Here is a 103614-nt window from a genome sequence, read left to right as displayed (position 1 = left end):
AATGGCTGCCGAGCATGGCAGTCAAAAATCCCTGGCTTGACTGGTGATGGAAAAGTTCCTGTAAGCACGCATGTTCGGCAGCAAAAAATGCAATACAATTAATGGTTTCCCTCTAAATTTCCTAATTTATACATTTCTGATGCAAGCAAAAGTCGTAATTGATTTCAGAAGAAGTGAAATAGAAATACCTCATTTAATTTAACCGCAAGCACGCGCGTTTAAAGTAGGAATTGACCGCACGAGGAAGAAGAACTTCAGTACAAGGGAGAAATGTTCATTTACGTTATATAGGAATTGACCACAGGAGGAATTAACTTATATAGGATCTTACACCAACATCTCCCACTTCAGTACGCAATTTTTTTTCCTGTGGGCAAACACTTCAATAAATCTCGGAGGAAAATACACTTACTAATTCAGTATTATCACAATCTATCAGGCTTTTTATTTGCCCATTTATTCATTGAATATCTCATACATATATAGTTTTTTAAAATGTTGATTGGTAGAACATTGGATCAAATGAACCGACGGGAAAAAATGTAGCATGAAAATCCTAGATAGCCATACTTTTGAGGACGACAGTCTCCATAGTGAGCCCTGGACCGAATCCATAGAGCACTCCCCAATCAAGCCCCTCTCCGGTGGTTCCTTTTCCTTCCTCCGCGGACCACTTCCTCATCTCGTCCATTATGAAGAACACACAAGCGCTCGACATGTTTCCATACTCACTAAGCACGTGCCGTGTTGCTCGTAGCTTCTCCGGCTTCAGCTTCAATTTCGACTCAAATGCATCAAGTATGGCCGGACCACCAGGGTGCGCAATCCAGAACAAAGAATTCCAGTCGGAGATACCCAGCGGCTGGAATGCCTCCTCCAGGCTCTTCTCGATGTTCTTAGAGATAATGGTGGGGACTTGGTTGAGAAGATGGAAGGTGAGGCCCACTTCCCTGAGGTGCCCTTCAATGGCCCCTTCGCTGTCTGGCAATATCAACTGTGCCGCTGAAGCCATTTCAAAGAGTGGCCTCTCAACATCTGGCATAGGATCAGCTCCGACGATGAGTGCCGCTGCACCATCGGCGAAGAGAGCCTGACCTACGAGATTGTCAAAGTGGATGTCGTCAGTGCCTCGGAAGGTGACGACAGTGATCTCGGAGCATACGACAAGCACACGAGCACCCTTGTTGTTCTCAGCAAGGTCCTTAGCAATGCGGAGCACGGTTCCTCCGGCGAAGCAACCTTGGTGATAGAGCATGACTCGTTTGACAGATGGGTTGAGACCGAGGAGCCTAATGAGCTGGTAGTCTGCTCCAGGCATGTCGACGCCACTAGTGGAGCAAACGACAAGGTGGGTGATGTTGGACTTGGGACGACCCCACTCCTTGAGAGCCTTCACGGCCGCCTCCTTCCCCAGCTTCGGCACCTCCTCCACCAGGATGTCCTGACGGGCATCGAGAGAGGATGCCATGTAGGCGCACATATTTGGGTTCTCCTTGAGAACATCCTCGGTGAGGTACATGTACCGCTTCTTGATCATAGATTTCTCACCTTCAAAATGATGCAACAGATTAACCAGTGTCAGGAAATGGGAGACGCGTGCAATTAATATCTTTTCTTCATTAATTTAGATAATAATAATATTGATCGTTTTGTTTCTCATCAAGAAGCATAGTTAGTTTAAGAGAAAAAAATCTTGTCGTAGCTAGGATGATGTCAATCACTAATGAGAAGATGAAGAGATACTGAGATTATGACAGGGTTAATCTGGAACTACCCGAGAGAGTATGGATATGTATGCAAGCATGATTTGGATAAAAATGTATTACGAACAGCTTCCTCCGGATTCTCTTTTTTTTCGTTTTTCTTTTGAGAAGAAAGATGGGAGCTAGGAAGGCTCCGCCTCCCTCCATATCATGGATGCATGCTAAGGAGTGATGAGATGGGCAAACGTCCCTGAGTGCTGGGTTTGTGTACATAATAAGCAAAATATACGAGGAAGCAAGGCATGCAACAATTATATAAGCTCTTACATATGCGCTTGAACTTCTCTTTCAGCTCGACCTTGTGCTCATTTTTGGTGATTCGAAAGTAGAAGTCGGGGTAGGTGCTCTGGTCGACGGCATGAGGAGGGTTGGCGGTTCCGATGGCCATGATCGTTGCCGGACCGTCGGCCCTCTGTGCCTTGCGGATGGACTGGATGCTGGCCATTCTAAGTGGAAGGGAGATGGAGAGATGGGTAGTGATTATTGAAGGTTTAATTGTTTAGGGAAGAAAGCTGAGGAGTGAGGAATGGCATGCCCTTGGCTTCCATATATATAGCCCTCTGGGTGGATCATTATAAAATGAGTGGATGGCAACAGTCTTCGATGGCCGTTGACTGGCCACGGCTCGTCCTGTCCCAGCTACCAAAAAGGTGGCCCGTGCTATCCACCAACCTCTTGAGTTTGTCTTGTTAGGTTGCTCCTTTAGGCAAGGAGTCGCTCTCCCATAAGATCAACTTGTTCTTATCTTCGTCCCTTGGTCAGTCGGAGCCGCTAAGGATCTAGGCTAGATGGATGTAGAACATTTCTGCGCAACATTTCTGTAGCCTATTTCGATTTAAGCCCCTTTGCTACGAAATCCCAAATCCAGCCAAAGAAACGGTATCCAATCCTTCTTGCGGCTGCTGCTCCTCCGACACGCTCCTCACGCTGGATTTAGTATCTGTTGGATTACGATTGGATGTTTGTAAATGACGTCCGCGTCCCAGTCAGAAAACCCCCAACAACAGCAGCAGATCGATCACCAGCTGCAGCCGGGCGGAAGCGCCACCCCGTCGCCGGTTGCTGCCCCACCGCCGCCCAGCGGGAAGCTCTCCTTTGAGGAGATCTCCAAGTACTTCTCTCTCCCCATCGCGGAGGCCGCATCTAGCCTCGGTACTTCTTTCTTCCTATTTTGCCTCATGATTTCTGTTGCAAGAATTCAATTTTAGGGTGTTTCTTTTTTGGTTTGATGTGTTCGAGCGAAGATCTCTTCTTTTGACGTTGAGAAGCTTGGATTTTTCTCGTGTTGACATGTAGTGTCCTGATCATGTCTTTTTTGTCTTCGAGAAGTTCTTGGATTGGTTTTTCTTGATTCTTTGTGCAAATTTATCTTTCCAAAATGCTGTAATTTAACTGTAGATTCCAAAATGGTGGGAAGGAGACTTGTTGTGTTATGTTAAATGTTGACATCTGTGTCATATATATAATGGAGTTTGAATAATGTGCTTTTTGCAGGTGTTTGTACTAGTGCATTGAAGAGGATATGCCGTGAAAATGGTATTATAAGGTGGCCATATCGTAAGGTCTGTCCAATCCATAAGATGTATTTTATTCGTATCCAATACTGCATTATTTCTTGTTTAGGAATACCATCATCTCATACTGATTATGGGTTAAAAATACATAGAAATTTTTTAAGTATTTTCTATCTATTATGCTCATATTGTAAAATGGCCTTCTTTTAAAATGATATGTTTTTGTAAATAGCATGAAAATAAACTTTCTTAGTTATAACTTGCTAGCTGGAATCTTTGCCTAAGATGCCCTCCTCTCTGAAATCTTGCTTCCTAAGAACTTCCTCTGTTCTTTTCTTTTTCCTTTTCTGAATGCTTTTCTTACCCTCCACACTTGTATGCGCTAATGGTTTAGTAGCTAGATGCTATGTCATATGTGCGCATCATACAAAATTACATATATAGACACCTGCACATGTACATCAATTGATACAACAGTGAGAGAGAGAGATGTGCTTTAGGTTGACTTCTATTTGTGATCTGATATGCTCCGGCAAGCTTAACACTTGAATTTTTTTCTACCAATGCTGATTTATCTAACTTTTCCTAGAAGATTTTATTGTACTTTCTATATAAATTAGAGACATTTTTATGCTAAACAAAGTCTAATCCTACGGATTCTGCATGAATACTGCTTCTAATGCAAGGTATATATTGCTTCGAAATAAATGATTTATCATCTAGAAACTTGGAATACTGGATACAAATCATTTCTTCATACCTTCCATCTATAATTTTTATTTCAGTGGATTCCTTTTAACCATTTCAACACCCTGTATAATTCATAATGATATATGCACATAAATGTGTATACATTTGATCATAATGAAATTGGTAAATATTTGAGATCATTGTTAATATCTTGAATGAAATCAGAATCAAAGTGGGATTCAAATCAAGATTAGGGATAAGATCAAAAATCATGTATATAAAGAATGCCGTACCAAGCCGAACCGTCCGGTACGGGGCATGCCGAACCGTACCGACGGAGAACCGAGACGGTTCGGGCATGAAAAACAGCACTTGCCGGTGCTGAGGAAGAAAAGAGAGAAAAAGAGGAAAAGAGAGGAAGAGAAAGAGAGAGGAAGAAAAAGAGGGAGGGTGTCCGCTGAAGGGCCGCCGGAGGGCCTCCGATGGACCGTCGTGGCCATCGGGTGGCATAAACACCTCCCATGGCTCCGCGACGTGAAACAAGGGTGATCTGCCTCGATTTTTCATATTTTTTTAAAAAAATATTTTTTTAAATGAAGCCGACATGGGGTTTGCCGGCTTTACTTAAGTGATGCTGACAAATCCAGTGCCGGCTTCATTTAAAAAAATATTTTTTTTAAAAAAAATGGAAATAGGGGCGGATCATCCCTATTTCACGCCACGGAGCCGCAAGGGGCGTAAATGTCGCCTGCGGGCCACGGTGGTCCGTCGGAGGCCCTCCGACGGCCCCTCCGGCAGAAGCTCCTCCCTCCTTTGGCCCGGTGGTCTGCCGGAGGCCCTCCGACGGCCCCTTCGGCAGAAGCCCCTCCCTCCTTTTCTTTTTCCTCCCTCTTTTTCTCTATATCTCTCTCTTTCTCTCTTTTTCTTCTCTGGTTCGGTCTCATTTTTCTTCGTCGATTCGTCTCGGTTCAGAACGAAACGGAGGCGTGCCGAATCGTACCGCCGGTCGGTCGATCTGGCTGCCGATATCGGTTCCACAAACCTTGCTTATATAGTTCAATCCGTGATCATATGATTGGGTATCATCATGCTAAAGATGGACAGATCACCTGTCTCATTATGTTCTTTTAATTTCATTCTACTTCATTGGGGAATGTGATCATTCAAACTGATAAAATAAAAAGAACACTAGCATGAGAAATGTACCATCTGTTCCAACAGAAGGACTCTATTTGCTGTTAGATCAGGTAAAAGGCACATAAGATGTGACAAAGATTTTAATGAAATTGATCCACTTAATCTGAAATTTTAGCTGCTACTTATGAGCATCTTCAGCATGATCTCAAACCAAATTTCAGTTAGATCAAACAACCATTGGCTTGCTTATTAAACAACCAAATTTTAGTTAGATCAAACAACCCCATCGTCCACTCTCTTGACCGTCGCTGGTAGGTCCACTAGTAGATATCGATCCTACCAAGAAGCTCGTCATTCTCAGCATCTCTCTGTAATTTGAGAATAATTAATTAAAAATTTTTTAAATAACTAGAGAATTATATGTTAATTGAAAATTAAAAATTATCTGCCATGTGCTCCATGTGACGAGCGAATGATCTCGAACCCCCACAATGCAGTATGGTCTGTCTCGTCTGATTCGCAGCGTTCTAAGCACATCTTCTCTATACAGTTATTAGTCAAATTAGTAGATAATAAATTTAATTTAAGAATAAATGATTCAATCATTAAACTCAAAAAAAAAAAAAAGTTTAGATGTGTAATCTGATATATCGGATCCTCATAATTCCGACATATGACAGTCCAATCATCCATAGTGATGCTGCCATAGGGCTGCTGCCGCACTGCCTCCTCTCCATGATCCTACACCATATGGTACCAATGCTGATGTATGTGATGGCGATAACCTTGAAATGCAATGATAAATGAGTGTCCACGGCTCGCCGCACACGATCCTCCTAAAAATCAATGATGTCGAATACATCCTGTTAATAACAAATATTAGAAGAATACTATGTAAATTAAATATTCATAATATAATTTATTTTATCTGTAAGTGGGTATAGAAAATCTCTCTCTGAGCCGGTAGAACATGGCGCCAATCGAAAAGCGTCACGGGGCATAGCTGCGGCATATAATGCCCAGCTCAGTCTGCCACGGGTCGCACTATCTCCTAATAGGCCTAGTGTAGTCAGGTGGTATCTCGATACGGAGATGCTGTCTCGGTTGCTCGCATCTCTAACGCTCTAGAGCAAAGTTCTTCGATGGACCTCACCTTCGCCTCATTACCGATGAAGACGGATCTGAAACAACAATAAATAAATCATTAGTATGATAGCTACCCAAATAAAAGAATTAAATTTTATTATATAAAAAATATAATAATACCACTCGGATCCATCTCACTCAGACCTGCCTCACTGGGACCCACCAGTGCAAGATCTTCTGATGATGGAACTGGTGCGGCAGTAGAAATCGATGAAGGCGCCTCAGCCTCCGAGGTAGATAGCAAACACGAACATCGTCGTCTATCTCCTAGTGCCATATCTATAATTTTTAATATATAAATGAATATAATATTAAATAATAATAATGAAAACTATAAGTAGTTGAGTAAGCAATAAATATAAAATAAATTTATGCAACAAATATAAAATAAACTATAAGCAGTTGAGCATGCAAAATAATATTAACGCAAAATAATAACATGAAACCTAATCCCGAGGACTCAATGGTTTTTTATTTTTTAAATATTTTTATCTAAATTTTATTTTATAATTTTTATTTTTTAAAAAAATATTTTTTATTTAAATATATTTTTTTAAATATATATATTTTTTTGAACGAGCTTCGTGCTCGGCCTCCCATGGCCCCTACTACGATGCCGGCACCGTCACACACCCCATACTGCTTGGACTCGGCCCCTGTGACCCTCGCTCCCACGGCACTGGTGCCGGTGCCGTGACACACCTCGCGCCGTCCGAACTTGACCTCCCACGGCCCCCACTCCCACGGTACTGACACTGTTACAGACCCTGCGCCATCCGAATCAAATCTTAATCTGGATCCCAATCTAAATTGAGGTCTCGATCCGGATCCTGACATCGATCCAATTTCGATCGTGATTCAGATTTTATTTTTATTAATTAAATTATAAAATATTTGATTAATATTTTATTTTTTTATTTTTTTTATTTTTTTTTTATTTTTTTATTTTTTTTCTTTTTTCTCCCTCCTTTCTCTCTTCCCTTCCTCCCTCCCCACCGTGCAAACCCCTACCCGCTACCGCCTCCTCCTTGGCCCCGTCTCCCCCGACCGCTGACCGACCCCTCCCCGACCCCATCCCCGTCGTTGCCGGCCGCCCATCCCCGGCCCCATCCCCCCAGCCCCATCCTGCCCCCCACCCCATCCCACGTGCCTATGCCCCAGACCCCCTCCCCGCCGACCGACAACCTCCCCGCCGACCGACCCCCTCCTCAACCCCGTCGCCGCCGGCCGCCCCCTTTCCGACCCCATCCCCCCTCTGGCCCCATCCCGCACCACCCCCATTTGGATCCCACCCCCTCCCTGCCGATCGACCCCTCCTCGGTTCCATGGCGTCGTCGGCTGCCCATGAATCTCCCCCTGGTGGATGGCTCCGCCCCCAGATGGCCCGATCAACACAAAACAAAAAGTTGAAAACTTTACCTTCGGTGAACGACAGATGGTGGGTGATGCGATCGGACGATGGTGGTGGAGGGGAGAGCATGGAGAGAGGACAGCTCAAGGAGAGGGAGAGAGATCATGGAAAGAAGAGGAGAGGGGAAAATAAGGGTTTCGTGCAGTTTCGCACGAAGAGACGTTGATTTGATATTGATTGAATGCAGGAGTATTAGCGACGTATTTTTTCTTTGCTAATAACATTATTAGCGATAAAAATTAATTTTTATCGTTAATAATTTTAAAAAAAATTATAAAATTTTTTTTACGATGAAAAAAATTTCGTCGTTAAAAATTTCATCGCTAATAACCTTATTAGCGATGGAAAAATAATTTTCGTCACTAATAATTCTCGTCAAAAAAAATTTCTCCCATTTTTTAGCTAAAAAAATTTCTTTCCTACCAAAAAAATTATTTACGATGAAAAAAAATTTCATCGTCAAGTAAGTTATTAGCGATGGAAAAATAATTTTCGTCGCTAATAATTTCTATCAAAAAAAATTACCCCCATTTTTCAAAAAATTATTTGTGATGAAAATGAAATATTTCATCATTAATTATCTTATTAGCAATGAAAAATATTTTTTATCGCTAATAATTTTTTTTAAAAAATAAAAAATTTATTTGTGATGAAAAAAATTCATTGTCAATAATGTTATTAGCAACAAAAATTAAAATTTTATCGCTAATAATTCTATCAAAAAAATAAAAAAAAATTCACTAAATTTTTTTTAAAAAAAATTCATAAAAAAATTATTTATGATGAAAACTAAATTTTAGTGGTTAATAATCTTATTAGCAACGTAAATATAGTTTTCGTCAAAAATAATTTTTGTAAAAAAATTTTTCAATATTAATTTAATAAAAATTTAATTTTAGATTTTTCTTACTAAGAAAATTTTCTATCCAAAAAATTTAACCATAAAAAAGACAGCAAAAAAAATATTTATGATGAAAAATAAAATATTAATAAAAAAATATATAAATAGTTAATTTATAATTTTTTTTTAAAAAAAATTACGTACATAAAAAAATTATGTAATCATGTACTATCGAATGAGAATCGTTTTTCTACTGATACATTGTAGATGTTAACTAACAATCAAACACAATTTATAATTAAAAAAATCTAACTAATTAGATTTATTTTTTGATGGTAACACTGCTATGAGTTGATTGAAAGGTTTGAATAGACATCTGAACTCAAATTTAATCTGCGAGCAGCTAAAACCTTTGAGATCCGACGCAAAAAGAGCATAGTAGAAAGGATAATACAGCTCAAGAGTATGTCAATCTTAGGATAAATTTTGAACTGGATAACAATAATAAGAGTTCAGCTAGTTAGAGAGTATCTGCGATAAACAATCATCGCATACTAATTAAGACCATGAATGTACTTTTGAAAAATAATACTGAAAGATCCAGCAAAGGCCTTCCGCATACAGTTTAGAAGTATATAATACAATTTAATCCATCGAACAGTTAATAAAGTTTTGTTCTTTATACAATTGGAAGTTGATAAAGTTTTGTTCTTTATAAAGATCAAGTACTATGTGAATAACTTTTTTATAGATCATGTTTAAACGTATAAAGATTCAGTATCATCTCCTTTCTATGTTTTTAGACAAATACAAGATATTTGTACTTTATGATTTTTGGTTAGTCTATAGAACCAACAACCTATACAAAATTGAGCAATGAGACAGATTCAGAGAAACTTAAAGACGAAAAGTATTATCGCAAATAATGATCAACTTTTGATTTTTTTTATTATAAATAATAGACTATTTACGATGAAAAATATATTTTCATGGCAAATACTAAGTTATTTACGATGTAATATTTTCATCGTAAATAATCTGTAATTTTTATATTTTTTATATTTTTTATTTTTTTAAAAATATTGATTACGAAAATATTTTTATCATAAATAATTGACTATTTACGATGAAAAAAAATTTTGTTTCTAATAATCTGCAGTTTTTGAATTTTTTAAAATTTTTTAATTTTTTTCATCTATTAGTGATGAAAAATTTTTGTCGTAAATAATTAGGTATTTGCGATGAAAAGTCACTATCCATCGTAAATACTTGATTATTTATGATGTAATATTTTCATCATAAATAATCTATAATTTTTAAATTTTTTTATTTTTTTAAATATTAGCGATAAAAATTTTTATCATAAATAGTAGAGTATTTGCGACGGAAAATAATTTTTCATCGCAAATACTTAAGTATTTGCGATGTAACATTTTCGTCGCTAATAATCTGCAGTTTTTGAATTTTTAAAAATTTTTAATTCTTTTCATGTATGGGCAATGAAAGATTTTTTTTGTAAATAATTAGGTATTTACGATGAAAAGTTATTATCTATCGCTAATACTCTAGTATTTACGATGTAATATTATAATCATAAATAATTTATAATTTTTAAATTTTTTATTTTCTTTCAAATATTAGCAATGATAATTTTTCATCGTAAATACTAGAGTATTGACGATGAAAAATTACTTTGCATCGCTAATACTCAAGTATTTGCGACGTAATATTTTCGTCACTAATAATCTATAATTTTTAAATTTTTAAAATTTTTTAAAATTTTTTATCTATTAGCAATGAAAATATTTCATCATAAATACTTGCGTATTAGTGACCAAAGTCATTTTTCATCGTAAATACTCCACTATTTATGATATAATATTTTCATCATAAATAATCTATAATTTTTAAATTTTTAAAATTTTTTATTTTTTTTGAAATATTAGCGATAAAATTTTTTTATCATAAATAGTTGAGTATTTGTGATGAAAAATAAATTTCTATCGTAAATACTCAAGTATTTGTAACGTAAAATTTTTATCGCTAATAATCTATAATTTTTAAATTTTTAATATGTTTCAATTTTTTTCATGCATTAGTGATGAAAAATTTTTATCGTAAATAATTAAGTATTTATAATAAAAAATTATTTTTTATCATCAATACTCAAGCATTTGTGACGTAATATTTTCATCATAAATAATCTATAATTTTTAAATTTTTAATATTTTTTATTTTTTAAATATTAGTGATGAAAAATTTTCATCGTAAATAATATAGTATTTATGATGAAAGTTTAGGTTTCGTCATCAATACTCCATTATTTATGATGTAATATTTTTATCATAAATAATATGTAATTTTTAATTTTTTTAAAAAAAAATTGAAATATTAGTGACAAAAAATTTTTATCGTAAATAACAAATATTTATGATGAAAAATAAGTTTTTATCATAAATATTTATATTATTTACGATGAAACTATTTTCACCATGAATATTTGAAAATATAAAATTAAAATAAATATTTTATAATTTACGATGATTATTTTTATCATAAATAATAAATATTTATAATGAAATTTTTTTATCACAAATATGGAGCTATTGACGATAAAAAATAATTTTTATCGTAAGTATTTCATTATTAGCAACGAATTTAATTTTTATCATAAACTTCAGCTTCGACTCAATCACGTCAAGTATGGTCGGGCCATTGGGGTGTGCAATCCAGAATAATGAATTCCAGTCAGAGATACCCAGCTGTTGGAATGCCTCCTCCAAGCTCTTCTCGATGTTCTTGGATATAATGGTGGGGACTTGGTTGAGGAGGTGGAAGGTGAGGCCTACTTCTCTGAGGTGCCCTTCGATGGCCCCCTCGCTGTCTGGCAATATCAGCTGTATCGCCGAAGCCATTTCAAAGAGCGGCCTCTCAACATCTTGCATTGGATTTGGTCCGACGATAAGTGCCGCTGCACCGTCAGCGAAGAGAGCCTGGCCTACGAGATTATCAAAGTGAATATCGTCGGTGCCTCGGAAGGTAACGGCAGTGATCTCGGAGCATATGACAAGCACACGAGCACCCTTGTTGTTCTCGGTGAGGTCCTTGGCAATACGGAGCACAGTCCCTCCAGTGAAGCAGCCCTGGTGGTAGAGCATGACTCGCTTGACGGATGGGTTGAGATCGAGGAGTCTGATAAGCTGGTAGTCGGCCCCAGGCATGTCGACGCCACTGGTGGAGCAGACAATGAGGTGGGTGATGTTGGACTCGTGGCGGCCCCACTCCTTGATGGCCTTCGTGGTGGCTTCCTTCCCTAGCTTTGGCACCTCCTCCACTAGGATGTCCTGTCGGGCATCCAGAGAGGACGCCATGTAGGCGCCCATGTTCGGGTTCTGCTCGAGGACATCTTCGGTGAGGTACATGTACCGCTTCTTGATCATAGATTTCTCACCTTCAAAACGATGCAACAGATTAACTAGCATCAAAAAACGGGAGACTCGTGTAATATCTTTTATTCATTAATTTAGATAATAATAATAATATCGATCGTTTTGTTCCTCATCAAGGAGCACATAGAGGTTAGTTTAAGAGAGAGAATCGAAGTCTTGTCGTAGCTTGGATGATGCCAAGCACTAACGGGAAGATGAAGAAATACTGAAATTATGACCGATAATCTGGAACAGCCTGAGAGGGTATGGATATGAATGCATGCATGATTTGGATACAAATGTATTATATACGAACAGCTCCCTCCAGATTCCCTTCTTTTTTTTCTGTTTTTCTTTTGAGAAGAAAGATGGGAACTAGGAAGGCTCCGGCTCCCTCCATATCATGCATGCATTCTAAGCAGGAGTGCTGGGATAGGCGAACGTCCCCGAGTACTGGTTTTATGTATTATAAGCAAAAATATACGAGGAAGCAAGGCATGCAAAAATTAAGCTCTTACGTATGCGCTTGAACTTCTCTTTGAGCTCGAGCTTGTGCTCATTTTTGGTGATTCGGAAGTAGAAGTCGGGGTAGGTGCTCTGGTCGATGGCATGAAGAGGGTTGGCGGTTCCGATGGCCATGATCGTGGTCGGGCCGTTGGCCCTCTGTGCCTTGCGAATGGACTGGATGTTGGCCATTCTAAGTGGAGGAAGATGGAGAGATGGGCAGCTGTTACTGAAGGTTTAATTGTTTAGGTAAGAAGACCAAGGAGTAAGGAGCGTCATGCCCTTGGCTCCTATACATATACCCCTCTGGGTGGAATTATAAAATGAGGAGTGGAGGGCGACAGTCTTTGCTGGGCGTTGTCTAGCCACGACTCATCCTGTCCCAGCTACCAAAAAGGTTAGCCTGTGCCATCCACCAACCTCCAGGGACATCATCTGTGGGACTGTGGTATACTTGGCCAATGGGTATGACCACTGTGTCATCCATTTCCGCCGTCTCAGTCAATTCACATTTCCCCTCTCTTTCCCCAAATCTCCACCCCAGCCCAAACCCTAAACACCCTCCCTCCGCCTCTCCTACCACTGTTTCCACCGTTGCCCTGTTAGTAAATAAACTTAATAGTACTATTATTAGTGTTGGAAGTCTAAGAGTTTTGAGAGTCTAAGAGTCATATAGAAACTCTCATTATCTAGAAGACGCATGAATAATTATGAGTTAATAATCTCGGAATATGAATGTGGTCCTTAGAAAAAAATATTATAAATACTTATTTAGTGATGTATTGTATCTAGTAAGTTTTTCTAGTGGCTATAAATACCCATGGGGTCATTTTGTAATGCAACAATGAGCATTTGAACCTCTGAGTACCTTCAAAAAATTATAATATTATTTTATTCTGAGCCCATCATTCTTCTATTGATAACTTCAAAGTGGTATCAGAGCTATAATATCTACCAATAGTATCCTCCAATCCTCTTTTTCTCGCCTCACCAAAACAAACTATGAAAATTGATGCTTGCAAATGAAGGCTCTACTTGGGTCTTAAGATCTTTGGGATCTAGCAGAAGAAAGCTATCAACAGCTAAGAGAAGGAGAGGCTCTCACTAATCAACAAAGGGCGTCTCGAAAGAGGGATAAGAAAGCTTTATATTTCATCTATCAATCTATAGATGAATCAGTCTTCGAGAAGATCGTGACAGCAACCATTTCAAAGCAAGCATGGAAGATTTTTCAAAATTCTTATAAGAAAGTAGAGAAGGTGAAGAAAGTTCACCTCCAAACTCTTCGAGGCAAATTTGAAGCCCTACAAATGAAAGAATCCGAATGTATTTCGGATTATTTCATAAGAGTCTTGGCCGTTGTCAATCAATTGAGGAGGAACGATGAAACTATGGATGACACCAGAGTAATAGAGAAAATTATATGCTTATTGGATGTCAAATTCGATTATATTGTGGTTGCCATCGAGGAGTCAAAGAATTTGAAAGAGATGACTATAAACGCGCTTATGGGTTCCTTACAAGCTCATGAAGAAAGATTCAATAAGAGAAGGCAAGAGTCTTTGGAGCAAGTTCTTCAATCCAAGATTTTTTTGAAGGCGAACAAAGAAGACTCCAAAAATGAAAGGAGTCAAAGAGGTCGAGGATGAAGCCGTGGCCAATGGAGAGCTTGTGGACGTGGAGGCTACAATAACAAAGAGGAGTTAAGTCAAAGTTCAAAAAGAGGTTGTGGACAAAGAGGCTCATCTAGAGGTAGAAGATATGACAATTTCAAAGTTTGTTGTTTTAATTGCAATAAATTTGGTCATTATACTTCAGATTGTTGGTATAATGATACTAACCAAGTTGAAGAAAAGGCTCATTATGCAAAGAAGAAAGAAGAAGATGGTGATGAAGTCTTATTGCTTGCTTGCAAAGAAGATGACACCGGTGAGCAAAATATGTGGTTCTTGGACATCGGTGCAAATAATCATATATGTGGCTATAAGAACATGTTCACGGAGTTGAACGAATCGGTGAATGGATATGTGTCTTTTGGTGACTTCTCCAAAGTAGACGTGAAGGGCAAAGGTAAAATCTTTATTCAATTAAAAGATGAAAGTCATAAATTTATCTCTAATATTTATTATATACCGGAGATGAAGAACAATATTTTGAGTTTGGGACAACTTTTGGAGAAAGGATATGATGTACGTATGAAAAATAGAAGTCTATTTTTGAGAGATCAAAAGAATAATTTGATAGTCCATGTTCAAATGACAAAAAATAGAATGTTCATGCTTAACATCAAACATGTCGATACTAAATGTTTGAATGCAAGTGTGAAGGATTGCTTATGGCTTTGGCACTTGAGGTTTGATCATCTTCACTTTGGTGGCCTTAAGCAACTATCAAGCAAAAAGATGGTGAAGGGATTACCACATATTGACTCTCTAGAATAATTTTATGAAAGACGTGTTCTTAGTAAGCAATCAAGAAAGAGATTTCTTAAAAAAGCTTCCTATCATGCAAAGAAGCCACTTGAACTCATCCACATCGATATATGTGGGCCAATTTCTCTAGCATCTTTTGGAGAGCATCGTTATTTTCTAACCTTTATTGATGATTTTAGTAGAAAAATTTGGATGTATTTTTTGAAGGAGAAGTCTGAAGCATTTTCTACATTCAAAAAATTCAACGCTATAGTGGAAAAAAAATGTGGCTACTACATCAAGGCCTTGCGATACAATCGTGGAGGCGATTTCACATCCAAAGAGTTCGAATATTTTTGTGAGGAGCATGGCATTCGACGACTCTTGATGACATCCTATCCCCCCCAATAAAATGGAGTTGCAGAGAGAAAGAATCAGACCATTTTTTATATGGTTCGAAGTATGTTGAAGATGAAGATCATACCAAAAGAATTTTGGATGGAGGTCTTAAATTGTACGGTCTACTTGCTCAATCGATGTCCTACCAAGAGCCTAGAAGACATAACTCCATAAGAAGCATGGAGTGGAAGACAACCTAGTGTCTCACACTTGAAGATTTTCGGGAGTATCGTCTATACTCATACCCCAGATCAAAGAAGAATGAAGCTTGAAGACAAGAGTAAAAAGTTTATCTTTATCGGGTATGATGCTCGATCTAAAGCTTACAAACTCTTTGATCCAAAAACTAAAAAGATTCATATTAGTAGAGATGTGGAGTTTCATGAAAATGGTATGTGGAGTTGGCAATCAAATAAAGAGCTATTTTATAAAGAGAAGGAAGAAGAAGAGAAAGAATCAAAGGTGCACTTTAAAATTTTTTCACCACCTTCATCTTCACATTCTAGAATATCACCTCTTTTGGATGATAGTCCAATGCAAAGAAAGACAAGGAGTTTGCAAGAGTTATATGAGGTAACAAATGAACTTAATCTTGTTTGTCTTTTGACTAACAATGAAATTTTTTTTTTTGAAGAAGCAATACAAGATAAGATTTGGAAAGCCACCATGGATGAGAAGATCAAAGCAATAGAGAAAAATAATACTTAGAAACTTACTACCCTCCCCAAAGGCCATAAATCCATAGATGTTAAATAGATTTACAAGAAGAAGAAGAATACTCAAGAATATATAAAGAAGTACAAAGCAAGATTGATAGCCAAAGGCTACAAGCAACAAGCCAGTATTAACTATGAAGAAGTGTTCGCCCCGATTACTCGCATAGAAACTATAAGATTACTCATCTCTATTGCAGCACAATTTAAATGGTCAATTCTTCAAATGGATGTCAAATCTGCTTTCTTGAATGAAATTTTAGAAGAAAAAGTCTATGTGAATCAACCCGAAGGATATGTGAAGAAGGGTCATGAAGAAAAGGTCTTAAAGTTGAAGAAGGCACTTTATGGCTGGAAACTAGCACCTAGAGCATGGAATAGTAGAATGGATGTATACTTCAAAGCTAATGACTTCATGCAATGTCCATATGAGCATGCCTTATATGTGAAGAAGAAGAATGAAGATATATTGTTTGTTTCTTTGTATGTAGATGATCTTATTTTTACAAGAAGCAACCCTCAAATGTTTGAAGAATTCAAGCAAGCTATGATCCTAGAGTTTGAGATGACAGATTTGAGACTTATGTCATATTTTCTCAACTTAGAGGTCAAGCAAAATAATGAAGGCATCTTCATCTCTCAAGAAGCATATGCAAAGGAGATTCTTAAAAGATTTAAGATGGAAGATTATAAGCCAATAAGCACTCCTATTGATTGTGGAGTCAAACTATCAAAATTTGAAGAAGATAAGGTGATGGATCCTACTCTTTATAAAAATTTAGTTAGAAGCTTAAGATATCTCACATGCACAAAATCGAACATTCTATATGGAGTTGGCTTATTAAGTGGTTTTATGGAGGAACCAAAATCTACACATTGGAAGGCCGCAAAAAGAATTTTTCATTACATCTGAGGTACTATATCTCATGGATTAATGTATTCTCCTTCTTATGATTTTTGGCTTCTTGATTATTCGGATAGTGATTGAGGAGGAGATTCGGATGATAGAAAGAGTACAATCGGATTTGTTTTCTATTTGGATGATACGGCATTCACTTGGCTTTCTTAGAAGTAAGCTATTGTGTCTCTTTTTACTTGTGAGGTGGAATATGTTGCGGCATCTTCTTATATTTGCCATGCCATATGGCTTAGAAGATTGTTACAAGATATCTATTTCTCTCAAATTGATGCTATTAAAATATATGTGGATAGTAAGTCGGTAATGACATTAGCAAAAAATCTGGTCCATCATGAAAAGAGTAAGCATATCGACATCCATTTTCATTTCATAAAGGAGCATGTAAAAGAGAAGAATGTGGAGTTAACTTATGCGAAGATAAATGATCAAGTTGCCAATATCTTCACCAAGCCACTTGCAGCAAATCATTTTCACGAGCTCAAGAACTTACTTGGCATGAAGGATGGAATACAATTAAGTTTAAGGGGGGTGTTAGTAAATAAACTTAATTGTACTATTATTAGTATTGGAAGTCTAAGAGTTTTAAGAGTCTAAGAGTCATATAGAAACTCCCATTATCTAGAAGATGCATGAGTAATTATGAGTTAATCTCCGAATATGGATGTGATCCTTGGGAAAAAATGTTATAAATGTTTATTTAGTGATGTATTGTGTCTAGTAAATTTTCCTAGTGGATATAAATACCCATGGGGTCATTTTGTAATGCAACAATGAGCATTTGAGCCTCTGAGTACTTTCAAAAAATTATAATATTATTTTATTCCGAACCCATCATTCTTCCATTGACAACTTCATGCCCACCACCATCCTGACACTCCTGCCCCCACCTCTCTCGACGGTGGGTGGTGTCTTCGCCTGCGCATTCATTGTCCTACTCAAATTTCGTAGATCTTTTTGGTGGAGAGGATGCTATTGTCCTTGGTGTGGATCTCATGGGCGAGCATGAGGTAGGCATCTAGGTGCATGTTCTAGAGAGCTTTGTGATGGCCACGAGGATCTAGGTCTGGAGAGCGATTGAAGCATCCGAGGACATCTTTGGTGGAGGGGACATCTTTTTGATGGCAGCAGAAGCAGAGGGAAGGAAGGTGAGGAGGGTGCCGCAGAAGGTGGTGAACCAATGGGAACATTAGGGGGCGAGGTTGAAGAAATTGGTGGTGAGTGAGGCCATCTGAGGGAGGAGGGCTTGGGCACGGGGGAACAGGGGAAGGAGGGAGAAGAGGGCGGAGGAGGTGGTCGCTTCGATGGCGAGGTGGTGGTGGCAGCAGAGGCGACGCCATTTGGGAGAGCAAGAGATGGAAGAAGGGAGGTGGAGGACGCCGGTAGATCCACTCGAGATCAAACAGGGTGCGGGGCCAAGGGCTCACATGCGGACGCTGACGTCATATGGTGGGGGTGGGGAGAGGGTGGGGTGTGGGGTTGCCCGGAGGGGCACTGGAGCCGAAGAATTATTATTATATTGACTAATAATCTTCACCCATAATAATATTTTTAATATATGAATATATCCATTTATAAATATTAATTATTAATAAATAATAATAATTGTGATCAAGGGTTCATGGCTCAATATGTACGGTATTATCCGCTTTGGCATATGAACTAATAATCTTCATTGATAATAATATTTTTAATATATAAATATATTTATTTATAAATAATAATTATTAATAAATAATAATTATTACGATAAAGGGTTCATGGCTTAGCATGTGAGGTATTGTCCGCTCTGATATCTGGCTTACAGCCTTGGAATTGTATGGGCCATTTAGGACCTCACGATTTTGCCCTTCAAAAGAGTACACCTCACTTGAGAAGAATGATCCCCTCTTATATAAGTCAGAGTCTTCTTTGACTCACAACTAAAATGAAACTAACAATGCCCTCCCTTTTATATCATAATAATAATAAATATTTATTAGTTATCAATAAATCTGATAGAGGATTCATTAATACTTAATATATTTATTTATATATCAAAATAAATTAAAATTTATTTATAATATGAAAGATTTTTTCTAATATATATAATAAATTATTTAAAAAATTATTGATTCATGTAAATATACCTTAATATTTGAAATAACAAATATTAATAGTAGGCCATAAATGAATAACAAATAGATTGAGGAGAAATACTATTAGTTGAATTATTTATTTAAGAATATTGTTGAAAATTTAACAGTATTTCTATAAAAAATTCTCTCTAACCCAACATAATAATCTTCTTTTTGATGACATTTTTTAGAATAATTTTTTCACCAAATATGCTAAATTTTCTTTTTTTGCAATTATTTTTTAAATAAATAATTTTCAAGAATCTTTAGATTATTCTTTAATTTGACAAAATCCAACTAAACAAACCCAAAGTATCTTTTCTTAACGTCCCCCAACCCATCATCCTTGACCCTGTGAGGGAAAAAAAAGACTTCATCATAGATGGTTGGTATCATAATGTAATTAGAAGTGAATATCTTGTCACTTGCTTCTGTAAATTTTTTTGTTTGTGCATCTGTTGGAATTTGCTACTATAAGAATATGCATATATTGTAGGAAGATCAATTGGTTTCATAAAGTGAAAATAATGAATTGGTTCCTTGGCAACAGTTTGTTAATTAGTGCTCGGACCAGTAGTTTTGTACTATTCTAATAAATTTCTAATGAAATGAGGCTGATCCAGAAGGATCTCTAGATTTGATGTTATCTATGTTAGCCACTATAAATAGGATTAGGCAAGGTCCAGATGCGAGATCCGCTATTTCGAAAAGATCAGTTATAAACTAAATATTTAGAAGGCATAATCTGATCACACGGTATCCAATTGAGATAATATTTTTTTTTAAATTTGATAATTTTTTAATACCTACGACATGGTGCCACACCTTTTAGAAATGGCGCCCTAGCGATCAAGCCTAAACTCCATTATTTAAGATCTAAAATGGACCAATCAAATCGAAGATTTTTTTTTTTGGCAAGATTTTGATTGGACTTATTTTCTAACTCAAGAAAAATCATCTGTCGAAATAAAAAAAAACATAGTTGATATAGAAATCGAATTTTATTTTTTGAAAAATTTTATTTTTTTAAATTTATTTTTTTTGGGCATGTCTATTTTCAGAAAGAGATTACTATTTGAAATAGAAAGAAGAATCCAATCCAAATTGTACAAGAACGGACCTTATTATTATAAACAAAGAATGTGGAGTCGTTTTCCTAAATAATATAAAAAAAATTATTTACCTAAATAATGTAAATCCTAACTTATTTACGAAAGTAATATAAAAGGGATAAAACGTCATTTTGGATGGCGTTTTCTCCAAACCACGTCACCCACATTTTTCCCGTAGGCGTCGTTCAAAAAAAAAAATTAAAAAATATCATTTTCAATGACATTTTTAAAAAAGCCATTTTGAATGGCGTTTTTAAAAACGCCATTCAAAATGGCATTTTCTAATTCCCCCCAAAAAAATGAAAAAAAATGAGAAAATTATAAAATTTATAAATTTAAATTTATAAATAAATAAAAATTTTAATTTTGAATGAAATTTAAAATATAAAAATTTAAATTTTTAATTCAAATAAAAAAGATAATTTTAGATCATTTTTTTTTCAAATTATTATTTTTAAAAAAATATCTAAACAAAAATCTTAAAAATTTAAAAAATTAAAAATATCATAGAAAAAGAAAAAAAAGAGAAAGAAATGCGAAAGAAATAAAAACTATATATTTGAATTTAAAAAATAAAATTTTAAAATTTAATTCAAAAACATCATTTCAAATTCTTCCCAAAAATATTCAAAAAAATAAAAAATTAAAAAAACAAAAAGTGCCATTAAAAAATCAAAAATTTAAAAAAATCAAAAAAAATAAGAATTATAATTTGAAATTTAAAATAAATAAAATTTTTAAAATTAATTAAAATAAAAAATATCATTTCAAATTACTTTCTCAATTTCAAATTAATTTATTTAAAAAATATTTCAAACAAATAAAAAAAATAGCCTAAAAAAATTTCATAAAAATAGAAAAAAAATGAAAAAAATAAAAGAAATATATAATTAAAATTTTTAATTAAAAAAATTTAAATTTAAATTTGAATTAAAATTTGATAAAAAAATAAATGCCATAAAAAGGTGAAAAAAAGGAGAAAAATGTGAAATAAAAGAAATTTATAAATTTAAATTTAAAAAAATAAGAATTTTAACTTTAATTTAAGTAAAAAATATCATTTCAAATTACGTTGTCCATTTCAAATTATTTTTTAAAAAAATATATGAAGAAAAGAAAAAATATTATAAAAAAATAAAAAATATCATAAAAAAAGAAAAAATAATAGAATTGAAAAAAATAGGAATTGTAATTCTAATTGAAAAATAAAATTTATAATTTTAAATTTTAAGAAATAAAAATTGTAATTATAATTAAAATAAAAAATATCATTTTAAATAACTAAAAAATGGAAAAGAATGGGAAAAAATAAAATATATAATTTAAAAATTTAAAAATTTAAAAAATTTAAAAAATTAAAAGTATCATAGAAAAAGAAAAAAAGGAGAAAGAAATACGAAAAAAATAAAAATTATAAATTTAAATCTAAAAAAATAAAAATTTAAATTAAAAATTATAAAATAAAAATTTAAAAAAATAAGAATTTTAACTTTAATTCAAATAAAAAATATTATTTTAAATTATTTTGTCTCTTTCAAATTATTTTTTGAAAAAAATATCTGAAGAAAAGAAAAAAATTGATGTAAAAAAATAAAAAATATCATAAAAAAAGAAAAAATAGAATTTAAAAAAAAAGGAATTCTAATTTTAATTCAAAAACAAAATTTTGAATTTTGAATTTTAAGAAGTAAAAATTTTAATTATAATTCAAATAAAAAAACATCATTTCAAATAATTAAATTAATTTTAATTTAAATTTTTAAAAAATATTCTACATAAAGGAAGAAAATACCTAAGAAAATGCCAAAATGAGAAAAAATGAGAAAAAATATAAATTTAAAATTTGAAAAATAAAAATTTTAATTTTAATTCAAATAAAAAAAGAATTTCAAATTATTTTCTCCTTTTAAAATTTTTTCTTAAAAAATATTTCAAAGAAAATCTTAAAAAATTAAAAAAATAAAATATATCATAAAAAAAGAAAAGATGAGAAAGAAATGGTAAAAAAATATAAGGTATAATTTTGAATTTAAAAAAAATTCTAATTTTAATTCAAATAAAAAATATCATTTCAACTTACTTTTTCCATTTAAAATTAAATTTTAAAAAAAAATATCAAAAAAAGTAATAAATTAAAAAATAAAAAGTACCATAAAGAAGTCATAAATATAAAAAATAGAAAAAAATTATAATTATAATTTTAAATTTGAAAAAAATAAAATTTTTAATTTTAATTAAAATAAAAAATATAATTCAAATAAGAAATATTATTTTAAATTACTTTTTTTATTTAAAATTAATTAATTTTTTTTTATACCGCACCGTACGTACCTGTTCGTGCCTTTATCAGATCGAAATGTACCAGTACGATCCGATTCATCTCATAATTAAATTATTCGATATATTATTATTATTTACGTTATAATTTTTATAGTCCTTTTAGCATAATTTTTTTTCTCCTAATGTTCTGAGACACATTCGAGTATGTGTATCCATATGCACAAAGCATAATATCTGATCATTTGAAATTAAATAATATAAAATAGAATCAATATTTAATATTATTAAATAGAATAAAAATATCAAACGTATAAAAAATAGTACAATAAAAATGTAAAAAATACTAAATACAAATATAACAAAGACTAAGTCCCACAAAGATGTCGCGGTGCCCGTGGTCGCTTGGACCTTCTCAGGAAGGTCCTCGCCGTCTGCTCCTGCTGTGATGGCTCCTCCCCTATATCAGTGGAGAAGATCTGCTAATCATGCTGCTCAGAAATAACTGATGCTGTCGGATCATCTACGGACTGAGAGACCCGTTCAACCCTCTCATCTGGATACACGGATGGACCTGAAAAGAAACTATCATACTCGTGTAGCCAACTAGTACCCGATGATGTCATCTGGGGGATGTAGGAAGAAGAAGGTGCTGCCATCTGTGGATCAAAAGGCGGTGGCATCTGTGCAGCATCTAATGATGACATCTACGGAATATGCGGTGATGGCATATGTGAAACATTCACATATGGTGACGGCGTATATCTCATATATGGTGCCGGAGCTGCTCCATACCAAGGCGCATAGCTATATGGATCAACATCAATCGCCACCAATGTTCCAGAACTTGTTCTCTTCATCTCTCGCAGTATCTGAATCCGTTCGTTCCCATCAATCGTAGATAAAGCACGACGAACGTCCAACACAAGATCCGATATAGAATCAGTCTACAAAATAAAAATAAAATAGTCAATATAGTGTAAAATATAAAACAAAAATATAACACAAATAACATAAAGTAATTTTCGTAATCTTACCAAAAGACGCACAGTAGAACTCTCGTCCTCATATCTGGGAACTGCATACCGAGGCTGTTCAATGACTCGCACCTTAATGCTAAAAAACCAAGCAATGCAGTCATCGGTATATGAACGACCTCTCAAAATAGGATCACCATAAATAATGTGATCTCGACGTGCATCCCAAATATCGATGTACTCTACATGTCTGATACGCCAGTCAATACGAGCTCTCTCTCATCGATCAATATGATGAAGTCCCTGGCTAGTATCAAACTACTCTGGGATGCCCTGGATCTGACCAAACTGCCGCAGGACACGATCGGAAAGATGCCACTCTACCACATCAAAATAAATAAATGGCACCTTAGCAGTCCATATGTCGTGTCCAACTGTACACATCTGCGGCAGTATAGCCAATATCTCATCTGTATATGGCTCCCACAAAAACTAATAGAGTTAAAATAAAAAAAATTAGTAAGCTAAAATTTTAATAGATTATGAATACTGTAAAATGATATTTGTAAAAAATTTAAAATTTATCCGTCTATATGTATCAACTAATGTATCCAACTGGCACCTATAAACCCGTGCCACTCTCGTCGATACGTGATGAACGTTGAATGCAACGTTCCATCTATTTCACAATCTACTCATGTTAAATAAATTTTATCGAATGTAAAACAGTAAGTTTGAAATAAAAAAATAATATTTCAATACCTATATCCCAATGGTCCGTCTAGTTTGAATGAAATATCAGGATCCTGCTGCTCTGATGGCATCTCGAGCAACTGTCGTCGTAATGGACTGATAGTCGGCATACGCTCCCATACCCAAATCTGCAAATTTTAAAAAAATCATATATGATATACCCAATGTAAAATATAATTGAATATTAAAAATAAAAATTTTTAATTCACATACCTGTAATAATACAAGATAACTACCAATCTCGCTCTGATCAGCATAAGAACCCCGACACATAGCTCTGTATAGGCAAGCTAGTACTGTACTGCCCCAACTGAGTCGACGAGTGAAGTCTAAATCCTCTAATAATGACAAAAATATCAACTTCATCTTATTCGATGAAGTATCGGGTAACAGGACACCACCTAACAATCGCAGCACCTGACCCCTAATATACTGCTGCACCATCTCCTCTGGTGCATCATCCGTAATATGAAAATGTCGATAACGATCATCCAAACACTCAATCCTGAGTCGTGAATGATCGAAAAAATATGCGTCAGACTCAAATCCTAGCAATCGCAAGCACAAAGCCTGCCACTCCGGAATGGTAAGTGTGGGATCAACTCCGGTAACTGGATCGCCATCAATTGGTAGTCCAGTAAAGATGCTGACATCTTGTAAAGTGATGGTCGTCTCACCAAATGGAAGATGAAATGTGTGTATCTCTGCACGCCATCTCTCAAGCAAAGCAGTAATAAGACCAACGTCCATCTGTATACGACCAATCCGATATACTCCATAAAATCTCAGATATCGTAAATAATCTAACACTCTATGTGGGATGTCCTCTGTCCTCCAGAAGTCAGCATCGGATCATCGTAGACGAAGGTGTCTGGACTCCTGCAATAAAATATAATAATTAGATAATATATATGACTTTAAAAATAAATATTTAAATAGTAAATATGATTGGAATGCTTACACCGTCATCTAAAATAGTCTGTGATTGATGGTGCTCCTGCAATATAAGAATATTGCTGTCTCGAGGATCGGGATACCGTGGATCATAAGCTATAATACGTTAATGAATCTAAAATAACGATATTATCACAGGTGTATTAAAAAATAAGACACAATATATTTTAAGAGAAATATATTTTAAACACAATATTGTCACACAATACAATTTAAACACAAAATTCAGTTCATCTTAGGATATTAAACACGTATATTCAAATATAATCTCACAGAAATATATAAAATAATGACGAAAATAAGTCTTCGGAGCCTTTAATTTCTTTCACTGCTTGAAGTTGAAGTATGTTGAAGTATCCTAAGACAGCGACGGCGATCATGACCCTGTTCCCTACAAATGCCACAGTGGTTCTTACTTCTTATTTGCCTATCATCCATTTCATTTCGTAGTCTTGTTGACTTTGGTCTATCTTTCTGCTTGGGTCTCAAACGATGATGATCAGGAATACATTTGAACATACGTATATGCATCCAATAATCTTCATTGATAATGGATTAAAGTCACCGCTCCAAGCATTCATATATGCTGTAATTGTATATACATCATCCACAAAATCACTAAAATGTACAGCAATTTCTTGACACACAGCTAAAACATGTGAACATAGATATTTGTACATGCTCCACTTTTCACAAGAACATTTTCTTTCAGCTAAAGTAACAGTATGAAAATTTTGTCCACCTCATAATCCTGCGCTTGCTCTCCTCGTAAGCACTTCATATATACCTCTTTGAAGGTTGAATGCTGTTACTCGATGCTGGTTAGTTTTAACTTGATCTTCAGCAATCTTAATTGCAACATGATGAGTAAAAAGATTATTTGGATTCTCCTCTACATATCTCAAGACTTGGGCATGCCTCGTATTGAAGTATTTCATAAGACGATAAAATGTCATTTGAATACAAGCTGTAATTGCAACATTTCTAGCTCCTCGTAAAACATTGTTAAAAACCTCCGACAAATTTGTAGTTAAGATACCATAGCGCAGGCCATCATCATGTGCCAACGTCCACTTCTCCTTTTCTATCTCAGACAACCAGCTCTAAGCCTCTTCATTCACTGTTCTGATCCTACCTATGATAAAATTGAACTTGCAAACTTGATGAGTGCTTCCTGCTTGCCATACTGCTCTTTTCAGCTGCACATTTTTAAAATGAGTATTGAAATTACTGCAGATATATCTTAAACAGTATCGGTGATAGGCACGTGGTGGACTCCATTTAATAGACTCATCTGCGATGGCATTTAATATACCTGGATGCCTGTCAGAAATTAAGCATATTTCATTTCTATCTTTAACAATATGTGTTCTGAGCTGGAAAAGAAACCAACTCCAACTTGCAGTCGTCTCCTCATCCACAATTGCATATGCTAATGGAAATATCCCATTCTCTGCATCAATTCCTGTTGCAATTAACATCTTACCTTTAAACTTTTCATACAAGTGCGTGCCATCAATGCTGATTACAGGATGGTAGTGCGTAAAACCCTGGATAGATGGTTTAAAAGCTCAAAAAATATAATTTAAAACTCGGATATTGGAATTCACAGTTTGAAAAAAAATTCATGAAACAACTGTACCGGGATTTGCATGTTGAAGTGCAGCCATATAATAGGATAATTTAACATAAGAAGGTTTCTATTCTCCATAAATATCAACCAATGCCTTCTGCTTTCCACACCATGCTTTCCTGTATGACACTGTATATTGAAATTGATCATTAACGATTGCCACAATAGCTTCAACTTTAACACCGAGATCTTTCTCAATAATATGTCGGACTAATGTGCTAATCATCCTTTCACTGACATGTTTGTGGTCTCGACTCAATCCCGTAAACAAACAAGTGTGAGGACCCTCATATTTTGTGATTTGAAAATATCCATATTTTTTCAACAATGCAGTACGAAGCCTCCATTTACAATTTTGAACATTATCTGATGATGCGCATCGTACGGATCATAATTTCGAATGCAACTGAACTACATTGTATGTCCGATGCTTCATAATGTGATAAAGATCAACAGCTCTCCTTACATAATCTTTACTCTCAAACATTAGATCTTTAGAAAATTCAGTCATCGAGAAGTTCCAAAACTGATTGTCAGAGTTCAATCTTCGACCAGTACTAACACAACCACCGTTATCTAAATTTATATCGTTAAAATATTATGGAGGTTCGTGCAAACGAGGTTGAGGTTCTTCCATATTAATATTAGCCTGAACATCTTCATCATCATTCTCGTCTTCACTATCATCATCATTACTACTACTGTCTTCATCCATCCAACAGTCTTCATCTCCACTTTCATCTGACTCAAAGTCTAGACTATCAGAATTTATTCCACCGACTATCCAATCATCGTTCTCTATATGAGTGTCGTCTCCCGCACTTACCACTACTTCTAGCAAAGGAGAAGTCGCCATAGTAGAAGACACAGGAAAAGTCACCATAGGACTCTGAATAATTAGACAATTAGGGCCGGCAGTAGTGGAATGTTGTTCTGCAAAAATGGCCTCAACACTATCGATTTGCACCATAGGAGTTACGAAAGGTGGGGAAGGCCCAACATTATTGTCCGCTTGAGTTAAAAGCCGACTATGATATCCAAAGCTTGGTACATCTTCCTTTTCAATATATAATTCTAAAAATCGATATTCTGAATATTTCAAAGGAAATGTCAGCATTTCTTCGACATCTTCATCATCATCAATTGGAACTAAGATATATTTGCTCTGCATTAACTGTCCCGACAGATTAGAAGATTTTCATTTCAATTTTATTTCATATTTTTCTTTGACTACAGGAATACTGCTGTATAAATGATCCAATAATTCTTGACGTGATAATGATGAAGATACTCTAATCATCTGATTTGCAGGGTGACTGTACTGCACACCAGTTTCATCATTCTGTATCATGCCATCATAATACAATAGTACACGAACTCGAGTACTGGTCATTTTCTCAGAAAAACCTACGATAAAATCGAAATCAAAATATTTAGTATTATTAATTATTTTATCGTTTCAAAAGATTTACATGATACATGCATCATATCATCAACAAATAGGTACAGATAGATCCTATCCCATTCGAAAATTACATTAATTCTATAGATTAATTACATTAATCAAACGATACGCAAAAAAGACCGAAAAAAATTTTAGCAGCATTTTTCCTTAGTTCTCTCCACACGACTCAAAATGTGTGAGGAGAACTAAAGAAAAATACTGTCCAAAATTTCTCTCGAATTCTCCGCATATCATTCGAATAATGTAATTCCCAAACTGTCCAAACTGGACAATCAATTGATCAATGTATATATTATACGGTACCCATATAAAAATATATATTTAAATATATATTTTATATGGATATCGTAGAATATTCTACATTGGTTAATTGACGGGTCTACATTTTCATGAAATGCAATATATTTTAAAATTTATAAATTACGATCGAATCGAATTTTAAAATACATCTGAATCTAATGAGATAAAAATAAAAAATAATGAGATAAAAAGAAAAAATAAAAAGATTGAAATAGACGGCCCGTCGCGGGGGCCATCGCGGGCCCGTCGTCGGGGGCAGCCGTCGGGGGCCGTCGCGGAGCAGCCGTCGGGGCCCGATAGGGCCCGCCGCCATCACGGCCCATCGCGTGGGACCTGCCGTATCCCACTGTCGGGCCCGCCACCGGAGAAGGGAAGGGTGGGCCCACCGCTCGACCCCCGCGGCGCCCACCCGCGACCCATCGTCGGGGCCCGCCTCCGGGGCGCATGGGCCACCGCCGGCCGTCTGTCGCCGGGGCCGCCGCTGGCTGTCTGTCGTCGGCGGCCAAGAAAAAAGAGAGACAAAGAGAGAGGAAGAGAGAGAGAGAGGAAGAGGAAGAGAAGGGGCCGGCCAAGGGAAGGGGACCGTCGGGGCCCGTCGGGGCCCGCCGCCGGCCGTCAGTCGCCGGCGGCCAAGGAAAAGGGAGAGAGAGAGGAAGAGAGAGAGAGAGGAAGAGAGAGAGGAGGGGGCCCGGGGCCCACCGTCGGGGCACGCTGTCGGCCGTCGGGGACCGTCGGGGCCCGCCGTCGGCCGTCAGTCACCGACGGCCAAGGAAAAGGGAGAGAGAGAGGAAGAGAGAGAGAGAGGAAGAGGGAGAGGAGGGGGCCCGCCGTCGGGGTTCGAGGCCCGTCGTTGGGGCGCGCGGCCCGTCGTCGGGGCACGCGGCCCGCCGCCGGCCGTCAGTCGCCGGCGGCCAAGGAAAAAGGAGAGAGAGAGGAAGAGGGAGAGGAGGGGGCCCACCGCCAGGGCTCGGGGCCTGCCGCTGGGGCGCGCGGCCCACTACCGGCCCTCTGACGCCGGCGGCCAAGGAAAAAGAGGGAGAGAGAGAGGAAGAGAGAGAGGAAGAGGGAAAGGAAGGGCCGGCCAAGGGAGAGGAGGGGGCCGGAGCCCGCCGTCGGGAGAGAGAGAGAGGAAGAGGGAGAGAGAGAGGAAAAGGGAGAGAGAGGAGGCAGCTCACCGCCGTCGGGAGCTTGCCGCCGTGCCGTCGTGCCGCCGGAGAAGGGAGAAGAGAGAAGAGAGAAGAGAGAAGAGGGAGAAGGGAGAAGGGAGAAGAGGGAGAAGAGGGAGAAGGGAGAGAAGAAGGGGGAGAAGGGAGAAAACGCCATTCCCTTTTGCATTTTCTTTTTTTTTTCTTTTCTTTTTTTTGATTTTTTTAATTTTTTTTCTTAATTTCTTTAATTATTATTTTATGATTTTTTTAATAAATAAAATTAATTAAAAATGAGGATAGTAATTTGAATGATATTTTTTAATTTGAATTAAAGTTAAATTTTTTTTTAATTTATAATTATAATTTCTATTTTATTACCATTTTTTCCTCTTTTATTCACTTCTTTTATGACACTTTTTTTTGGAAATTAAATTTAAAATTTTTATAATTTTAAATTATATTTTTAGTTTTCTTCCATTTTTATCTTTTTGGCATTCTATTACATTTTTTTCTTTATTTAAAATTTTTTTAAAAAATTAAATTTAAATTAATTTAGTTATTTAAAATAATATTTTTTATTTCAATTATAATTAGAATTTTTATTTCTTAAAATTGAAAATTATAATTTTTGTTTTTGAATTAGAATTGCAATTCCTATTTTTTTCAATTCTATTTTTTTCCTTTTTTTATGATATTTTTTTATTTTTTTTAAATATTTTTTTTCAAATATTTTTTTAAAAAAATAATTTGAAATGGGGAAAGTAATTTGAAATGATATTTTTTATTTAAATTAAAGTTAAAATTTTTATTTTTTTTAAATTTTAAATTTATAAATTTCTTTTTTTTCATATTTTTTCCTCTTTTTTTCACTTTTTTATGGTATTTATTTTTCTTTTATCAAATTTGAATTCAAATTAAAAATTTAACTTTTTTTAATTTAAAATTATAATTATATAATTTTTCTATTTTTTTCATTTTTTTTTGTATTTATGAAATTTTTTTAGGCTATTTTTTTTATTGGTTTGGAATATTTTTTAAATAAATTAATTTGAAATGGGGAAAGTCATTTGAAATGATATTTTTATTTTAATTAAATTTAAAAATTTTATTTATTTTAAATTTTAAATTATAATTCTTATTTTTTTCAATCTTTTTAAATATTTGACTTTTTAATTCCATTTTTTGTTTTTTTTTAATTTTTTATTTTTTTGAACATTTTTTTAAATTAATTTGAAATGGGGAAAGAATTTGAAATGATGTTTTTGAACTAAATTTCAAATTTTTATTTTTTTAAATTCAAAATTATAATTTTTATTTTTTTGATATTTTTTTCTCATTTTTTCTTTTTCAATGATATTTTTAATTTTTTAAATTTTTAATATTTTTGTTTAGATATTTTTTTAAAAAAAATAATTTGAATAAAAAAGTAATTTAAAATTATCTTTTTTATTTGAATTAAAAATTTAAATTTTTATATGTTAAATTTCATTCCAAATTAAGATTTTTATTTATTTATAAATTTAAATTTATAAATTTTATAATTTTTTTTTTTTTTGCGGGGGGAATTAGAAAATATCATTTTGAATGGCATTTTTAAAAATGCCATTCAAAATGGCATTTTTTTTTTTTTTTTTTTTGGACGACGCCTACGTGAAAAATGTGGGTGACGTGGCTTGGAGAAAACGTCATTCAAAATGATGTTTTATCCCTTTTACATTATTTTTATAAATAAGTTATAATTTATATTATTTAGGTAAATTTTTTTTTATATTATTTAGGAAAATGACTCAAGAATGTGTAACTTTATTTTGGATCAAAAATATAAAAAAAAAACATAAAGCTTAGTTTCATAATTTTTTTATTATTTTTTATTTCTTTTGATTAGAGATTCGAATTGTGCAAGTTGAAGGAAATCTTTATTTTTTTCATTATCAAATTAGAGGCATAAGCTCTGGATTTCTTTAACACATAACTAAGTTTTGAGTTTTCCATGATTTAGGGATTATTTGTAGGGCATCTAAGTTTGCTACATAGGCCAAAAATTGGCCAAAAGTTTGTATACGATCACTCGGAAGGATCAAGAAATATTGTTGCTAGAGATGGCACGCATGCACTACCAAAATTAGAAAAATAATAGGAAAACTAGCACATCGCCGGCTTAGCAAATTAATAGATATAATTTGCGGAACTAGGGGTACGTCAACTCCGACATGCACTGCATTGATTCGATTTTATTTCCTCCTCCGGGGCGACGCTTTCTGATCTGTTATTCCACTTCAGTCTAAGTTCATACAATGTTGCCGATAGTGTTCACCGAACGTGCCAAGCAGCCACTTTTACCATGCAGAAATATTAAAATATTATCAAAACAAAAAATAGATGACTTTTCACTTATCCAAAGTATTAAAATAAATGACGAACATACCTCCAGAAAAAACTAATATAATAGAACGGTAAGCCTGCTGCATGGTAAGAGGCAACCAACTTTCACCTCCGTGACGCTCTCAGATTGAAATATGTTGGCTTTGAACCGTTCTTGATTTTGTCATTTATATGCATTAGAGTAACTCTTTATATGCCGCGTTCAGCAAGAACTAATATAATAGAACAGTAAGCCTGCTGCGCAGTCTAAAGAGGCAACCAACTTTCACCTCCGCGACGCTCTCAGATTGAAATATGTTGGTTTTGTGCCGTTCATGTAATTTTTATGCATTAAAGTAATTTTTTATACACCATATTTAATATAAAAAATATATTATTTTATTAAATTAAATTATATAATCATCATTTTCTAACGCACATTTAATATCTATAAATTTATTTTTTATTTAAAATTTTAAATAATAAAATATTTTTTTTGAAAAAATTATAATATTTCATGTCCATATTATGACATTCTGTAGTCAAATTATAATTTCTTACAGATAGGATGTTATAAAAAAATATATTTTTTTATTATTTAAAAAATTTATAAATTTTTAATGATAAAAATATTTTTTTATATTTATGAGTTTTAAAAAAAAATTATGATATTTTATATATAAGAAGTTATAATTTGATCATAAAATATAAAAATATATTTCTCTGCATTCAAATATATTTTTCTGCATTCTAATATAATAGAACGGTAAGCCTGCTGTGCAGTCCAAAGAGGCAACCAACTTTCACCTCCACGACGCTCTCAGATTAAAATATGTTAGCTTTGTACCATCCTCGATTATGTCATTTATATGTATTAGAGTAATTTTTTATACATCATATTTGATATAAAAAAATATATTATTTTATTTAATTAAATTATATAATCATCATTTTTTTATATATATTTAATATTTATAAATTTATTTTTTATTTAAAATTTTAAATGATGAAAATATTTTTTTTAAAATTATAATATCTCATGACTATATTATAATATCCTACAGTTAAATTATGACTTTTTGCATATAGAATGTCATAAAAAAATATATATTTTTATTATTTAAAAAATTTATAAATTTTTAATGATGAAAATATTTTTTTATTTTTATAATTTTTAAAAAAAATTATAACATTCTATATATAAAAAATTATAAAAATAATCATAAAATATTATAATTTTTTAAAAAATTATTTTTATTATTAAAAAATTAAAAAAATTATTAAATACGTATTAGACAATGATGACTATATTTTTTAATACGGTTGAGCGGTGTGTTTCATGTTCATCTTATTGTACGTATGTGGTGCATAAAAACTTTCTCATGTGCATTGTGAAGCACGTGTTAATAAGTTAATCCAAAAAGTCGCCTCGCAAAAATGGAGATGAACTTTTCCTAAAAAGTCATAGTTTGCACCGGTGGCAGCCACCAGCCAAAGAATGATGTGACATACAGTCACGTGGGACTAGTGGGTAGCTAGGAATTGATGTAATACATCAGGTTACATGGTGGTTGGAAGTGATCGCGATAGGGTAGCTTGAATGCAGAGAAATATTAGAATAATTCAAAATTTCTAAATGCATAAATAATTAATTTTAAGATGATACTTGCCTCCACTTAAATGTAATGCATACGAAAGCATCGTTTGAATACAAGCTTTGATGACATATTGATGTGATATTGGGCTGATTGGACCGACACTCAGGCCTACCTAATGGTCAAGCCTACCGATCAGTTCTTTTGCGTTCAGAACCGTTGCAAGACATCAACGGGCCAAATTGCTTATTAGCCAAATTCAGCCGGCTAGATTTGATTCGGACGATACTTCTATTTGACTGCGTATTTTGGAGTAATGCTTTTGTATCATTAATTCTAAAGGCTTCAAGCTGCGCCTTTAGCATTTAGGAAGAAAATTTTCTCTGTGGGGTTTTCGGGCCAGCTCTGTGGAATAGTTTGCAAATTCTTGGCCCGGATGTGTCTGATTTGCGTCATGAATTACCTCAATGCAGCTCGCTACCTCTACTTCTTCCTTGCGGCCTCTTTCCCATTTTCCTTACAACCTGACTTTTTAACAACTTCTTTACGTCAAAAACCAAAAATTTCTGCATACATATACCTTGAGCTATTGATCTGCATCACACTTAAAAATATTTTTTTATCTATTATGATGATAATTTATGATATCAAATAACTTTATTTACAAATAAAAATTAAATATTATGATGATAATTTTATTTATATATATTGTTTCAAGTTTAATCAAGCAAGTCTATCCAATCCTAATTTGTCTTGTTTAGCAATTAAAAGAGACATATCTGAGCCAAATTTCCCACTAAAACTCAAGCTGTTCATTGAAAAGATAGTTGGTTTGGCAACCCTAATAGCCTACCAGTTAGCTGAGCAATTATATTTGCCATTATATCTTTAATTACTCTTTAATCAAATTAATATAATATGCACATACGGATGTTTCAAGTTTAATCAAGCAAGCCTATCCAATCCTAAGTTGTCTGGTTTAGCAATTAAACCAGACATATTTGAGCCAAATTTCCAACTGAAACTCAAACTGCCCATTGAAAAGATAGCCGGTTCGACAACCCTAGTAGCCTACTAGCCAGCTGAGCAATTATATTTGCCATCATATCTTTAACTACTCATTAATCAAATATAATATGCGCATATAGATCATTTATATGATATGACCTATCTCTAAACAAGAGTAATCAGGAGCGAATAACATCTGGTCAGTCTCAAGAAGGTATATATAGTAGTATTTTTTATAGTCTATATAGTTTTATCCACTTGGAAGGCCAAAAAAATCTTCCAAAATTTATAAATTAGAATAGATTTTCTCAGCTTTTCTAAAAAAGCTAATTTTCAAGTAATGGAGATTCTCATCATTCGCACCAATTACCAATACTCTAAGCAAGTACATTAAGATACCAAAAGTATGTCGTAAGGAATTAACCACCATATACTTAATCTTGTTACTCTCGTAGATATGGTTTGACATATAGTTTTATGCAATCTTTTATCCTTGCTTCATAAGATGTCTTTCTTGCCACATCTTTTTCTTCTTCTTCTTTTCCTTTTTTGTTCTTATACAAAGCAATGGATTTGACTACTAAGGAGCATCTTGCAGTGTTAATTAAATGCTTTGAAAAGAAATCATAGGTTTATGTTCAAGCGAAGGCTTATGCTAATGGTCATGCTTCTCAACTTTGCAACAAAGGATTTTCGGTTGATTCAAGGATGCATCCGAATATATACTAGGACTATAACAATGTAATACCTCACTAAAAAAGCAAACCAGAGGATACTATTTGGATTATTTGGCATTGTATAAATTTAAAGATCCATTTATTGCATAATTGATGTAGGACAAAACACATGCACACCCACACATGACCAAATATACTCCATTTAAATCCTAACATCCTGTCAATTTAAGAGCCCACATCCATTCAAGTATACTCATAAGTACTATGAATCTAACGGCAAACACCATGACCCAATGAGCCTGCGCATGCTATAATATCCCTTAATCCATATACACATATCACGGATCCTACTTTGATACTTTTGTAGCAGCCTAGGACCTTATCAAAAAGGACTAGCCAAATAATATTAGTTAGGTTCTTTGACCTTATATAGGTATCATAGATCTTCATAATGCATAACTTATATTGGACTAAAAACATGCTTGTACTGGTCCTTATGGTTACCTAGATAATTATAATAAAGTTGGATAATTTTCCCTCCCTCTGTCCAAATAAAAACAAAAACAACTTAATACTAATACTTAAATTGAAGTAAAAAGGGTAGCGACGCTGCCATATTCATGAAACAACCACAGCAGGGGCATGTCATGACTACCCCCCCCCCCTTTTTTTTGGATGATAGACTACCTCAAAATATAACGGGTTGTTATTTGGCCCACAAATGTCATCAATTTGAAACATACTATCATCCATGTCCTCACAGCAGCCATTATGATGGCTCGCATCAACAAACGAGAGTGAAATAATGACATTTTTTAAATATTTTATATTTTATTTGAAGATTTTGGTATTTTACATCCCAAAATATTTTATTATTAAACAAAAACACCGTTCAATCAATGGTTATGTATTCCTGGCATTCTGAAAATGGCTGCTGAGAATGGCAGTCAAAAATCCCTGGCTTGACTAGTGATGGAAAATTTCCTGTATGCACGCATGTTCGGCAGCAAAAAATGCAATACAACTAATGGTTTCCCTCTACATTTCCTGATTTATACGTTTCTGATGCAAGCAAAAGTCGCAATTGATTTCAGAAGGAGTGAGATAGAAATACCTCATTTAATTTAACCGCAAGCACGCGCGTTTAAAGTAGGAATTGACCACACGAGGAAGAAGAACTTCAGTACAACGGAGAAATATTCGTTTACGTTATATAGGAATTGACCACAGGAGAAATTAACTTATATAGGATCTTACACCAACATCTCCCACTTCAGTACGCAACTTTTTTTCCTGTGGGCAAACACTTCAATAAATCTTGGAGGAAAATACACTTACTAATTCAGTATTATTACAATCTATCAGGCTTTTTATTTGCCCATTTATTCATTGAATATCTCATACATATATAGTTTTTTAAAATGTTGATTGGTAGAACATTGTATCAAATGAACCGGTGAGAAAAAATGTAGCATGGATACCGTAGATAGCCATACTTTTGAGGACGACAGTCTCCATGGTGAGCCCTGGACCGAATCCATAGAGCACTCCCCAATCAAGCCCCTCTCCGATGGTTCCTTTTCTTTCTTCCGCGGACCACTGCCTCATCTCGTCCATTATGAAGAACACACAAGCGCTCGATATGTTTCCATACTCACTAAGCACGTGCCGCGTTGCTCCTAGCTTCTCCGACTTCAGCTTCAATTTCGACTCAAATGCGTCAAGTATGGCCGGACCACCAGGGTGCGCAATCCAGAACAAAGAATTCCAGTCAGAGATACCCAGCGGCTGGAATGCCTTCTCCAGGCTCTTCTCGATGTTCTTAGAGATAATGGTGGGGACTTGGTTGAGAAGGTGGAAAGCAAGGCCCACTTCCCTGAGGTGCCCTTCGATGGCCCCTTTGCTGTCTGGCAATATCACCTGTGCCGCTGATGCCATTTCAAAGAGTGGCCTCTCAAAATCTGGCATTGGATCAGTTCCGACGATGAGTGCCGCTGCACCATCAGCGAAGAGAGCCTAGCCTACGAGATTGTCGAAGTGGATGTCGTCGGTGCCTCGGAAGGTGACGACAGTGATCTCGGAACATACGACAAGCACACGAGCACCTTTGTTGTTCCAAGCAAGGTCCTTAGCAATGCGGAGCACGGTTCCTCCGGCAAAGCAACCCTGGTGATAGAGCATGACTCGTTTGACAGATGGGTTAAGACCGAGGAGCCTAATGAGCTGGTAGTCTGCTCCAGGCATGTCGACGCCACTAGTGGAACAAACGATAAGGTGGGTGATGTTGGATTTGGGACGACCCCACTCCTTGAGAGCCTTCACGGCTGCTTTCTTTCCCAGCTTCGGCACCTCCTCCACCAGGATGTCCTGTCGGGCATCGAGAGAGGATGCCATGTAGGCGCACATATTTGGGTTCTCCTTGAGAACATCCTCGGTGAGGTACATGTACCGCTTCTTGATCATGGATTTCTCACCTTCAAAATGATGCAACAGATTAACCAATGTCAGGAAATGGGAGATGCGTGCAATTAATTTCTTTTCTTCATTAATTTAGATAATAATAATATTGATCGTTTTGTTTCTCATCAAGAAGCATAGTTAGTTTAAGAGAGAAAAAATCTTGTCGTAGCTAGGATGATGTCAATCACTAATGAGAAGATGAAGAGATACTGAGATTATGACAGGGTTAATCTGGAACTGCCCGAGAGAGTATGGATACGTATGCAAGCATGATTTGGATAAAAATGTATTACGAACAGCTCCCTCCAGATTCCCTTTTTTTTCGTTTTTCTTGTGAGCAAGGCTCCGGCTCCCTCCATATCATAGATGCATGCTAAGGAGTGATGAGATGGGCAAACATCCCTGAGTGCTGGGTTTGTGTACATAATAAGCAAAAATATACGAGGAAGCAAGGCATGCAACAATTATATAAGCTCTTACATATGCGCTTGAACTTCTCTTTCAGCTCGACCTTGTGCTCATTTTTGGTGATTCGAAAGTAGAAGTCGGGGTAGGTGCTCTGGTCGACGGCATGAGGAGGGTTGGCGGTTCTGATGGCCATGATCGTTGCCGGGCCGTCGGCCCTCTGTGCCTTGCGGACGGACTGGATGCTGGCCATTCCAAGTGGAAGGGAGATGGAGAGATGGGCAGCGATTATTGAAGGTTTAATTGTTTAGGGAAGAAGGCTGAGGAGTGAGGAGTGGCATGCCCTTGGCTCCCATATATATGGCCCTCTGGGTGGAATTATAAAATGAGGAGTGGATGGCAACAGTCTTCGATGGCCGTTGACTGGCCACGGCTCGTCCTGTCCCAGCTACCAAAAAGGTGGCCCGTGCTATCCACCAACCTCTTGAGTTTGTCTTGTTAGGTTGCTCCTTTACGTAAGGAGTTGCTCTCCAATAAGATCAAGTTATTCTTATACCTGTCCCTTGGTCAGTCGGAGCCGCTAAGGATCTAGGCTAGATGGATGTAGAACTTTTCTGCATGACCAGAACCGGCATTATATCTAGATAGATCCGGATCTTTTCTATACATAAAAATTAAATTAAGTTTTCTTTAATACCTATGTTCGAGTTAAAAAATTGTCCAAGTACTTGAGATTATATTGCTTAGGTTGTGATCCTCTTGAGGATAACTTGAGAGTTATTTCGACTCAAGATCATAGTCCCCTTGGTGTGCCACATTTGATCTAATCTTGGTTGGGCTAGGATTTCCTCCTCGATTGCCCTTGCTTGTGATTGGTCAAGTCAAATACTGGTGGCCATTGGGATGATCCCATGGGTATCCTTTCGATCTGGTCTATTTTAGGACTTTCCTCCTCAACTAGCTTTATTTATGACTAGTTCACTACAACAAAAATAATTTTTAGTGGTAAATTGCTTATGACATTTCTTATTATATGTCGCTAATTTTTTTTTATTATATTTTGATAAAAATACTGCTACCTTTCAATAAATATTTTTTATTAGCGACATTTTATCATAAATACTACTATAAATTTATATTTTATGATATTTTATTATAAATGTCACTATAAATTTATTTTTTACGGTATTTTATTATAAATATTACTATAAATTTATATTTTATGATATTTAGTAAATATATCGATAAATAATATTATAATTTATAGGATTTTAAAAATTATTATTAAATTTTAAATTATTAATTATATATAAAGCTTGATTTAGTTATACTGATCTCATAAAATATGTTCTTATATATATATATATATTCTTAATATTACTTATTTAATGACGTGAATGTATGTTAATAAATTAATAAACTATACTTATATATTAATAGTACAAGTTATAAGTTGGTGGTTAAGAGCTTGCTATTTAAATAAAAGATTATTCTAATTTTAGGATATATAGTTTATTGTTTGATAATTTTTATCGGCATATAAAAAATGATGGCATTAAATTACAAAGGCAATTATATATGCCGCTAAAACAATCAATTTTTTTAAAAATATCGATAATTAATTGTTGACACAATCTTAAGACAATACATAAGAAAATGCCATAAAAATACTGCTAAAGATATTAACGACATTTTTTCTGATCTATAGCGGCACTTAAAAATACCTCTAATGATGATTTTTGTTGTAGTGGTTGGCCAGACGTGCCACTTCGACTTGACCTAATCTAAGCGGGTCAGAGCTAGGATTTCCTCCTTTTGTGGCTTTGCTCACAACATGTCAAGTTGGACATGCCACTTTGATCTGACCTAGCTTGGGCTTGGATTCCTCATTTTGGTTGGCTTTCCTCGCAATTGGTTAAGTTGGGCATGCCACTTTGATCCGACCTAGCTTGGACTAGAATTTTCTCCCTCAATTGGCTTTATGCCTGACTAACCAGACCGATAGTACTACTTTTGATCAGAGCCCAACTGAAGCTAGGATTTTTTTTTTTTAATCTCGATCGGTGTTATGTCACCATTTGCGATCCTAGTCTAGTTTGAGCAAGGATTTGTCATCTTGACAATCCTTGGGACAGATTCCATAGGTGTCAACCTCAACCCAGTTTGAGTTGGGACATTTCATCCCAGCAGCCATTGTGACAGATTCTATGGCACGGTTGTGAGCTGTGAAAGCTAGATATCATGCATTTAAAACCATTCCAAGTAGTTAGATTTTCGTACATGGCATATGTGTGCATAAATATTTGAGGCCTGTGGGATGTATGTAGTTTGGTCTAGCTGCCATCATCTTGTTGCCCCTCCTTGGGCTTCAAACTCGGGTCGCCAAGCTTTGCATATTTAGCTGTTTTGCATGCTAGTGGAGCTAGTTGATGCGTTCAACCATCAAAATAGTAAAAATAGATAGAGAGACATCAGATTTATTCATAATTGCAAGTATGCAACAATGATGAACAAATAAAGTAGATGCAAAAAATCAATTCTAGGGGCAGAACTAGGGCAAACAGAGGTCAAAATGGAAAGAGCATTCATGAGAACATATTTAGGAAACCAGTTTGAATTGGTTCAAAATCAGTTAAAAAAGGGTGAGCTGGGCGGTAAAAAACATTAGATCGTTTTGGCCTTATTGGTTAGTGCAGCTGAGTTAGTTAATTTAAGATGCTAATGTGGCAAATGTAACAGATAACATTATAGATGATGTGATGATATGCCAGCTGACATGGCTGATGATGTGTTTGCGGACTTGGCAAGATGTCATATCATTATATCAAGCCATTGCTAGCATGACAGTTTGCATAGCTGATGATGTGCCCAGTTATTTTAATCCAAACATATCAGGTTTGGGCCCGTCTGTCTAATTGTATCCAGATCAGAACCTGAATTCATGGTAGTTTAAGTTAAACAAATTGGATCAAGATTTACGAGTTAAATTTTTCTTTCAAATCCATCAGACATGAATTCAATCCACTCTCCCTCTCCTTCCATGTGAGGGTTTGGATCCAGGCCCTAAATGTGGATATGGCGATGGCACTAGTAAGGAGGTAGCAACAGACAAAGATCGGGCCAAGATCTTTATGGCAAGTCCACACCCTACGTGCCACATGTTCAGGTCTGGCCAAGATCGAATTCATTTACTTTAGATGAGAACCAGATCCAAAATATTTTAAAGGCCTACATCATGTGCTTGAGTCACATATCTATTAGTCTGGTTCTCTGGGTCGCCACTGGTTCTCTTGGTGGCAGCGCCAAAATCCGAGTACTAGTTCGCGGGCTGCAGGATGGTAGGACGGGTCAAGCCTGGACTCGGCAAACCGAGCCAAACTTAAAAGGGCGGTGGACTAATGGTCTGAAACCTTATTCTGAGAATCGGAATGTGCGGAAACTTATCCGACAGAATAAGTTATTTATATCGTAGCTTTCGACCCAAAGAAAGGTTAAAAAAACTATTTCCAGTATTGGCATATCTTATGGAGATGGAGGGAAGGCTCTCCGCGCCCAACCCTAGCCGATGATCTTTCGATTCTTGATTTCGATTTAAGCCCCTTTGCTACGAAATCCCAAATCCAGCCCAAGAAACGGTATCCAATCTTTCTTGCTGCTGCTGCTCCTCCGACACGCTCCTCACGCTGGATTTAGTATCTGTTGGATTACGATTGGATGTTTATAAATGACGTCCGCGTCCCAGTCAGAAAACCCCCAACAACAGCAGCAGATCGATCACCAGCTGCAGCCGGGCGGAAGCGCCACTGCGTCGCCTGTTGCTGCCCCACCGCCGCCCAGCGGGAAGCTCTCCTTTGAGGAGATCTCCAAGTACTTCTCTCTCCCCATCGCGGAGGCCGCATCTAACCTCGGTACTTCTTTTTTCCTATTTTGCCTTTTGATTTCTGTTGCAAGAATTCAATTTTAGGGTGTTTCTTTTTTGGTTTGATGTGTTCGAGCGAAGATCTCTTCTTTTGACGTTGAGAAGCTTGGATTTTTCTCGTGTTGACATGTAGTGTCCTGATCATGTCTTTTTTGTCTTCGAGAAGTTCTTGGATTGGTTTTTCTTGATTCTTTGGCTGACGAAAGATCTAATCTTCTGAGGTGGAGAAACTTGGATTTTTCTTCCATTGGCATGTAATGGCTTGCTTATGTCCTTTTTTTTGTCTTCTAGAATTTCTCAGATCTGTTTTCTTTGTTCTTTGGCGGATCATTAGCTTCAAAATTCCTTCTTGTTGTGGGAGATGGCTTGAGGCATTTCTTGAACTAAAAATTGAAGGTGTACAACTTGATTTCCCCCCTTTTCTTGCTCCATTCTGTTTGCTTTCATTATCATTGTTGTCAGAATGCTTCATTGTTCTTTTGCTGGAGGAAAGCGAAACATTTGTGCTTGGCAATGTTAAAGACGGTTTCTTGTTTTTCTTAGACCCAATTAAATATATGAGATTTCTCTTTAAATCATAGGCAAGATTGTTAATGATGATAACTGATTGTAGTGTTCAAGAGCATGTTTTTTAATCATACTAGTGAAATGCCGCTTTTGTCAAGAGAACATCGTGAAAGGCTGAAACCATCCCGATATTCATTCAATGACATGTTAAAGTGCAAATATGATATTGCTATGGATGATATGTATGACTTGAAAGTTACTCACATGGTTCAGATCTTAACTGTTACTAAGATCCATTGACCTATTTAGCTTAGTCCTAAGAGTTAAACTTAAGGCTCGTTTGGTTCGTGGGGAGAATTATTCCTCACTAGAATGTTTTTCCTAGAAAGCTGATTTCTAGGAATATGATGTCTAGGAAAGTGGTTTTGGCATGCTTGATTGACCATTGGAAAGTGGCACATTGCAAAGTGCCTTATATTTGGTTGAGCATCTATGTTCTTAGAAAAGCTATATAAAATACATATTATATCCTTAATAAAAGAAAAAATCTTACTCGATTCTATTCATGGTTTTAAGGGCACGTTTGGTAAAAAAAGGATCCGAATTTTCTTCTTGTGGACATGGGTTTTTCTTTTTGCGAAATATGAGAAGTTTATACCCATGGGAATGCGACTTTCCAATCTCTCTCTCTCTTTTGAAAACTCCAACCAAACAAGAGGGGTTCCTTCATTTTCTTGTTGACCATATTTTCCCCCTCTTCCCATGAACCAAACGAGTCCTAAGAATTTGTTTTCCACCATAGAGATACCAAATCATATTTGCCCCCATTATGTTCTAGGGCATAGGATGCTATTTTAATTTATCTTTTTTCTTTGATTCGAGTATCTTTTTTTTTATTAAAAGTCTCATTTATTCTTTTTATTAGATTCTCTATTGTATGGCTTTTCAGTTGGTTGAGAGATAGAAAGGAATGAAACATATTAAACAAATGAAAATTTTAACCTCATTGCTTCTGGATTAATGCCCAGAAATGAATAGGAAAGAGAAAGGAGGAAAACTAAGCAGAACCATCTTAGAATTATGTAGATTTTGGATTAATCTTTTGTTTCCCTTTTTGAGTGCCTGATTTGATCTACATCATTTTTGTTTTGTTTAAAAATTGCTGTTTTCAGGTTTCTTTGTTTTTAATAAGTATGATCCTAATTATTTCAAATGCTCCGTCTTGCTTCCTCTCACTTTCTAGGTTCACACTTCGTTCCTGCTCGTGCTTCGTGCAACTCTAGTTGAGACAAGCTTTTGTTATGTTTGAGACTTTTTGAAGGTTTGCTATCCCATCATTTTTCAGAACAAAATTGACCACAAATCAATAACTGAAAAAGGAAGGAGGCAATTTTTGGGCTTTGTGGTTTTCATGTGTTGGAAATCAGTTTGAATCTTTTGACATATTGAGGAATGATTTGAATGCATATAAGAGTTGAAAATAGGATTTTTAATATATGTTTTAGATCAGACTAGCTTCATAACATTTATGAATTAACTCAAATTAATAAAGGGGGAGCAGAAGTTGAAGAGGAGACACATTTATTGCTTTGATGTTTACATAGGAACTCAGGCCACAAATTTTCAATTCTTCTCATTCTATGGTCAATCAGATGGATTCTCAAGTCATATAGTAGTGTGGAGCCTCAGTTTAATTTTCTAAGCTACCTCACTTAACACTGCCCATTATGATAGCTATATAATTGAAAAACTTAGTCATAGATGTATTTTTGAAAACTTCTGGTATGTGAAGCTGAAGAAGTGAGCCCTCAATTACAATTCAGAATTATAGAACCTTCAACTGCAATTCAGAATTGTGTAACACAGCCAATTTTTATTCTTGTTAAACAACCTTAATGACATATCATGCTGACTGTAGAAACATTTGCATAGTCATGAAAAGGCATAAAAAAAAATAATTTATAATAAATTACTTAGACTTTTTATGTGATTGAAATTGTTATTTATTGCAGTTCCAATGGTCATGGTTATTGTCATCTTGATCAATGATATCCACGTTAGATGATTGTTTTTAGGTAAGGAAGGTATACTCAGTGTTAGGCACCTATGATGTGGTACTATAGTATGCCCTTCCAGAAATATGCTGAATTCAAAATAGAAGGACAGATGCTATTAAAAAAAAAAGGTTCTTTAGGTTACTGCATATCACATTGACCGTATGTAGGTAGAAGAAGTAGAAGTGGAAGGGAGAAGGGGAATGGGTTGGTGTGGTAGAGGATGGAGTGAGAGGCAGGGAGGGATAGGAGGAAGTTGGGGGTGGAGGGGAAGGAGATATGGAAGGCCAGAAGTTGATTGGACACTGGTCGGATGCTCCTAGATGGAGCCAGAGGTGTGGAAGGCCAAGCAAAATGAGTTTTGCAAGTTTCTGGAAGGGGGAGTGATCCAACTTAAAGTCAGATGGAATTCAAAGAGGGTGCCATTGTTGGATGTAAAAATAAAATAGAGAATAGAAGGAATGGACTCTATTTTGCAACTGAAAGTTAATAAGGTCAAAATGCCCCTTCCACTCAAATGTTGTTTGTGAATATCCTAATTTAGAAGAGCAAAAAAATATTCATTAGTTTTTAGTGCCAAATTGAAACGACTGAAATTTGTTGCTACTGGATCAAAAATTTGAATATGCTATTCTGTTAATTGGCCAAATTTCCTTGTGTCTCTTGAAACTTGCTAGACTTGTTTAGTAGGTAATCAACAATAAGTTGTAGAATTTCTTTGTGCGAATTTCTCCTTCCAAAATGCTGTAATTTAACTGTAGATTCCAAAATGGTGGGAAGGAGACTTGTTGTGTTATGTTAAATGTTGACATCTGTGTCGTATATATAATGGAGTTTGAATAATGTGCTTTTTGCAGGTGTTTGTACTAGTGCATTGAAGAGAATATGCCGTGAAAATGGTATTATAAGGTGGCCATATCGTAAGGTCTGTCCAATCCATAAGATGTATTTTGTTCGTATCCAATACTGCATTATTTCTTGTTTAGGAATACCATCATCTCATACTGATTATGATTTATGGGTTAAAAATACATAGAAATTTTTTAAGTATTTTCCATCTATTATGCTCATATTGTAAAATGGCCTTCTTTTAAAATGATATGTTTTTGTAAATAGCATGAAAATAAACTTTCTTAGTTATAACTTGCTAGCTGGAATCTTTATCTAAGATGCCCTCCTCTCTGGAATCTTGCTTTCTAAGAACTTCCTCTGTTCTTTTCTTTTTCCTTTTCTGAATGCTTTTCTTACCCTCCACACTTGTATGCGCTAATGGTTTAGTAGCTAGATGCTATGTCATATGTGCGCATCATACAAAACTACATATATAGACACCTGCACATGTACATCAATTGATACAACAGTGAGAGAGAGAAAGAGAGAGAGAGAGAGAGAGAGAGAGAGATGTGCTTTAGGTTGACTTCTATTTGTGATGTGATATGCTCTAGCAAGCTTAACACTTGAATTTTTTTCTATTCAACCAATGCTGATTTATCTAACTTTTCCTAGAAGATTTCATTGTACTTTCTATATAAATTAGAGACATTTTTATGCTAAACAAAGTCTAATCCTACGGATTCTGCATGAATACTGCTTCTAATGCATGGTATATATTGCTTCGAATAAATGATTTATCATCTAGAAACTTGGAATACTGGATACAAATCATTTCTTCATACCTTCCATCTATAATTTTTATTTCAGTGGATTCCTTTTAACCATTTCAACACCCTGTATAATTCATAATGATATATGCACATAAATGTGTATACGTTTGATCATAATGAAATTGGTAAATATTTGAGATCATTGTTAATATCTTGAATGAAATTAGAATCAAAGTGGGATTCATATCAAGATTAGGGATAAGATCAAAAATCTTGTATACAAAGAATGCCGTACCGTGCCGAACCGTCCAGTACGGGGCACGTCGAACCGTACCGGCGGAGAACCGAGATTGTTTCGGCATGAAAAACGGCACATGCCGGTGCCGGAGAAGAAAAGAGAGAAAAAGAGGAAAAGAGAGGAAGAGAAAGAGAGAGAAAGAAAAAGAGGGAGGGGGGTCCGCTGGCGGGCCGTTGTGGCCGGAGGGCCTCCGGCATAAACACCTCCCGCAGCTCTGCGGCGTGAAACAGGGGCGATCTTCCCCTGTTTTTCATATTTTTTTAAAAAAATTATTTTTTTAAATGAAACCGACATGGGGTTTGCCGGCTTCACTTAAGTGATGCCGGCAAACCCAGTGCCGGCTTCATTTAAAAAAATATTTTTAAAAAAAAATATGAAAATTGGGGCGAATCGCTCCTGTTTCATGCCACGGAGCCGTAGGGGGCATAAACGCCGCCTCCGGGCCACGGCGGCCTGCCGGAGGCCCTCCGACGGCCCTTTCGGCAGAACCCCCTCCCTCTTTTTCTTTCTTCTTCCCTCTCTCTCTCTCTCTCTCGATTTCTCTCTTTTTCTTCTCCGGTTCGGCTCCATTTTTCTTCGTTGGTTTGCTTCGGTTTGGAACGGAACGGAAACGTGCCGAACCGTACCGTCGGCCGGCCGATCCGGCCGCCGGTACCGGTTCCACAAACCTTACTTGTATAGTTCAGTCTGTGATCATATGACTGGGTACCATCATGCTAAAGATGGACAGATCACCTGTCTCATTATGTTCTTTTAATTTCATTCCACTTCATTGGGGAATGTGATCATTCAAACTGATAAAATAAAAAGGACGCTAGCATTAGAAATGTACCATCTGTTCCAACAGAAGGACTCTATTTGCTGTTAGATCAGGTAAAAGGCACATAAGATGTGACAAAGATTTTAATGAAATTGATCCACTTAATCTGAAATTTTAGCTGCTACTTATGAGCATCTTCAGCATGATCTCAAACCAAATTTCAGTTAGATCAAACAACCATTGACTTGCTTATTAACATAATAGTACAGAAAAGCTTTTCTAACAAAAGATTCTTGATGATTTCTTGTTCTTTCCTTTACGGTAAATCTTTTTATAGCTCCCACTCAAAAAGTTCTCTTTAGCGCATGATAGTCATGTCATCAGCTATCACAGCTCTGTTGGTTCTTGAGAGCCTTTTCTGGTGGGGTACGATTTTCATTCCCCCCCCCCCCCTTTTTTTTTTATGGTATTGCAACTTATGAACTTCATGTTCCTTAGTTCCTTGCTGGGAAGACTGTGGAAGATATCAGAAAGGATGCTGAAAGAGAGAGAAATAAAGAGCTAACTGAGTTGCCAAAGATAGCGAACCAAAGAACTGATGTTTCAAAAGTGATGCCTTCAACGTCTGTTGGTTCATCATCAACAACCTAGTGAGCAAAGCTGCCTTACTGTTTTAGTGCAAAAAAACTCTTCATTTTTATTTTTATCTGACAATGTTTAACATAATGCAACATATCTTTTGTCTGTACATGACTGCTTTGTCAAGTTAGTATCTTTTACACATTTCAGTGCTTCTTCCAGTACTTAGAATGATACACCTTACAATGTAGCATACTGGTTCATTTGAAAATTTCCCCATCTGTTAAAATTATCTTTTTCTGAAAATATATGAATCACAAGGAGATCTTTCTCCCGAAACAATAAAGACAACTAAAAGATACTGGCTCTTTTCTTTTGATATTGATGTTAAAAAGTTTTGCACCAATCTTGGATAACTAAATACACTACTGATAGGGGCTAAATTTATCTCTCAGAGTCTCACCATTTTAATTTATTTCCTGAAGTTCTCATGCTTAGTTCTGTATCCCCCGAATTAATTACATAGAAGGGTAGCAACAATTATTAAGTGTTTAACAACCTTTTAGAATTTTATTAACCGATCCGATATCAACTATTGTGATCAAAAGTTTAGATAAATGGACAGTCTCTCATTTTAATGATTTGTTTGGTCAAGTCATTAAAGATGTCCAGAACGATTAGAAAAGAATATCTAGAGAGAGTAAGAAAGGTATTTGCTTTTGTTCTCAGAAAACTAAAATAGGCAAAGAAAGACCAAATTTTCAATTGGTTTAAGTGCTTCATATTGCTTTTTCAGTTCTGTGTACTAAGCATCATAGAGCTCATTTTTTCAAAAAACTAGGTGCTTTCAAGCTATTAGATGTTATTTTTATTTTAGTGCGGTGAACCCCACGTTCTGTGCACGCAATATGTGTTAGCTATTTGTGAATGTAACTTGTAATTTGACGTTGTAACTATGTGATGAAAGTGTTTTAGCAGGCAACTGCAACACGTAGATGCTCAGAGGACTGCATAAAATTAGTAAAGTGTCGGTTTCTAGATGAATTATGTTGAAAAATAGATTAAAATAGGAATATATGTACATATGACTAAAAAAAATTGCAATATGCTAGGAAAAAATCAAAGGAAATAAAAGGTAAATTAAAGAAACAGTTAAGTTTATTTTGTGGATTTACTGTAATCTACAAAATGAAATGTTAGCCAGTAAAATTATATTTTTCCAAACAAATTATATAAATGATCATTCAAAAGGCATGCTCAATTATTTCAAGTAATTTAATCCTATGGATAACTTTATAAATGGTGAATATGATGTTGGAAATTAACAACTAAATCAGAACCTACTGAAACTTGTAGCTTGGGGTTTGGGCACCGGTGAGAAAGACCATGATGTTGCAATTTGCTGATTTGACATGAAACTTCGATCCATTTTAAGGAATAGTGTAAATCCTGCCATCTATGTGTAGGCAGCAATTGGGGCCTGCCTGCATGATTGCGTATAATGGCTGGCTAGGTAATTCCACCCTAAGCCTGCATATACAGATAGCACCCTTCATAACCTTGAGTTGCATGCTAGGGACTCAGCGCTCTGTGATATACAGTGCCTGGAGGATATTAGAGAAAAAGTTCTTGTGAAAATAAATGGACTAACATCATGAATAAGAAACTAGCTGAAAGAGGAATTTCAGAGCTATTTGATGTTATACCAGAAGCTATATCAAATGAAATTATGATATTCAATTTGCCTTTCCTTTTCATTTCCTTCTTAGTCTTATAGAGGTGTAACTATTTTGTTAACTATATTTCTCTGTGACAGAATTATATAAGCTCTAATGATAAAATAAGCAAAGTGTGCATTCTGAATTTCTTGTTCTGCAAAATTTGTTATTCTCTCTTTGGCCAAATATTTTTTTTTTATTCAGATAAAATATCCATTGCTGAAAGATATTTACATATTCTTGAGTGAGACTGCTAGGACCTATTTGGTTGCCTATAACTGAAAATGCCATTTAGGTGGAGGTGCATGTTGTTGTGATATTAGTACTTAAAGTTACAAGTCTAGTGTTTGGCTCTCTGCTAGTACACAGAATAAATAAAAATTGTTTGGCTGGATATAATTGGGTGATGTACTAAAATTGGTAGGTCAATAGAACATGAAGTAATAAATTATTGTAGGAAGTCATAGTAACATATATTTAGTATATTGAATTCCTCAAATAGTTCAGACAAGGCAAGGTGCTTATGGTGATTGATATATGTAATAGCATAAATTTATACAAGATTATTATGAATACATAAGTAAACTTCAAAGCAACTAGAATGTTATAATGATGTACTATATTTGGCCTAGGATCAAGTTACGCATGGTGTAACTCTTATAGAGTTATGTCTTTTTCTGAATTGGGCAATAGGATCTCATATTGATGACTCAAGCCATCTGATGTGATCTATTAACTCTAAACTGCTTGTATACTAAAAATCATATGATTTAGAGACTCTCAGCCTGTTAATTAAGTGGTCAAAAAATATATTATTTCATATGAATTGTGTAATTTTTTATTACTTGATGTATAAGCTAGGGGTCTTCAAATCATATGGATTTTATTGTGTAAGCAGTTTAGAGAAAGTAGATCAAATTCAATGACTCGGATCATGGAATGCCGAAACATCCGAATCGGATGGTTCGAGGCATGCTGAACTATACCAGTGGTCAATTGGTGTGGTTCAAGATATGCCAAACTGTACCGACGGCCAATCAATGCGGTTTAGGCATTCGATTCGAAACATCTGTGAAAACAGAGTGAGGGAGAAGGAAAGAGGAAGAAAGAGAGGGAGGGCGGGAAGGAGATAGAAAGGCTGGTGATGGTCTCTCGAGGCTTCACTATGAATCACGTTAAAAAAAAATGAACAGGGGTGGGTTGCCCCTATTTTGAATGCGTGGCATCTGCGAAGTAGATTTTCATCATTCGGCAGTTACTCCCTCCCCCTCTCTCTATCTCTCTCTAATCTCTCGCGGAGAATCGAGGAGCCTCGGAGACCTCGACACCCTTCTAGCGGTCACTGCTGGCGTCTTCGCTAGCCTCCCTTTCCTTCACTCTCCCCCTCTCTTTCTCCCCGGTTCTCCCTCGTTTCCATTTTAGTTCGGATCTACTACAGTCTGATACGAATGAATACTGATTCATAGCGTCGGTCGGCCGGCATGGGATCCCATTCCAAGTCGATGAACCTTAGCTCGAATCATTGATGTGGGACCCCCATCGTCCAATTCAAAAAGAGGTGTAAATTTATAACAGTTACACCAGATGTAACTAGAACTTAACCCATTATATTTTATATTATATAAACTTATCATGATAATGCATTTGCTACTATTATGATTTTATAATATTAATAATAGTATACATACTAATATGTAATTATACCTTAACATGTTGGTTATAAATGTACATACCAATTTTTTAATATTTTCATTATTATATTACTAATTTAATTTTCTGTTATAACAATTTTCTACATTGCAATGACAAAATGTAATATGTGAAGTAATATATTAAATAATACCTTATTAAAAGTAGCGGTAAAATTATAGTAATTTGTTATATATTAAGATCCATATATCATTATATAAAACTATGAAACTGTATGGTACTAATCCTGATTGCTTTGGTGTCACAATGGTTACTTGCACAACTTTTGTAGTTCAACCTAAAATCTCTTTTGCTGTTGGCCAAAATGCTGTAGTTGAGTCAGTAGTATGGTTACATGTTGGATGTTGAACTATATGTCAAATCATATGATAGATCAGTAAATTAAATTGCAACAAATTCAGTTATATGAAACCAGGAAGGATCTTAGTTGAGACCAATGAAATAAAAAGAAATGAAGATTGTAAAAAAGAAAAACTTTATAGTCTAACAGCTAGAGAAGCTGGAGCATTAGGAGAAATGATTAAGAAATCAGTTGGTCGATGATGATTCACTGCTCATTAGCTGATATGCTTCTGCAGATGAATACACCAGAGCACTACTCATTTGCATCAAGAAAGCGATGTGTTTTAGCTTACAGTCCTTGTGCTTCACCTTATCATTTCCATTTTCTTTTTTTTTATCACAATAACATGTAAAGTATCATATCTCTGTTGGCCCGTGGTGGTTTCTTGTTGGTGCAACTGCATTATACAAAATGATGTGAGCCACTTCTGTTAGTTGAAGATGTACAGGTTTTTATTCTTTTGTTGAAAAATGCATGGTTATTTTTTGCTGTTGGTTTATTTGTGTAGATTAGATCGTTCAGATGATGTGTGGTTCTTTTCTCTTGTCTAACCTTGTCTTGTTTTAAATTTAGTGGCAATCAAGTTCAGAACAGAGCACCAAGTGTCACGCAAGGAGCACTAAAATTGCAGCAAGGAGTTCCCATGCCAGGACATGTTTTGCAATCACAAGGAAATAAGTTTTCACAAACTAATTGGCCCAATATGATCCAGTATAGAGGCATTCCTACCTTCATGGATGAATTTAAATATGGATTTCCAGCAAATGGCTTGTCATCTGTTTCTGTCAAATGGTGGGGAAGTGGCAACAAGGAAGATACTGAAAGGATGTTGCCAGAAGAATCTGGAACCATAAAAGAGGAGAATAAGGAACCTCACGAGTTATCAAATGAAACCTCTAATGGTATAGTGAAAGATGATCACCCTGACCATAGTACACAGGATGTTGCCTCTGTAACTGGGCCAACTACTTCCTTTTGTTCTTTGAGAAGAAAAGCTGTAGAACATGGCTGCGAAACACTGAAGGGTGGAATTTCTAAGGGCTACACAAGTTACAAGTTGGGCAAAAGACAAAGATTAGCATTACTCCAAGTATTCAAATCATCATTACCAGATCAATGGATGGATGCCTTTTCTTGATCCAAGGCTGTCCCATAATTCATTATTCATGACTTCTTAAGGTAAGGCCTTTACTCTAAATTCATTATTGACATGTTTCTGTCAGTGTGGGATCGAAGACACTCCCTAAGTACATACATGTTTGATTTGGGATCAAAGACACTTCCACATGGGTCCTCACATTTCTTCTTTAAGCCTTGACATCCTTTCCAAGGAAGGGTGGTCCAACTAGAAACAGAAACACCATAATGGACTAGAGGTCAATCCTAAAAGGGCTCGTGTTGTAGTATCCCTTAGTCCATGTAGGTCATGGGTTGGTTCAGCTCTAATATCATTTGTGATGACTTAGGACCTCATCCAAGAAAGCTACTCATAAAGGTACTTATTAGATCCTTCACTCTGCTCAACTATCCATGACCACCCTACTACAACAATGTGGGAACACATGCCTATATGAGTCCTTGCACATGCAACATCCCTCCACTGGGGTCTTAGACTTTAGGTCATCTTCATCAAGAGAATACTTAACAAAAGAAGCATTTATTTTCTTCACCTTTTAATCAGTGTCTTGCTTTTTCATTTTATTATCAAAATAAATCTTAAGTACATGTCATGCACTTGTTTATCATGCTTATCCTTAACCTAGGACATCACATGACCTTGTATTATATCTAAAATCTAGTATAACTGGTGAGTCCTTGCAGTCCCACATAAATTTAGAAGAAACTAGAAAATACGAAAGCCTAGGAGTTACTACATCATGACCCAGCAAGATTTAGTAGGCTAACCAGCACCTAGGTTGCAACAAAACTAATGCGTAAGTGCACATAGGATCGCTATTACCCAACAATATCTAGTAGGCTAACCACAACCTAGAGACAGAAGAAAACTAGAAAAATAGTCTGAAGTGCCAATGCAATCAACAAAACTCCTTTTTGAGTATGACACTGGGGCACGATGCTAGGCAAGAGATTCCAAAATTTCCTATTGTACAAGTGCACATAATGATTTGGACAGCCTGTCCATCATGTAATCAACGGGCATTCGATGCATAGTGAGAGTTGTAGTTATTTAGATTATAGACCTTGTTAAATATTCACTAATTAACAAATCCATAGATATGATTGATATTTGTAACCACATCAGCGTAAATTCTGGTGCCAAAATTTTAGTGACACATAGAAGTAGTTGCTTCGCAAGGATACCATCCGTAGGTACCAAACTCATTGCACGTCTGTGACTAGAAGGTCATTTTCTCCACTATTGTAATTATCAAGAAGTGTTCAGTCTCTCTCCCGATGCTCCCCCACCCCCGCCCCCAGAAAAAATAAAAGGATGCACTCACACACACTTCTGGATTTATTTCAGTAAAATTTTAAAGGCCAGCTATCTTCAATTGAAACAAACTGTTATGCTTCTTGCAGTTGCGAGTTTAAAGTTGCATCAACTATGCCCTCTCCCTAATTTTCCTTCTCATGCTAGTCTGAGTTTTTCTTGAATTTAAATATATAGATCTGGTATTCAAACTCAAAAGGGATGTCACCTCTTCCGTGCTGTAATTAAAACCTGGGGTTCAAAGAAAAGTTTGCTTACCTGTCTCCATGATGCTATAAATATTCTCCCTGATCTGTGTAAACTAATCCTTTTGTGAGAAGAAAGGAAACTTTCTTGTATCTCTTATCAATTGGCAGTATTGACCATGATCATTTAGATTTTTGTTACCTGGTGGCACAGTCTTGCTAATCATCCTAGTTACAAGTTGGTTTCTGAAGTTTTACCAGTACTGGATTTTTCTGATTAAAGGTTGTCCTGAACATAACGTGTGTCTGCAGGCTTACGCATCCTACCCATGGCACAGGAGTAGAAGCTTCATCTGTGGCGAGCGGCTAATATAATGTTTTTGACTGCTCAGGCACCAAAAGGACATGATCAATGCTATTGTTGCATCCTCGCTTGGTCATTGTAACAAGCATATGGCCTCATTATCATGCTTCTGTTTGATCAGTTTTATCATATCTGAACAGTTTACACCCCATATCCTGGCTACGAATGACAAACAATATTCATTCTGCCAGCTGAGTGCCTTCTCTTCTGCTTGAACTTCTCTAGCCAATATGTGCAGTATTACTCCCGCGGAAGTGTGGGTCATGTGGAAATTCATGAACTTCAGAACAGAACCTGATAATCATAGGAAAAAAAAATCTCATCTTCCATGTGGTGTTGCATTATTTTGTTGTGTAGATGATGAGAGAAACGGCATTACCTTGAAACCAGAATTCATTTTATCCAGCCTATTGAGACCTTTCCACCCTCCGATGGCTTTAGCGTATGGCATATTGATTCATGTCTGAAAGTTTTAACGTAAGTAACATTCTACTACCTTGATTCTGTAGTCTGACCCTTATCTAGTTGTCTTTTGGATATGACGTCATTGCTTGAAGGTATGATTTATTGACCAAGACAATATAATAATCCATAAACTGATTTTTTTTCTCTTATTTTCTGAATATATGTTTACTATTAAGTTGATAAAGTTATTGTTAAAATGACTCTACCTACCATGCCAGATATTAAAAGAAACAGAGAAAAATAGCATGACATACATTTTCCAGGAGGAGAAGGACACGATTTTAATATATTGTTTCATAATCTACCCTTGGCTACCATTTTCTACTGTATAATGCATCAACCATCACTCAGATCGGATTTATGATCATCTTTAATTAGTAAAGTAGAAAGAGATTTGTTGTCAGTATTTTCTAAACATTTGTTGCACACTCTGGAGAGATTATTCAGAAATTTGTATATTAAATTCACTCATTCACATAAAATATGCATAGAATAAGATAAACTGCTAATTCATACATCTTTACTTTAAACCTAATAAAAAGAGCTATAGTCAAAATACACATGGACATTAGCGCCATTTTCTCTTGCTAAAGATTGGCATGTAGTGACTCTTATAGTTCTAGAATGTTTTTTTCGGTTGTTGCCTCATTGACTTGGGAAGGAGGCAAGCTCAAAAAAGAACTTTAGGACAAATCCTTTCTGCAGAAGAGGTTTTGCTAGAGTGGTTTTTCTCGCCTCTGAAGTAAAAAGCATTTCCTTCTGTTCTTTTTAATTTAGTCTTTGGATGTTGTCGTGTTGGATATTTTTGAAAGCTGAGATTGTTTTACAATATTTCTTTCACTTTATATTACAATTATTTTGACTGTATTAATTTCTATTTTTAGTTTTGCCTCCAATATATTTGTTTTATTGTTTCTGGTTGTTTTGAGAGAAATGAACAAATCCTATCATCTTTCTCCCATTTAACATCAAATAGCTCCTATAAAGGATCCATCTTCGTTTTCATTTATCAGACGTGTCACAAGGCATTAGTCGCAAGTTTGTTCTATTACATTTCACCATCAGTTTGACTTCTTGAACTCATGATAGCTATTGATCAAAGATATTTCCTACGGCCTGCCCTAAGTTCAACCATTGTGTAGGAGAATATTAGGGTAGGTTTTAAATATAGGATCTTATCATAGTTCAAGTAGTTCGTATTGTTTGGAAGTTTGGTACTTGCATGTAGCATTCCAGCCACTCAACCAGTGTTTACTTGCATACATTAACTGTCAACTCATTTATGCTTATGTTGTTGATATCGAGCATCTCAGACTTGGAGTAACTTTGTTGTGGGTGCTATATATGATGGTGGTATTGTCTTATATCAGGGATGAACATATCTTTTCTATGGTGGTTGGCATGGATTGATCGAGAGTAGTGACTGTGAACCTCTACAAAATTTATAGTGAACGCAATTAACAGTTGAAAGAAAATGAAACTAGATCCCACATAACATTTGTTGGGATGTAATCTTCTGTCTTTTAGTTCCAATGGCAATCTTGACTCTGACGTCGAGTATGATCGATGAGCTTCTTGATCTTAAAGCACCTGTTTTCTCTGAGCCGATAAGAGGTCAAACAAGAATGACCGGTTCGGGGGTCCTACAATTTACTCCTCACGGCTGCCTCCATATCATTTTGCAACGATTCAGCAGAGATCTGATCCTGATACTTATGTTCGAAGACAGGCCTAAATGGTTCCCCACTGCCTAGTATAAATTGGCCAGAAACCGGGCCTAACTTATCAAGAAGGCATTCAGGTGACATGGTCTTGGCTTTTTAAACTGAGAGCTTATGCAACATATACTGATATTATCATATTAAAAAGATATATGTTAGATGATAATAAAGAAAGCATTCATTTAGTAAAAATATTAAAATAGATAAATCAAGTTGCACTGAACGTGAGCTCGGCTAGAGTCCTCTGTGCCAGCTCTCAATCCTCATCAAGCCAAGAACACTAGCAAGCTAGAGCATGGACGGCTCTATCCACAGCTCCTGTTAAATGAGTGGAATCATGGTGCAATTTTATTACACTTGCCATCTGAACACTGCCAGGCAATTCGTAAGATTAAAAATTTCTCACGAAAGTCCACGTTCTGATAAAGAAAAGGTAATGATATATCTATGTTTTTTATTAACCATGGTTGTGGGCATGCTAATCAATCAAGTACATCCCCGTTGCTTTCATGAACATTTGACGGCATTGCCACATTCGCTGTTCAATTTCAGAGAGGAACCATATCCCAGGATGTATATGCTATCTTTATTCGATTATTACCTAAATGAACTATCATTCATCGATAAAAATAAGGCATGCAAAAGTAAATAAGCATAGGAGAAAATGCCAGAAGAGATTGTCCTAATGTGCAATATTCATTGATTCGATCATATATGTTTTTCTCCACTAGCAAGATAACAACAACTCCTTTCTGGATCATTAGAGACAATTGATACAAATGAATGACACCGCTAGTGGGTTGAATGGTGCTGCTGTCATCTTGGTTTTGCATTAGGCATAAGTACAGCTACCGAAACCTGCAAGAGGTGACAAGAAGAAAAGATTAAATTGATTTATTCTGGTGGAAGTTAATTTTGACTGTCAGCTGGTGTAGAAATATAGTCCATCTGGTAATTACTTGGATCAGTTGTTGTGACAAGCCCTGAATTCTTAAAGTGACAATTCCAGTTGTTCCTGCCCCTGCATTGGTAGTACAGGTTCATGGCTATGGAAGCATGGGATATGAGGTTATCTGGGAAGAAGCATGGGCAGCCTCTTTGTATTATACTGCAGTCCACCTGAGAGCACGCATAGTTGATGTTTGCTAGCAGAGTGGCATCATCGGATGAAGGCTTTGCAACACACCAAGTTTTCTGCAAGAGGATAACAACATTACTTACTGATCAATCTTTTATTATCTGTTCCTCCTCTTCTTTTTAAGGGTAGAGTGCTTGGATTGTAACAATATCAGAGCATGTATGTACTCCTCAAAAAAAAAAAAAAAAAAAAATCAGAGGATGTATATAAGCTTTTATATGATAATTATATAGTCGATTTTGAGAATTACCTGTCCTTGCACCAACTGTACTGTTTCCCCTGTTAAAGAACATCAGAAGCAGAGATTACTAAGATGCTTAACAGATTGAAAGCTTGAAGGAACTAGATTCTTGAAAAGAGGGAAACGAACAAAAGAAAACTTGATGGATTATAAGATCAACAACAATGGAACTTATTTCCCGAATGCAAGGAAAACAGAGAATGATCTAATCAGCATTTTGAGTTTTAAAGATCTGTAGAAATCCAAAAATATGGGCGTTCAATAAAAGAAGAGTAAGTGAGCAGCTGGCCATCTGCCAGCCCAGTCATGAGAATCATAAGGCAACCAAATTTAGTTATATATTTAAACGAGAGTCGATTTACTTCGTCACACCAATCTTCCACATTGATGTTTGCTCAAAGGAAAAAAAAAAGAAAAAAGAAAAAAAATCACATGAATGGCTCCATCTCTCTGCATGCTAGATCTCTAGGGAGAATAAGAAGTCCAACAGTAAATTGATTACCTGCAAGCAGGAGCAGTAAAAGAGAGAAGAGTAGGAGAGAGGGAGATGCTTCAACTCTTCTTGCCATTTCTCTACGTTCCTGGCTGTGGAGGGGGAGTGGCGTTCAGTACCGAAGTGAGAACTAAGGGACCCTTTTAAGGTTGCGGGGGAAGGAGCGCAGCCGCAAGTGCAACGGCTATATTCTCGGCCGCGCCTTGGCTTTGACAAAGTTGCGGGTTACCAGAGAGAGCCCACACACCACACTTGATAGAAAAGGCAAGGAACGAGCATAGCACGTGACTGACGTCGTGGAGTGCCAACTTTTTCCCATGCGTGCTTGCGTGTGAGTCTTGTATACACGAGGTGAGTGTGCATACCAGAAACGGGATCATTATGAGGTTGCCAGGGCCTCGTGTTGTTGACATTTATGCTGTGTAGGCACACTGGGACCCATCTTTTTGGATCAATTCGAGAACTGAGGAGCTGGATGCTGACTCGGTTTAGGGCTCGTCCCATTTCCCTGTCATTTAGGAGCCAGTTCTAGCTATCAACTCTCAAGAGCATATCTGATGATCATGAAGAAAGCTTTTCTGAGGAGCTTTTTAGCAGTAGTGGACGATGACAACGGCATATTTCCTCATCTAATTAGAAAGAGGGAATGATCTTTTTTAATAGTCTTGTAGCTTTTTTATCTTTTTTTTTTTTTGTTAAACGTTTTTCGCAAGACCATCTTTTTAGACCCGTATAGAGTCAGTAAGCACGATTAGATGGAGCGACTGGAATGCCAGATCACCAAGCCTGCATTGTTTGCAACTTTACTTTGTCGTTGTTAGGTAGCCAATGGAAAAATAAAGAAGAGCCCTTGGCCCAACAACACCCCTTACCCGCAGCGGCAACCAGCGTCACTGCTAATTCGCTGTGGAGCTTACACACCAAGAGTGGATGAGACGCAATACAAACTGGAAAATACTTCCTTGCATCACTTCATTTCCTGCTAAAATCTCCACATTTCAGCGATTGATGGGATGGTACATGAGACTCACGCAAGGGTCATTCATGCAACTCCTACGTACAGCACCACGGTGGGGAAAAGTTCATGTTGTATTTTTCATATGAAAAAATGATTGATCTTCCTTCACGGCTTCCATTGTTGGATCATGCATTGCACAACTTTAAAGCATGATAAATTTCTTCCTTCCATCCATAGCACAGGTCATAAAGTTGATGTCATGTTTTGAAATGGTGAAAAATATGATCCAACAATTAAGATCACTAAAGAAGACCAATCATTCTTTCGCATGAAAGATGCAATTCGAACCGGTGGAGAACGGGCTGGTTATGCGAAGTAGCACTCTACCAAATATGATGGATGCACGAAAACAAGATAGAGAGAGAGAAAAAAAAAAGGGTAGCCCAGACACTAGGAAATATGCTTGATTCAATTAAAGTAGAACTTTTTTAATCATCTAATGCCACTGTGGGCACAAGACACATATGATGTGTGTCAGACCTGCTTCGTTCTATCGATCCAATATCCACATCACATGAGGCTGAAGTCCACCCTCATTGACAACAGAGATGCCTGGGTTGGCCTGAATCATTGTCCTTGGCTAGCACTAAACCTTTTCACGTTACATAGGCTATCCTTTTCTTTCACCCAACGAGAAAGAAAAAGGCTGACAAAATTTGCTAGCGAAAGTCGAATTTCTCTTAATCTTTTCTTATGACTTTGCATAAAGAAAGATTCTTTTCTTTTTTCAGCACCACCATAAGTTCATTACTCCTTTTTCTCTTTTTTACAGCATCTCGCCAGCATTTTGCCCACTTCCCAAACATGACTCCATTCTTTTTACTATTTGGGCGTGTTGCATGCCCGGTGGCTGAAAGGTAGGAATGCCCCAGATTGTACTAAATCATCATTAGCATGAACATGACATGCTCTTCGCTCAAAAAATTAAACGTGCCATGCTCATAAAAGGGAGCATCAGTTGCTATGATCCCCGTATGTTGAAGATTTTTCACTGTTTTATATAACTTGATTAATATAACTTCACTTTTGACACTTCTTTGCAGAGGGCAAAAATTTTAGCAGGAAGGTCATATAGAAATATCATTATTCATGCGATTGAGGAAACCCTATCTCTTGTTGGAAGTAGCACAAGTTCAGCAGGAAATTAATTCAGCCAAGCTCAAGGAATTAGATTTGGATTACCTAAGCTAGGCTAACCATTACTTTTTCACAATTTGAAAATGGCCTGCCTGATATAAGATCGTCTTGATCGCCCACCATTGGTCACCGCAGGTTAGCTCGACAGCCTCAAAGAGGCCACCTAGAAACTAGGTCAATTATCATAATGCCTCAGAACAAAAGACAAGAATGTTCAAAATTAAAAGAACATAAGGGGTGATGAGGGGGTGGTCAATGTCCTGCCAACTGAAACAACTCAATTTGAGAAAATTGAAGCTGTTTAAATAACCATCTCTTGGTTCAGCCAAATAAAAGAACTCTTCCTTCCAATGCATAACTAAATTAACACCACCATTCATGGGCAGACACATAATGAAGAGAGTCTAACTGAACAAAGGAAAAATATAATTCCTGGTACAATTATACTCACCAAGCACAAATATATTTGTTTATTCAACCAAGCAATTTCAGCAAAATTTGCTTATTCAACCATTGCATCCATATATTTGCACACGGGAAGATGATAGAAAATTTTAAATGGTCTACTTCACCCCTTTCTGATCTAGTTTTCTACCACAAGGACACTGCTTTAAACAAAGTAGAATGTCTTGACAGAGCTTGGTGAACATGCCTTGAATGAACTTATCGAAACTAACTCCCAAATTTTTCTCTATCATGAGGAGAAGAATAATCAATGTTAGGACCTAGTGGGATGATGCCGTATGTATTTATGGTAGGATGGCTTCCGTAGTAGTGCTTCTTTATGTGTTCCATGTTGACCGTGCTGCTCATGCCTGGGATTTGGTATATGTCTTTGGTGTAATTGAACAGATTCGGATATTCACGCAAGAGCTTTTTGTTGCACTTGAAATGAACAGCATAAACCTGCAACCAAATAATTTAAAAGTCAAGACCAGATAATCTAGCCAAGAGAAGTTTTCGACGGTACTTACAAGTTTACCTAGATATAATCAAGTATCTGTTGTACAATAGTTCATAGCTCAGATCAAGTATTGCATGTCACATCTAACAGAATGATCATGTTTTTTTTCCCATTCTACATATCGAAAACTGAAAGGTGGTGAAGAGGAATTGTGCGAGTTTCAATCAATTCATACAAAAAACGTTCAGATCATCTCATGAACCATAAAGCAAAAATAGTAAGACATTATAGAATCTGACTGGAGTTTACATTGATCTAGACTCAAGTTGATCAATGTGGTGATAGACGGGAAAGGTTTTATCAGCAGAAAGAACACTAATGGAAGTGAAAAGCAGGTTTGCATGAATTAAATGTGAAAAATGTATATGTTATACATTATGTATGCATGTAGATTATGTTTCTTAACTTAAGACCTCACTTGCTGTAGTAGAAAGACTGAAGAGGCTTTCAGAAGATACACCTGGGAGAAAGATGTCTTCAACGTTCTACATATTAGGTACATGATGCAAGAGCCTAATTCAAACTAGTTGGAACATTATCTGGATCATGAATCGTGAGTCAATAGTAGAGATAAGACTAGCCACAGAACAAGCAAATAGTTTAATATAGGCATGCTTTATATTTAAGAGTTGTAAGAGGATTTGCTAGCCATGAAACCACCAGGGCCTAATAATAATTATTCAACCTATGTTCATGAGATGCAGGGTATTTTGTGGGGGTGTTTATGTAATGACTAGATTCATATAACATCCCATACATGAGAGGGAAATGTAAGCTGAAGTTCCTATTTGAGTAAACATAAAAGGCAGAGGAAGAAAAAAGAACAAGGAAATGGCATACGGCATACACATATTGGTCATATTACAATCTGCACTTGTTTCAGTTATTTCTCATGTATCAAGGTATCCTTAATGTTAGTAATACCACATGCATGCCTTGTATTGTACTTGACTGTTGGCCCAATTTCTAAATTCCTGCATTTCATGTTTCTTGCTATCTGTTGTCCCCATACTTCATTGTACATACAAGTTAATTTTACATTGTTTTAATAAATTCTTTACAGTTGAGAACTGTTGACATGCGGGTCCGAACTTTGTGTTAGCATCTACTTCCAACACACTGCATTGAGCATTCCATTTAGTTACATCAAGATAACAAATGTCACACTTCAGCTCAATCAACAAAGTACATGCCCATCCCATCTAAGGATTTGCACTCATTAAACTGTGGTCAAGAGCGATCTCTCCAAAAGCAGACCAACCAAAGAAATGCATTTTAGGTGGGGTCAGCCAGCTGGACTGACAAAATAAGCTGGTCATATAATCTTCCTAATTCAGATTCTTAGTCCAAAGAAATTATGTGCTACCGGGATGTGAATTTCTTTCTAGCTACAATATTGACATACTAGCATATCCCCATGTTTTAACAAACACTTAGACTATGATAAGTGATAGGATAATATTTTCAAGATTCATACCTCATCAAACCTTATGAGAGTGACAAACAAGCGAATATCAGCTTCAGTCAATGCATTCCCACAAATATAGCGTTGCTTACTCAGAATCTCCTCACTTTTGTCCAAGGCTTGATACAACTTTGCCACCGCCTACATGAAATGGAAAACAGCAATAGAGCCCCTTTAAGATAATAAATATTTATTCTAGCAGACACTTTAAAGTGGATTTGATTAAAAATTTCATGAACTTGATAAATGCAATTACCTCATCATAGGGACCTTGTTTCTTCGCAAAACCACATTTATAAACGCCATTGTTTATCATGTCATATACCCATTCATTGACCTCATCTATCATTGCTTGCATGTGAGAGGGGTACAAGTCCAAGTCAGCATTCTCCGCTATATCATTAAATTCGGTGTTCAACATGCGGATTATATCCGAACTCTCATTGCTCACAATTGTTTTGAGTTTTTTATCCCATAAAACCTGCCACATTGTGTACAAGAATCACAATTGGGTGAAAAGAAACTGAAAGATAAAGCACAGGAAGGTAAATGATTAATACTACACTTACAGGAACAGTATATTTTCCAGAATAATTAGAGCTAGCTATCTCATAAAGTTCCCTAATACTTCTAGCTCCATTCAGAGAGTCGGGCTCAGCACCTGGTTCTTCAGTGCCAGAAATGGGGAAGACCCATCCAAAATGCTGATCACTTTCCTTTGTTCTTTCCCATATTGGTTTGACTACCTATCAAACATATCAGGTATGAATTTAATATAAATTAACATTGAGTAAATCCTGTCACAAGCATAAAGAGAGTCACCGTGTAACTGATCGCCTTGTCAAGCCCTTTGATCTTCACAACGGAAAGACATCTGGATGCCCAAGGGCATGCATATGATATGTATAGATGATATCTTCCATATTCTGCAGAAAACTGGGATGACTTGTCTTTTGAAATAAAGTTGCGGAAGGTTGATGCTGTGCGGTTGAATGCACCAGATTCTGTTACTTCATCCAATGCTGATCGAGCCATCTGCAGAATGTTCTGATGATAGTTCAATTTGCTGTTGTAGCAATAGAACACCTAATGAAGAAGGTGCAAATTGGAACGTAATGAGAGTGAGCACACGCGCACGAGAGAGAGAGAAAGAGTCATGAATATGCATAGTGGTCATTGCAACCAGATGATGACTTTGGCAGATGTTAGCTATATTTATAATTTCTGTATATATTTTTGGTGCAGAATGCCATGATAGCATCAATAAAATTGCAGCACAAGCATAAAGTCTCAAAACTCCTAAATTACACAGCCAAAAATTTGCTTGCTAATATGTTAATTTGCATGCTAGCAGGGATTATAAAATCAATAGATACATATGATGTTGCAGTGATTAAGCATGTACATGTTAAAAATATTACCATTTCCTACTTAGACATAATAAAGTATGTTTTCTTCTTCTAAATATGGGCTTTCAGATTCTCCATCAATATGTTTGGATTTTATTATAAAAACTCCCAACTTCACTTAAACAAAGCTACCAAAACATATTATTCATAATAAGTCCACAATGGCTTTACTTTAAAGTAATTGAGATTTAATCAATGGAGAAGAAATTTAAGAAAATCAGCATTAACTAACAGATCATACACATCGATGAGCATTAACTCTTGGAACCAGTTGACTCTGGAAGCTAAACCCCTTCAATTGGCTCATTTATTCGTTAGTTTTCATGGCGGCAACCCACTTCATAGGGTAACACCCATACCCAAGACCGTTATTCATCACCATGATGGACATTTGCATATCATTCTTCATCATGGATCATGCTCTCTCATTCTTCATGATTCGAGCACCTCAACTATTAAGGCTCTTTGTGAGGAGCGCATGTTCTTGAAACAAAATCTTAATACCCTTCCTCTTAGACCTTTAAAAAGATCCATGCGCCATCTCTAAATGGAGACCTCATAGTCCTAGAACTTGGAAAGTTGATGCCACTACAAACATGCAGATGGAGATCATAATAAGGACACTTTTTTTTAAAGTTTGCCCTGTTAACATGACACCTGTCAAAATTCAGGACAATATCACAAACACTATGCCAATGTAGTTGGACAAAAGAGAAGCTTAAAAATTTCAGGACTATGTCAATGATTCATTAAATTTCTCTTATGTAATCAAAATGTGAAATTCCAATTTCAAACAACAAAGAATATTGCTTATCAATATCTAGATCATATTTGTTCAATTGCAGGAAAGCAGGTAACTAACAATCGTTAAGATGATTAGTCAAGGCCACACCCCAAATAGTGTGAAATTGTGGACCAGTGCATAATTACTTATTTTATTTAATATAAGATGTAACATTGGATTTGTTTGGCACATGGGCAAAAGGGTGAGGGGGCAGAGGAAACAGAACTATAGGGTATTGCGAGTGTGTGCGAGAGAGAGAAATGAGTGAGTGTGTGTGTGTGTGTGTGTGAGAGAGAGAGAGAGAGAGAGGACAGGAGGCAGGAAAAGGTTTGAGAGCAAGACACGGGTGGAAGAAGAGATGAACAACAGAGAGCTAATTGTACCTACAAGAGATTGCCTCCTCACACAAAAGAATTTACAATAAAGTTCGTACTACTGATTGATACCATGACATGGAGTTGCAACAGGAATAGCTGGCAACTAAGTAGGCTTGGTGAAACAGATCTTAACAATTCATGTGAAAAAGGATGACTCCTAGCATCATAGAAAAATCCAATAATGTATTATATGAAGGACTGAATATGACTCTTCAACTCTGTGGTTAAATGGTTCAAAAGGACCTCTCTCATGCGACCAAGGAAGACTATAGCCTGACATTTAGTAGGATTAACATAGCTTGCAATTTCAAAGATCTAATAGACCAAGGGAAGAAGCTTATTTCTAAATAGATGGTCAACGAAGATACATGGGCATATCAGTTTTCAACATTTTTTGCTTACATTCAAACTTGTCAAGATTAAACCAATTATTAAAAAGAGTATAAACATGTGTTCAAGCTTTTTGTCAATGGGCAAACTTCTCTTTTGTTGCTTGTCTTTTTACTTCTGTAGTTGGACAACTGCTACTGCTACTGATGATCACATATGAACCACAAATACCATTTTAAGCTTAGTAAGGCCCATGCCAAAGTCACATTGCAAAAATTATTGGCTGAAACCATCTAGTTTTTGAGTTTATTTCTACTAACACTAGATTAATTCAAAGGAAAGGGAAAGAAGTTTGAAGAGATAGAAATATATGTGTTGATTTGTTCTTCTCATTCATGACATTCTCCACATTATGGATTTAAACACCAGCAGGTCGACACAGTATTGTCAATAATGTGCCATTCTGATAGGATACTGGCATCATACGAGTTCAGGATGCTGACACCATCTGCACATTTATGTATTGATCGTACTGATCGCCATTGATAGTTTTTTCTTCTTTTTGATTATGTTAATTTCAACATGTACAGTCAATATCAGCTTTGTATGTGTACCATACCATCTGATAGTTAAAACATTGCGCTTTGTTTTCTTAGATTAGTATGATGTTAGCTCCTTGAAGTGAGGACACAAATACGAGCTAGAGTGAGATGAAATCAAGAAGCACAGTAGTAGGAAACTTTTAGCTAAGTAACTTGTCTGCTTCAAAAACTCCCTGCAAACTCGAGATGCAACTGCTCACTAAGTGCTTCCTTTCTAAAAGTGTTTCTAAAATATCAACCTGCCTGCATGCACGCCCACACCCATCCTTGCGCCAACTTCCAATTCTAGCAAGTGACAACCATGTGGAGAACATATTTAGAAAATTCTAAGAATTTGACATGCATAAGAAACACCAATAAACGTGGTATATGGATATTGAATAATAAATTTAGATCATACACGATGGTCCATGAGTAGGTTTTTAAACTTAATTTGAAGTTGATGTCATGCTTATATATTATCACAATGTCATACATATAACTTGATGTTTGAACAAGATGATAATATACAATTTATTATTGGGGATGCATTATGTTACCAAATTTTATGCTTATTTAAACAACTCCAGCAACTGTAGTTAATCCTTATCGTAAAGAGAAAAGGTTTATGGAATTTTCCAATTTGGATCAATCAAGTGCTTGCATTAGAAATGTTGGAATTGATTCTTCAACAACTTAAATGAAGATTGATATAATTGCTAGTCAGATTACTGATTATAAAGAAAAGAAATTTTCATACATAGATTTATTATTTCTCGTAATCTTCTAAATTCATATCGACCACTCGAAAAGAGTAATCCTTGTTCTACTACTAAACGAAATTCATGTCTCTTCTTAATATAAACTAATATTGACTGGCAGAAGGGCGTTCATAAGCCAAAATCCCTATTTGCAAGGCTTATAAGTTTCTAAGCGAAAGTCAGCCAAACAATTTGCTAAAACATTTTGGTTTCTGTTTCATTCCAAAGAGGTCAGGTTGGGACAGAGACATACAGGCGCAAAATTTGGTCTTTGAAGTGTGTGTGCGCGCGCGCGCGCATGAATAAAATAGAAAATTTTATAAAAAAAAGGAAACACGATTATAAAAATATAATGAATTTGAAAACACCTTTAAAGTGCAATTTTATGCAGGCGATAATAACTTATTCTACCCCAAACTGGTAAACATATTAAACGGTACATCTAGACATGATTGTCACATAAAATTTCTTAGCCAATGGCTTAATGACAAGGAATCATCAGGAATTCTTGATAGAAAATAATTATTAATACATCACACATCAGAAGCCATAGATTAGGCCTTGTTATATTGGTTGCTGTCAACTCGACCAAAGCATTCAAAACTCATCAAATGGGGCTGAAACAAGTATGTAGCTGTCACATTATTTCCGTTCGTTTCTCCAGGCAGCAAGTAAAACGAAAATTCTTGAACAGAAGCAGATCTTTTTGGTTGAATTAAACCGTAATTAGCAACAAAATAATCCGAATAGATGTTCATGAAGCAGATCAATTCTGAACCATATGCAGGATAAAATGGAAGGATGTTTTTATTGACTATTCCCCTGGGAGGAAAATAGAAAGGCGTTTGATATACGCTATGTTCTAAGTCATTCCATTATATATGCAGGCAAGCGAAGAAGGAGAACATCAAGAAAGCGCATAAATTATGAAGTGATCTACTGGTCAGCTGATTGCCCGAATATCTCAACTTACAGATTAACTCACCCTTCATGTAGCGTTGACTGTGACTCAGACAAGAATTATTATGAAATGTCAAGAAGAGTGCCTAATTAATCGACAAAAGCCAACTTCACTCCATATATAAAGCTAGCATCTTCCGAATTTTAGGTTTATTAGACCAGAGACTTAGTTTTGCCATCCCAAAACCAAATTGGGCGCTCCTAAACGGTATAAGAGAAAAGCAAAGAACGCTCCAAATCGAAGTCTAAGACATCAAAGAAAGACAGAAACAAGAGGGGTAGCATGCGTACCTTTAAGGCGGATAAGGATCGAACAAGGTTGAACCGCGAGGCGGAGAGGAAAGAGATCATGCAATTTCTTCTCCCAAGCTTCAAAATTTGTTATTAAAGTGGTGTCGAATGACATCCCACCTCTCAAACTTTTTCTTGAAAAAAAAAAAAGGCCGACCAATCGATGGTGTTCAGATCGTGAACAGCAGCTCCTTTTAAAAAATAAAATAAAATAAAACGCTAACAGAAACTAGATTTTTTTTTTTTTTTTTGGTGGAAACAGAAACTAGATTTTAATGTGAATGCCTTAAACACCCCCAAAACAAATGGCCCGAATATGCACCCACCATGGTCACCCGCAGCTCGGGTCAATAATAACATTTTTCAGCGACCGGGATGTCGCCTGGCGCTTCCTTCGGGTCCAAAGTGTTTTCATTATTTTTTTCGATAAAGATCTATTAATTTTTTTATTAAAAAATTGATTAATTTTTTTTATTAGAGCAGGGAGGTCTGAGAACGTGACGGCTGGCGTTTTGATGGAAGTTTGCAATCCGGTCTAGCCGTTTTGTCGGCTGCGGGACGCGAGTCATCGTGAGCTTATGCGCACGCCGGTTCCAATGTCTATCGTGGGCGACGGGATCCAAACGCTGTCAGGCTATAAATCTTGAGATGCAGCCGCAGAGACGACAGGTCGATCAGGTCCGTCGTGATCCAAACTAGATCATGCACGTTAATGCTAGGGTTGGAGGCAGGATTAGGCATCTGTGCTGGGTCCCCAAAATAAGAATCTATGGATGAACAATATTCAAGATCTACGATCAAAATCAAAATTAGAATCAAAATCTGAATAAATTAATAAAAAAATTAAAATAATCATATTATCTGATATATTTGGTTAATGACTAAAATTAAAATCAAAATGGAATAAAAATGAAATTCTCTCCGATCAAACCATTTGAATGGGGTCATTTATTTTCGTTCTTGTTCTAAAACCCATCTCTCAACCAAACATGCTCCAAAATTTGGCTGGAAAATGACCCTAGACTAATCCATTTCATAAAATCTTGCCTAATCAAACCTAGTACTATGATGAATAATTAAACTTTTATATTTGAGTGCAAGTTTTGCACAAAGTTTTAAATGGATACTCGATTCAATCAAACAATGTGAATCATCATGAATTAGAGACTAGCATTTGGGGGCAGAACTGAGACATAACTTTGAGCTCAACCCAAACTCAGTGAATCCTTGGCTTGAGTTGAATTGAAGTTTTATGAATTTGAGTTTAGCCTTGAACTCAAAAAACTTGAGAACAAAGTTATGACTAAGCTTAAACCTAATCAGGATGCTACTTTAATCATTCCAACCTAACCCAAGAAAATAAATTCATCGTCTACATGAAATACTCATGTGTCTCATTTAACCATACATACGTGCATCAAGACAAAAACTCAACCATTTCATTTCTATTTTTTTTCTAAAAAATGTTTCAAAACCCTTTTTCTAATGATAAGTTACCTATGCAACTCAATTTAACTTAGTTATTTTGATATAAACTAATTCAACAACCAATCTAAATCTAGCCTAAAATGGGAAAGGTGGAGCACGTCCCAGCTCCTTGATCTCCTTCTAGTAATCAATGGAGCCTTTAACTTGTTGAGCTATGGAGGTTGAGTAGAGAATTCTACCTACTCATTAGGTGATTCGTTGCACACAGCATGGTGAAGATGTGGTGAATGCTCTTCTATTTTTTTAATATTTTTTAATATTTTTTTTGATTTTTTACATGTATACATTTTTAAACATTCAAATTTACATAAATATCTTTTTAAAATTGATATCTACATGTACACCCTCATAAAATACATTTTTTTGCATATGTATCTATATCATCTAACACCTTTAAAAATTAACGATTTAAATTAAAATGATTAAAATATTCTTATAGATAGATGTGCAAAATAAAAATATATTAAAATATATATATGCAAATAATAATTTTATAAGGATATTCACGTAAATTTGAATATTTGAAAGGATATACATGCAAAAAATTTTAATATAAATACACCTCTCTTGATTTATTATTTTTTTTATTCTAATAGAAAAAAATTAACATATACTACTAAAATAATAAATTTACTTAATTTATTAATTTATATAGATAAAATAATTTTTTTATCAAATGATAGATAAAAATTATTTTATCTAGAAAATAAACAAATTGTAACCATCCATATTTCCTCTAATGTATAATAATATGCTTCTAAAAAAATATCTAAACCTGATATTAAATGAATAGCTTGTATATTTGTAGAGAATGGATATAGTTGTGGATTTAGACGTGATGTAATAATAAAAATTTATAATTTTATTATATTTTATTTTAAAATTTTTTATCAAAAATATCTTTGTGAAGTATATAAGATATATCATATTGTTATAAGATGGACATAATCGTCCCATTTTGCATAAAAATAAAATATAATATAATATTTTAATATATAAATTATTATATAATATCATCATCGTATTATTATATTACGTAATATATTACTACATTATAGAGTAAGAGGACCTGAATCCATCTAGATAAAATAAATAAAAATTAAATTAGAATCTTTTACGTGTATATCCTTCTAAACATTCAAATTTGTATGAATATCCTCATGAAATTATTATTTATATATATATATATTTATAAATTTTTTTTTGCACGTCTATCCATAAGAATATTTTAGTCATTTAAATTTTAAACTATTAATTTTTTAACGATATTAAATGATGTGGGCACATATGCAAAAAAATAAGAAAAAAGAAGGATATACATACGAAATAAGTATTTTATGAGGGTATAGATATAAATATCAATTTTGAAAGGATATTCACACAAATTTGAATGCTTAAGGGGGTATACATGTAAAAAAAAAAAAATAAAAAAAATTCTACCTCTCTCTTTGGCACTTATTCCTATGCTATCTCATCTCAACCCTTGAGAGTGACTTTCATTGAAATTGACCTTTTTTTTTTTTCTTTTACCCAAGTGGCAGGAGGTGGCATCTGGGACAACAAGTAGATTAGACTGACCCTCTTCCAATTTGGAACCAGTTTGAAATTAATGTAGTCCATTCCCCATTGAAGTTATATGTATTAGGCTTGGATTCCATAACATGACTTGCTTTGGATATGGATTGGCTTTGAATCCTTAAATTCTCAATTCGGACCAGAGCCAAACCAAAATTAGTATATTATATATTCCAAATCCTTATTGAATATAAAAAATTAGTTTTCTCTTATGACATGATGTTGAAATGAGCTGTAAATCCCTCTGATTAGGAATGCAATCATCTAATTAGAGGGAAATATATTTGTATAATTCCTAAATTGAATCCCTCTGATTAGGAATGTAATCGTCTAATTAGAGAGAAATATATTTGTATAATTCTTAAATTGAATCCCTCTGATTAGGAATACAATCGTCTAATTAGAGAAAAATATATTTGTATAATTCTTAAATTGAGCCCATGAAAATTAATAAAAAGGGCCCATTTGGTCCTAGAGATGTATCCTTCTTCCTCTGAAATTTTCGTCTTCACCTTCTTTTCTATTCTTCTTCTGTTTATACTTCTGTTTGTCAACATGGTATCAGAGCCTATTTAGGAAACAGAGTGCTCTGTTCCGCCTCTTCAACCGCCGATCGTCTACAACTCAAATCTCTCCTCTCAAACAGAGTGGGATCTGTTCCCCCTTCAAACCATCGCCGCTGCTCTCTCTGTGGATCCCTGCAAACCTTGAAAGCCATTCTCCGTTTCCGTTAAATCTCTCACTCTCTCTCTCTCGCATCCCTTCATCTTCATCACCGCCTCTGCTATGATCGCCGCCTCCGCTGCCGCGGCCATCGTCGCCGCCGCCGCTGCCTGAGCCTTCTCCACTATGATCGTCGCCTCCGCTGCCGCAGCCATCGTCGCCGCCGCCACTGCTGTCGCTGCTTCTGCCATCGCCACTGCAATCGCCACCGCTGTCGCTGCTACCGCCGCTGCCATCGACGCCACCACCGTTTCCACTCAAGAACTACGGGGTTGAAAACGGTTCTCATCCCTTATTAGGTATTTTTTAAATACAAAAAAAAAAGGGAGAACCTCTACTGCTGTCATATGTGTCTCCAATTGTAGATGCTGTTTTTTTTGGAACAACAATGGAGCGTCCAGTTTTGGAGTTTCTGAATATTATCAAGGCACCTTTCATGGAAGCAGAGATTCGATATTTTTTCATCATCTGAGTTTATCTCAGATCGTTGGTGAGAAAACTTCAATTTCCTCCCTCAAGATTGTTCTTGTTTACTTGATCATTTAAGTTTTTTTCTTATGGGTGATAAAACTCCTTTAACCATGGAGGATTTAGAAAAGTTAATGGTTAGGATGATGGAATCTCGTATCTCGGGTAGTGAGTTTTCAAAGATCACCCTAGAAACTAACCCGATCAAATTGGATGGGTCGGGTACCTACTTAAGTTGGACGCGACATGTTCGTCTAATTTTGGATTCTCACAATCTTGAGGGGTTTATAAGTGGTACTGCAAAAAGGCCAGAAGGAGATGGGATAGCTGTTAGACAGTGGAATTCTAATAACTCTCGGGTGGTAGGATGGCTCCTTGCCTCTATGGTACCAAGTGTTGCTCATATGGTTGAGGCACTAACGAATACTTATGAGTTATGGCAGGCTGTAGCCACAACTTATTCTTATAAAGGCAATAATATGCATGCCCATAAGATCCAGCGAGAGCTTCGAGGACTTAATCAGGGTTCCCGATCTGTAACAGAGTATGTTGGAGAATTAAAAAGGTTGTGGAACGATTTTGATTTTTATAATCCCTTTACCCCTACTCATCCTGGTGATGTTGATGAGTTTCACAAATGGATAGAGCGACAGCGACTTGTGGATTTTTTGGATGGACTAAACTCAGAGTTTGAGTATCGACGCTCTTCTATTCTTAGTACACAGAAGTGGCCAACTCTTGATGAAACTATTTCTTTGGTTCTTAGTGAAGAAACTCGATTAACCACTATGTCTTCTTCTATGAACACAGCTATACGATCTGCACTTGTGGTACAGCCTAATACTCTTGGAAGCTCTACTCCTAATTCTGCTCAAGAAACTCAGCCTCGACCTCGTGGGGTTAAAATTTGTGACCACTGTCATAAGCCGGGCCACATCAAAGCTTACTGCTATGAGCTACATGGTCGTCCAAATAGAGGCCGTGGTCGTGGAGGTGGTCGTTTTGGTAGAGATCGAGGTCAGTATAATCAGGCTCATTTTTCTTCTATGAGAGATTTATCAGTTGAAGAAATGCAACTTTTGAAAAAATTCAGATCTGGTGTAAATATTTCTGAAAGCAACACTTCCACAGAAGATTCTTCAAATCAACCAGCCAGTTCTCAGGGTAATTTTGCCCAAATAGGTATCAGTGATCAAATTCATGCTCTTAACTGTAGTAATTTTTCTCCATGGGTTGTTGATTCTGGAGCATCCAATCATATGACTGGATCTTTTAGAGATTTTGTGTCTTATATTTCCTGTTCCGGTCGTGATAAAGTTCGTCTTGCTGATGGCTCCTTTACCCCTATTTCTGGAAAAGGATCTATCAAATGCACTTCCGAATTACCCTTATCATCTGTTCTACATGTCCCAAGATTTTCTATAAATCTCCTATCCATTAGTGCTATTACAAATGATCTTGATTGTGCCGTAACTTTTTTCAAAACACATTGTGTCTTTCAGGAACCAAAGACAGGGAGAAAACTTGGGACTGGCATAATGCGTAATGGGCTCTACTATTTGGAGGGAGGAGTGTCTGAAGGCTACTCAGAAACCAGTTTGACTGTTTCATCTTCACAAAAGGAGGATCTGTTGCTCCAACACCGCAGGCTTGGTCATCTTTCATTTACTCTCTTAGCTCGTATATTTCCATCTGTTTTTGAAACATATAAAGAGAAGCTTGTATGTGATGCCTGTGGACTAGCTAAACACACTAGAAGTACTTATCCAAACTCAGGCCGACGTAGTAAAGCAATGTTTGAGGTAGTTCATTCTGATGTATGGGGACCCTGTGGGACCACCGCTATTTCTGATCATCGGTGGTTCGTCACTTTTATTGATTGTTTTAGTCGTTGCACTTGGATTTATCTATTGAAAAATAAGAATGAAGTATTTCAGTCATTTAGAGATTTTCATAAAATGATTGGTACTCAATATGGAGCAACTCTTAAGATTTTTCGCTCTGACAATGGGACAGAATATCTTAATAAAGAATTTGAGGAGTATATACATAATAATAGAATTATACATCAAACGACGTGTGTTGACACACCGGCTCAAAATGGAGTTGCTGAAAGAAAGAATAGACACCTTCTTGAAGTGACAATATGTTTGATGTTTTCTATGAATGTTCTTAAATTCTTATGGGGAGAAGCAGTATTAACTGCAGCATATCTGATTAACCGAATGCCACTTCGAAATTTGGACTACAAGACTCCTCTTGAATGCCTGCAAGGAACTAATTCTTTTATAATTTCCCCCAAGGTATTTGGTTGTGTTTGTTTTGTTCGAGATCATCGACCTTTGGTTGGCAAGCTTGACGCTCGTGCCCTCAAGTGCATTTTTGTAGGATATTCAGCTACTCAAAAAGGATACAAATGTTGGTGTCCGACTGAGCGAAAGATGTTTATCAGCATTGATGTAACATTTCGGGAGTCTGAACCATTCTATATATCTTCTGTGTCCTCTTCCTCTCCCGTTATCTCTGGAACTGGTCGAGAGGGGGAGTCTTCTGGAGGGAGTCCTATTACTGTGGATGTTACTGTGGATGTTGGTACAAATGGTGCATCTGACACTCAAGGAGAAGCATCTGACACTCAAGGAGAAGCATCTGAAACTGCATCTGAGACTCTCCCACAGCTTGTTTTATCTGATTCATCTCCTCTCTCAGAGTCTATTACGCATTCTCCAGTCTCCAGGTCTTCCTCTCCTGTCCCAACGGTTTCATCTTCTACGACTAATGGTAATTCTCCTGTACCTCCCATCCAGTTTACATTAGATAATGATGATCTAAATGTTCCTATTGCTTTACGGAAGCCTACTCGTCATGCTGGTATTCCTACTCGACTTAAGGATGGAGTAGGGTACAAACATGACATCACTAACTTTGTATCCTATGAGTCTCTCTCTCCATCTTATCAGAGTTTTATAGCTTCTTTGTCCTCTGTCTCCATACCCGAGAACTGAAAGGTTGCTAAGGAAAATCCCAAGTGGAAAGCCGTCATGCTTGAAGAAATGCAAGCACTAGAAAAAAATAATACATGGAAACTTGTACCTTTGCCAGCTGGTAAACAAACTGTGGGATGCAAATGGATTTTTACAGTTAAACAGACACCTGAGGGTACTGTTGAATGGTACAAAACTCGCTTGGTAGCAAAAAGATATACACAGACTTATGGCATCGACTATGATGAAACTTTTACACCTGTTGCAAAAATGAACTCTGTTAGAACCCTTATATCATGTGCTGCTAATTTCGGATGGGATCTGTTCCAGCTCGATGTAAAGAACGTTTTTCTTCATGGAGAACTTCAGGAGGAAGTATATATGGATGTTCCTCCAGGATTTGCTACTGCTCAAACAGTGGGCAAAGTATGCCAGTTACGACGATCTCTTTATGGTTTAAAGCAGTCACCTCGTGCTTGGTTCGATCGCTTCCAACAAGCAATTATTTAGATGGGGTATAAACAAAGCAATGCAGATCACACACTCTTCTTTCGGCACAACAAGGGTAAGATTGCTATTTTGATTGTCTATGTTGATGATATTGTGGTCACAGGAGATGATTCTGAGAAAATAGCTCATTTGAAGGCTCAGCTAGCACAGGCATTTGAGGTGAAGAATCTTGGATATCTTCGATATTTTTTTGGGATAGAAGTTGCTCATTCTTCAAAAGGAATTTTTCTCTCCCAAAGAAAATATATTCTAGATCTTCTTACAGAAGTCGGTATGTTGGGATGTCGACCTATTGCTACTCCTATTGAACAAAATCATCGACTAGTAGCTGATACCGGTGTTCCTATTGATCGAGAACGTTATCAACGATTGGTAGGACGTTTGATTTATCTATCTCATACACGGCCTGATATTGCATTCGCCGTTAGTGTGGTAAGTCAGTTTATGCATGATCCACATTCAGTTCATATGGATGCTGTGACACGGATACTTCGTTACCTCAAAAGCTATTCTGGTCGTGGTTTACTTTATTCTAATCATGGCAATCTACGGGTGGAGTGTTATACAGATGCTGATTGGGCTGGATCACTTGATGACCGTCGCTCTACCTCAGGTTACTGTACTTTTGTTGGAGGTAATCTAGTCACTTGGCAAAGCAAGAAACAGAATGTAGTTGCTCGATCTACTGCTGAAGCAGAGTATCGAGCTATGGCACATGGCGTGTGCGAAATTTTATGGTTGCGGATCTTGTTATTGGATCTAGGCCTTTATCAGTCATCGCCCCTTATGTTATATTGTGACAATAAGGCAGCAATCAATATTGCTAATAATCCAGTACAGCATGATCGGACGAAGCACATCGAGATCGATCGATATTTTATCAAGGAAAAGCTTGATGCCAGAATCATTTGTATGCCTTATGTGCGATCTGCTAGTCAACTAGCAGATATTTTGACCAAAGGTCTTAGTGTGCCTTCTTTTTCATTTATTCGTGACAAGATGGGTCTTTATGATATCTATAACCCATCTTGAGGGGGAGTGTTGAAATGAGCTGTAAATCCCTCTGATTAGGAATGCAATCATCTAATTAGAGAGAAATATATTTGTATAATTCCTAAATTGAATCCCTCTGATTAGGAATGTAATCGTCTAATTAGAGGAAAATATATTTGTATAATTCTTAAATTGAATCCCTCTGATTAGGAATACAATCGTCTAATTAGAGGAAAATATATTTGTATAATTCCTAAATTGAGCCCATGAAAATTAATAAAAAGGGCCCATTTGGTCCTAGAGATATATCCTTCTTCCTCTGAAATTTTCGTCTTCACCTTCTTTTCTATTCTTCTTCTGTTTATACTTCTGTTTGTCAACACATGATTTGTTAATAATTTATGTTATGTCTAGTTATCTACCAAATCCTTTGTTGAATGTTTTTAGTAATATTTATATGTTGCTAATTATTATTTTATGAAATAATGTATTTATGATATGATTACATAACCGAATTATATATGTGAATTATAATTTAGATTTAATTGTTTGTGTGATATAAGTTGATCCAAAAAATCTGATGGATTAATAAAATTAATATTATATAACAATTTAATCCAATCCAAAGTGAATTACATTAGATTGGGGATTTAAATAAGAATTAGGTTTGGAATATGGGTTGGATTTGGGTGGTGCGACCATACCAAGTATCCAACCCAAGTCACCAGCAAACATAGAGATATAATTTGAACTAAAGTTTGGTGTTTTTTTTTTTTTTATTTTATTTTTTACGAGAGGATGGTTGTATGCTTTTCTAAAGAATTAAGCGATTGGGGCTTAGAACTAAGATAAAAAAAGTCTTCCACCGTAGAATGAGAAAATGTTAGTTGGACCAGAACCATCAGCTACGGTGGACCTGGCTCTTTTTTTTATTTTATCCTTATTTGTGCAGGTTGCCTGTGGGTTGGATCGATCGATGAGTGAGCTAATGGACCTCATCCAACCTATGGGTCAGGTTCGGTTCGGCCCAGTAAGCTATAGGATCAAGAGAAAATTTTTGTGCATCGTAGGCGGTATAAAAAATTTGATGTAGAGTACACCATCTTATCCTATTGATCCATATGATCATTACTTTTCAATATGCATTTAATATCCATAGTTTGACATTTTCATTTAAAAATTTTGAATGATGAAAATATCTTTAAAAAATTATAATATCATGTTGCATATTATAATATTTTGCATCAAATTATGACTTCCTGTACGTAGGATATCATAATTATTTTTTATATTACAATATCTTATATCTATATTATGACATCCTGCATGTAGGAAGCCATAAATTTGACGTAAAATGTCATAATATGGTACAGGATGTCATAATTTTTTTCAAATAAAAGAGGTATTTTTATCATTCAAAATTTTCAAATGAAAAGATGGAATTGTAGACATTAAATGCATGTTGAAAAGTAATTGGATAAAAATATCCCTCCCATATTATGACATTCTGAAACATATTATGATATCCTGCATGCAAGAAATTATAATTTGATGTAGGATATCATAATATGCAGATGTCATAATTTTCTGTAATATATTATGACATCTTATACGTAGAAAGTCATAATATGCACATATGATGTCATAATATGAGTATAAAATATCATAATTTTTTTAAAAAATAAAAAAAAATTATCATTTAAAATTTTTAAATAATAAAATAAAATTATAAATATTAAATATATATTAAAAATAATTATTATATAAATTAATTAAATAAGATGATGCAATTCATGTCACATTTTCTGCATCGCCAACGATGCATAAAGAATTTTTGATAGGATCAATCGGGGTTGGAGAGTTATTCTGGAGTGCTTTACCTAATTAATTTAAAAAAAAATTATTTATAAAAATAATTTAATTTTTAATTTATTTATCAAAATGATGCAAATAGGATAAAACGTCATTCAAAATGGTATTTTTTGATGTCTACATCACCACCCTATTTCACCCATTTTTCACATGAACGAAAAAAAAAATTAAAATCGTTAGATCAAATGGTATTTTTTAAAACACCATTTGAAATGGTATTTTTGAAAATGCCATTTCAAATGGCGTATTAAAAAACATCATTTTATTTGATGATTTTAATTTTTTTCTCAAAAAAAATAAAAAAATAAAAAATATAATTTCAAATTTATAAAAAAATAAAAATTATAATTTTGATTAAAATAAAAATCATCATTTCAAATTAGTATCTCCATTTCAAATTATCTTTTTAAAAAATATCTGAAAAAAATTAGTGTAAAAAAATAAAAAATACCATAAAAAAGAATTGAAAAAAAATAAAAATTTTAATTTTAAATTTCAAAAAATAAAAATTTTAATTTTAATTCAAATAAAAATTATCATTTCAAATTACAATCTCCTTTTCAAATTAATTTTTTTAAAAAAATATCATAAAAGAAGAAAAAAATGAGAAAAAAAATAAAAATTATAATTTTGAATGAATTTTAAAAAATAAAAATTTTAATTTTAGTTCAAATAAAAAATATCATTTTAAATTATTTTCACCATTTAAAATTAATTTTTTTAAAAAAATATCTTAAAAATAATCTTAAAAAATTAAAAAAATAAAAAATACCATAAAAAAGAAAAAAAATGAGAAAAGATGAGAAAAAAATAAAAATTTAATTTTAACTCAAATAAAAAACATCATTTTAAATTATTTTATACATTTAAAATTAATTTTTTTAAAAAATATCTCAAAAAAATCTTAAAAAATCAAAAAAAGAAAAAATATCATAAAAAAAAAAATGAGAAAAAAATAAAAATTATAATTTTAAATTAAAAAAATAAAAATTTTAATTTTAATTAAAATAAAAAATATCATTTCAAATTACTTTCCTAATTTCAAATTAATTTTTTTAAAAACAATATGTCAAAAAAATAAAAAATAAAAAAAATAAAAAGTGCCATAAAAAAGTAAAAAATTTAAAAAATAAAAAATAAAAATTATAATTTTAAATTTAAAATAAATAAAATTTTTAATTTTAATTAAAATAAAAAACATCATTTCAAATTACTTTTTCCATTTCAAATTAATTTTTTTAAAAATATTCCAAACAAAGAAGAAAAAATGAGAAAAAAATAAAAATTATACTTTTAAATTTTAAAAAATAAAAATTTTAATTTTAATTCAAATAAAAAATATAATTTTAAATTATTTTCTCCATTTAAAATTAATTTTTTAAAAAAATATCCCAAAAAATCTTAAAAATTTTAAAAAATTAAAAATACCATAAAAAAGGAAAAATGAGAAAGAAATGAGAAAAAATAAAAATTATATTTTTAAATTTAAAAAAATAAAAATTTTAATTTTAATTCAAGTAAAAAAATCATTTCAAATTACTTTTTTCATTTCAAATTAATTAATTTTTTTTTCCATACGACACCGTACGTAGCTGTTCGTGCCCGTAGCAGATCGAAATGTACCAGTGTGATCCGATTCATATCATATATCGGCTTGAACTTTGATAGTTTTCCACCGACTTATCTGATTTAACTTATTTTTAGATATTTTAAGAAATATAATTAAATTATCTGATATATTATTATTATTTACGTTATAATTTTTATAGTCCTTTTAGCATAACTTTTTCTCTCCTAATGTTCTGAGACACATTAGAGTATGTGTATCCATATCCACAAAACATAATATCCGATCACTTGAAATTAAATAATATAAAATAAAATCAATAATTAATAATATTAAATAGAATAAAAATATCAAGTGTATAAAAAATAGTACAATAAAAGTTTTAAAAATATTAAGTACAAATCTAAAAAAGATTAAGTCCCACAAAGATGTCGTGGTGCCCGTGGTCACTTGGACCTTCTCAGGAAGGTCCTTAACGACTGCTCCTACTCCTGCTGTGATGGCTCCTCCCCTATATCAGTGGAGGTCTGCTGGTCATACTGCTCAGAAATAGCTGATGCCATCAGATCATTTACGGACTGAGCGACCCCGCTCAACCCTCTCATCTGGATACACGGATGGACCTGAAAAGAAAGTATCATACTCATGTGGCCAACTGGTACCCGATGATGTCATCTGAGAGATGTAGGAAGAAGAAGACGCTGTCATCTGTGGATCAAAAGGCGGTGGCATCTGTGCAGCATCTAGTAATGACATCTGTGGAATATACGGTGATGGCATATGTGGAACATATGGTGACGGCGTATATCTCATATCTGGCGCATCGGTTGCTCCATACCAAGGTGCACAGCTATATGGATCAACACCAATCACCACCAATATTTTAGAATTTGTTCTCTCTATCTCACGTAGTATCCGAATCCGTTCGTCCTCATCAGTCATAGATAAAGCACGACGAGCATACAACACAAGATCCGACATAGAATCAGTCTATAAAATAAAAATAAAATAGTCAATATATCATAAAATATAAAATATAAATATAACACAAACAATATAAACTAATTTTCATAGTCTTACCAAAAGACGCACAGCAGAACTCTCGCCTTCGTATCTGGGAACTGCATACCAAGGCTGTCCAATAACTCACACTGTAATGCTAAAAAATCAAACCATGTAGTCCTCGATATATGAACGGCCTCTCAAAATAGGATCACCATGAACAATGTGATCTCGACGTGCATCCCAAATATCGATGTACTCTGCATGTCTGATACGTCAGTCAATACGAGCTCTCCCTCGTCGATCAATACGATGAAGTCCCTGACTGGTATCAAACTGCTCTGAGATGCCCTGAATCTGACCAAACTACCGCAGGACACGATCAGAAAGATGCAACTCTATCACATCAAAATAAATAAGTGGCACCCTAGCAGTTCATATGTCATGTCCAACTGTACACATCTGCGGCAATATAGCCAATATCTCATCTGTATATGGCTCCCACAAAAACTGATAGAGTTAAAATAAAAAAAATTAGTAAGCTAAAATTTTAATAGATTATGAATACTATAAAATGATATTTATAAAAAAATTAAATTTATCTGTCTATATGTACCAACTAATATATCTAACTGGCACCTACAAACTCGTGCCACTCTCGTCGATACGTGATGAACATTGAATGCAACGTTCCATCTGTTTCACAATCTACTCACGTTAAATAAATTTTATCAGATTTAAAATAGTAAGTTTCAAGTAAAAAAATAATATTTTTATACCTATATCTCAATGGTCCGTCTAGTCTGAATGGAACATCAGGATCATGCTGCTCTGATGGCATCTCGAGCAACTGTTGTCGTAATGGACTGATAGTCGGCATACGCTCCCATACCCAAATCTGCAAATTTCAAAAAAATTATACATGATATACCCAATGTGAACTATAATTGAATATTAAAAATAAATATTTTTAATTCACATACCTATAATAATACAAGATAACTATCAATCTCGCTCTGATCAGCATAAAAACCCTGATAGATAGCTCTGTACAGGCAAACTAGTACTGCACTGCCCAAACTGAGTCTATGAGCGAAGTCTAAATCCTCTAATAATGGCAAAAACATCAACTTCATCTTATTCGATGAAGTATCGGATAACAGGACACCACCTAACAACCGTAGCACCTGACCTCTAACATACTGCTGCACCATCTCTTCTGGTACATCATCTGCAATATGAAAATATCAATAACGATCATCCAAACACTCAATCCTGAGTCGTGAATGATCGAAAAACTAGACGTCGGGCTTAAACCCTAGCAATCGTAAGCACAAAACCTGCCACTCCGGAATGGTAAGCATGGGATCAACTCCGGTAACTGAATCGCCATCAACTGGTAGTCCAGTAAGGATGCTGACATCTTGTAAAGTGATGGTCGCCTCACCAAATGGAAGATGAAATGTGTGTCTCTGGACGTCATCTCTCAAGCAAAGCAGTAATAAGACCAACATCCATCTGTATACGATCAATCTGATATACTCCATAGAATTCAAGATATCGTAAATAATCCAGCACTCTATGTGGGATGTCCTCTATCCTTCAGAAGTCAACATCGGATCATCGTAGATGAAGGTGTCTAGGCTCCTGCAATAAGATATAATAATTAGATAATGTATATGATTTTTAAAAAAAAAATAAATAGTAAGTAGGATTAGAATGCTTGCGCCACCATCTAAAATAGCCTGTGATTGATGGTGCTCTTGCAATGTAAGAATACTGCTGTTTCGAGGATTGAAATACCGCGGATCGTAAGTCATAATACGCTAATGAATCTAAAATAATGATATTATCACAAATGTATTAAAAAATAAGAAATATGATAACCATTCATTTTATGAAAAATATATTTTAAACTTAATATTGTCACACAATATAACTTAAACACAAAATTCAGTTCATCTCTGAATATTAAACACGTATATTCAAATACAATCTCACAGAAATACATAAAACAATGACGAAAATACATCTTTGGAGCCTTTAATTTCTTCCACTGCTTGAAGTTGAAGTGTGTTGAAGTATTTTAGGACAGCGGCAGCAGTCATGACCCTGTTTCTTACAAATGTCACAGTGGTTCTTACTTCTTATTTGCCTATGATCTATCTCATTTCGTAGTCTTATTGACTTTGGTCTACCTTTCTGCTAGGATCTCAAATGATGATGATCAGGAATACATTTGAACATACGTGTATGCATCCAATAATATTCATGTGGTAATGGATTAAAGTCACCGCTCCAAGCATTCATATATGCTGTAATTGTATATGCATCATCCACAAAATCACTAAAATGTATCGTAATTTCTTGACACACAGCGAAAATGTGTGAACATGGATATTTGTACATGCTCCACTTTCTACAATAATATTTTTTTTTAGCTAAAGTAACAGTATGAGAATTTTCTTCACTTCGTAACCCTACGCTTGCTCTCCTCGTAAGTACTTCATATATGCCTCTTTGAAGGTTGAATGCTGTTACTCGGTGCTAGTTAGCTTTAACTTGATCTTTAGTAATCTTAATTGCAACATGAGGAGTAAAAAGATTATTTGGATTCTCCTCTACATATCTCAAGGTTTGGGCATGCCTCGTATTGAAGTATTTCATAAAATGATAAAATATCATTTGAACACAAACTGTAATTGGCACATTTCTAGTTTTTCGTAAAATACTATTAAAAATCTCCGACAAATTTGTAGTTAAGACATCATAGCGCAAGCCATCATCATGTGCCAACGTCCACTTCTTCTTTTCTATCTCGGACAACCAGCTCCAAGCCTCTTCATTCATTGTTCTGATCCTACCCATGATAAAGTTGAACTTGCGAACTTGATGAGTGCTTCCTGCTTGTCATACTGCTCTTTTCAGCTGCATATTTTTAAAATAAGTGTTGAAATTACTGCAAATATATCTTAAGCAGTATCGGTGATAGGCACATGGTGGACTCCATCCAATAGACTCATCTGTAATGGCATTTAATATACCTGGATGCCTGTCAGAAATTAAGTATATTCCATTTCTATCTTTGACGATATGTGTTCTGAGCTGGAAAAGAAATCAACTCCAACTTGCAATCGTCTCCTCATCCATAATTGCATATGCTAATGAAAATATCTCATTCTCTGCATCAATTTCTGTTGCAATTAACATCTTACTTTTAAACTTTTCATACAAGTATATGCCATCAATGCTGATTACAGGACGGCAGTGCGTAAAACCCTGGATGGATGGTTTGAAAGTTCAGAAAATATAATTTAAATCTCAAACATTGGAATTCACAGTTTGAAAAAAATTTCATGAAATAACTGTACTGGAATTTGCATGTGAAGTGCAGCCATATAATAGGGTAATTTTGCATAAGACGGCTCCCATTCTCCATAAATATCAACCAATACCTTCTGCTTTCCACACCATGCTTTCTTGTATGACACTGTATATTGAAATTAATCATTAACGGTTGCCACAATAGCTTCAACTTTAACACTGGAATCTTTCTCGACAATATGTCAGACTAGTGTGCCAATCATCCTTCCACTGACATGTTTGTGGTCTCGACTTAATCCCGTAAACAAACAAGTGTGAGGACCCTCATATTTTGTGATTTGAAAATATCCATATTTTTTCAACAATGCAGCACGAAGCCTCCATTTATAATTTTGAATATTATCTGATGATGCGCATCGTACGGACCATAATTTTGAATGTGACTGAACTACATTGTATGTCCGATGCTTCATAATGTGATAAAGATCAACTGTTGGGAATAGTATCCTAAAGCCAATCGTCAGCCTATTGACGGTTGTGCTCATTTTTTGTATTTGTACATGAATTATGAATTAATAAAAATTATTTTGATATTTTTTATCACAAAATATTTCATCTTCTAATGAACTCTTATGTTGTGGTGAAGTCCTTAGGACTATTTAGACTCGACAAAGGAGGATTTATTGTTTAGTCCTTAAATCTGTTCGCGATCAAATGATACGTTGTTACTAAGGACGACAACGTTTATCAAGCATAGATCGTTGTGTGCCATATAGGTTGGTTGTCCTCTTAACCAATGAGTGTGGAGACACTGGTATGGCATACAGGTGAGATGTAAGGGTACATCTGCACTGAACGTGACGAACTCCGGAGCTATTTCTGCTGTCAAGATTTGCTCCGATGGAATATGGGTATACATATCCCTCCAACCTGAGACCACCACGGTGACTTGCAAGCAACTCACTGCACTTAGGCACTGGACTACCTGAATTTTTAATTCAGTGACGGAAGGCTGCTGGGTGTAGTCAAGTACTTGACTTGTCGATGCGTGTGTCAAGATGGGATTGACCACTCCAGTTTAGGAGCTGTGTACAATCATATTTCAATTTAGCAAAACCTTAGCTAGGGTAGTCCTTATGAGGAGTCACAGGACTATTTGAGTTGAGCACGATTCGAATGATCTGATTAGGGTTGACAGTTTAACCCTGAGTCATCCTAAACACAGGGGTTAAAAGGATGAATTATATAGTAACTATATTCATGTAGGTTCTGAGTGTTGCGATTGCGACTCTTCGACCTATTCAGACGTCGGGTACCATTGCTAGATGGTCATTTCGATTAGTACAGAAATTGGTTCCTGTGCTACCGGCTTAGGTTCGAATCTGTGGGGTCACACACATTAGAGGTTCCTATCTGATTTGATGGCTGGTGTAGGATCCTACATGTTTAGGACTCAGTGATCGAGAATCAGGATTCTCTGATCACGAGTTCCACACATTATGGGTACCGAGGTCAAGAGTCCCACTGGTTGGGACTTTTCGATCAGGGTTACATATCGATGAATTCTGATGCCCGATTGCCCATCAAATTTGCACAAAGTATTTATGAGAGCTTTTATTAGTGATTTGATCACTAATTAACTCAATTTGATTGAGTAATTATTTTTGGATCAAGTCCAATTGAATTGGATTCAGTTGGGTTTGACCCGATTAGGTTAAGAGTTGACCTAATCGTCGAGATGGTTTGGTCCCTGATTTGATCAAGGATTAGGCTTAGTCAATTTTTGATTTGATTAAGATTTTATTGAGCCTAATTAAACCTAATTAAGTTGGATTTAAATTAGTCTAATTGGACCTAACTTATTTGGTTCAATTAGGTTGGTTTAAATAATGAAACCACCTTGACCCAATCTTCATGCGCCACCTCACTTCCATTGCACCCATTTGAATTCACGAGAAAGAACTTCTCATGAATTTTTTCTTCATGCCAAGCCCTCTCCACGCCCCACTTTAATGTGCCAATTGAATGGATAAGGATGATTGGTTGGCCATTCAAATTCAAAATAAAGTTTGAATTTGAATGGGCAATCAATCTTTGCGCCTTATCCCTTTTTTAATGCCCCATTTATTACATGAGAAAAATGTTTCTCATGAAATCACTCCATGCACAATTTAAGCCATGCCTCACGCCTTTAGTGGATAAGGGATGAGTTGGTGTCCATTTGAATTCAAAATTTGATTTGAATTCAAATGTGTAATTACTCATCTTTATCCTTTCTTTTGGATAAGACGTTTGACGTTGTTATAAAAGGAGAAGAAGAGTGGGACGTGTAGGAAGAAGATTTTTTGGAGAAAAATTCTGGGGCGTGAGGAAGTCTTGTGCGTGAGAAGGAAGTCCATATCCTTCCAAAAGAAAGAAAGAAAAGAAAGAAAAGTGGGTGCAAGATTTTCGATGAGTTTCCTAGAGTTTTAGCCTGGGGTTCGGGAAGTGAGAAAGTGAGCTACAAGTATCGTGAGTCCACAAAATCTCAGAGAGATCTTCAATATCCTCTCAAGCATGTCTGTTGACGATCCGGAGCATCCAAAAAATCGACAGACATCGATCGAAGGAGTTCGATCAGCATTGGCCGTCAAAAGGGCTCTACAACGAACTAGCACTCGTGAAGAGTCGATCAGATCGAAAACTTTATGTGGACGATCCGCAGAGGTCAGACACACTGTGTGGCTGCATCGCAACGATCAGACTCTCCCAATGGTGATCAGATTGCGGCGATCTACTACCCGCACAAAGGTATTATATTCTGAACACATTACAGTAAAGTGTTTACTGTTCGAATTTGAATTTCAAATTTAAATAAATGCATGCTATATATCATATTTAGATCCTAATGTAGGATAAATTTATATTAATTAATTAGATTAATTAATATTTTTTTGCTAAAAAATCATAATTTTGAAAAAATTTTAAAATTATCATTTTATCCCTGCACTGAATTTTTCTACATCAACAGCTCTCCTTACATAATCTTTACTCTCAAATATTAGACCTTTAGAAAATTCAGTCATCGAGAAATTCCAAAACTGATAGTCAGAGTTCAATCTTCGACCAGCACTAACACAACCACCATCATTTAAATTTATATCGTTAAAAAATTATGAAGGTTCGTGCAAACGAGATTGAGGTTCTCCCATATTAATATTAGACTAAACATCTTCATTATCATTCTCATCTTCACTATCATCATCATTACTGCTACTATTTTCATCCATCTAATAGTCTTCATCTTCGCTTTCATCGACTCAAAGCCTAGATTATCAGAATTTATTCTACCGACTACCCAGTTATCGTTCCCTATATGAGTATCGTCTCCCGCACTTACAACTACTTCTAGCAAAGGAGAAGTCACTATAGCAGAAGACACAGGAGAAGTCACCATAGGACTCTGAATAATTGGATAACTAGGGCCGGTAGTAGTAGAATGTTGTTCTGCAAATATGATCTCAACACTATCGGTTTGCACCATAAGAGTTACGAAAGGTGAGGAAGGCCCAACATTATTGTCCGCTTGAGTTAAAAGCCGACTATAGTATACAAAGCTCAGTACATCTTCCTTTTCAATATATAATTCTAAAAATCGATATTCTGAAAATTTTAAAAGAAAGGTCAGTATTTCTTCGACATCTTCATCGTCATCAATTGGGATTAAGATATACTTGCTCTGCATTAACTATCCCGATAGATTAGAAGATTTTTATTTTAATTTTATTTCATATTTTTTTTTATCTACAGGAATACTGCTGTATAAATGGTCCAATAATTCTTGACGTGATAATGATGAAGATACTTTAATCATCCGATTTGCAGGATGACTGTACTGCACACTAATTTCGTCATTCTGTATCATACCATCATAATACAATAGTACACGAACTCGAGTACTGTCCATTTTCTCAAAGAAACTTTGACAAAATCAAAATAAAAAAAAATAGTATTACTAATTATTTTATCGTTTCAAAAGATTTACATGATAAATACATCGTATCATCAATAAATAGGTATAGATAGATCCTATCCCATTCGAGAATTACATTAATTTTATAGGTTAATTATATTAATCAAACGATATGCAAAAGAGATCGAAAAAAATTTTGACAGTATTTTTCCTTAGTTCTCCCCACACGACTGAAAATGTGTAAGGAGAATTAAAGAAAAATACTGTCCGAAATTTCTCTCAAACCCTTTGCATATCATTCGAATAATGTAGTTACCTACAAAATTAAATATAATTTTCAAACTATCCAAACTGGACAATCAATTGATCAATGTATATATTTTACAATATCCATATAAAAATATATAATCAAATATATATTTTATACGGATATCGTAGAATATCCTACATTGGTCAACTGACAGGTCTACATTTTCATGAAATGTAATATATTTTAAAATTTTTAAATTAGGATTGAATTGAATTTTAAAATAAATTTGAATCTAATGAGATAAAAATAAAAAATAAAAAATAATGAGATAAAAATAAAAAATAAAAAGATCGAAATAGAAGAGCACCGCAGGGCCGCACGGGCCCGCCCCCGGAGGACTGCCGTCGGTGGGCCACCGTCGGGGCCCGCCGCGGCCCATCGTCGGGGGGCCGCCGTTGGAGGCCCGCCACTGGGGGCCCACCGTCGGGGCCTGCCATCGCGGGGCCGCCGTCGGGGAGGGGCTGCCGCGGGTGGGGATGGGGCGGGGCGGCCGGCCAAGGGAAGGGAAGGTGATGCGGGACAATCCTAAAAAGAAAATCAATCCTAATAATCAAGCTCTCTTCTGTTCATCAACAACAAATCACGTCCGGCCAGGGGCTCATTATTCCCAGGACAGACAGTATAGTTGCCTATACTCTGCTCAGGAGGCGTGATTGATTGATACGAGACTAAAGCGAGATCAATCTAAATGATACAGACGAATGCCATTCGAGAGATCAGTAAACAATTAGCAATAGAAAATTTCATAAACAAATAGCAGAAATTAAACATGCTCACGAGTAAATGCAAAAAAAAAATAAGAATGGAACGAGAGAAAATAAAACATTAAACCCGTGAGAAAATCCAAGAAGATGATAAGAATCCGGATCATGGTAGTTAAGAAACTACTCTGATTAGAGCTCTTAATCTTTTAACCAAACAGATCCATCGATAAAGAACTAGGTCTTTACCAACATCGGATTAAAAAAAAAATCAAAGATCAACTGTTAAGGAACGAAGGTCCTTGACAGCATATGATCTGTAGAATAAGAAATCACTCCTTCTCTCAGCACGACAGATGAAAATTCTGGAGGAGACAGATCTTCTCTTGACGGAATAGGCTTGCGTGGGTAGATGGTGGAGTCGATCAAAGTCGTAGGAACACTGAATCTTAAGTAGAAGGAATAGGATAGAAAGTGGGCCTCACACCCTCCCCTTGTGGGGCGATTTTGGATCTCACACCCTCTCCCTCTCGGAGCGATTGACACAAGTATTTGTGGAGTTTGTAAAATCATTCATTGTTTCTTTTTATGAAAGATACAAGGATTTATATAGGACTCTAAGGGTCCTGTTTGTTTAGGAATCTCTTATTTTTACAAGAAAGAAATCAACCCTCCACAAAAAAGTAAAGCATTATAATCTACCATAGGAAAGAAATCAACCTTCAACAAAATAAGTAAGTAGCCAAGAACTCTTAAAGAATTCTAAGGAAGAAATGGAACTCCATGTGGGTGCTTGATGCTTGACACAACTTGACATGAGCACGGCACATGCTGGCATGCATATTTCTTCTCTTGGCATGTGGAGAGTGGTGGCTCCAAAGGTGACGTGGACAAATCCAAGTATGGCCCTATGGATCCAAAGCCAAATGCATTAAAATTTATTGACTGAAAATAAATAACTGAAGTAGAATCAATTTAATGATGCTTCTTCGATCCAAATCGAACTTAAATCATGTTGCCGATTTTTGATGGCTCTGGTGTCTGCACCAATTCTCCCGGGGTGGGAAAAACTCGACCCTGTCGAGTGTGGGTCGATTCCGCTCTAGTGATGCTCAAGTAGATCGGGATCAATGCGTTGCAGCTCTTCTCGAGTGATCCAGGTATCTTCAGACTCCGGTCGACCTCGCCATCTGACCAGATACCGCTGATAGCCTCGACTTCGGGTGGAAAGGATCTGCTCATCCAAAATTCTCTCAATCTGATCGTGTTTTGCTGACATTTTGGCTGGTGGACACTCAGGGATAGGTTCGCTCTCAAAGGTTGGTTCAGGCTCAAATGGCTCACTGGTATCTGAGTTGGTTTTTTATAGGCGACAAGATCTGTAATGTTAAAAGTAGAGCTAATTCCAAAATCAGAAGGTAGGTCCACAACATACACATTTGATCCAATTTTCTTTATGATCTTAAACGGACCTGCTCCTCGGGCATGTAATTTCTTCACGGTTCCGGAGGAAAATCGTTCAGGCCTCAATCGAACCATCACATAGTCTCCATCTGCAAACTCTTGAACACGTCGATGAGAATCTGCATTCTGTTTATAAACTTTATTACTCATACTAATTTTTTTACTGATCTCTTTATGCAGACTCTTGACATGCTGTGCAAATGACTCTGCAGATTCGGAAATCCTAGCATGCATGGGTAGTGGGATGAGGTCTATTGGTTTTCTAGGTTGATATCCATGAACTACTTCAAAAGGACTCATGCCAATGGACCTATTAACAGAGCTATTATATGCAAATTCGGCTCGGGACAGCAAAAGATCCCAATTACCCATATGTTCCCCAATCAAGCAACGCAAAAGATTTCCAAGACTTCTATTAACCACTTCGGTCTGACCGTCTGTTTACGGATGATAGGCAGAAGAAAACTTTAGTTTTGTGCCTAAAAGATGCCATAGGGTTTTTCAAAAGTAGCTCATAAATCTAACATCCCTATCAGAAATAATGGTTTTAGGCAATCTATGTAGTCTAACAATCTCATCAAAGTATATCCTTGCAACTTTCGATGCATCAGACGTTTGGCAACAGGGCAAGAAATGGGCCATTTTTGAAAATCTATCTACAACCACTAGAATAGAATCATGCTTCCTAGCTGTCCTAGGTAATCCCAAAACAAAATCCATACTAACATCTTGCCAAGGACAGTCTGGTATAGGTAAGGGTATATATAAGCCGGTGTTTTGTTTTCTCTGCTTGGCCACGGCACATGTTCTACATTGGGCAACAATTCGAACGACATCTCTTTTCAAGCTTGGCCAAAAGAACTGGGCTTCTACCAACTCTATAGTTTTATTCTTGCCAAAATGTCCAGCTAATCCTCCAGCATGTAATTCCCAAACTAAAAAATCTCTTAAAGATGTACGAGGGATACACAGCCTAGTTTCTCTAAATAGGTAACCATCCTGAAGGGTATAGTCACTACGTTCTCTAGATGGCTCCTTACGTAAAGCGGTAAGTATGTCACCAAAATCTGGACACTCCTCATAATTTTCTTTAATCTTATCAAAACCAACAACTTCTATACTAACGGTGGACAGCAAAGTATGACGACGACTCAGGGCATCAGCACACGATTCTCTACACCTGCACGGTGTTTCAAAATAAAAGTATAGGCTTGCAAAAACTCGACCCACCTACCGTGTCTATGATTCAATTTCTTTTGAGAATTCAGGAATCTAAGGGCCTCATGGTCAGAGTACAAAATAAATTCTTGCGGTAGCAGGTAATACCTCCAATATCTTAAAGCTTGAATTACCGCATAAAACTCCTTATCATAGGTAGAATACTTGAGTTTAGAATCGTTAAGTTTCTCGCTAAAGTATGCTACCGGATGACCTTCTTGACTAAGGACACCACCAATCCCAACTCCTGACGCATCGCACGCTACTTCAAAAACCTTAGAAAAATCAGGGAGACGTAAGATTGGGGCATGAGTCATCTTGTCTTTAATGTCTAGAAAGGCTCTATTGGCTGCCCTAGTCCATTCAAAATTTTTCTTTCTAATGCAGTCAGTGATGGGAGCGACTATGGTGCTAAACCCTTTTATGAACCTACGATAAAAGTTGCTAATCCATGAAAACTCTGTACGTCATGCACACTCTTGGGCATCGGCCACTCAACTATTGCTCTAATCTTTTCAGGATCAGCAGATACACCATTGGGGGTAACAACAAAACCTAAAAAGATGATATGGTCTGTCATAAAAGCGCACTTCTTAGGATTAGCATACAAGCTTTCTGTTTTAAGAACTTGGCACACTCTTTGGAGGTGATCTAAATGGTCTTCCCTAGTTCGACTATAGATCAAAATGTCATCAAAATATACGACTACAAATACTCCTATAAATGGTCGTAGTACTTGGGTCATCAACCTCATGAAGGTACTAGGGGCATTAGATAATCCAAATGGCATCACCATCCACTCATATAAACCATTTTTTGTCTTGAAAGCAGTTTTCCACTCATCTCCCGGTCTAATCCTTACTTGATGGTAATCACTCTTAAGATCGATCTTAGAAAAGATAGTGGATCCGGCCATCATATCTAACATGTCATCTAACCTAGGGATGGAAAAGCAGTACTTAATGGTGATCTTATTAATGGCACGGCTATCTATGCACATCCTCCATGTACCATCCTTCTTTGGAGTCAGTAGTGCAGGAACCGCGCAAGGACTCAAACTCTCCCTCACAAATCTTTTTTTTATCAGCTCTCCAACTTGTCTTTGTAGCTCGGCATGCTCATTAGGATTCAACCTATAGTGGGGCAAGTTGGGTAGGGTAGATCCAGGAACTAAATCAATGGCATGTTGAATGTTTCTCATAGGCGGTAAGTAATTTGGAAGATCCTCAGGAAAGACATCATGAAACTCAGTAAGAAGGCTAGCTACTTCCTTAGGATAATCCACCTTAGAATCCTCACGAACTTCTCTAGCAACAAGCATCCAAACTAGTGATCCTTCACTCATGATCGTCTCTAATTCTTTAGCACCTATCAGATTGAGACTTTTCTTCTTAAGATTTTCTTTTGGTCCATCGCCTATCTTTCTATTAGTAGCCTTAGGTGGGGAAGGATTAATCGTGATCTTCTTACCCTGATGAGTAAAGCTGCAGGAGTTGGTACGGCTATAAATCGTAACATCATTGTCGAATAGCCAAGGCCGACCTAATATGATACTTCCGACTTCCATGGGTAAGACATCGCACCACACATGATCTTGATAGGAATGAAGCTGGATGGGCACACGGCATCTAAATTTGATGGGAATAGAGGAGGAATCAATCCAAGACACACGGTATGGACTAGGATGATCTACAGGAGTTAATCCTAATCACTTAACCGTGTTGGTGGAGATGGCGTTGATACAGCTACCGCTATCAATGATCACCTTACAAATTTTATCGCCAAATTTTATGAAGGTATGAAAATAGAGGTCCTACGTCAGTCTTCACTTTCCTTAGTTTGGACTAGGACATACCTAACGACTCCAAGCCTAAGGTCTGACTCAGGTGTGGCATAACCTAGGATGTCCTCAGTACTCTCAAATTGCTCGGCTAAATCTGGATCAGCTTCATAAACTTTCTCCTCCATATTTTCTAGAGTTTCTCCTTTTAATTCTTCTACGAATAATGATCGGTTGGGGTATTGTGCAGCAAAGTGACCGTAACCATGGCACTTGAAGCAATGAGATCGAGAACTACTTCCTTTTGATAACTCTCCTATAGCTCCTTTTCCTTTATCTTCTTTTCTCCCAATAGGATTTGTAAGTGGAGGTCTGTTATTAGGAGTTTGATTAATATTAGGTCTCGATCCAGAAGGGATTACTCGGTTGGGTTCAGGACGACGGGGAGTCGAATATCTAGAAAATCTTTCAAAATCTAAGGTAAGTTGATAAGCTTGTTCCAACGTGGTTACCTCTCGCAGAAAGAGCTCACGCTGAATATCCTCTCGTAATCCAGCTCTAAATCTAGATAAGGTAACAACTCTATCTTCAGCTACTCCACATCTCATGAGGTATTCATCAAATCTTGTGATATACTCGGTGACTGATCTATTCCCTTGAGTAAGCCTCTGCCATTGATCTAAAAGTCTTTGTTGGTAAGAGGTGGGGAGGTACTTCTCTCTGAATTTTTCTTTCATCTCATCCCAGGTTTCTATCGGATCTTGTCTTCTCTGATTGAGAAGACACTTAACACTTTCTCAATAAAGTCGGGCTTGCCTCACCAATTTCATCCTAGCAAACCTAACTCTCCTTGCTTCAGACATTTCATACCATCCAAAATAGTGGTCCATACCTGATTCCCAATCTAGGTACTCTCTCGGATCTAGACAACCATCAAAACTTGGGGCTTCGACTTTCACATTCCTAAGAATATGCTCATCTTGATCGAACTGGTTATGGTGCGGACGTGCCCCTATAGGTCGATCAAGTTCTAGATTCCTACCTCTTTGTCCTATGGTAGTCGGGGAGACTCAGGTTCAGGTTGTTTCTGCCTAGCTTCTTCTAATACCACTATTCTCTCATCCATGGCCTTCATAAAATTTTTATGTCATCAAACTTTTCAGTCAGAACATTAATGATGGCTGCTATATTGGGATCCATATTGGTGTTGGGTGGGGAAGTAGGATGTTGGTACCAGGTACCTGATCTAGTGGTCATGCAACTCTAAGATGCAAAATAAGGTACAATAAAATTAAAATGCTTGAAAGTAAAGTACAAAATTTAGAGTGCGAAAATTTAACTTGCGAAAATTTAAATTGCTGAATTTAAACTAAAGCCCTAATCAACCTGCTCTGATACCAAATTGATGCGGGACAATCCTAAAAAGAAAATCAATCCTAATAATCAAGCTCTCTTCTGTTCATCAACAACAAATCACGTCCGGCCAGGGGCTCATTATTCCCAGGACAGACAGTATAGTTGCCTATACTCTGCTCAGGAGGCGTGATTGATTGATACGAGACTAAAGCGAGATCAATCTAAATGATACAGACGAATGCATTCGAGAGATCAGTAAACAATTAGCAATAGAAAATTTCATAAACAGATAGCAGAAATTAAACATGCTCACGAGTAAATGCAAAAAAAGAAATAAGAATGGAACGAGAGAAAATAAAACATTAAACCCGTGAAAAATCCAAGAAGATGATAAGAATCCGGATCGTGGTAGTTAAGAAACTACTCTGATTAGGGCTCTTAATCTTTTAACCAAACAGATCCATCGATAAAGAACTAGGTCTTTACCAACATCGGATTAAAAAAAAAAAAATCAAAGATCAACTGTTAAGGAACGAAGGTCCTTGACAGCATATGATCTGTAGAATAAGAAATCACTCCTTCTCTCAGCACGACAGATGAAAATTCTGGAGGAGACAGATCTTCTCTTGACGGAATAGGCTTGCGTGGGTAGATGGTGGAGTCGATCAAAGTCGTAGGAACACTGAATCTTAAGTAGAAGGAATAGGATAGAAAGTGGGCCTCACACCCTCCCCTTGTGGGGCGATTTTGGGTCTCACACCCTCTCCCTCTCGGAGCGATTGACACAAGTATTTGTGGAGTTTGTAAAATCATTCATTGTTTTTTTCATGAAAGATACAAGGATTTATATAGGACTCTAAGGGTCCTATTTGTTTAGGAATCTCTTATTTTTACAAGGAAGAAATCAACCCTCCACAAAAAAGTAAAGCATTATAATCTACCATAGGAAAGAAATCAGCCTTCAACAAAATAAGTAAGTAGCCAAGAACTCTTAAGGAATTCTAAGGAAGAAATGGAATTCATGTGGGTGCTTGATGCTTGACACAACTTGCATGAGCACGGCATATGCTGGCATGCATATTCTTCTCTTGGCATGTGGAGAGTGGTGGCTCCAAAGGTGACGTGGACAAATCCAAGTATGGCCCTATGGACCCAAAGCCAAATGCATTAAAATTTATTGACTGAAAATAAATAACTGAAGTAGAATCAATTTAATGAGGCTTCTTCGATCCAAATCGAACTTAAATTATGTTGCCGATTTTTGATGGCTCTGGTGTCCGCACCAGTTATTAGATAAAACTGATCCTCAATTTTTGGCATTCACTTGGGCTCACTAAATCCTCAGGACCTCAGCTCCAAGTAATGACAAAAACAATCAACCGGTGAAACCTAACATGAGATAGGCAATAGGCTCCATGTATGTCAGTCAGTAAGGAAGGCAAATGAAGACAAAAATGAATATTGAATTTCTCAACATGAAGATCTTAATCAGCTTAAACTTGGTGATTTGTAAAATCAAAAACAACGTGATGTTAAACAATATGTTTTCTCCTTGTGTACTTAATAAAGGATATCTCTTTCTTCAAAAGCCTCAACTTGCAATAAAGATTCAGATGAGTCCTCATGATTTATTAGTCATTAAATAATCTTGAAAATCTTTGGAAAACTTCAAGAATCTTCCTTAATATTTAAGGTCGTTCCACAAGGTGAAACCTGGGCACATGGATCAATAAGGACAGAATAAGTCTCTTTTCAATTTCTCTCTTAAAAACCTTTGATAAGGAGAATTAAAGGGAAAGAGAATATCATAATCTTGATGATTATCCTCCATAAACCAAACAATTGTTTACCAAAATCATGGAGATTATGTAAAAGATCTCTGGTAATGATGAAACTCAGCAGCTTTTCTGTGCCTTTATGTGGCCAGGATGTACCATATAAATGATCATATGGCCAGCTGAAACTTAGAAACACACTTCCAGACCAAGAGAAGAGTCAAAATTAAAAATCCCACCCTTTAGCTTCTAATTCGCAACCAAACAAGCTTCCATCATAGATGAGCAGATCCTATCAGTTTTTCTTCATCCAATATTTCATGTCCATCCATGTCAATGAATAGCCAGCTAAAGCTAAAAGACACACTTCAAAACCAAAGAGGAGTGAAACTCAATTTTAAAAGCAAAAAAAAAAAAAAAAAAAAAACTCCCCTAATGAAGCACCGGAGATTCTCTTTATAGATTTAACAAAATATACATTTTAAGAGGTAGGTGTAAATGCCTCATAAAAAGAGTCTCCGAAACAAAAGCAAGGCCAACTCAATTACTTGCCAAACAAGCTACCATATACCAAAACTGGCCAGGATTATTTCATGCCTCCCTCTATCTATCCGCTCATCACATTCATCATAACTATTCTTGGGTCAAACCTCAACAAACATGACAACAACAAGATGCAACATTTCTTGTATTGTATACTGTCAATATCCAACTATTCTCCTTTATAAAAGTCAGCATATCTCATACTCATCTAATTATAATCAAAACAAAGAAGTGGATATAGGTTGATAATGGGGGAAATATTATCAAAAAAAAAAAAAACAAGAAGAAGAAGAAGCAAAGAATCAATCATTACATAAATTTGCTTGGGAAAGGTTCAAAAAATTGGGAGCAAGCTGATCAAATTTTAATGAAATCAATTTTCTGAATATTCTTATGAAACTTGTATATGAATTCCTCAGAATGACACAAGACTATATTAAAATCACTTAATTGCCACTTACGCATTAGTCAACACGAGAGACTTATCAAAGTACTGCTTTTTCTTTCTCTTCTTTGCCTTTTGCCTATTGACAGGAGGAGATGGTTGAAGCTCCAAGTCGGGTAACGGTTGCCCTATATCATTAAAAAATCAACATGACAAAAAGAATGGATTTAGCATAAAACATAAGAGATGACAGATTCATAGTGTTCAAGATTCATAAGCAGGCATTATCATATAAGGTAAGAGAGAGCAAGAACCAACCCAAGAAAGTCCCACGTTGAGAATATCAATATCATCTGCAGATGCAACTGTTGGTGCTTTGGCACGTGAAGGTGAGGGCAAGGATTCCCCTCCAGAGACCAATATATCTTCCAATATTGGAGAAAGATTGTCTTTTCTGTTCATGGGAACAGACTGTTCAAGCAGTCCTCCAATGTCATTGTCCATATCATCCAACTCTGGAATGTTTCCAGGTTCAAAACTGCGCTCAGCTTCACGCATGGTCTCAATCTCCGGGAACTCTTGAACAAAATGGCCCTCATTAAGACTCTGAAAGGGCCTTCTGCCTGGTTGCTTGGACCAGGGTCTCTAACACCTCCAGCATTCACATCTGGAGTAAGAATTGCTTCAAAACCACCCTCAAATGGAGGCAACACACTGCAAGGAAATAAATTATCTAATAAAGTTCGACAAAGTAGTTTGAAGAAAAACTTGTGATATGGAGAGCATGCATACTCTTCTTCCATTGGTCTGGCACCAGGATCAGGCATCTCTAGCTGAGTCGACGAATCTGTCCTGTCTTCCTGAACTAGACAAAACCAAGTAAGAAAACGAGCATTCCAGTTTGAATAGCGGAAGAACAGCAAGCTGATAGAATAATAGCTAAACATGAAGAACCTCATCGATGAAATTCTTATGTACTGTTCTCTTCCACCAGGAGTTTCATCTGCAAACATAAAAATATCCAATGTAAACAAAATTTTGGTAGTTACAGCTGAAGTTACTCGAAGATAAAATTGAAATCAGTTGAAAACCTGTCATAGTAATTTCCTCGTACGTTTTACGGTGGTCATCAAGGCCGCTGTCGAAAAACATTAAAAAAATCAACATACTTAAAAACAAGGAGACTGATAGGCTGCCAATAATTTATAATGGGCACGGAAGAATCCATACGCTGTCTGATAGATCGAGTCATCCAACTCCAAAGCATCAAGCTCGAATGTTTTCTGGCAATGTCACAGACTCAAATGGTGCTCGATCTGCATCTGCCGGGAGATTGACTTGTATCGAGGCAAATGCCATCCTTATATCAGTCAGCATCCTGTTACAATCTGGAAGAGGTAGTTGACTTTCCACGAGAATATCCGGACAAGACCCAGCAGAAGGTGCCCCGACAATCTCAGAGCAATGGGAACTTCGGGAAACATGATGAATTCTATCAAAAACAACATGCCAGATCCCAAACAAATCAACACAAGTAACTGATTACGGCCAAATATCAGCCGCTCACAAGTAAGAAAGAAACCATTCAAATTGTGATAACACCATAAGCTGATGCCAAAATCCACAATACATCACCATCAAAACATGTAACTATAGCGTCGAATTAACCATGAGAGAGAGGAAAGAATAAAGTCTCCAAACATATGAACTGAATCGTACTCTTTGTGAAATAAAACTATTTCAAAATTGGATTTTGGGTTCATGTTATTAAGAAGATTGATTCAAAACAACTTTTTTCGATAAAAAATTGTACACTTCCTGACGTGCAGTGCTCAAACCATCAAAAAATTAGCACATACAGAGATCGCCAAAAAGATCAAATAAAACTACCTAAATAAAGAAAAGTGGAACTGCCCAGAGGAGGAGGTATCAAAAACCCAAGAAGAACGAAAGGAAGTTCCGTCACTATTGATCAGAGAGTAGAAACCCCAATAATCGGGAAATAAGAGCAGATCTACCCACCGGCGTAGGACGGAATATCGATTACGTCGATCTGAGGCTTCTTGATCCTCCGCTCCAGGTGCGCCGCGATCCATACCGTCCCCAGGGGGCTCTTCCTCGCCAGAAACGTATGAGAATAGAACATCTCTCCCCCTTCTCCTCTTCTCTCTTACAAAAGTTATTCCACCTGGTTCTTGCTAGGGTTAGTGTTTTCGATGAGAAAAATCAGGAGCAGAAAAACCCAAACATGGAAGGGCGAGTCGAAGCGCGGGAATAAATTTGGCGGGAGAAATTAGAAAAAACCAAAACCCGCGCCGTATCCGTAACGTAGAATTTTTTTTTTTTTTTTTTTTTTGGGTACATTAACGTGGAACCTCTTTTATTCACACACCCAATTTTAAATATATAAAGCACTACCCCAACATCGCCTCTTGTCCAGATGCCTTCCACTTGCTATAAATTATTTTAAGAGTTCGGGAACAAAAAATCCACAACAGCAACCTTGTTTAACGACTTGTAAACTAATGCCACGTGTAATGGAGATGCAAAACCGTGTCCCGCTTCGTGGGCGCAACCGCGTAAGGCGTTGGTTGGGGCGTATTTAAGAAAGAAACGATGCGTCCGGTGCCAAATCGATGGATCGAACCCGGCCATCTATGGTTTATTTTTTATTGCAGCGGGCAGCCCGTGACAGCTGCCCGAAACCCTAGACACCAAAGCTAGGTCCCTAAAGCTTCTATAAATAGGACGAGAAGGAGGGGCTTTCTATGTAACCTTCACCTTTCCTCTTCTTCGCCGTCAGCATCTACCTGTCATTCCTTTCTCGGTAAAGTTTTTTTTTTTTTTTTTTTTTTTTTATCCTTTCTTTTTTAGGGTTCTATTAACGGGGCTTGATGATGTCTTGTAGGGTTTCATGTTTTGTTATATTACGTGTGCAAAAACTTCCATTCCGGCTGCGACAACACTTGGTGGGCAGTCCGGCCACCTTTTGCATAGATCGAACGTGCCGAGTGCTAGCTTATTGTGTGGCCTTGCTCTATCTAAATAGCAAAGCCGTGCAAAGATTTTCCTTTTTAAGATAGCATATATGACCTTTTTTTAAAAAAAAATCTTTTTTTAGTTGTATTTTTGTTGGGTAAAATTGTATATGAGATGGTTTTACTTATAATGTATCGCTTTCATAGATCTCTTTTTGTCTTCTTTTCTTTTTTTTTCTTTAGTGATTTTAATGGAGTATGTCCTTTTAATTTTTTGGAAATTTTCTTCTTTTTTCTATTATGAATTAATCGTTTTAATAATTTTTTTTTGCTGTGAAAATGAATGGATCTTACTATATTTAAAATATTAATTTGGTTTGAAACTTTTAATTTTCTTGTTTGCATCTTTTTCATGTTCCATGGATTAATCATGACCTTGCCTTCTTAAATCTTTGCTAACATAGTAAAAAAAATTTTGGATAGTCTGATCCGAAGCATGGATTCAAAGCTAGTTGAATCTAGCTACTATTGTAATGGATCCAAACTGCTCTCAAACCAATTCAACCCTACTTGTGAGGAATTAGCGGAAAGAATCAATATACGTTTTCACTCCTTATTTGCCGACGTGGAAGGAAGGAAACTCTAGGTTTGTATATTGGTGTATTTTTTTCCCCAAGTATTCAACCAAGGTGATTCTAATAGGTAGCATTTCCACTGGAGAAGGAAAAAAGAAAGAAAGAAAGAAGAAAATGGTAAACAAAATGCCAAAACGGTTCTTAGCAAGCATTGGACAACCTCTTTTCATCATGGTGAGAGTAATTAACACATGGTCCTTTGTTGAACTGTCACTTCACATTTAGCATCTTATACATATCATCTTTATACATGGTTAGGCCAGTGATTGGTAAACAATTATGCGTTTTTCTGCACAGAGTTGTATACACGGTTATGCATAAATGCTTAAAGGACTGGAGACTTCAACTTAGGATGGCCTTCACAAATGAGAGACAAGATAGTTTTTGAGTCATGAGAAATCAAACATAAAATGACGGTCAATCCAGAGGACAAACGTCAATTACTTTAGGGTTCTGATTTTGTGTTATTTGGCCTCTATAAACTGGTCACCAAATACTTGGGAGAGTCAAGTGGCCAGCAAATTTGTTGTCATGGAAGACACTAAATGTTGGACCAGGAGTTTCTTGAATAATCTGCACAGAGAGAGAGAAAGAGCGAGAGAGAGAGAGAGGGTAAATGAACAAGAAGGATAAGAAGTGGATTAGAGCACACAGACAAATATGGGTAAGCACAGGGCAACAACAATGAAAGCAGTCAGAACTAACATTACCTTTTAGTGCGAACTAACCAAATAATAAGAAATATTCTCTCATGATAGGATTTAATGAATCATTATTGTTTAGTCCAAACCAATAATAAGAGCCTTCTTGGTGGCAAAAACGTTCTTCGGATGCTTTCTGAAGCAACCAGTCTGCTGCCGTAGCTAACAATCCGAGCGTTCTCCACAAGGGGAAGCTGGCTGACAGGAACAAGGGACTCTTAAGTGACCATTCTCAAGCAAACCAGTCTACCAACCTTGGACATCGCTTACCATCTGTGCAATATATATTAATTACCACAGCAAAATCACATCATAAACAGACAACTATGGCATAGGTCTCAATTTTAAGATGATCATAGTGATACTTAAGACTGTTTTCCTGTCATGCTTCTGATACAGTTCCACCGTAGAACATGCTAACCCTGATCTGAACCGAAGAATGCAAAGCAAAAGTGGATGAAAGAATTGTTATAAAATATGAAGCCTTTTTTTGGGGTACAGAGTAGATGGCATCAACATACTTCAGCAATCAAAAATCATCAATTGGTAACCAAAGGACTACATTTT

General features: G+C 35.9%; 5 protein-coding genes, 1 long non-coding RNA gene and 2 pseudogenes across 11 annotated transcripts; 2 read left to right on the top strand and 6 right to left on the bottom strand.

Moving 5' to 3' along the window:
- Positions 1-253: 253 nt before the first annotated feature.
- Positions 254-2296, bottom strand: LOC105041007 (chalcone synthase-like). Its single transcript, XM_073254349.1, has 2 exons — positions 2031-2296; positions 254-1548 (listed from the first exon to the last, which is right to left on the bottom strand). The coding sequence occupies exons 1-2, from the start codon at positions 2206-2208 to the stop codon at positions 557-559; spliced, it is 1170 nt and encodes a 389-aa protein (XP_073110450.1). The 5' UTR covers positions 2209-2296; the 3' UTR covers positions 254-556.
- Positions 2297-2514: 218 nt separating this feature from the next.
- Positions 2515-54935, top strand: LOC105041008 (uncharacterized). Of its 4 annotated transcripts, none has more exons than XM_073254352.1 (5): positions 2515-2915; positions 3258-3325; positions 47771-47907; positions 52181-52786; positions 54557-54935. In XM_073254352.1, the coding sequence occupies exons 1-4, from the start codon at positions 2732-2734 to the stop codon at positions 52743-52745; spliced, it is 954 nt and encodes a 317-aa protein (XP_073110453.1). In that variant the 5' UTR covers positions 2515-2731; the 3' UTR covers positions 52746-52786; positions 54557-54935. The 4 variants fall into 4 exon arrangements, with proteins under 4 accessions (XP_073110453.1, XP_073110451.1, XP_073110452.1 ...); XM_073254350.1 differs by having other exon boundaries at positions 47756-47907; XM_073254351.1 differs by lacking the exons at positions 2515-2915; positions 3258-3325 and adding exons at positions 41598-42023; positions 45453-45520.
- On the bottom strand, positions 9346-16530 carry LOC105041539 (chalcone synthase-like). Its single transcript, XM_073253198.1, has 2 exons — positions 11179-16530; positions 9346-9361 (listed from the first exon to the last, which is right to left on the bottom strand). The coding sequence occupies exons 1-2, from the start codon at positions 11982-11984 to the stop codon at positions 9346-9348; spliced, it is 822 nt and encodes a 273-aa protein (XP_073109299.1). The 5' UTR covers positions 11985-16530.
- LOC140856124 (chalcone synthase-like) lies at positions 36307-38452 on the bottom strand (annotated as a pseudogene).
- A 1890-nt stretch (positions 54936-56825) lies between the features above and the next one.
- LOC105041009 (major pollen allergen Ole e 10) lies at positions 56826-59070 on the bottom strand. Of its 2 annotated transcripts, XM_010917791.4 has the most exons (4): positions 58676-59060; positions 58183-58211; positions 57754-57988; positions 56826-57652 (listed from the first exon to the last, which is right to left on the bottom strand). In XM_010917791.4, exons 1-4 carry the CDS (start codon positions 58740-58742, stop codon positions 57627-57629), a joined length of 357 nt encoding a protein of 118 aa, XP_010916093.1. In that variant the 5' UTR covers positions 58743-59060; the 3' UTR covers positions 56826-57626. The 2 variants fall into 2 exon arrangements, with proteins under 2 accessions (XP_010916093.1, XP_073110454.1); XM_073254353.1 differs by having other exon boundaries at positions 56826-57988; positions 58676-59070.
- Positions 59071-61230: 2160 nt separating this feature from the next.
- LOC105041010 (uncharacterized) lies at positions 61231-68929 on the bottom strand. 2 transcript variants are annotated; one of them, XM_019848893.3, is made up of 6 exons: positions 68744-68929; positions 64073-64336; positions 63820-63996; positions 63507-63731; positions 63263-63391; positions 61231-61727 (listed from the first exon to the last, which is right to left on the bottom strand). In XM_019848893.3, the coding sequence occupies exons 1-6, from the start codon at positions 68801-68803 to the stop codon at positions 61494-61496; spliced, it is 1089 nt and encodes a 362-aa protein (XP_019704452.1). In that variant the 5' UTR covers positions 68804-68929; the 3' UTR covers positions 61231-61493. The 2 variants fall into 2 exon arrangements, with proteins under 2 accessions (XP_019704452.1, XP_073110439.1); XM_073254338.1 differs by having other exon boundaries at positions 64073-64285; positions 68744-68902.
- Positions 68930-98805: 29876 nt separating this feature from the next.
- On the bottom strand, positions 98806-100902 carry LOC140856314 (sister chromatid cohesion 1 protein 3-like; annotated as a pseudogene).
- A 376-nt stretch (positions 100903-101278) lies between these two features.
- Positions 101279-101901, top strand: LOC140856123 (uncharacterized). The gene is made up of 2 exons (XR_012139500.1): positions 101279-101560; positions 101642-101901. It is a non-coding gene; the product is annotated as an uncharacterized lncRNA (long non-coding RNA).
- The last annotated feature ends 1713 nt before the right edge of the window (positions 101902-103614 follow it).

Source organism: Elaeis guineensis, chromosome 3, assembly GCF_000442705.2.
Source record: "Elaeis guineensis isolate ETL-2024a chromosome 3, EG11, whole genome shotgun sequence".
In the NCBI taxonomy this organism is placed as follows: domain Eukaryota; kingdom Viridiplantae; phylum Streptophyta; class Magnoliopsida; order Arecales; family Arecaceae; genus Elaeis; species Elaeis guineensis.
This window is presented reverse-complemented; position numbering and strand designations above follow the sequence as displayed.

Coding starts and splice junctions, on each gene's coding strand:
- LOC105041010 (XM_019848893.3), bottom strand. CDS start 68,803: ATGATCTCTTTCCTCTCCGCCTCGCGGTTCAACCTTGTTCGATCCTTA. Junction 64,337..68,743: donor GATCCTTATCCGCCTTAAAG/GTACGCATGCTA, acceptor CTTCTTCATTAG/GTGTTCTATTGCTACAACAG. Junction 63,732..63,819: donor CTGGAAAATATACTGTTCCT/GTAAGTGTAGTA, acceptor ACAATGTGGCAG/GTTTTATGGGATAAAAAACT.
- LOC105041007 (XM_073254349.1), bottom strand. CDS start 2,208: ATGGCCAGCATCCAGTCCATCCGCAAGGCACAGAGGGCCGACGGTCCG. Junction 1,549..2,030: donor AGAGAAGTTCAAGCGCATAT/GTAAGAGCTTAT, acceptor ATCATTTTGAAG/GTGAGAAATCTATGATCAAG.
- LOC105041008 (XM_073254350.1), top strand. CDS start 2,732: ATGACGTCCGCGTCCCAGTCAGAAAACCCCCAACAACAGCAGCAGATC. Junction 2,916..3,257: donor GGAGGCCGCATCTAGCCTCG/GTACTTCTTTCT, acceptor TGCTTTTTGCAG/GTGTTTGTACTAGTGCATTG. Junction 3,326..47,755: donor TAAGGTGGCCATATCGTAAG/GTCTGTCCAATC, acceptor CATGTTCCTTAG/TTCCTTGCTGGGAAGACTGT.
- LOC105041539 (XM_073253198.1), bottom strand. CDS start 11,984: ATGCTAGTTAATCTGTTGCATCGTTTTGAAGGTGAGAAATCTATGATC.
- LOC105041009 (XM_073254353.1), bottom strand. CDS start 58,742: ATGGCAAGAAGAGTTGAAGCATCTCCCTCTCTCCTACTCTTCTCTCTT. Junction 58,212..58,675: donor TTTACTGCTCCTGCTTGCAG/GTAATCAATTTA, acceptor GTTCTTTAACAG/GGGAAACAGTACAGTTGGTG. Junction 57,989..58,182: donor TACAGTTGGTGCAAGGACAG/GTAATTCTCAAA, acceptor ATCCTCTTGCAG/AAAACTTGGTGTGTTGCAAA.